This window comes from Sorex fumeus, unplaced genomic scaffold (genome assembly GCF_029834395.1).
Source record: "Sorex fumeus unplaced genomic scaffold, SorFum_2.1 ptg000061l, whole genome shotgun sequence".
In the NCBI taxonomy this organism is placed as follows: Eukaryota; Metazoa; Chordata; class Mammalia; order Eulipotyphla; family Soricidae; genus Sorex; species Sorex fumeus.
The window spans coordinates 59392992-59522030 of NW_026606118.1; the positions used below are offsets into that span (position 1 = coordinate 59392992).

The following is a 129039-nucleotide window of genomic DNA, read 5'->3' on the forward strand; positions in this document are numbered from 1 at the left end:
TCACACTATGCTTGCAAATTCTCTTGAAGTTGAAAATTATCTGAAGAGAGAGGAAAAAAGTAAATTCTGTGAATTTAAAATCTAATTTAGGGGGCCAGAGACACAGAACAGTGGGTAGGGTGCTGGCCTTGCATGTGACTGACCCTGATTGGATGCCTGGCACCCCATCTGGTCCTCTGAGCCTGCCTGGAGTGATCCCTGAGTTCAGAGCCAGGAGTAACCCCTGAGCATTGCTGGGTGAGCCCCCCACAAAAAAAAAAAATTTAGGTTCAATGTGTTCCCAGCAGGTTTGTTTGAACTAAATGTGTGTGTGTTTAAGTATACACCCTACATACACAACTTAAGGAAATAGCTGTAAAATCATGATAAAAGCAGAATATAACTATAACTAAAATTCACATAAAAGCTGCTGAAGGCTTAAGGCTTCTCCAGTACCTGTCCTCAGAGGCAAGACAAGGTCCTCTCGCTCTCTGAACTTACTATCTTTTATTTGATTTTGAACAACACCCAATGTCGATTAGGGGCTGCCACCATAGTGGTACTTAGGGGATCATGGGTGCTGAGGGGCAAGCCTGAGTCTCCCACATGCAAAATACGTGCACTAGTCCTTTAACGGATCTTCCCAGACCCTCTGTGAAGTTACTTCATAGTCACAGTACAGTGGGGAAGGCGTTTGCCTTGCACATGGCTGAGCCAGGTTCCATCCCTGGAACCCCATATGGTCCCCCGTGCACCACCAGGAGTGATTCCTGAGTGCAGAGACAGGAGTAACCCCTGAGCACCGCCGGGTGTCCAGTCCCCTCCCCCCACCAAAAAAGAAGACACAGAAACTCCAGCCCTTCCCCTTCAACCCAGAGTCCCCAAAAGCACTCCTCTAGTGTCTGCTTGCAGGGCTGGTCATGAGGAGCCGCTGTCCCCACCTTTGGCCAGTTTTCAGTGTGAGTGAAAGTGTTCTCGATAGGAACGAGAAATCACACTTAACCTGAACGCACAGAACTAAGTAATCATAACTCCTGTTGGGATAGAGCATTGTACAGCCACTAACTGATAAGAACGTTTATCTCAGCGTATGTGCCTTAAATGTCAAAAGCAGAAGTCGCATTTGCACTCTGATTACAGCCGTGATAACATCTGAGTAGGCACAGTATGAGCCAGAAGATAACCTAGAACGGCACGAATGGTTGTAGCTTCAAGGGGACGTGATTGGGAGGGAGTATGGGCAGCACTCGGAGCTCTCCGCCCTGTGCTGTGCTCAGGGATCACTCCTGGCATGCGATCACTGGGGAGATATGTGCTGGACATTAAACTGAGCTTGGGTGCATGCGATGCAAGCACCTTAATGCCTCTGTGAAATTTAGAATTTAGTACACAAGGTTTTCTTTTCTTTTTTTTTTTTGTCACACCCAGTGATTCACAGGGGTTCCTACTGGCTCACACACTCAGGACTTACTCCTGGTGGTGCTCAGGGGACCACATGGGATGTTAGGAATCGAACCTGGGTCAGCCATGTGCAAGGCAAATGCCCTACCCGCTGTGTTATTGCTCCAGCCCCTAGTACACAAGTTTTAAGTGGAAAAATGTGCTCAGTGGGTAAGGCTCTCATTGCATGTGCTCAGTGGAAGAGCGTATGCCTCACATATGTGAAGATCTGTGTTCAATCTGACACAGAGAGAGGGGTGGGAGAGGGAGGGAGGGAAAAGTGAAGGGAGGAAGGGAGGGGAAGGCTGGAGCGATAGTACAGTGGGTAGGGCATTGCTTTGCATGTAGCTGACCATGATTCAATCCCAGCATCCCATAAGGTCCCCTGAGCACTGTCCGGAGTGATCCCTGAGTGCAGAGTCAGGAGTAAGCCCTGAGCATTGCGGGCTGTGGCCCCAAAATGAAATATAAATAAATAGTTAAAAAAGAAGACAGAGGGAGGCAGAGAAAGAAAGAATGCAAGCAAGCAAGTAAAATTGGTGAATGCTTTGACTCTTATAGAGAGCTGTTGAGTTATGTAGTTAAATTCTATAATGTTGTAAACGAATGGTAAGTCAATAAAACACTGTAGCACTGTCCTCCCGTTGTTCATCGGTTTGCTCAAGTGGGCCCAGTAACGTCTCCATTGTGAGACTTGTTGTTACTGTGTTTGGCATATTGAATACATCACGGGGAACTTGCCAGGCTTTGCCGTGCGGGTAAGATACTCTCGGCAGCTTGCCAGGCTCTCCGAGAGGGACGGAGGAATCGAACCTGGGTCGGCCTGGTGGGCCGCATGCAAGGCAAACGCCCTACCGCTGTGCTATTGCTCCAGCCCAAGTCAATGAAAGAGATCCTAAAATCCTTCATGCAAAGGTGCAGGGATTGTCCTTTCAAGGTGAATGGAGAGGGTGGAGAGGGCCGGAGAGATAGGACAGTGGACTGGGTGTTTGCCTTGCACATGGCTGAGCCAGGCTTAATTCCCCAGGTTTATGGTCCCCTGAGCCTCCACAAGGAGTGATCCCTAAATATAGAATCAGAGTAAGTCCTGAGCACTGCTGGGTGTGAACCCCCCCCCCAAAAAAAAAACTCAAACAAACAAAACCCAAAACAAACAACCAAAAAAGATGAATGGAATGGCTGTGTGGACCACTTAAACTGGATACTTTATTGGGGCCAGAGTGATAGTACAGTGGGGAGGGCACTTGCCTTGCACATGATCGACCTGGGTTCAAGCCCCGACATTCCATATGATCCCCTGAGTACCGCCAGGAGTAATTCCTGAGTGCAGAGCTAGGAATAATCCCTGAGCATTGCCAGCTGTGCCCCCCCCCCCTCGGAAAAAAAAAAAGATTCGATTCTTTTTTGGTCCACATCTAAGGGTGGGGGAGCTATGTGAGGTCCTATAGTCATATGATCAAACCCAGATCACTGGGTACGGCAAAAAAAAAAAGAAAATCAAAACCAAACCAAACCAAACCCTGGATGGGCTGCAAGCAAGGCAAGCCTACCTGCTGCCCTGTTCTCTCCAGTCCCAAACTGCACTTTTTTTTTTTTTTTTTTTTTTTGCTTTTTGGGTCACACCCGGCGATGCTCAGGGGTTACTCCTGGCTCATGCACTCAGGAATTACTCCTGGTGGTGCTCGGGGGACCACATGGGATGCTGGGAATCGAACCAGGGTCGGCCATGTTGGCTGTGTGCAAGGCAAACGCCCTACCCGCTGTGCTATTGCTCCAGCCCCAAACTGCACGTTTTCATAGGGGCCACTTCCTATGATGTTTAAGACCCCAGCTGCGTTTAGTGGTGGGGGGGCTATGTTGTCAAGGGTCAAACAAACTCTGCCACCCAGCTATTTCCTGACCTGTACTTTAATTTTTTCCCCCTTTATGTTATTGTATTACATTCAACAGTGTTCAGGGCTTACTCCTGGCTCAACATTCAGGGATCATTACTGGTGGGGTTTGGGAGACCATATGGGCTTCCAGGATCGAACCCTGGTAGGCTCCATGCATTTTATTATTATTATTATTTTGCTTTTTTGGGTCACACCTGGCGACGCACAGGGGTTACTCCTGGCTCTGCATTCAGGAATCACCCCTGGCAGTGCTCAGGGGACCCTATGGGATGCTGGGAATCGAACCTGGGCTGGCCACACGCAAGGCAAATGCCCTACCCGCTGTGCTATTGCTCCAGCCCTCCATGTATTTTTAATTTGGGGGAAAATTTTATTTTTTTTTTAGCTTTTTGGGTCACACCTGGCGACGCACAGGGGTTACTCCTGGCTCTGTACTCAAGAATTATCCCTGGTGGTACTCAGGGGACCATATGGGATGCTGGGAATCAAACCCAGGTCGGCCGTGTGCAAGGCAAACTCCCTATTCGCTGTGCTATTGCTCCAGCCCTTAAAATTTTTTTTTTTAAAGAAAGAAAATGAATCTTTCCAAAGACTCTGCAATGTACTGGATTACTGTAAAAAAATTTTTTTTTAAATTTTTGGGATGGTGAGATAACTCCAAGGCGAGTTTGACCCCTGCTCCTGCATGCCCTCCCAAGCACAACCAGGTGTAGTCATGGTGGGGTCCACACCACTGGAGAGGTGCCCCCCCAATCAAACAAATCCTTTTCGTGGAGGGGGGTGTGGGGTGCCAGGGTAGAAACCACGACCTGGTGAAACCAAGGCATGTGCCTTGCCTGCTCTGCCGCCCGCCCAAGCGGGTGTCCTTGAGGGATTTTCAGGCAGAGGGGGACAGGGGGAATGAGGACAGAAAAGGCCTCTTTCCCGGGAACCTCCACATGCAGAATCCCAGGTCTTAGCCAGTTTGTTTGTTCGGTGATGGTCAGGGGTTACTCCTGGCTCTGCACTCAGGAATCACTCCCTGTGATGTTCCAGGGACCCTATGGGATGCCGGGGATCGAACCCTGGGTCGGCCTTGTGCAAGGCAAATGTCTGACCTGCTCCTGCCCCTGTCTTAGACTTGTTTGGGGGTTGGGACACACCCAGGGGCACCAGGGCCACGTCTATACAAACCAGGTCACTTAACACAAGGCAAGCGCCAGAACTCCTGTACTGGGGCTGGAGCGATAGCACAGCGGGGAGGGCGTTTGCCTTGCACGCGGTCGACCCGGGTTCGATTCCCAGCATCCCATATGATCCCCCGAACACCGCCAGGAGTAATTCCTGAGTGCAGAGCCTGGAGTAACCCGTGAGCATCACCGGGTGTGACCAAAAGAGGGAGAGAAAAAAAAAAAAGAACTTTTGTACTCTCTCTGGCCCAGGCCTTGGACTTGGGCAACATCTCGGAAGAGCTCAGAGGGGGAGCACAGAGCCTGCCCGCCACTGTCCAGGAGTCCAAGTGTCCCGCCAGGCCCAGGCCAGGAGAAGCCCATGTCTGCAGGGGGATGAGGGCGGCCCAGGAGACAGCACGGGCTGTCGGACCCAGCGCCAGTGGAGAGTCTAGTTCATTGTGCCTGTTTCCAGGTGAAGGTGACCTTGGGCAGGAGGCAGGGGTTCTGAGTGGCTTGGAAAATGGCCTCAGCACAAAGCCGAGACATGGCGGGGGCGGGGGGCATCCAGAAAGGGGGGCAGGACATGACAGTGAAGGAGGACAGCCGGGAGAAAAGGGGGTTTTCCAGGAATGGAGTGCGGGGTGTGGCAGAGGGGACTGAGTGGGCCGTCCAGTCAGAGCGGGGAGACAGGGGGTGCAGGTTTGGGGGAGTCTGTGGACTCCCTGGAGGCGGTCAGGGGGCTCTGGATGGCTCAGAAGACAGGGAGTGGGCGTGGCTATGAATTCTGCTTTCTTCACAGCCCTGTAGCACTGTCCTCCCGTTGCTCATCGATTTTCTCGAGCGGGCACCAGTAACGTCTTCATTGTGAGCCTTGTTGTTACTGTTTTTGGCATATTGAATACACCACGGGGAACTTGCCAGACTCTGCTGTGCGGGCGGGATACTCTTGGTAGCTTGCCGGGCTCTCCAAAAGGGGCGTTGGAATCGAACCCGGGTCAACCGCGTGCAAGGCAAACGCCCTACCCGCTGTGCTATCACTCCAGCCCTTCTTCACAGCAACTTGCAAACTTATAAGGATCTCATGATTTCGTGTTTTTGTTTTTGGGCCAGCCTTGGTGACGCTCATTATAGCTCCAGCGTTTTTTTTCTGGCACCGCATTCAGGAATTGTTCCTGGCAGTGCTCAGGGGACCCTAGGGGATACCAGGGGATGGAACCCAGGCCAGCCGCATGCAAGGCAAGTGCCCTACCCTCTGTGCTTTCTCTCCCTCGGGCAGGCGTGCAGTCCATGATTTTTTCCAGCCTCAGGATACAGTGTGTCTTTGGGGACAGCCGGGAGGAAGGAAGTGGTCTGACCTTGAGATGCAACCTGGCCAGTCCCTGGCTCTGTGCTGGCCCAAGCAGACCATTGGTGCCTCCCCCCCCTTTCCTCATGGCAGAGAAGGGAGACCCCGGCACACTGGCAGAAGCAGATGGGGGCGGTGGGCACTGGAAACTCCTCTGGCTGTGGTCTCTAGGTGCGTGAGGCCTGGCCTTCCACCAGGGGTGTGAGCACTTGACAAATGTGCCCGGAACCCTGAGTGCAGGGAACAAGGGCGCAGTGAGAGTATCAGTGTAGCAACTTTTCCCATTCGTCCCGAGATGGAGACCTCCCCTGTGCCAGGCCAGCAGGTCACAGCAGGCAATGCGAGGGACGCTTGTCGCCCAGAGGTGGGGGAGATCAGAGGAGGAAGAGATGGGCTGAGAAATCGGACTCGAGGGCCAGAGAATGGTAACCGGGATGCGGGACCCAGGGCCAGGAGGACAAATGCGAGGCAGCATCCAAACAGGTAGAGGACACAGTGATGAGCAGAAGCAAAGGCTGGACCGACCCATGCCCCCAGGCCTTGCAGACTGTGAGAGGCTGTAAGAGAGAGTGGGGGTGGGGTTCGGGGCAGAATGGCACAGTGGGAGGGCTCCTTCCTGGCGCGTGACCAACCACGGTTCAATCCCCAGCGTCCCACATAGTCCCCTGAGCCTTCCAGGAGTAACTCCTGAGTGCAGAGCCAGAAGTGACCCATAGCCACCACCAAGGGCGGCCCCCAAACAAAACAGAACGAAAGCAAGAAAGCAAGAACAGTGGAAGGCAGTTGCCTCGCGTGATCCTGACCCTGGCTGGAACCCGTGGCACCACGTGTGGCCCCCCAGCACCCCCAGGAGGGCCTGGAACAGCTCTTAGACACCCCTGGGTGTGGCCCCGAGACAGAAAACCCAAACCAGACCCGTGAGAGGGGTACCAGAGTGGGTGTGGCTTACACTAAGCTCACCCAACACTTACTGAAGGACAATGAGAATTTCTGCAAAGACCCCATTTGATGGCAAAAGCTTCCCAAAACACCCCCATGCCCCTGATACCAGGCTGTGGGGTCACCGACTGCATGAAAGTTGAAGCTATCTCAGCGGTCATCATGACACCACCAGCGTCCTTACGACTAACCATATCAGACCCCAGTGGACGGCGGTTGCTGGGCCCCGGGCCCCTGAGTGCATACCTTCTAGACCCACCAGCTCTAAGTTGGCTCCCTAAGGGGACTTTTGGGCTGTCACCACCATTGTCCCTCTGCTGGTGTCAGGAATGTGACAGCGACTGGTTAACATTTATCCCCTCGCAGGACAGTTCCCACCCCAAGAATGCTGGCTTCCAAAATATCTTAGCAAACCAAGCAAAATGAGTCAGAAAGAGAGGGACAGACATAGAAAGATTGCATTCATCTGGGGAACTTAAAGTAACAATATAGGAGACTAACACCCAAGAATAGCTGAGATAAGTACCAGGAGGTTTACTCCATGGCTTGGAGGCCAGCCGCACACTCTAGGGGAAAAGTCAGCTCAGATAGAGAAGGGAGCACCAAATCAAGGGTGTTGGGAGGATCCTCCTAGGATGGGAGATGCGTGCTGAGAGTAGACTATAGTCCGAACATGATTGCCACTCAATGCCTCTTTTGCAAACCAACAGCACCCAAAAGGAGAGAGAGAACAAAAGGGAATGCCCTGCCACAGAGGCAGAGTGAGATGGGGGAATAGGGGGTGGGAGGGATACTGGGATCCGTGGTGGTGGAAAATGGGTACTGGTGGAGGGATGGGTACTTGATCATTGTATAACTGAAACCCAAGCACAACAACTTGTAAGTCTACAACTGTGCCTCATGGTGTTTCACTAATAAACATTTTTTAAAAAATGTCTTAGCAAACCAAGACTGAGAAAACTGCCCTCGAACCCAGGTCCCACACCCCGAACCCCGTAGCAGCCCCTGGCTCCTGGACAAGCCGTAATCTTGGCTGCCACACCTGGCGGCACTTAATTCTTCCCTATCTCCCGACCTCCTGGCCTCCACTGCTTGTGGTAAAAAGTCAATAATCGAAAAGTCTTTTTGCAGTCCCCCTCCTATCAAGAGGGAAAACACACAGAGACGATAGCTCCCCTGGAACCCAGGGTTCCTGCACAAAGGGGTCAGGTTTGCCCAGGGCAGGGAGGCAGGGCCGGGACCGGGCCCCCGGGTATAAAGGAAGAAGGCTCACACTGGCCTTCACTCCGCTGCGGCTACACTCCTTGGAGTAGCTTCTCCTCTGCGGCCAGATGGGACTCGGCATGATGAAGTGGGCGGTGGTGGCCCTGGTCTGCCTCCAGCTCCTGGAGGCCACGGTGGTCAAGTGAGTCTGGGGCCCGGCACTGTGCAGGGGGTAGGGGGCTGGCCAGGGGACATGGTGGTCTGTCGCTGTTCTGGAATCTCTGTAGGGGGCAGGGAAGGCTTCCTGAGCCACTGCAGGACCAGACACAGAGGAGGCAGCAGTCGCAGCCTCTGCCGGGGAAACTCCCAGCCTAGGGTGCTCCCTTCCCTCCACCTCCACCTGACACAGCGGGGGTGACCCTGTGTCCAGGGCGCTTCCTCCCCTGGGGCCACACCCGGCAGTAGGCAGGGGTTCTGGAGTCTCCACTGTCCAGGCTCTGTGTTGGGTGGTGGCCCCCTGGGGACAGACTCCCGTCTCTATCTGGCATGAGTATCTGTCTTCCCCAGACCCTCAAAACAATTGTTTCTGGAGAGGGAGACCCTTGCTGGAAATTGTCTTAAAGTTCCCAGTTCATTTGACAGCCGTCACAGGGATCAGAGCAGAAACAGGTGCACCGGGACCTCTGTAGGTCTGGTGGCCTGTGGCAGGAGGCAGAGCATGGAAGAGCACAGAGAGGGCACCAGGCTGTCCGCTAGTGCACCAGAGGTGATTTCCTGGGCAAAGAGATGATTCTCCAGAAACTTCATTTCATGTGCAGACTTTAGCAAAATAGTTCATGGGTCCGGCAACGAGCTTCAGAAGAATGCCAGGCTCTGGGCTCAGGGAGACAGCTCACTGGGCTGAGTGCAGGCTTTGCATGTGGGTGGCCTGGGTTTGATCCCTGGCACTCCAGGGTTCCCCAAACACTATCAGGAACAAAGCCTGGGCACGGAGCCAGGAGTAACCTCAGAGCACAGAGCCAGGAGTAACCCCAGAATCCTGGCAGGTGTGGCCTGAAAACAAAACAAGAACAGAAAAAGAAAATGCAGGGTCTGAGAGATAACACAGCAGGTCAGGCATTTGCCTTACAGACAGCTAACCTGGGTTCGATCCCCGCCATCCCATACGGTCCCCCGGGAGCCGCCAGGAGTGATTCCTGAACACAGAGCCAGGAGTAACCTCTGAGCATCATTGGGTATGACCCAGAAACAAAACCAAAACAGAAAGAAAGAAAATTCAGGGTGCTGAGGGAATGGGGGTTCAGTGGGGAAGGAATGAGGAGCCTGGGAAGCCCAGGACTGTCCGGGGAGAGACACTGCCCCATGAGGGGAGAATCACCCCATTCCACAGCTGGCTAGGAGTACCCAGGCCAGCAGCCTGCATGGGACCCGAGACCAGCAGTGACCCCAGGACCAGGTCAGGACCCGTTTTGCCTCCAAGTCAGCGTGGCCCCCTCTGCCACAGCTCGGCCCCGCACTGGGCCTGGCGTCCAACGCCCAACACAGGGAGGCCTCTCCCTGCAGAACGTGGGCGCCTCTCACTCAAAGGCAGCACCCGGGGAAGAGGATTGTCCGAAGCTCCACTCCCTCCCCCAATCCTGGGGGCAAATGCTGGAGTGTTTGAGTGCAGACCCCAGGGTGGGTGTGGGCCCTGGGCCCTGGGGATGGGGGGCATGCGCAGGTATGGTTTCAGACTCTTTCAGCACATGCTGAGAAGTTTGAAGCTTTTTCTTTTCCCTTTTTAGTTCTTATTTTTTTTTTTTAGCAGCGGTGTGTGTGTGTGTGTGTGTGTGTGTGTGTGTGTGTGTGATCCCTCCTTAGACCTTCCTGGTCCTGTTTGATACGGGTTCCTCCAACGTGTGTGTGTGTGTGTGTGTGTGTGTGTGTGTGTGATCCCTCCTTAGACCTTCCTGGTCCTGTTTGATACGGGTTCCTCCAACGTGTGTGTGTGTGTGTGTGTGTGTGTGTGTGTGTGTGGCAGGCCACACCTAGCAGTGCTCAGGGGTTACTCCTGGCTCAGCACTCAGGAATCACTCCTGGCAGTGCTTGGTGGGGATCATTGGTGGGGGGCGGGGGGAGCAGACAATACGGGATGCCCGGGATCAAATCTGGTGCATAGAAAGCCAGTGCCAACAATGAACTATCTCTCTCTGTTCACACTCCATTTTTTTTTTCGGGTCACATCTGGCAGTGCTCAAGGCAATCCTGGCTTGGTGCTCGGGGTTCACTCCTAGCAGTGCTCAGGGAAGCATACAGTGTCAGGGATTGAACCCGGGCCTGCCGCACACAAACACGCACTCAAGCTCTGGAGTCGTCTCTCTGGCCCTTTGACTTAGTTTTGAGAGGCAGAGAGAGGAGACTCGGAGAGAGAACGAGGGGCTGGAGCGAGAGTAGAACAGGAAGAGCATTTGTCTTGCACGTGAACCAACCAAGGTTCGATCCCCAGCAACCCCGATAGTCCCCCCCGCCACAAGCCCACCAGGAGTGATCCCTGAGCACAGAGCCAGGCAGCAGCCCTGAGCACCCCTGCGTGTGGCCCCCCCCAGACAAAATCAAAACAAAAAAAGACAAAGAGAGAAAGTGGCATCGCCCGAGGTGGCAAGACACACTCCAGTGACGGACCCTCGGGGGTGCGGGGAGGAAGGCCAGGAGAGCAGCCTGACGAGAGACAGAAAGCGGGCAGCGAGGGAGACCGGGGCTCTGAGAGCCAAGAGCCAGACCCCGCCCTGCCCCCGCCCTCCCCAGGGTGCCCCTGAAGAAGTTCAAGTCCATCCGCGAGACCATGAAGGAGCAGGGCGTGTTGGAGGAGTTCCTGAGGACCCACCAGTACGACCCCGCCCAGAAGTACCACTTCGGCGACTTCAGCGTGGCCTATGAGCCGATGGCCTACCTGGACGTGAGTGGCGACCCCCCCCCTGCTTTCCCACCCGCTGCCCCCCACCCCCGCCGGCTGCCCCCGAGCTGACCGCCCGCCCCTGCCCCCTCCTCGTCGCAGGCCGCCTACTTCGGGGAGATCAGCATCGGGACCCCTCCTCAGAACTTCCTGGTCCTGTTTGACACGGGTTCCTCCAACCTGTGGGTGCCCTCCGTCTACTGCCAGAGCCAGGCCTGCAGTGAGTGGGGGGCGCAGGGAGCCCGGGAGGGTGGGGTTGGGGGGAGCTTTGCCCGTATCAGGGCACCCAGGAGTTCACAGACTCCTTCACCAAATCCTCTTTGGCCCTTTCCAGAGGCCAGTCCCGAACGTGGCCCCACGAGGGCTCTGGGGAGCAAGGCTGCCTGTCCCTACAAGCCTTCCGCTGCCCCGGGGGCGCTGGACACGGAGGTGGCCCCCAACCAGCCAACCTGACTTCCGGCACCTGTTCCCCCCGCAGCCGGCCATGCCCGCTTCAACCCCAGCAAGTCGTCCACTTACTCCACCAACGGGCAGACCTTCTCCCTGCAGTATGGCAGCGGCAGCCTCACCGGCTTCTTCGGCTACGACACGATGACCGTACGTGGGACCCTGCACCTCGGCGTGGGGCGGTAGCGGGAGACCCGGAATATGAGTCCCCCTCCAGGGCCCCCGCGAACCATCGCGCCTGGCCAGGCGCCAAGGACACCACCAGGGTGCCCCAGATGAGCCGGTGGTTTTCCTTGAGGAGTTTCGAGCAGAGGAGGGCTTGGGACATTGTGGTCAGGCTCCTCCCAAGAGGGGGTGTCACTAGCAGGACTTGTCCAGGGTCAAGTTCCACGAATATGGGGACTGGAGCAATAGCACAGCGGGCAGGGCGTTTGCCTTGCACGCAGCCGACCCGGGTTCGATTCCCAGCATCCCATATGGTCCCCCGAGCACCGCCAGGAGTGATTCCTGAGTGCAAAGCCAGGAGTAACCCCTGAGCATCGCCAGGTGTGACCCCAAAAAAAGCAAAAAAAAAAGTTCCACAAATATGGGGCGTAGGACAAGGCTGGGGTTTCACCCCCGGCCACTGCTCATGAGGGCTGGAGGTGAGTGAGCAGGTACCCAGGCTGACCTCAGGGTGCCCAGTCGGAGGGGACCCGCCCGGGCATGGGTCTTTGTGGGGAGGCCCAGGAGGCTTCTGGGTTCTGAATTGCCCTGATCCCCCCTCCAGCTCCAGAACATCAAGGTGCCCCATCAGGAGTTCGGCCTGAGTCAGAACGAGCCGGGAAACAACTTCGTCTACGCCCAGTTCGACGGCATCATGGGCATGGCCTACCCCTCCCTGGCCATGGGGGGCGCCACCACGGCCCTGCAGGGCATGCTCCAGGAGGGCGTCCTCAGCAGCCCGGTCTTCAGCTTCTACCTCAGCAAGTGAGGACCCCCGGGCGCCTCCCTACACCCCACCTGCCCCCTTCCGCGGCCCTGACACTCCCCGACAGTCCCAGGGGCTCAGGATCTTGGGGTTCCCATGGGGCACTTCCCTTCCAAGCTCCTGACCCCTTTATGCTCCCCTCTGGACCCCCAGAAGCCCCCAATTCTGCTTTTCTTGGCCAGCACGGACTCACTTCCTCTTCTGCCCAAATGACGCTTTGCGTGTGGCGGCAGCTCTCAGGCCCGCTGGAGGGACCTTCTCCCATCCCCCCCCATCAGCGGGGCCCCTTCCACTCCCATATCCCCCCTCCAGTGGTTTTTTCTAGACTCATCTGTTGCCTCATCTCCCTCCATCCATTGCTCTAGCGAAGTCCTTCTGCTCAGGGCCCGTCATGAACTGCTCCTCATCTCAAATGCTGGCAAATTGGGTGGGAAGGGCTGAGTGCTTGGGACTTTCTACCCCAGAGGCGGCCAATCAGCTTCTCGGAAGAGTCACCTCACCTCTCTCCTACCAGCACCAGGTCGCTAACATTCGTTGCTTCTTGGTTCTGCATCCCTGCACTCAGGAATTACTCCTGGCGGTGCTTGGGGAAACATATGGGATGCTGGGAATCGAACCCAGGTTGGCCGCGTGCAAGGCAAAACGCTCTAGGGGCCTTACTGACAGACCCCCTGGCTCTCTACCTCTGATGACATAACCACTTTTTTTTTTTTTGCTTTTTGGGTCATACCCGGCAATGCACAGGGGTTACTCCTGACTCTGCACTCAGGAGTTACTCCTGGCGGTGCTCAAGGGGACCCTGTGGGATGCTGGGAATCGAACCCGGGTCGGCTGCGTGCAAGGCAAACGCCCTACCCTCTGTGCTATCTCTCCAGCCCCAGACATAATCACTTTTAACTTAGTTTGTTTTAACTTTTAACTTAGCTTGTCAGCTCCACACTGACATTAGGCAGCCTGGGGTGGTTCTCTAAACCAACAGGGACCCCCTCTCCTCCCCTCCCATCCCAGCAGAAAAAAACAAGATGGATCAGGAGCGGGGTCCCAGAGAACGGGGTGTGGGGCAGGGCTGGGTTTCGACACCCTGTGGCTTTACCCCAGACACCAGTCGGTGAAGCACTGGGCTTTGGTACAATCTTTAAGTGAGGAGTTTCCCAGTCCTACCCTCAGGGAGCCCAGTCTGAGGAGACACAGGCCTATCCTGAGGGAGCCCCAGTCTGAGGGGACACAGCCTTGTCCTCAGGGAACCCCAGTCTGAGGGGACATAGGCCTGTCCTCGGGGAGCCCCAGTCAGAGGGGACACAACCCTGTCCTGAGGGAGCTCCAGTCTGAGGGGACACAGCCTTGTCCTCAGGGAACCCCAGTCTGAGGGGACATAGGCCTGTCCTGAGGGAGCCCCAGTCTGAGGGGACACAGTCCCGTCCTCAGGGAGCCCCGTCCTCATGGAGCCCCAGTCTGAGGGGACACAGTCCCGTCCTCAGGGAGCCCCGTCCTCATGGAGTCCCAGTCTGAGGGAACACAACCCCGTCTTCAGAGAGCCCCAGTCTGAGGGGACACAACCCTGTCCTAAGGAAGCCCCAGTCTGAGGGGACACAACCCCGTCCTCAGGGAGCCCCAATCTGAGGGGACACAGCCCCGTCCTCAGGGAGCCCCAGTCTGAGGGGACACAGCCCCGTCCTCAGGGAGCCCCAGTCTGAGGGGACACAGCCCCGTCCTCAGGGAGCCCCAGTCTGAGGGGACACAGCCCCGTCCTCAGGGAGCCCCAGTCTGAGGGGACACAGCCCCGTCCTCAGGGAGCCCCAGTCTGAGGGGACACAGCCCCGTCCTCAGGGAGCCCCAGTCTGAGGGGACACAGCCCCGTCCTCAGGGAGCCCCAGTCTGAGGGGACACAGCCCCGTCCTCAGGGAGCCCCAGTCTGAGGGGACACAGCCCCGTCCTCAGGGAGCCCCAGTCTGAGGGGACACAGCCCCGTTCTCAGAGATGAGTCGGGGGCAACCCCTCTCCCTCAGGTGACTGCTGCTCTGCTGAAAGCTCCTTCCAGCCCCTCCCTGACGCACCCCCTTTGCCTCCTGCAGCCAGCAGAGCTCCCAGAATGGAGGCGCGGTTGTCTTCGGGGGCGTGGACAACAGCCTGTACACGGGGCAGATCTTCTGGACTCCCGTCACCCAGGAGCTGTACTGGCAGATCGGTGTTGAAGAGTAAGTCTGGGGGCGCCGTGGGGAGTCCTGGGGAGGCCGTGCTGCCTGGAGACGACTCTGGCGCACTCCAGGTCACACGGACTCATCAGGCAGTGCTGGGGTGGAACGAGAGAGACCCAGCATGCTGGGGTGGTCTGCGGGGAGAACACTTGGGGTCCCCAACCTCACAAGCCCCTCAGTCCAGCTCCATGGACGGGCTGACACAGTAGAAACTGGAAATAATTGGCTCCAACTCCTTCCCTCCAATCAATAGCTTTGTCTTTCAGGCTTCTAGAACTTTCCCCAGAACTTTATATACATATATGTATATAAATATATATATATTTATTTATTTCCTTTTTGGGTTATATCCGGCGATGCACAGGGTTTCCTCCTGGCTCTCCACGCAGGAATTACTCCTGGTGGTGCTCAGGGGATCATATGGGATGCTGGGAGTCGAACCCGGGTCGGCTGCGTGCAAGGCAAACGCCCTACCCTCCGTGCTATCTCTCCAGCCCTTCCCCAGAACTTCATGATAGGGATTCTAAGGCAGTCTCGGGTCGGTGTGAAGGAGGAGGGCTGAGTGGCCCTCTTCCGGTGCACCTTGACTCTATCCTGAGCTGAGGTGCTGAATCTCGCCCCCCTCCCCCGCCCCGTCCAGGTTTCTCATTGGCGGCCAGGCTACTGGCTGGTGCTCCCAGGGCTGCCAGGCCATCGTGGACACTGGCACCTCCCTGCTCACCGTGCCCCAGCAGTACCTGAGCGCCCTGCAGCAGGCCACGGGGGCCCAGGTGGACCAGTACGGACAGGTGCGGGGGCCCTTCTCTGAACTCTCCCTGGGAGCAACTGCGTAGACAGATTCTGGGCCTCCATGAACTGGCTGTTCCTTAGACTTATGGGTGGGGGTGCTGGGCGGCTGAAGGCTGAGAGGGGTGAGGAGGGCCCCCACTTGGCAAATCTCCAGTCCCTCCGGGGAAGCCGGTCTCACACTTGCCAGGCCCTCTGGGGTGTGAGACCCGAGCGCCTGCCCCTTCTCCTTGCAGATGGTGGTGAACTGTGACAACATCCAGAATCTGCCCACCCTCACGTTCGTCATCAGCTCGGTCAAGTTCCCCCTGCCGCCCTCCGCCTACGTCCTGAATGTGAGTCCAGACGCTAGAGGGAGCGGCTCAGTCAGGGCAGGGTGGGGAGCTCGGAATGTGGGCGCCATATCCCAGCACCTCGCCACGTGACTGTTTCTCCCACTCTTGGTTTAACCTCCTGCTCGGGACTCAGCAGGGAGTCCACGATGGATGACAATTTCCTGGGTTTTTTTTTCTTCTTTTTGGGTCACACCCGGCGATGCACAGTGGTTCCTCCTGGCTCTGCACTCAGAAATTACTCGTGGCAGTGCTCGGGGAACCATATGGGACGCTGGGAATCGAACCCGGGTTGGCCATATGCAAGGCAAACGCCCTACCAGCTGTGCTATCACTCTAGCCCAAAAATTCCTTATTATTATTATTTTTTTTTTGGTGGGGGTGATCACCCCACCTGGCTGTGTGCCAAGCCAGCGCCTTCCCTCCTGAGTTCTTTTCCCGACGCTGGGTGATAATTCCTCAGCTGGGGGAGCCCCTTCCGGGGCATGGAGATTCAGCCAAATGAAGGAACTGGCCATAGCTAGTCCAAGCTAGTCCATAGCTAATCCAAGGTGGACTCCAAGTGGGGGTGGCGGCTCTTGGTAGACCCTGAAGAACGTTGCCTGGGCCACACTCTCTCATCCAGACATCCCTTTCTCTGGGGGTGCCACTGGGTGTCCTGACCTGAGAGCAAATGAATGAATGAATGAACCTGCTTTCTTCCTTCTTCTTTGCTCTCTTTTTTTCTTTGCTTTGTTTGGGGGTCCCACCCAGCGGTGCTCAGGGCTTACTCCTGGTTCTGCACTCAGGGATTCGCTCCTGCCGGGCTCAGGGGGGCCACATGGGGTGGCGGGGATCGAACTCGGGTCGGCGGCGTGCAAGGCAGCGCCCTCCCCGCTGTGACCCACCCTGCTCTCTGTCCCGCAGAACAACGGCTACTGCACCCTGGGTGTGGAGCCCACCTATCTGCCCTCCCCGACGGGCCAGCCCCTGTGGATCCTTGGGGACGTCTTCCTCAGGTCCTACTACTCCGTCTACGACATGGGCAACAACAGAGTGGGCTTCGCCACTGCTGCCTAGAGCCCCCACCTGGATGCCCCGGCCCTCGGCCCCCTCCTGGCGCCCCGGCCCACTCGGGGCTCTCTCGGATCTGCCTCGCCAGGGCCGACCCTAACCTAGACCCCAGCTCCGTTAATAAACAGCTCTTCACCGCATTGGCCGCCTGTGGTCCTTAGGGCGGGGCTACCGTGGCACGACGGGCTGCAATTGGTCGGAGGGCTGGAGAGGGCGTGTCAGGCCAGCTGGCCACGCCCCCTCCGGTTTGCTGGGCACTTTGGCGGTGGGTCCCTGAGACTCTTGAGAGGAATGGGGCTGGGGGCTGGAGAGATAGCACAGCGGGGAGAACATTTGCCTTGCACACAGTCAACCCGGGTTCGATTCCCAGCATCCCATATTGGTCCCCTGAGCACCGCCAGGAGTAACTCCTGGACAGGTGTGACCCAAAAAGCCAAAAAAAAAAAAAAAAAAGGAATGGGGCTTAAGCTGAGATCGGGACCGAGAAATTGTGCAGGTGTTAGGGACCGAGAAATTGTGCAGGGCCCCCAGCTGTCTCTAGTTTGACCCCCCCCCCTTCCCCGCACACACACGTATACACACTCTGCATATGGTCTCCTGAACACCACCAGGAGTGATCCCTGAGCCCAGAGCAGGGAGTAAGCCTGAGCACAGCCAGGTGTGTCTCAAAAGACAAACAAAAAAAGATGGAGTTTGGGGATGGGCTCTGTGCTCCTCAGGGCTTAGAGTCTGTGTGCAGTTTGCTCCTGGAGAGGGAAGATGAGAGGGAAGACTGGGGGTGCTGGGTGGGGTGGGGCATCTTTCCTTGGAGAGGGAAGATTGGGGGCTGGGTGGGGTGGGGCATCCCTTTGTGATGGGCTCCAATCACACCCACCTAGTCTGCCATAGGCTTCTGGTGTTCCCAAATCTAGGTCCAAATCAGGGGTCGAGGTTGCTGGTGACAGAAGTTGGATGCGCCCTGGGAGGGGGTGCCCCTGTTAAGTTAATGCCCTGGGGGGGGCATCGGAGGGTCCGGACCCAGTTTCACCCATTTACCCCCATGTCCCAGCGCTTGTGTTTGAAGATGGGCCGGTCTTCAGCTGTGGACAAGAGGTCTGGCTACTCAAATCCTGTGCAAACAAAGTCCATTTGTACTAACCGGCTGCTCCAGTAGGTTCTTGCCCCAGTGTACAGGGAGTCAGTTTGATTTAGGCAGGTAGATCCACCGACATCAAGTTCAATAAGCAATTCCTGGACACTGGCAGGGGGTATATGAATACAACTCATTTTTTGGTTTGTTTTAGCCACATTCAGCAGTGCTCAGGGCTTACTCCTGGCCCTGTGCTCAGGGATCACTCCTGGCAGTGCTGTGGTTGGGAGGAGATTAAACACAGGTCCACTGTGCAAAGCAAGTGCTCTATCAGCTGTGCTGATACAGCTGAGCCAGGCTCTGGAAAGTATTAGATGCCTCCCATGAAGGCTCACTTTCCCGGCCACTGCAAGCTGAGTGGAAGGCTGCTCCCTGGGCTTCTGGCTGTAATAGAGGCTCTCAGGACCTTCCACTCCTCTTCAGGTTCACTGAATTTGCTGGAGTGGTTCACAGAACTCAGGAAACCGGATGGATTACTCACTAGATCACCAATGTATTAGGAGGTTATTATATCTCAGGAAAATCAGGTGGAAGAGAGGCAAGGGCAAGGACAGGAAAGACCGGGGCCCCTAGGACCTCTCGGGATGCACCTTCCTCCCCAAATCTCTGTCAGTGTCTCCAAGTCCCTCCTTGTGGAATCTTCCAGAGGCTTTCTTACCGAGTCTGACTGATTATGCTGTTGGCCACTGGCAATGACTGGAACTTAACCTCGAATTCCTTTTCCCTTCCCTGAGGTCAGAGGGGTGGGGACTGGAAGTTCCAGTGCTCCAAGCACTTGGCTGCTGTCCTCAGTAGCAACCTGCTCCGTCCTCAGATCCTTCTCCAAAGGTCACCTTCGTGACACAACAGAAGACCCCACCTTGAGCTCACCTACACTGAGGGAATTTGAAAGCTTTTTTGTAGTCTAGACCGGGGACAAAAACCAAATAAATGTGAGAACTATATTTTGGTTTTGTGAAAGTCCAAATATCCAACACACCTATGTGTGTGTGTGTGTGTGTGTGTGTGTGTGTGTGTGTGTGTGTGCTTTTCATAAACCAAAATACTGTGTGAAGTGAGCAAGAAGCCTTGTGGACTTCATTTCTGAGCTCCTTCCTGCCCTTCTTAGGAGAAACCTAGCAAAACCCCCACCAGTAAGCTGGCCACCAGGGGTAGGGGTGGAGAGCGGAACAGCGAGTGGAGAACGGAAGACGGAGGAGGAGCAGCAGAATGACGGCGTAGCACCTGTAATTTACAACAGGAGAAGATGACTTGTAGGAGACGGGAGGCTGCCCATCCAGCAAGTTGGTGCCAACCAACGAGGCCTTGCATGGGAGGGCAGAGCTGGGGAAAGCGGGGGGGCTGCAGGTGACAGCTCTCATTCCCCAGAGGGGCACCCCCGACTCGCTCCTGAGAGCCCAACAACCCGGGTCTGGCCCGGTGCAGACGTTTCTCGCGGCGTCGGGTCGTGTCCACGACACCAAACACCACCAAGCTCGAGCCCTGCGGTCAGGCAGGACGCAGGAACCAGAGCAGGGGGTACTGGCCCGGGCCCTCTCTGCGGGAGGAGAGAAACGAGCACCGGAGGCAGGCACGGAGAGGTACCACGCAAAGGGGACAGGTGGGCTCCCGAGCGCGCGCGCGCAGGTAAGCGCCAGGCAGGCCCGGGCGCGCCGAGCCGGACTACAACTCCCGGCATGCCCGCGGCGGAGCCTCCGCGTGGACTACACCTCCCAGAAGGCTGCGGGCGGGGCGGGGCGGGGCGGGCTGCTGCCCTCTGCCGGGCGCGGCGGGAAGTGGGGGTGCGAGTGACAGCGGGGCCGGGGCGCGGGGCGCGGGTGACAGCGGGGCCGGGACGCAGGAGGCGGCGGCGGCGGCGGCGGCGGCGGCTCAGCGGGGCGCGCGGCCGGGGCGGGCGGCGGCGGCGGCGGCGGCGGCGGCGCGGAGCTCGCGGGCCCGGGCGGGGGCGGCGGGCGCGGCTCGCGGGCCGGACACCTGAACTTGGGACAAGTTGCCGGAGTGGCGGGGCGCGGGCGGCGGACGGCCTGACCTTCAGCGCGAGGTGAGCGGGGCCGGGGGCGGGGGGGCGCGCGGCGGGGCGGGGTGGGGGGCGCGCGGCGGGGGGGCGGGGGGGCGGCGGCGGCGGCGCCCCGACTTATGTAACCGGGCGGGAGGGGCCGGGCGTGGGAGTGGACCCGCGGGGGGAGCCGCCGAGGGCCGCGCGGCCGAGGGTCGGGGCCGGGCCGGGCCGCGCCCCGCCCCGGGCAGTGTCTGCGCGCGTCTCCCCCGCCGGGCGCCCCGCGCGCGCGCGCCCCGCACCCCCCACCCCACCCCACCCCACCCCGAGCCCGCCGCCCCCCGGCCGCGCCCCGGGCGGCGCCTCGCGGGGAGCCGGCCGCTGCCGGCCCGTCCCGCCCGCGGCCCGGGCTTGCTGGCCCCGCTCGCGCCGCCGCCGCGGCCCCGAGCCGGCCGCCCGGCGCTGCCCGGCGCTGCCCGGCGCTGCCCGCCCGCTGCCCGCCCGCTGCCCGCCCGCTGCCCGCCCGCCCGCGCTACCTGGCGGCGCGCCGTGGGCGCTGCGGTGGCGCACCTGGCCGGGCGGCGCCGGCTCGTGGCCGCCGGTCCCCGTCCCGCCCGAGGGCAGCGCAGCCCCGGCGGGCGGCTCGGGGGTGCGTGTGCGTGTGCGTGTGCGTGTGCGGGGTCGGGTGCGCCCTGCCCGGGTCCGTTGCGGGGCCGGGGGCTGGCCGGCCCGCGGGGGGCGTGTGCCCATGTGCACCGGAGGCGCGCGCGCGCTCCATCTGTTGCGCTCGGCGCTGCCCGGGCCTTTCCCCTCGGGGACCGTCCGGATTTGCGGGCGGGGGTGGGGAGGACTCTCTCCGGGGGAGCCAGGGTGTCTGGGGGGCTGCGGGCCGTGCTCGGGGCCGTCCCGGGTTCGCGCCAGATCAGCTGCCCGGAAGCTTGCTCCCTGCCTCAGTTTCCCCGCAGCCTCTCTGTCGCCCCCCCCCGTCCCCGCCCCCGGCCGGAGGCGGTTTGGGGCGGCTCCCTGGAGCCCCGCCGTGTCGCTTCCAGGCTCCAGGGCCTGCTGGCGTCCCAGCCCTGGCCTCCTCTTCGGTGAGGGGCACCGACCGCGAACCCGGGAGTGCTGCTCTGGCACCCGGCAGGGGACACCTCCAGCGGGTGCCGCCTGGTGGACTGAGGACCCGTGACTCATAGTCAGGTGGGCAGGAGCCCATGGAGGCTCCTGGGGAAGTGGACGCCCCCTTCCTCTCACCGAGCCCGGGAGGCTCCCCAGCCTGGCTTTGAGGTGGAGGGAGCACTGGCCTGGTGGAAGGGTCAGCGGGCCCGCCCTCCCTCCCGGGACTCTGATTCTGGCCATAATTGCCTCATTAGCTGCAGTTTATAGCTCCCAAGCACCTGCCCCCAGGGAGTGGCCAGGGCCCCTGGGCTTCTGCCCCTTCTCTTCAGCTCAGTGGGGGGGGGAGGGGGAGTTCCCCTGCCTGGCAGGAGCACAGCACCACCACCACCCCCAGTTGGGCCTTTGTCCTGGGGATGGAGGACAGTCGGCACCTGGGGCCCCCTGGAGATGACCCTGGGATTCGGGTGGGCCTCCTGAGACTGCAGGGAGGGGCAGGCCCTGAGCTGTGTGTCCTCCTCACAACCCAGGGATGCCCTGTGAGGCCCCAGCTGGGAGGCTGCCTGGTGAGGGAGTGGCTGGGAGCCTGTGGGGGGTGGGGTGGGGGACAGACGTCTGTGCGCTCTATGTCCCAGACCCGTGCATCCACCTCTGAGATCCCGGTGTGATGGCCACACGACAGGGTGCGGAGGGAGATCCCCCTTTTCCCTCTCAACTTGAGCGGAACAGTTTATAGTGAAGGATGGGTATGAACCCCCGTCGCCAGCCTGTCTTGTGTGTCCGCTTTAGAATGAGGTAGAAATGATTTTCATAGGACTGATTCAGAGGGGTTAAGCCGTTTGCCTGAAGTCACCCAGCACCGGGGTTTGGAGTCTTCTAACTCGGTGCCGTCAACCTCCAAACCCGTGCCCCGTGTAGGCTTCTCTTAAAAGGTGGAGGAGGGGTGGGGCTGGAGCCGTGGCACCAAGGGGCGGGCACTGGCCTGGCACATGCCCGACCTGGGTTCCATCCCCGGCACCCCTCAGTCCCCAAGCACCGCCGGGAGAGATCCCTGGGTGCCAAGGCAGGAGTCCCTGAGCACCAGGCTCTTCGCCTCCACACGGCCGGGACCGCAGCCCGCACCCGCTCGTGGATGGCCCCGACGTGTGGGAGGCGTGTCAGATGCATGTCCTGGGTCGTGGGCCCCAGAACCCATGCCCCACTTCCACCGGGGGCCCAGAGGCAGGGGAGGCGCGTGGGGTGCATGGGGTCCCGCAGAAGCCCCCGCAGGTGACCCTTCCTCTGTGGGGCCCTGCACGGGGAACGTCCCCCCCGTCCGGCACAGGCAGTGGGGCCGAGGAGCAGCCGGAAGGGCCATGGCTGAAACCTGAGGACGACCTTGACTGCACGCGGGTGCCAGAGCCACCAGCTGGCTCAGCTTGGACAGAGTGACAGAGCCGGGGCTGCCTCTGGTGGGCCCTGAGCTCTGCCCCGCCCAGGCACTGTCCCCATGGCCTGCGCCCCCCACACCCGAGAGGGAGGGCTGAGCCCCAGCCCCGCTGCCTGCCCCCTCCACCCCCCACCTGTGCGTCGGAGCGCAGAGCATGCACCGGTCTGGGGACGCACAACGGCCACCGGGTTTTTGGTTGCTGGTTTTGGTTTTGTGGGCCACTCCCAGCTGTCTCAGGGCTTCCTCCTGGCTCTGCTTTCGGGGGGTCACTCCCGGGGGCACTCGGGGTGCCGAGAGTCTAATGGGGGTCTCGCTGGATCGGGCGCATGCGAGGCAAATGCCCTCCCCTCTGTACTCTCACTCCGGCCCCTGAAGAGCTCTTTTTTGTTTTGCTTTGTTTTTTTTTTGGGGGGGTCACACCCAGTGACGCACAGGGGTTACTCCTGGCTCTGCCCTCTGGAATTACCCCTGGCGGTGCTCAGAGGACCATATGGGATGCTGGGAATCGAACCCGGGTCGGCCGCGTACAAGGCAAACGCCCTACCCGCAGTGCTATCACTCCAGCCCTGAAGAGCCTTTTTGTTTGGGGTCACACCCGGTGTTGCTCAGGGCTTACCCCTGGCTCTGCACTCAGGGGTCACTCCTGGCAGAGTTGGGGGCAGCATCACAGTGCTGGGGACTAACCCGGGATTTGACCCGGCAGAGGGCAGGCACCCTGCTCACTGCAGCAGCCCCGTGAAGAATCTTAGAGCTAATTTCTTCTGTGGTTTTGGGGCCATACCTGGTTGATGCTCCAAGCTGCTCCCTGCTTGTTCCTTGGGGTTTGCTCCGGGTGACACTAGCCGTGGGGGTCGACCATGCAGTGCTGGGCCCGATCTGGGGCTCACTCTGTGAAGCGTGCTACCCCAGACCATTGAGCTACCCCTGTTCTTTCTTTTCTTTTTGCTTTTTGGGTCACACCTGGCGATGCACAGGGGTTACTCCTGGCTCATGCATTCAGGAATCACTCCTGGCGGTGCTCAGGGGACCCTATGGGATGCTGGGAATTGAAACCGGGTCAGCCGCGTGCAAGGCAAACACCCTCCCCGCTGTGCTATTGCTCCAGCCCCCCCCCTTTTCTTTCTTTACCTTTTTTGGGGGTGCTGCACCCAGCGGTGCTCAGGGATCACTCCTGGCGGTGCTCGGGGAGACCATATGGGATGCCAGGGATCGAACCAGAACCAGGATAGGCTGTGTGCAACGCAAGTGCTCTGCCCACTGTACTATCTCTCTGGCCACAGCCTCATTTCTTTCTTTCTTTGGGCTATACTCGGTTGCTCAGGGCTGATTTCTGGCTCTGTGATCCTGGGGGGCTTGGGGCGAGTCGTACGTTTTGTCGGAGATCAGACTCAGGCCAGCTGTGAGGAAGGCAGCTGCCTCACTTGCTGTCCAGCCTCTCTGGCCCCCAACGCCTTATTTGATTCTCATTTTCATCTGGGGAAACAGAGGCATAGAGGGCTCAAGGGGAGGAATCCGGAGCTGAGGGTCGCATACAGGCTTACCCGTGTGGCCCGTGGCGTCTGAGAAGCTGACTTCCCAGCCGCCCCCCCCACCCCCGTTCCCCACTCATTCTGGCCAAGGGTCCTTGACCTCATCGGCAGCAAGTTGGTCACCTGCCCCGGGGGCTCCTGGGGGATCATTCGGCCTGGCCACTTGTGCCCACCCTGACCGGTGGCTCCCCCCTCCCTCTTTGCCGAACCCCCTCTTCCTCCACGCCGCTCCAGACTTGCTACGATGTCACTGAAGGTGGAGATAACACCAGAGACGGGGCAGCCTGGGGACTTATCTGGCCACAGGAAGTGCTTGGCAAGGGGAGAGGAGGCGAGCATGGAGCTGTGTGGGGGGGTGTGGGGGGGCAGAGGCCGGCATCAAGGTCCATTTTCTTTATCTTTCTCTGTTGGGATTTTGGGCCACACCTGGCAATGCTCAGGGCTTTTTTTTTTTTTTTTTTGACGCCGTGCTCAGGGGTCACTCCCCTGTGGGGTTGGGGGAACCAAGCGAGAGCCGACTGCATGCAAGGCCGGGGGCGCTCTGCCCGCCTGGCTCGCTCGACCCCAGGCTGCTTTTCTTTCCTTCCTCCTGACTGTGGAGCGGAGGAGGAGAGGCGAGAGGGCGGGAGCCTGTGGACTCGAGTCCCCTAGTGGAGGGCCAGAGTGAAACGGGGACCACGGGGTCCCACGGGGATTCATCTCAGCTTCCAAGGGCTGTCAGGCCTCCTCCTGTCCTGTTGGCCCCTTCTAGGGCCACCCCACCCCACCCTCCTGTTGCTACATTCTCCGACCCCCAGGGCATGCCTCTTGGTCACCGGGACTGCCCTGGCTCTAGACAGATCAGGGTGCTGTTGGTTTGGGGGGGCCACGCCTGGTGATGCTCAGGGTTGCTCCTGGCTCTGCACTCAGGAGTCACTCCTGGCGGGGGCCCAGGGGACCGAATGGCATGGTGGGGATGGGACTCCGCTTGTAAGGCAGATGTCCTCCCTGCTGTCTATCCGGCCCCTCAGGGCCTCCTGGGGGCCTCCACCCTCCACCCCACCTCTCCTCCTCTCCCCCTGCCAAGCACTTCCTGTGGCCAGATAAGTCCTCAGGTCAGCACTCTGTTGGGGAGGGGGTTTGGGCCACACCTGGTGGTGCTCAGGACTCATCGTGAGACTTCAGGGACCATATGGGGTGCTGGGGATCGAACCCCGGTCAGCCACATGTAAGGCGAGCGCCCGACCCATCGTGCTCTCTCTCCGGCCCTTCTAGAGACACCCTGGCGGTGCCCAGGGGTTACTCCTGGCTCTGAACGCAGGAATCACACCTGCCGGTGCTCAGGAGACCATACCTGAGTGCCGGGATCCCACCTGGATGGGGCGCGGGCAAGGCACAGGCCCTCCCCGCTGTCCAGTGGCTCGGGCCCTTGCTCCCGCAGACCCACTTCGGCCCGGAGATGGCTCAGGAACGGCACGCGGCCGGCTTGTGAGTTCAAACCCGGGTGCCCACCCTGCTCTTAGGAACCACAGCGAGGGTCAGCCCCGGAGGCGGCTCAGAGCTCACTGCGCCCTCTCGGGCAGGGCCTGGGCGCCCAGTGACGCCAGCGCCCGGTCGTTCGCTAGGGCCGTGGTTCCCTGTGGCCTGGGGCTTTGTGCCCTCTGGAGGAATCGGCCAAGCCCACTTGCTGGAGCTGGCACTGCCCTGAGGGCTGTGGCAGGCTGGGTCTGGAGCCCTGGGCTGTGGACGACAGGGTGCGGACCCCAGGGCTCCGGCGTTGCCTTCCCGACCAGCTCTTGGGTGACTCCCACCGTCAAGGCCTAGCGCGCTTTTCCGGCCTCCCTCCGCAGCTACGGAGTCTGGCGCCTGCGTGGTCCATTTGGTGCCCCTCGCCCGGCCCGATCTAGCCAGCGACTGGCCCATTTTTGCCCCCACCTCCCACCCAGACTGACCTCCCTACCAGCCCCAAACCTGGTTCTCTGGGCCACAGTCTGAAGAATCGTTTGGTCCCCAATTAGTGGTATGAGGGGGGACGTAGCACCTGTCAGAGGGACCCCCAACAGCATTCCTGGAGAGAGGGCGACGTCCAGGGGTCCCAGTGGGGAGGGGGAGGCTGCCGGCAGCTGGCTCTTGTTAAGAATGAAAACGGGAAAGGTCTGGAGAGAGAGTGCAGTGGGTCGGGCACTTGCCTTGCACACCGCCTTTCGGGTTCCGTCCCCAGCACCCTATGTCATTTTCCGAGTCGGGCCAGGACTGAGTCCTGAGCACAGAGCCAGGAGTGAGCCCTGAGCACAGAGCCAGGAGTGAGCCCTGAGCACAGAGCCAGGAGTGAGCCCTGAGCACAGAGCCAGGAGTGAGCCCTGAGCACAGAGCCAGGAGTGAGCCTTGAGCACAGAGCCAGGAGTGAGCCCTGAGCACAGAGCAGGAGTGAGCCCTGAGCACAGAGCCAGGAGTGAGCCCTGAGCACAGAGCAGGAGTGAGCCCTGAGCACAGAGCCAGGAGTGAGCCCTGAGCACAGAGCCAGGAGTGAGCCCTGAGCACAGAGCCAGGAGTGAGCCTTGAGCACAGAGCCAGGAGTGAGCCCTGAGCACAGAGCAGGAGTGAGCCCTGAGCACAGAGCCAGGAGTGAGTCCTGAGCACAGAGCAGGAGTGAGCCCTGAGCACAGAGCCAGGAGTGAGTCCTGAGCACAGAGCAGGAGTGAGCCCTGAGCACAGAGCCAGGAGTGAGTCCTGAGCACAGAGCCAGGAGTGAGCCCTGAGCACAGAGCCAGGAGTGAGCCCTGAGCACAGAGCTGGGAGTCATCCCTGGGCACGGAGCCAGGAGTGAGCCCTGAGCACAGAGCCAGGAGTGAGCCCTGAGCACAGAGCCGGGAGTCATCCCTGGGCACAGAGCCAGGGGTAAGCCCTAAGCATTGCTGAGTGTGGCCCAAAAACAAAGGAACGTAACTGAATGAAAGTGGAGCCTGAGAGATGGCTTGGCGGGGCCAGAGCACACCCCCTGCCCTGTGACCGCCCCCCCCCCAGGTGGCCCTGCATAGCCAAGCACTGACCAGCTCAGCCCCCCACTCTGTGTCCAGACTCACTGGGAGCACCCTCGCTGAGCAGGATCCCTGAGGCGCACATGGGGGGAGGGGAGGTGCAGAGAGGGTTGCGGGTCCTGCAGTCCAGGTGTTGCCCAGTCTCCCAGGAGGGCCTAAGCCTTGAGGGCCATGGGAGGGGGGTGGGGGAGAGGCACCGGGAGCTTGAGGTGGAGTGTCCCTGGGAAGTGCGGTGGTGGGGCTGGATTGAAGCCTGTGGGGGTCTCTGCTCAGCAGGGTGGGCTCTCCCCCTCTCTGCCCCTGCCATAGAAACCCTGGGGCTCCCTGACAGGGGAAGGGGGGGTCTGGCTCAGCTCTGTGGATCGCAGCCCCTAGGGGACCGGGGCATCTTCATGGCAGGAGGCCCAGTCTGTGCCCAGAAATGCCCCCCGTGCCGTGAGGAGGGTCTCCGGGGGAGCACCAGGGCGGTGGCCCGGCCGCTCCAGCCTGGGGCTCCCGCTGCCTCCCCCGCCCCCGCCTCGTGCCAGCTCCGAGGGAGGTGACAGCCTGTCCTCTGCCTTGTTTATAGTCGGTTTGGGGACAGCACCTGCCCCAGCCCCTGCAGAGTCGCCAGGAGGTGACATCCTATCCGAGCCACCCCCCTCTGCCTGGCATCCCCTCCCAGCGGGCAGGCCGGGCCAGGTGTGTGCTCAGCTGCTGGTGGACGGGGCGGGGGTTGGGGGGGGCGGGGAGAGGAGAGGTTGGGGCTTGGGGGGAGCAGCCCTGGGCCCGTCAGGGAACAGGCTGGGCCTGGCACTGAGAGCTGTTCCCCGGGGTGTCACCAGCACGCCGCCCGCCCCTTTGCCTGGGTTGGGATGAGTGGACGGAAGGGCTCCTGGCGGGCAGGTCCGGCGGGGCGGCCGCTTCCCTGCCTGGGTCCTTCTCTGCAGGTCCCACCAGCTGCTGGCCGCCTCGGCCGCCTCCACCGTGGGGGCGAGGGGGCTCCCCGCGCACTCCGCAGCCTCTGGCCTGCGTGTGGTTGCAGCCCAGGGCGTGGGCCCGGGACGGGGCAGCCCCTGCTCCTCTGCTCCCCCGCCCCAGGGCCCTGACAACCCCACCTCCCTGCGCCCGCTTCCCCCTGGCCCTCCGCTGCGCCGACCCTCACGCCTGCCTTTTCTCTCTCTCTCTGGCTTTGGGGACACAGCCAGCGGCCCTCTATGGTCTATGGTCTGCCCTCCCGGCCAGGCTCATGCGCCCGCCCTTCGCGTGCTCTCCCCGGCCTCTTCCTTTAACTAGGATGATTATTTATTTATGGTTGAGGGTGCCTGCTCAGGCCTGACTCCTGGCTCTGTGCTCAGGGATCACTCCTGGTGGTTGCTCGGGGTCCCTGTGTGGTCCTGGGGGATCAGACCTCGGTTGGCCACGCACAGGCCGGGTGCCTCACCCGTTGCACTGTCTCCCTGGCCCCTGCGTTTTCTTTCCTGTTTACTTTCTCCTGGCCCTGCAGTCAAGAGTCACTCCTGGCAGTGCTCGGGGGACCCTATGGGATGCCGGGGATCGAGCCCGGGTTGGCTGCATGCAGGGCAGGCGCCCCACCACGGTACCGACCGTAGGACTCCGGCTGGTCTGGTCTTACTTTACCGCCCCCCCCCCACCCTAGTTTCCACAGGGACTGCAGTGAGGGGTGGGTGCTGCTCAGTGCTCAGTCTAGGGTGCTTCCTGGGCTGCACTGGCTGGCAGTGGAGTCGGCCCTGGGGCTGCAGGACTGTGCTTTAGGGAGCAGGGGTCTGGGCCGGGGAGGGGCACGCCCTTTAGCCGTCAGCAGCTGCAGGTAGGTCTGGGATCCCGGAAAGAGGAGTTACCCAGGATTGTGCTCAGGAGGTCCAGGGAGGGAAGCCCGCCTCACGCTTGCCGGCCCAGCGCTCCCCCTCCCTCCTTCTGGGCGGTCAGTCTCCTGGTAACTCTCCCTGGGCAGCCCAGGGGAACGGCCAGGGCAGTGCGGCGGGGGCGGGGGTAGGAGCACCTAGCTCCAGGTGGGCCCCCTGCTCCCGGCCAGGCAGGTGTGGGAGGTGGCAGGGGGAGGGGTGCCTGGCTCCTGGCTCCTGTGGGTGGGGCCCCCGGGGCAGCCCCTCTGTCCACAGGCGCCCTGGCGTCATCGGATGTCTAAAGTATAGGCTGGTACCCGGTTGGCCTAATGAGCGCGGCTCTCAGGCCAGGTGTGGGGACGGCGACAGCCCCTCTGCGTCCTTAGAGCTCCTCGTCCTGCCCTGCGCATGGACGGGTCTGTGTGTATGGGGGGGGGTGTGCCCTCGGCCCAACCTGCTGCCCCTTTCTGAGATCCAGGACCCCACCCGGGGCTGTGTGTCCCCAGCCGAACACACACCCAGCCACCTGCCGCCCCAGGCACGAGGGAAGAGAAGCCTGTATGTACCCCATGCAGGGCACCAGGGACAGTCCCCCCTCCCCCTCCCCTCCTTCCCCTCTCCCTTCCTCTCCCCTCCCTCTCTCTCTCCCTTCCCTTCCCCTCTGCTACCCCCCTTCCCTGCCTCTTCCTCTCCTCCCTTCCTCTCCCCTCCTCTCCTCCCCTCCCCTGCCCTCCTTCCCTGCTTCCTCTCCTCCCTTCCTCTCCCGTCTTCTCTGGTCCTAGCCTCTCCCCTGCCCTCCCCTCCCCTCCCCGGGTCCCTTCCTTCCTCTCTCATCCACACCTGGTGGCTCTCAGGGCTCAATCCGGACTGTGCTCAGGGCTCATTCCTGACCGTGTCTTGGGGGTCCGGCTGCTGAACTGAGGATGGACGGACCAGGCGAACCTTTTCCCCTGCCCTGCCCTCTGGCCCTCGCTGGCATCTGTTTGGGTCTGTTTGCCGACCCCGAGCCCCGGCTCCTGCTTCTGAGCAGCTCCCGAGGGAAGAGCCTTCTGCTGGGGTCCTGCCGCGTGGATGCCCAGGAGACGGGCTGCGAGTGCCGTGTGGGGGATGGGGGGAGGCCCCTGCAACTCTCCTGCCCCGCACAAGGCGGCGTGGGGTGGGCCCCCGGAATTCCCCCGTCTTTTGATGGGTGGGCGCCGCCTTTCCAGGGACGCTTTCCTGGAACACTGCTCCCCAGGGGTGATTCTGCCGCTCCTGCCCCAAGTGACCAAGTCAGGCGCGGGTGCTGAGATGGAGCCCAGGCCTGGCCCGGGCAGCAGTTGTGTTGTGTTTGAGAAACAGATTCACTATGATATGGGCATGGGACAGTCGCCTTGAGCTTTGATTCTCTCTTTGTTTGAAAACTGGCATGGTGGGGCTGGAGCGATAGCACAGCGGGTAGGGCGTTTGCCTTGCACGCGGCCGACCCGAGTTCGATTCCCAGCATCCCGTAGGGTCCCCTGAGCACCGCCAGGGATAACTCCTGAGTGCAGAACCAGGAGGAACCCCTGTGCATCGCCGGGTGTGACCCAAAAAGGAAAAAAAAAAACCCGGCGCGGTGAGGGTTGCTGTGTCCCACCCTACACACCCCCCTCCGGCTGTGGGCAGGAAGAAGGGGGCAGCCCTGGGAAGGGCCCATTCCAGCCTGTGATCCCTCGGCCCATCGGGAGGTGAGGGGCCCAGAGCCTCAGCCCTGATTGACTGCTGGAGGCATCTGAGGACTCTGTGTGCGTGTGTGCGCGCGCGCGCATGTGTGTTTGTGGACATGTGTGTGTAGGGGGTTTGTGTGTGTGTGTGTGTGCGCGCAGGGGAGTATGTGTGTGGGCGTGTGTGTGCAGGTGTGTTCATGTGTGGACGTGTGTGTGGATGTGCATTGCGTGGGTGTGTGTGGGTGCATGTGTGTGTGTACATGTGGGAGGTGTATGTGTGCACGTGGGCTTGTGTCTGTGGGCGTGTGTGTGTGAAGGCGTGAGTGCGTGTGTGTGGGCATGTGTGCGCGGACTGCGTGTGCATGGGTGTGTGTATATGTGTGTGAGTGTGTGGCGGGGGCCAGCCTTTTGACGAGGGCTGCAGAAACGCAGGACCGTGCTCCGGGGCGTCTGGGCCAGCACACCCGACTTTGTCCCGTTGCGAGCGCTGATAAGCGGGGCTTATCCTGGTCCTTATCTGAGGCCCGGGGTTCCATGGGGTGGTGGGGGGCTGGAGCCAGAGGTCCCCACAGGGGCCCTGCTCATCAGCTCACCCGTGTTCTTCTGGAGTCTGCTGGCCCGGGCGGGTCCGCTGTCGGGCCAAAGTCCTTGCCAGGCCCCTCTGGCATCCGGCTTGGAGCTGCTCTCCTGGGGACGCTGCCCGCCGTCCTGGCCTCACCCTTTGGAAGCCCCTGGGGCACCGGCGAGGACCATGCTGAGCACAGGCCCTGCGCAAAGGAGACTCCACACGGTCCCCTGAGCACAGAGCCAGGAGTCGTCTGAGGCCTGCCAGTGTGGCCCCCAAACCAATAAAACCCGAGAACCTAAGCTGGAACCTCACAGGGCCCCGAAAGGACCCAGCGAACCGGCCCACCTCGAGATGCAGAGGATGCCAGGGCAGCGCGGACAGTCAGGACAGGGCACTGGGGGCCCTGGCCTGGCCGGGCTGAGGCCCCGCGTGCATCAGTAAGGCTGCCGTGCGGGTGTCTGCTCAGAGGAGGCGCCTCAGGGTCTGGGAGTTCAGGGGGGCCGTGTGGGGGTCCCCTGGAGGCTGCAGAAGCTGCTCCACTAGGACCAACCTCTAGGGGTCTCCTGGGGCTGCCCCCAGGAGCCCCCCGGGTGCGCAGAGGCCTTGCCGGAGCGTGTGTTTGCGAGGTCTGCTTCTCTCACTCCGTGACTAACCCCGGCGGGGCTGAGGCTCCCAGGGGATTGTGCAACTTCCTCTGAGCCAAGGCCAGGGCCTGGGTGAGAGGCAGGGCTGGGGAAATGAGGAAACGCTGGGCTGCTGGGCCAGGGGCAGGCCCCAGGCTCCCCCGGGGGCCGCCGTCCAGGCCCGAGGGCACGGCGGGGGCATGCGTGTGCGTGTGGGGCGTGTGAGTTCTCAGCGGTGGGCAAGAGGGATGGTGTGGACGGGGGAGGGGAGACCCCGAGGGGCCTGCCTGTGAAGTCTGGGCCAGCCCCCAACCCCAAAGAGTGCAGGGCAGGGGTTAGTGGGGTCCTGGGGTCCCGTGTCCTGACCCTTATCAGCCCCCAGAGAGGAGGGTGGGGGTCCCACGCAATGCGCCCCAGGAAACAGCCTCCACTAGGCTGGGGGCAGACGCTGGACTGCCCGTCCCGGGAAGCCCCTTAGACTCTAGAACTGCAGTTTCCTCCTCTGGCACACGGAGATGACACTTGAGGTGACCTTGGGTCATCCTAAGCTCCTTTGGTGTTGGGGGCCACACAGCTGGCTGGGCCCCGCAGTTATGCCTGGTGGTTCCCAGGAGGGGAGTCAGGGTTGTCCATGGGCTTGGTCTCTGGCCCTTCTCCCGAGCTGAAATGACCTCTGTGGTGTTCGGGGAGCTCGTGGGGAGAGCACTGTGCCTGGGAGCACGGTTATCTGTGTGCCACCAGGAGGGAGGTCCCAGCGCTCTGGGACATCCCTTGAAGGTGGACTTTTTTTTTTCTCTTTTGTGTCACACCTGGTGATGCTCAGGGGTTATTCCTGGCTCATGCACTCAGGAATGACTCCTGGCGGTGCTCAGGGGACCCTATGGGATGCTGGGAATCGAGCCCGGGTGGGCGTGTGCGAGATACACACCCTCCCTGCTGTGCCATTGCTCCAGCCCCTGAAGGTGGACATTGGAGCAGGCGCTGCCTCGGCATGTCAGGCGCGAGTGCTCACTGGAGCCAGCTCACGGGGGTGCGTGTGGAGGCTGGGGGCCCGAGTGACAGTCTCAGGGCCACAGCCACAGGAGGGTGGACCTGTGCCGCGTCCCCCAGCCCCTCCCTGGACACCCCCGGGTGTTTGTGGGGGGCGGCGGCTGGAGAGGGCGAGCCCCATCTTCTCGGCGCCAGTTCATCTATGGTTTGGTTTGGTTTGGTTTGGTTTTGTGGGGGGGGCCACCCTCCGCGGCGCTCAGGGACCACTCCTGGGGTGGGGGCGGCTCAGGGAACCAGGTGGGAGGCCCGGATTGAACCTGGGTGGGTCGCATGCCAGGCAAATGCCCTCCCCGCTGTACTGTCACACACTGGCACTCTGCTTCTGGTCGGCACCAGCAGGTTTGAAGAAGTCAGCCCGCAAGGTTCTTAGAAACCAGGCGTTAAGGCAACAGAGCCGGGCCAGTCACATGCGGCGCTCTCCCCCTGGGGTCAGTGACGGCAGGGAAGTGAGTCCCGGGCTTCCCTCTGCGCGAAGGCCTTTGAGGAGCTGCCTGGACTTCCTCGGGAGAGGGGTGGCGGGGGCTGTGACCGGCAGCCCAGGGCACAGCGGTGACACGTGGGCCCCACACCAGACAGACCTGCCTTTGAGTGCTGCCCGAGCCGCCTGCTGACCTTGGCCTGGGTTCCTCCCTGGACGGGGAGGGACAGGCAGCTTCCAGGGGCCAGTGAACATATTGGGGGTGGGGAGAGACCTCCCGGGAAACGCTTAGGAGCCGAGGGCCACACCTGAATTTCCTCAGCTAGTCAGGCTGGAGGGTTCCATGCTTGGGCCCCGTGGGCGGGGGATGCCAGGCCACCCTGGAGGGGCTGCAGGGAGGGGGTCCGGGGGGACCCCTGGGTTTGTATCACCCCTGGTGATACAGACAGGCACTCCAGCCCATTGATTTTGTTTGTTTGTTTGATTGCTTGTGGGTCACAGCCGGGGACGTGAGCCTGCCCGTGCTCAGGAGTCATTCCTGGCCATGGCTGGAGGGCCAGGCAGGGTGCCGGGCATCAAACCCTGGCCGGTCCCTCACCCCCCGCCCTCTCTAGCCCTGATTGGCCCATGAATATTGTGTGTGTGTGTGTGTGTGTGTGTGTGTGTGTGTGTGTGTGTTGGGGAGGTGGGGTGGGCTGGGCTTCACCAGGCAGTGCTCAGGGGCTATTCTGGCTCTGCAGTCAGGAGTGACCCCTGATGGTGCTTGAAGGGGTCTGGTGGGGTGCTGGGAATTTGAACCGTTTGGCAGGACACAAGGCGAGCTCCTTAACCTCTGTACTAACTCCCCAGACCCTGAACATTTTTTCTCTTGAGGGGGGGTTGTGAGGCTATACGCAGGGGACCATGTGCAGTGCTGGGGGTCCAACCGAGATTGTCTGCATGCAAGGCAAGTGCCTTAACCGCTGTCCTGTCTCTTGACACCTGAACTTTATTTTCCGGGGGGGGTGGGGCGTCAGTCAAAGTAGCTGGAACCCCGTGGGAGGTTCGGGGGTCCTTGTCCACTCAGGGTCACGTGGCCGGGCCTGGCTGGAGGTGCCCCGTGGGGTACTCTCTGGCCAGGGTTGCACACGTGTCCCTAGCTGAGCCTTGGGGCTGGTGATGTGCCCACCGCTTCTCCACTTCTGGGAGCTACAGGTCCGGGGCAGGGCCAGGGCTCAGCAGTGTTCCCCTCCCCCCGAGGTCTTCGGGGGGGCCTTCGGACCCTTCTCTCCTGCTCCCCACTCTTGGCTCTGGCACGAGCTGAGCCCCAAACCCTGGTCCATGAGCTGAAGCCTGTTCTGGGTTTGGGTTTGTTTTTGTTTGGGGGGCCACACCCAGCGATGCTCCTGGTCTGCACTCAGGAAATCACTTCTGGAGCTCGAGGGGCGGTGGCGGGGGGGGGGGGGGGGAGGGGGGGCTTGAATCTGGGTTGGCCACATGCCGGGCCAACCCAGATTGCCACACGCAATGTGCCACATGCCACATGCCCTCCCAGCTGTGCTCTGGAGCCTTCTGAAGTCTCGGATCACTGCTGGTGGGGGCGGGGCAGGCCCTCAGTCACCTCATCTGCACAGTGGGGCTGCTCCTGGCCCGGCCGTCCTGGGGGCCCGGCCGGTCTTGTGGCTGCGTGTTGGGGAGTGGGGGTGGGCGAGGGGGGGAAGTGTGGCGAGCCTGTGGCGGCCGCAGGGCGGGGTGGGGGTGTTACTGCCGCAAGGCTGGGCAAGGTCATGAGCGCATCAGCTGCCTTCTACCCCATGACCTAGGGCCACGTGACCTCCTCGGAGGAGAGAGACCCATGCGTGAGCCTCCCCAGCTCTGGGGGACGGCGACTTCGTGGGGGGCTTCCGAGGCTGAGGGCGGGGGCGGGGTGGGAGCCCCATCCTCCTGAGACCCCGCTGGCTGGAGCTACTTAGCGCTCCCGTGGGTGGCTGTGGCGTGGGGGCGAGAGTGTGATGGCCCCCACCCTCGTAAGGTGCAGTGTGAGACCCCCCCACCCGGGAGACCCCACTGGTGGGGTGGCCGGGACCTGGGCATCCGCGCTGCGCTGCCTTCCAGCCTGAACTTCCGGCTCAGGGAATGAATGCATCTCCTTGACCTTGAGTCCCTTGCCCTGAGAAGTGGGGGTGACCACAGTGCCTGCGAGGGCAGGGGTTGGGGGCTGGTCAGGAGATAGCAGATGGACTCAGAGTGCTTAGAACACAATGCGGTACAGGAAGCACACTCTGCTTCCCACTTAAAAAAATTTTTTTTTAAGTTGAATCACTGTGAGATACACTGTTACAACGTTGCTCCTGATTGAATTTCAGTGATACAATGTCTCAACAGCCCATTTCCCACAGCCACTGTCCCCCAGTTCCCTCCCACCCCACCCCCTCCAGTCTGCCTCTGCATCAGATACTCTCTCTCTTTCTCTGTCTCTGTCTCTGTCTCTATCTCTCTCTGTCTCTATCTGTCTGTCTGTCTGTCTGTCTGTCCCTTTCTCTATCTCTTCCCCTCCACCCCAACCCTTTCGGGCATTGTGGTTTGCAGTACAGATGCTGAGAAGTCCTCCTGTATATCTATCCCTTTACCTGCCTCCTTCGCCCCATCCTGATGTGGAACCTCCAGGCCACACCTCACCCCCCAGAGCAGCCCCAGGACCCTTGACCGTGCCCCAGGCCCCGCATCAGGGTCATTGTGGATCCAATGAGCTCAGAACTCTGGACGGTTCCTTTGGGACACAGGAACAGAAGTGCTCAATGCCGTGAACCTGTGGAGTGGTGGTGGTGGTGGTGGTGGGGGGGGGGGGCCTGGCTGGGAATGTTTGGGGTTGTCAGCTTATTGTGACATGGCGAGGGTGGGGACCAGGGCCTGCTGCATGGTTGTTGGCACCAGCTGTGAGTTTTCCTGTTTTCTGTGACCTCTGAGAGCGTTTTAAGATAAATAAAGGTAAAAGGTAAAGGCCCTCCCGTTGATCGTCGATTTGCTCGAGCGGGCCCAGTAACGTCTCCATTGGAGACTTTGTTGTTACTGTGTCTGGCATATCGAACACTCTTGGTAGCTTGCCGGGCTCTCCGAGAGGGGCGGAGGAATCGAACTCGGGTCGGCCATGTTGGCCGCTTGTAAGGCGAACGCCCTAATAAATAAATTAATTAATTAAGGACCTCACGTGAAGGGTTAGCGTCAAGCAGATGTGGAGGGTCGCACTGTAGCCCCGTAGCACTGTCCTCCCGTTGTTCATCAATTTGCTCGAGCGGGCACCAGTAATGTCTCCATTGGGAGACTTGTTGTGACTGTGTCTGGCCTATCGCATACGCCACGGGGAGCTTGCCAGGCTCTGCCATGCGGGCGGGATATTCTTGGTAGCTTGCTGGGCTCTCTGAGAGGGGCGGAGGAATCGAACCCGGGTCGGCCGCGTGCAAGGCAAACGTCCTACCCGCTGTGCTATGAGGGAAAATAAAATAAAATAAAATAAAGAACATGGGACCCGAAAGCTAGACAGGGAAGGCACCTGCTTTACACGTGACTCACCTGGGTTAGATCCTCGGTGCCACACACGCCCCCACCCCCCCAGCAAGCCAAGCGGAAGCCCCGTGCACTGATGGGGATGGCCCCGCACAGAACAGAACAGAGTCTCCCCAGATCAACTAACGCCAGAAGCACAACGGGGCAGGGAGAGGCTCAAGCGCTAGGACGCAGATGGAGCTTGTGCGAGGCCCGGAGTGGGATCCCAGCACAGAGATGCCTGCCGTGGCCCTGGCGGGTCTCTGCCAGGAGCCATCTAGGCCAGTCGAGTCTAGGCTGCCGGGCCCGGCGTGCCTGTGCTGTTCCTGTGCTGACTGACGGTTTGCCCCAGGACATAAATAGGCAAAGGCCCAGTTCTATTTATTTATTTATTGTTATTTAATAATTGTTTGGGTTTTGGGGTCCTACCCGGTGGTGCTCAGGGCTTCCTCCTGGCTCTGCGCTCAGGGGTTACTCCTGGTGGGCTCGGGGGAGGACCCTATGGGATGTGGGGGATGGAACCCAGGTCAGCTGCATGCAAGACAACTTTCCCTTCCCACTGTGCTATCACTCTGTCACTGTCACTGTCCTCCCATTGTTCATCGATTCGCTCGAGCGGGCCCAGTAACGTCTCCATCGTGAGACTTGTGACTGTGTTTGGCCTATCGAGGCCGTCACGGGGAGCTTGCCAGGCTCTGCCGTGCGGGCGAGATACTCTTGGGAACTGGCTGGGCTATCACTCTAGCCTCTAAAAAAAAAAGAGTTGTTCAATTGGTTGGTTGGTTTTTCCTGTCGGTCCTCGTTGGGCAACCCCTCTGGGTAGATGGATGGAGACGTGGAGGGCACCCTGGGGGTCTGTGCCCACAGCCTGGGCATCCTGTGGGCTTCCCTCCCTGGGGGTCCTCACCTTCCTCAGGGCCACCCTGCGGCTCCCAACTCCATCTGCAGAGTCTGTGCCCTGCGTGGGCTTCCTGGGCCGAGGGGTGGCGGGGGGCTGGCTCGGTGGGGTCCCGAGCAGGTTAGCCTGGCTTACTGCCCGCCGCCTCCGGCACAGTGGGGTGGTCCACCGGGCCGGGCACTGCAAGGGGCTCCGCACCAAGGCTCTGTCTGCCAGTCTGCTGCTGCCTGGCCGTGCTGGCTTATGGGAGTGTGTGGCTGCCAGGGAGGTCTCCACCTGCCCCCTGCCCTGGGGTTCTTGGCTCTAGGCTGCGGCTCTGTGCCCTGTGACGTGGGGGCGGGGCAGGCAGGGGACCCCTCCTGCGTCCCTGGGGTGCTCCCCCTCCATGGGTGGCACCTGCCTACCCACTGCTCTCAAGCTGGCAGTGCGAGCGGGTGCCCCCTCCACCGGCCGTTGGGGGCTTCCTGCCGGGGGTGGGGGGTTCCCTCCGAGGTCACGGAGGGGCTCAAGTGCAGGGGTGGGCCACGGGCCGCGGGCCGGTGGCGGCTTCCTGGCGGCTGCGTGGCCAGCACCGTGTGCCCGGGTTAATCTTAGCCCTGACTCACTGGAGAGGCTATTTTTAGCCCTGCGCTGAGTGCTGCCAACATCTGGTGCAGCCCGTCCCCTCTCGAGGGGGCAGGGGGGCAGGAGGGGGTCCTGGAGGGAGAGCAGGACCGAGCAGTCCCTCCGCTGGGTGACTGGGCCACGGGGCTCCCCACTCCTCCTCCCACTGCCCGCTCTGGGCGCCGTGCTGGGGCGCTGGGCAGGGAAGCCGAGTGGAAGGGGCCCCTGAGGAGGGAAGGATCCCCTAGTGTCGGGCGCTGGGTACCATACTGTACCCTGCCCTGCCCCCCCCCAAAAGCTGTGCCTGCTACTTCCTGTGCTCCGGGGACCAGTACTCAGTCCCTGTTTGCTCTGTGAGAGAAAGTGCAAGTGTTCAGTCAAGCAGTTATGCGGGTTCCTGGTGACGGGGGTAGCGTGGGGGTGGGGGCGGGGGGGGAGCGGGGGGGCCGGGGTGGGGTCGGCAGTGTGTTAGGGACCCAGGGAGGGATGTTTTCTCGGGCCACCCTGTTCCGAGCATCTCTCGTCTCACAGCGCGGGGATGGGGCTCAGACGGGGGAGGTTTACCCAAGAGCCCTGCCGGCTTCGGTGGCTGCAAGTCCGGAGGAGGGGTCAAGGGCAGGGGGGTGTGGGCTCCGGTGTCACAGCTTGTCCCCCCCCCCTTACAGCACTGCAGGAGGGGGGAAGGGCAGGCTGGAGCTGTGGGTCAGGGGAAGCTTCCGTGAGGTCCAAGGAGACTCTCTGGGTGTCTGCTGTGGGCTTTGCTGTCTGTTTTCTCCCGGGAGGGAGGGGTGCCGTTGTCCTGGGGGACCGCGGGGGAGAGCTTGGCCCAGCATTTGGGGGGCCACGCCGTTTGCACCGGTTCCTGCTCACCCTGGCCCCGAGCAAGCCACAACTTTCCAGTCTTCCTCACACATGGCTGTCTGGGGGGCCGTGGGGGTTTGGGGAGGGCCCGGGGCAGGCCGGGGGTCTGCCCCGGGGTGTTCTCCTGTTTTACATGCCAGGGCTCCAGATAGATTGCTCGTGAGAATGGGCACTCTACCGAATGCGTCCGGGCTCCCCCCCGCCGCACCCCTGTCGTCTGACGTCTGGGTCCCTCGGTTTAGCCTGGGTGCTAGGATCCTGCTTGGGGGCTGTGGAATCCCCAGGAGAGCATCCCACCACCCGTCTGTCCCCTTGAGAAGGGACAGGGCACCTGCTGGCCCTGTCTGTGCCCGTGGATTCCTGGAGCGAACCACGCGGGCAGGGAGCTGGGCTGGGCAGACAGGCCGCCTCCCGTGCCCGGCCGACCCTCCAGGAGTATTGGACTGTCCGTGGCGGGGCCCGGGGCTCCAACCCAGGGCCGCGGGCTCAGGCCTGTGTGAGAGGCCCGACGCAGCGCAGAGGAGCGTCCGGGTGGGACACAGCCCGGCCCACCACAGCCGACACACGCCACGCCCCGCTCCACACGCTCACACAGGCCCGCGCCTCGGACCCGCTGCCCCTCCGCCCCCAGCCCCCGGTCAGGCTTGGCTGGTTCGTAAACGAGAACAAAGACGCCCGCCCGGCCTGAACCTGTTGGTTCATCAGTAAAAGAAGAAAGAAAGGCAGAGGGAGCTTCAGAAGGTTTCTGCCTCCCCGCCTCAGCCTCAGCCTCTCTCTCGGCACGGCTCTCTCCGTGGCGTCCTCTCCCCCCCCAACACACACACCAGACATACACACACACACACAGACACACACCCCAGACACACCACCCTTGCCCCAGACCACACACTGTACCCGTATACACACCACTGACATACAAACACACACACACACACACACCACTTGCCCCAGACCACATATTGTACACGTATACACACCGCAGACATACAAACACACACACTGCACTTGCCCAGACCACACACTGTACACGTACACACACCACAGACATACAAACACACACATACACACCCCTCAGACACATGCCCACACATCATACAACACACACATACCCCACACCACACACTATCCACACACACACACACACGGCACAGACACACACACAGTCTGGCAGGGAGGAAGGGGCTCCCCCTCCTGCTTCTCCTGAGGAGGTCTGGGCTGCGGTGCCACAGTGCTCTGCCGGGCCCAGGTGTGCGGGGGAGGAAGAAGGGCAGCCGGCTGTGTCCATTGCGCTGCCCCCCACGGGGCTTCTGTGTGTGCCCTGTGGGGAGTGGGGCGTGGAGTGTGTGGAGCGGCTGGGGGAGGGGCAGGCAGCTTCTCCCGGGGCCTCCCCCGACCAGGGAGAGTGAAGCCTCCGCGCCCCCCTCCACTGGGGCTGCAGCCCTGGGGTTCGGGGCTCCTGGCTCCCCCCTCACCCGCGGGGAGGACATGCAGGGACCGCTCTCGCCCGCACCCTGCTGGACTGGGAACCCAGCTGGCCATGGGCTGCGGCCCGGCGGGACGGACGCTGTGGTCGGCACCTGACACCAGCCCCATGGTGTTCCAGCTCGCACAGGCCTGCCAGGGCCGGGAGGGAGCCCCACCTGCACCCGCCTGGCCGGCCAGGCTGCTGCCTCAGTGACCCGTCCCCAGGGGACAGCCCAGAGCATTGAGTCGGCCCTGAAACCTCACCTTCCTCCAGCCCGCTTACGTAACAGCCACAGGCCGCGCCCATCCCGGGGCAGCCCCCATTCCACTCTCAGTGGGGGTGGGGGGGGGTGCCAACGCCCTTCGCTGCCCCCCTCCCCCCCCAGCCTGCCCCCCTGCTCCCTCCTACAGCCGGCCTGCCCCTCCCCCTCCCCCGCAGCCTGCCCCCCCCCGCCCCCCGTGTGGCCTGGGAGGGGGGCAGGGGCCCTCTCCAGGGAGATGAATTCCTGGCCCGACCCCAGCTGCCAGCCTGCCCGGCTCGGCCCCAGGGTAACGCCGGGCTGGGCACACACACAGTGCCATTGTGTGCCTGGGCCCCCGGCCTGCCTGCCGCGGGCCTGGCACCAGCTCTATCAACAGCCTCCTCTGCTGCCCCCCTGCACCCCCCCCACCAGGCCCCTTGTGGAGACGGAAGCTGGGATCAGCTTCCTGCTGGAGAAGCCCGTCAGATACCCCCGCCCCCACCCCTACCCGCCAGCCTATGGCCAGGGCACTCCTCACCCACCCACCCAAGGTCACAGGGCTGGAAGCGGCAGAGCCAGGGTCAGGCCAGGACCCCTGGGGCCCAGGTTCTGTGCTGCCTCGGACCCAGAGCTGAGGCCCTTCCCATAGCTCACTCTTGGGGACCCCCACAGCCCAGCTGGGCACGGGCAGCCTTGGAAGAGCAGGGTCTGGCCTTCCCAGGGGTACTGCAGACCATGGGGCAGGGGGTGAATTCCCAGAGAAGGCGGTGGGTGCCTCAGTTTCCCCACTCTGCCTGCAGGTCTGGGGATGGGACTCTCACTCCTTCCTGGGCGGGTGGCGGGGAAGTTCCGGGCGGGCGGGCGGGCGGGTGCTGCTTCTATTCTGGGAGCCTGTCCCGAACAAGTGGGCCAAGCCTCGGGTTTCCCCCACCCAGGGGCCCCTGAGGCCCGAGAAGCTGTGGCCGGGGGCTGGGCTCCAGGCTGCGGGGGTCAGCCTGGCCGAGCTCCGGTACACAGCCGGAGTGGGGGTGCTCCAGCCTGGGCTCAGGGATGGAACTGGGTGGGCTCGGGGCTGACTGTGAGCAGGGCAAGGGCTTCCCACCTGGCGGGAGGGTTCTGCTCCGCTCTCTGCTTCCGGGCTTCAGTGGCTCTGCTCGTCAGGCCTCCCTGAGGCCCGCCCCCTCCCCCTGGGGATGAGCCCTGGCAGCCCCTCGGTGCCCCCTCGGGATGGAACAGGGCAGCCGTGGGTGCGGCTCTGTGGCAGAGCTCCTACCTGCCTGACCAAGGCGAGGCCCAACCTTTGCTCTCCGACCCTGCAAAATAACAGAAGCAAATGGAAGAAAGGAAAAAGAAAAGGGGCAGTTTGCTGTCGGGAGCACCAGATTCTGAATCGCGGGACTGGGTTCAGGGCAGGGGAGTGGGGACGGGGGGGGGGGTCGCTCAGGCCGAGACCCATTTCTCCCTATTCCTGTGCAGGGGTGGCCACAACCCCTCCAAGCCCCGGGTTCAGGGCACTTGCAAAGCCCCCCGGGAAGTCGGGAAGTGGGTGGGGAGACAGGCTGAGACAGCACCCGGTAGGCGGGTGTGTGAGGAGCAGACAGGGCCATCGGGGGCAGGATGGTGGCCCCCCACTCCCCCCAGACTGTGATCTCCACGAGGACAGGCAGTTCCGGTGCCTCTCAGAGTCCCTGGTCAGGCTCAGCAAGTTGCTGATCAAGTCTTGTTCTAGGGAGGTTCAAGGAGCATGAGGTGGGGTGGGATGGGGGGCTGCCTGGAGGAGGTGGCGCCGACACTGGGCGGGAGCTGAGTGGAAATTGGGCAGTGTGCGAGTGGGGACGGGGCGCCAGGTGCTGGAGCCAGGGACGGTCTGTTCTCTGGTCTGAGCTTGCGGAGCTCCGGGGGCTCTTGGGAGGGTGGTCTCCCTCTCTCCGGGGGCGATGAGCCCCTCTCCCTCTCTGTTTTGTTTCTGTTTTTTTCTGTGTTCTTGGCCCCAGGCTGTGGTGTTCTGGGCCTCTCGCATGGTGCTTGGGGAACTGTGTGGTGCCGGGGGTCGGGAATAGGACACTTGGGCACAGGAGGGATGGGGTGGGGGCAGAGCCTATGCACTTGCTCCTGCCCCCGCTGTTCTGCCCGTGGCCCGCCTCTGGCGTCCTCTCCCTCCACTCGGGGCTGAACTGGGCCCGGGGGCTGGAGGCAGGAGGCAGGAGGCAGTTCCTGGCACTCCTTCACCCCTGCTCCCTTGTTTTGTTTTTTGCTTTTTTTTTGGGTCACACCCAACCCATGCTCAGGGGTTCCTCCTGGCTCTGCACTCAGGAGTGACTCCTGGCGGTGCTCGGGGGACCCTATGGGATGCTGGGAATTGAACCCGGGTCGGCCGCGTGCAAGGCAATCGCCTTACCTGCTGTGCTATCGCTCCAGCCCCACCCCCGCTCCCTTGGAAGGCATGCGGGGAGGGGGGTGCAGAGACAGGCCTAGGCGGCACTTCCCTGCCCCCGTGAGTCCTGTGTGGACTGGGGGAGCAGGGGCCTTCCCTCTCTCTGCCACGCAGCAGGAAGCGATGAGAACGCGTGGCGCTAGACATCTCCAGTGTCTCGTTTCTTTCAGAAGTTCCCCCGCAGGGTCGGATTAGGCACCTTGAGAGCATGCAGCCGACCCGGGTTCCATCCCCAGCACCCCGTGAGGTCCCCCGAGCACTGCCAGGAGTGATTCCCGAGGCAGAGTCAGGAGCAAGGTCTTAAGCATCGTTTCCCAAAGAAATGTTCACCCCTCCCATCCATATCTCCCCGTTAGAGTCATCCATCTTTCCTTCCTCCCTTCTTCCTTCCCTCCTCCCTCCTTCCTTCCTTTCTCCTTCCTCTCTCATTCCTCCCTCCCTCCTTCCCTCCTTTTTCCTTTCCTCTCTCCTCCCTCCCTCTTTCCCTCTTCCTTCCTTCCTTCCTCCCTCCCTTCGTTCCTCTTCCCTCCCTCCCTCCTTTCTTTCCTCCTCCCTCTTTCCTTTCCTCCTTCCTCCTCTCTTCCTCCCTCCTTCCCTCCTTCCCTCCCTCCCTGTGTCAGAGCGCGGCCTGGAGTACCTACGAACCTACCCATCCCTGCACCCTGCGCGCTGTGTCCATCCGCCTGCCTCTGTCCTGCGTGCCTCCACGTGCACTTTCTCCACCCATTCATCTTGGTGTCCCTTTGCTGGAGCCGAGAATCCACCCGTGTGTGACACGCTGAGGACTCGTCCCTGACGTCCATGTGTCACCTTCCCATCGCTCCATGCACCCATGTTCGCACCCATGTTCACACCCATCTCCATCCGTCACGCCTGGGCACCCACCACTCCATCACTGAGCCCCCAGAGCCCGCCCCGGGCCCTTGCCGGAGCCCCCCCCCCCCCCCAGTGACACTCGTATCCTGGCTGAGCCCAGGGGTTGCGGGACCCCCATGGAGCTCAGTGAGTGACTGGCACCAGGCTGAGAGGACGCCAGCGTTTCTGGCCGTCAGCTCCGCCTGCTCCCTTCACTCACTCCCGGCTCGTCCTGCGGTGCTCCGGAGGCAGGGCTGGAGGGTCCTGGGCACTGCGGCTCTCCATCCTGTCCTCATGCCACCTGGGGCTGGAGGGCCCTGAGGCTTCTGGTCTGGTCGTGCTGCACGGGCCCTTATGTTGTCGTGGGTTTGCCGTCTACAGAGTGGACGTGGTCTCATAACTCAGCTGCCACCTGGATTGTGGCTTCATTTACTCTCCCTGTCTTGCCACCAGCTCCCGAGGGCACTGTCCCTCCCTGCAGCTAGGAACACTGAGGGCAGGCGCTGCCCGCGTCCCCTGCAGCAGTGCCCAGAGGGACCGCGGGAGCACGCAGGGATGGCATCCGGTTGGCAAGCACCTTCCTGCCGTCGTATTCTGGTCGGCCTTTCTTGATGCTTGAGCTGAGCCCCCCCTGAGGCCCCATTGACCCCCGGTGACCCCGTGCAGGCAGTTCCCAAGAGTGCTGGGACGGAGGGAGCCAGGGTGCCTGTGGGTGCTGGGGCGCTCCCGGCTCGGTCTGTGGGTCAGGGATCAGGTCAGGGGGCTCAGCGGCTCCTGAGTGGGGCCACGTCCCAGGCTCAGGAAGGGTGGACAGGGCGTGCCCAGGGCACGGGGCTGGCTCCATCTCTGCACTCAGACCTCCGGGTGCTGCCAGCACTGTGGAGACGCCTCGTCACACCCTCCTCCCTCGAGGCTGCCACCTCCGGTACGAGACAGAACCTTCCCATCTGGACCGGTCACAGCCCAGTGGTGGGGGTCACACAGCCCCATCATGGTGTTCGCTACGGGTGTGTGTGTTGGGGGGAGCACCTCTCAAACAGTGCTCAAAGGCCTTTGGGCTTACTCTCGGCTCTGCACTCAGGAATCACCCCCGGCATGCTGGGGGGGACCATATGGGCTGCCGGGGATGGAACCCCGGTCGGCCACGGGCAAGGCAAACGCCCTCCCCGCTCCAGCCCCAAGATAACAATTTGTTGCTGTTTGAGCTGGCACTCTGTGCCCTGGGCTTGTCCGTGGCAGTGCTTGGGGGCTGAGCCCCGTGTGCCCAGCGTGCACTCAGGTCAGTGGGCGTCTCCTCAGCCCTTTCTGTGGCATTTGGCCAGGTGGTTCAGTGCTGGGGCTGGTGACGCCCGGGCCCAGCCAGGGAGGGGCACGAGGGTCACCCTGTGACTATGGGGACCTCCAGGGCGGAGTGCGGGGGTGGCATCTGGTGCCAGGGGGCCCTGAGCTTTCTCCATGCTTTTCAGCAGGTGGGTGAGGGGGCACCTGTACCCGCAGAGGGAGAGAGAGGGAGAAGAAGGAAGAGGGGGAGGGGGAAGGGGGAGGGAGGGAGAGGGCTGTCAGCGTCCCATCAGGCACTGAGGCGTGGAGAAGGGCCCCGTGTGGGCCCTTAGGCTGGCAGCGGCTTGTGGCCCTGACACTTTGCAGCTGGGAGGCAGCAGCCATGGTGGTCCTCCCCGCCCCGCCCCCAGGCCCCTGTGCCCACCTTCAGCCAGTGGGAGGGAGCAGGGTCCCTTCTCCGTGTGGGGCAGGGTCCGCTGACTCAGGGTCCCTCCTGGCCCTCCCCCCTGCAGTCCAGACCCGCCACTCCTGCTCTCAGGCCCGTGGGGGCCGGGAGGGAGAGGGCAGGTGCCGGGCTGGGGGGTTGAACCATCACCCCCAACCTTCATGCCTCTGCTCCCTTTCCAGCGGGTCCCGCTCTGGCCTGTGCTCACCAGCGGATCTGGTGTGGGCAGACTGTGCGAGCCTCACCTCTGACCTTCCTTCACGATTCCCCGCAGCGGCCCTGGGGAGAGCAGGCCTGCAGAGGTGGGGTCCCGCCGGGTGGAGGTCAGGGGCAGGCACGCACGTGGCAGAGAACGTGTGTGCACGTGAAGGTATGACTGTGTGCATGCACACGTGTTTGTGAGCGACGCGTGTGGTGTGTGTGTGTGTGTGCGCATCTTCTATGGGCTGTGTTGTGTTGTACCTGGGCTGTGGGCCTGTGTCTGTGCCCTGAGTGAGACCCGGCGTGCAGGGTGCAGGTGAGTCTGGCTCAGCCTCGGCGGCGGGGCCTTCTCAGACCTTGCCTGCCTCCCGGGTCACACCGGGCGGGGTCGAGGCGGGCTCCCTGCGAGTCCCCAGGAGGGGCCGGGGCTGGGCCGGGTGGCCGCGGTGTCTGTCCCTGCGCTTCCCGAAGCCAGTGCAGCAGAGGAACACGGAAGCCGGCCTGGGCCTGCGGCCGCCCCGGGCCCGCCGGGCGTGAGTCAGAGCGAAAGCAGAAGCTGCCAGACCGGCGCGGGGTGAAGCCAGGCAGAACCCAGCCGGCTATTTTGGAACCCGGTTAATTCCCGCCCGGCCCCGCCTCCCCTTTCTCAGGGCTGCCTGGGAAGGAACTTGGTTCCCCGACACGACACGGAGGTGCAGGCCCCCCCTTCCCGGCCCACTTGGGCTGCGGATCAGCCTCTGGGGCAGCTGGAGGGCAGAGCGCCCCCTCCTGGCGGGAGCTGGTTCCGTGGGGCCCCTTCCCTCGCCTCCAGCAGCTGAGGGGTGGGCCCTCCCGGCGGGGCCTCCGGAGGCTTGGGGGCACTTTGTGGGCCCAGAGGGGTGAGCTTTAGGGACGGCGGGCTCACCTGCTCGCTCGGACCCTGGTTCCTTCTGGCCCACCCCCGCCTGTGCTCTGGCTCTCAGTGCTCCTCGGGGGCCTGCCAGAGCTGGGCCGTCAGCAGTCCTGGGGGATTCTAAATGGAAGAAGGGGTGCAGCGGGGAGAGCAGGCCGGAGCTGTCACTCAGCTGTTTTTCTGCCTTCCATGGTGTGCGCCGTGTGTGTGTGTGTGTGTGCGTGTGCACGCATGAGTGTGTTTGTGTTAGTGTGTGTGTTAGTGTGCATATATGTTAGTGTGCATGTGTTACTGTGTGTATGTGTGTGCGTGTGTGTGTTAGTGTGCATGTGTGTTACTGTGTGTTAATGTGTATGTGTCAGTGTGCATGTGTGTTAGTATGTGTGTTAGTGTGTGTGCATGTGTGTTGGTGTGCCTGTGTGTGTTAGTTTGCCTGTGTGTTAGTGTTTTTGTGTGTGCATGTGTGTTAGTGTGTGTTAGTATATGTGTGCATGTGTGTTGGTGTGCATGTGTGTTAGTATGCATGTGTGTTAGTGTGTGTTAGTGTGTGTGCATGTGTGTTAGTGTGCCTGTGTGTGTTAGTTTGCCTGTGTTAGTGTGTTTTTGTGTGTGCATGTGTGTTAGTGTGTGTTTTAGTGTGCATGTGTGTTAGTGTATGTGTCAGTGTATGTGTGCATGTGTGTTAGTATGCATGTGTGTGTATTTGCGTTTGCACACAGAGTAGTGCAGGCAGTGAGTGTGCTTGTGGGACTCTGCGTTTGGCGCTCCACCCTGCTCTCCACCCCACAGCAATCTGGGTGGTGGGTTTCTGCACCCACGGGCAGCATCTGTAGGCCCCTTATCCGTGACTCGCAAAAATGTGTGTCTGGGCTGGCTCAATAGTCCAGGTAAGAGCCGGCCCTGTACCCTGGTCTGGATCCCCAGGCACCGCCAGCGGGAGCGAAGAGGCTCAAGAATGCCCCCCCCCAACTCCCGCCACCACATGTGGGCCCGTGTCTGCCACCAGAGGGTCAGCCCAGCAAGGCTGCTCCTTGCTCTGGACACACCACAGGGCCTGTCCCTTAGAAGTCTCTCTCCAGGACCTGGAGATGCCTCAAAGGTTGGGGTCCCTGCTTCAGTCCCCTGCAGCGTGTGACTCCTGAGTGCCTTCAAGAATGACCCCCAAGCCCCCAAAATAAGCAAAACAAGGGGCCATGACAGCTGGCCTCGCACGTGGCCAACCCAGGTTTGATCCCAACACCCCGTATGGTCCCCCGCGTCCTCCCAAGAGTGATCCCTGAGCACCACCGGGTGTGACCCCAGAACAAGCAGCTCCAACCTGCCCGCTCAGGCCTCTTCCTTGCAGGGTCCTGCACTCAGTAGGCATCTGGTGGACCCACCAGTCTGGCCCGGCCGGCTGCAGACAGGGGTGGTGCTCAGACCCCAGCCCAGGTGTCTGCTCTTGCCCACCTGTAGTGTGACCTTGGGCGAGGACCAGGCCTCTTTGCAGTGCAGGTTCATGGGCAGGAGGCGGGGGGACGGGCCAGTGCCGGGGCTCAGGGGCTGGGTGCTACAGATGTCCTCGCCTGTCCCCAGGAGACGGGGCCTGCTCCTCCACACCGTCTCCTGCCTCTCCTCCAGCAGGGCCTTCCTGGAGCAAAGCTGGACAGCTGGGGTGATAAAGAGGTGCTTACAAAGTTCTCAGAGGCAGAAAGGAGGGAGATGGAGAGGTCAGAGGCCAGACACTCATCTTGCTGTGCTCTCGCTCTCTCTCTCTCTTTCTCTCTCACACACACACACACGTGTTAAGTGCTATCCAGACAGCATGTTATTTGTATTTTTTTAAAAAAATATTTTGGGGCCCTGGGATTGGAGCAGTAGCACAGCAGGTAGGGCGTTTGCCTTGCAAATGTGGCCATCCCGGGTTCGATTCCCAGCATCCCATCTGGTCCCCTGAGCACCGCCAGGAGTAATTCCTGAGTGCATGAGCCAGGAGTAACCCCTGTTCATCGCCAGGTGTGACCCTCCCCCCCCAAAAAAATTGGGGGCCACTCCTGGCTGTGCTCAGGGGTCACTCCTATCTCTGCACTCAGGAACCACCCCGGTAGGCTCAGGGGAGCAGGAATCGAACCCGGGTTGGCTGTGTGCAAGGCAAATTCCCTACCCACTGTGCTATCTTGTCTATCTTGTCTGTTTGCTTTTGAGCCACTCCTGGTGATGCTCAGGGCTTACTCCTGGCTGCTCTGCGCTCAGGAGTCAGTCCTGGTGGTGTTCAGGGGACCGCGTGGGATGCCGGGGATGGAACCTGGGTCGGTCAGTTGTGTGCAAGGCCAGCAGCACCCTCCCCGCTGTCCCTTCGCTCTGGCCCCGGCAGAGCTATCCCCAGTGCCATGACCTGGCGTGGGACCCTGCGACCCTGCCGGGCTGCCGTGGAGTGATGCCAGGTGCTGGAGGGGGCGGGAACACTGTGGGTCAGTGGACAGCCCGACTGGGCTGGGGGCCGGCCTTCATCTGGGCAGTGTGTGGGATGGGCCGGGGTCTGGGGAGGGAAGCTGCTTTCTCCAGAAGCTTCCTTACAGCTGGGAGACGGGGGCGTGGCGGGGGACAGCCAGCTCCGGAGAACTCGCACACAGACCGACAGTGGGGCGGGAGCAGGCTCCAGAGGAAGAGGGGCTTGAGTCCCCCCACCCGCTCTGCGCCCAGGACCCGCCAGGGCAGCTGGGTGACCACGAGCGGGGGGCAGGATGGACGCCCCATCCCTGGGCACTCTCCTCGCTTTGCCTTGTTTGGGTTTAGTTTGGGGGTTTAGTTTGGGGGTTTAGTTTAGGGGTTTAGTTTGGGGGTCCCACCCGGTGTTGCTCGGGGGGCGGTCCTCCCAGCTCCCTGCTCACTTCTGGCCTTGCTGGGGACCATGTGGCGCAGGGTTCGAGGCGGGGCTCCCGCTTTCCAAGCCTGTGCTCCGGCCCGTGGACCCACCTCCCAGCCCCGTCGGTGGCCGTCTGTTCCCCGTCCCTCAGTGCCCGGGAGCAGTGTCCCCTCCCTGCCCAGGCAGGCCTCCTGCCAGGGCCCAGCCGGTCCCAGTGGAGCGGGTGGGCATCTCTCCGGTCCCGGCTGGCCTTTGAAGTTGTTCCCCGGCTGCACAATTGCCGTGGCCTTGCCCAGGCTGACAGGCCAGCCGGCCGGAGGCGCCTGCTCCCTCCCTTCCTGTGGGCCGGGGCCGCCCCTTCCCTCCCTCCCCTTCCTGCCTCTGCTCCCCCTGCCCTGCTGAGGGTCCGGGTCCGCGGCTGCATTTTGAAGCCAGGCTTCCTCTGTAACTCATGTTGTTTCCCGGGCTGGCGTCATCACGTGGAACGCGGGCCCCCTTGGCACCAGGCGCAGGCAGGGAAGATCCGGAGAGCCACGGCCGAAGGCGGCCTGCTCGCGACCGCGCAGGTGACCCTCAGCCCTGGGTGTGGAGGGCCGGCTGCAGGGTCCCCCCCGGGATCTGGCGGGCGATGGAACCTTCTCCATCTGGATCTAGGTGGGGCGGCACAGGGGCCCACGCCCACCAGTGTCCAGCCGGGGCACTGCCCGCCGTGGACGTGCCCGCAGGAGAGGGCGGGGCAGGCTGAGGGGTCGGGTCCCCAGCACCCCCCCCCTCCATGCATGCAGCTCTCTCTGCCTGGCTCACAGCAGAGGCCAGAGAAAGGCTGTGACACGGGCCCCCATCGCACGTCAGACACGCACCGGCCCCGCAGCCCACAGCCCACCTCTCATGTGTGAACGAGGCCCCCTGCCCTCCTGGCTTGGAGTGGGGTGGGGTACATGTGTGAGCGGGACCATGAATGCGGGCGTGTGTGAGATGTGTGTGACCACGTGAGCGTGTAAGCGCGCGCGAGTGTTTGAGCATGTCTGAGTGTGTAAGTGTGAGAGTGTGTGAGCGTGTGAACATGTGTGAGAGCGTGTGCGGGGGTGTGTGGGCATGTGTGAGTGTGTGTGAGCACGCGTGTGGGAGCACGTGTGTGTGAGTGTGTGTAAACGTGTGTGAGTGTGCGTGACCATGTGGGTACATGTGAGTGTGTGAACCTGCGTGTGAGTGTGAACGTGTGGGTATGAGTGTGGGTGTGCGTGCGCATGTGTGAGTGTCAGCGTGTGTGAGTGTGCGAGTGTGTGTGTGGGTCCTTCCCCCCAGTGTGCCCCTGCGTGCGGCCATAAATCACGGCGTGTGCTCGGGGGCAGGAGCCGTTGGAAACCCGCGGCTCCGGAGGAAGGAACCGGCAGGGGGTGGGCCAAGGCCCCCCCGCCTTGTTCAGCCACAGAGGCTGGGGCCTCCCAGGGCTGCTCTGCCCACACCGAGCTTCTGATGGGACGAGTGTGTGCATGCGTGTGAGAGCAGGCACACGCATGTGTGAGGGTGTGTGTAGGAGAAAGGGGGAGAGACAGACAGTGACCGGACACAGGGGCTGGACACTCGGGAGGCACCAGCCGCAGGACACTCGCTGGAACGCTGCGCCTGGCCGCCCTGGAGGCCAGCACCCCAGTATCTGCTGTCCCCATCTGATGCAGGCTGGGTCCGGGCTGCCCTTCGGGCCCGAGGGTTTGAGCTGAGTGACCTCAGCCCCGGGGAGTCTCAGGACCCTGCTCCTGCCAGCTTGGGTGCCTCCGCCTCAGGTCCTGCAGGACCCGAGACCATGGGGGAGTAGACGGCTTGTTGGGGCGGGGGCTCCGGCGTTGGGCGGACTGTCTTGTTTTCTGCCTCACCTGGCTGAGCTTGGCCGAGCACTGAGACAGAGCCCTCCGCAGCCCAGGGGGACTGGCCTTCTCCCCTGCCCCCCGAGGCCAGGCACCAGCTCGGCTGGGCTTTGGTGGGTGCTCTGGGGCTGGCGCAGCCTGGTCGGGGGAGAGTGACGTCCCCGGCCGAGCCTCGCCGCTCCATGTGTGCTCTGTTCCTCAGCCCCACACGCGTTCCTGGGGGAACAGGAAGCCAGGAGTTTCCTGCCCGCGTTCCAGGATTTCACTGCCTGAGGCCGCCGGCTTCCCTATCCCTGGCAGGAGGAGAGCAGTGACCGTGGACACGCCTTGGTCGGAGGGGGCCGTCCTCTAGGGGATCCCTAAAATGAACTGTGACAACCTGGCCTCAAGCACAGGATGGGGGCCAAACCCTAAGCCCCCGGGGGCTGCCAGGCTGGGCACCGCTGAGCTCTGGGGCCTGGCAAGGGGCCGTTCCATGCTGCTTCCCCGGCTGTGAAACGGCACCGCGCTGGACTCATGTCAAAGAAAGACACAGCGGTGATTAGAGGGCGAACCGTACCAGCACACAGTGACCGTTCCGCGAGCATTAGAGCCCCCCGGGAGAGCCTCTCCGAGTAGGGTATGCGCGGTCATTATAGGAGCAGAACAACAGGTCAGAGGCCAAAAGAAAGCCCCAGAGGCCGGAGAGAGAGATAGCGAAGGGCCAAGGCGATTGGCCTTGCGTGTGGCCGGTTGGAGTTCGACCCTTGGGACTGTATTTGGCGCCCTGAGCCCCGCCAGGGGTCACTCCTGAGCAACAGAGCACAGAGCCAGGAGCAGCCCCTGAGCAAAAACCAAACTCAAATAAGCAAAACAGAGAACACGCAGAAGGAAACGCGGCCGAGGGCGGCATCTCCCAGAGGCCTTGGTCCGAGCGTATTTCCTCCTGAAAGTTTCTCTGCACTGTTTGTCTGGTCTTTTGTTTGTTTGGCTTTGGGGCCCCGCCCGGCAGTGCTCAGGGCTTGCTCCTGGTGGGTCAGCCAGGCAGGTGCCCTACCGGAGTATCTGCCACTCTGGCCTCACGGAGCACTTCTTGAAGAGGCTGCGTCAGGCTGAGTGAAGCTGGATCCTCCACTCCAGCTCCTCTAGAGTTGAAGAAATAAAGACAACTTTGACCTTTCTTGTCTCCCGCTGTTGCCTGGACTGTACCTGCTGGTGCTAGGGGTCAGCGGGGAGAGTCGGGGGTGCTGGCGAGGGCTCAGATCCAGGACCTCGGACACGCAAGGTCTGCGGGTGACCTGCCACACGGGGACACTCGTGTGCCCCCAGCACCGGCCTCAAGATGCAGGCCCATCCCTGCCCACTGCTCCGCCCGGCCCACACCCCCACCCCCAAAATATTTTCATTTTTTTGGGGGGGGAGGGGCACACCTGGTGATACTTAGGAGTTACTCCTGGAGGTGCTCAGGTGACCGTATGGCGTACCAGAGTCCAGCCCAGTGCCCTGCCCGCTGTACTGGCTCCCGGGCCACCTCCCCCACCCCCAAATTTCCTCTCACCTGCGCCCCCCCCCCCCCCCCCTTGCGGACACAGCTCATGCCACGTGCATTTTTGGCGTTTTTGATTCTGGCTTCAGCTGCTTCACTGTGTGTGCTTGTGCGTGTGAGGGTGCAAGTGTGTGTGTGTGTGTGTGTGTGTGTGTGTGTGTGTTTGTGCGTGTGTTTTATGTGTCTTGTGGTGAAGGCGGTGCCCACCGCTCCCCCCTGACTGACAGGTGTGTGCTATCAGGGGGAATATTCTAGTCACGTCCCCGTGAGCCCCCGAGCCCTGTGCTGGAAAAGACTTTGGGATGAACGGGGCCCCAGCTCCTGGGTTGTGTGTTTGGGGCTTTTGGGACCAGTTTTGGTCTGTACTTTGTTGTCTGTTTGTTTGCTTGGGGACCACGCCCAGCGATGCTCAGGGCTGACTCCTGGCTCTGCCCTCAGGAATCGCTCCTGGCAGTGTCGGGATCGAGGACTGGCTGTGGACTGTCACCTCCCGGCCCTCCCCGCTGTACTATCACCCCAGCCCCAGGGCTGACGCTGGGGGTCCCCGTCCTTGGGCTCACAGGAGGTCGGCCCCTTCCCGTCCCCGATCCTTCTCACCAGCTTTATTGGCTGCCGCTGGTTGGCAAGTCACCCATGCCTCAGTTTCCTCAGTCTGGGGCTGTTGTGTGGAAGGTGGAGGTGGGGTGTGGGAGGGGTACACAGGCCCTGCCCCCCCACCCAGCAAACAAACAACAAAAACCACCACAGAAACCAAGACTGGAGAGTCTTGCTGGCAGGCCATCTTGACAGGCATTCTGGAAGTTTCCAGCTACCAGCAAAGAGCCGCCCGCTGTCCGTTTCCTACCACTGCCACCTTTCCTGTGTCCACTCTCCTGTCCTGGTCGGCCTCTCCCCTCTGCAGCAGCCCGGGACATGGCCACGACCTGGGCTGGGTGGGGCCCCGCGGAGGCCAGGGCTGCAGGGGGGGCAGGTCCCTCTCAGCCCTCCTGGCTGCGTCTCCATGTGGCCATGTGTGCATGACTGTGTGTGCATGTCCCCTGCCTGAGAGGCACAGAGAGGGCAGGGCTCTCCTGAGGCCACTTGGCAGTCCGAGGGGCATTGCTGCCCAGACTCGGCTCGGGCCAGGGGGTGAGGGGCAGAGGGAGGAGAGTCTGGGTGGGTGTGGGGTTGCGGGTGGGTTCCGGGTGTGCATCGACTAGGGCTTCGTCCTCTCTGCGCTTTCTTTTCTTTTTTTTTTTTTGCTTTTTGGGTCACACCCGGCGATGCACAGGGGTTACTCCTGGCTCTGCACTCAGGAGTTACTCCTGGCAGTGCTCAGGGGACCATATGGGATGCTGGGAATCGAACCCGGGTCAGCTCGCATGCAAGGCAAATGCCCTCTCGCTGTGCTATCTCTCCAATCCCAGCTCTGCGCTTAATTTCCCTGAGACCCAGAGCCTTGGACTGTGTGTGTGTGTGTGTGGGGGGGGGGGGGTCCCTCAGGCAGTGGGGGCTGGGAGGGAGCAGGCACGTCCACGGCCTCTGCTGGGCCCCCCCGCCCCGGGCCGGCTCAGAGCAGCGGGGGTGGGGGGGCAGTGTGGGAGCCCCAGCAGGGCCCAGCCCCCGGCCCCCAGCCCCCCAGCCATTAGGGCCCTGGCCGCCTGCACAGAGGCGCCCCAGAGCGAGGGTGCTCAGCCCTGTGGAGAAACAACGGGCTCCTTCTCCCTGCTCCCCACTGCGCCCGTGCCGGCTGGCACTGCCAGGCCCAGCGCCCACACACCCCCGGGGGCCAACTGAGGCCAGATTGTTCCCCAGGGGCGGGCGCCTGGCTGCGTCTGTGCTGGTCAGTCTGTAGGTCCGGGGCCTGGGGTGGGGGCGGGCAGCAGAGCCAAGGCTGCAGGGGTGGGGGAGGGGCTCTGCCCTTCTCTGGGCCCTCCTGCCGGGAGACACTTGGTGAGGGAGCGGCTGGTGCTGGGGGCGCCCAGGGTCAGTCAACCCAGAGCTCTGCTTCCGGGGGGCAGGGGCGCACCTCCAAATGCCTCTGGCTCCCGGCCCCATTTCCTGCCCTAGATCTTCACCCCCCCGCCCCCAGGCTGCCTTTCCTCATTTCTAGGAGGACCATGGGCAGAGCCAAGTGCTGGAGCACACGTGTGCTGGGTCGTGGGCATGGCCACGTGTGCATGGCTGCGTGTACTGGGTCGTGTGTGCTGGACTATGTGCATGACCATGGGTGCATGTCTGTGTGCTGGGCCACGTGTGCTGGGCCGTGTTTATGGCTGTGTGTGCTGGGCTGTGTGTCCGTGGCTCCATGGGTTGCAGGGGCTGAGCCAGATGTGCTTGGCTGCGTGTACTGGGCCACGTGTGTGCATGACTGTGTGTGCATGTCTGTGTGCTGGGCCACGTGTGCTGGGCCGTGTTTATGACTGTGTGTGCTGGGCTGTGTGTCTGTGGCTCCATGTCCTGGGTTGCATGGACTGGGCCGAGTGTGCATGGCTGCGTGTACTGGGCCACGTGTGTGCATGACTGTGTGTGCATGTCTGTGTGCTGGGCCATGTGTGCTGGGCCGTGTTTATGACTGTGTGTGCTGGGCTGTGTGTCCGTGGCTCCATGTCCTGAGTTGCATGGGCTGGGCCGAGTGTGCATGGCTGCGTGTACTGGGCCACGTGTGTGCATGACTGTGTGTGCATGTCTGTGTGCTGGGCCACGTGTGCTGGGCCATGTTTATGGCTGTGTGTGCTGGGCTGTGTGTCCGTGGCTCCATGGGTTGCAGGGGCTGAGCCAGATGTGCTTGGCTGCGTGTACTGGGCCACGTGTGTGCATGACTGTGTGTGCATGTCTGTGTGCTGGGCCACGTGTGCTGGGCCGTGTTTATGACTGTGTGTGCTGGGCTGTGTGTCCGTGGCTCCATGTCCTGGGTTGCATGGGCTGGGCCGAGTGTGCATGGCTGCGTGTACTGGGCCACGTGTGTGCATGACTGTGTGTGCATGTCTGTGTGCTGGGCCATGTGTGCTGGGCCGTGTTTATGACTGTGTGTGCTGGGCTGTGTGTCCGTGGCTCCATGTCCTGGGTTGCATGGGCTGGGCCGAGTGTGCATGGCTGCGTGTACTGGGCCACGTGTGTGCATGACTGTGTGTGCATGTCTGTGTGCTGGGCCACGTGTGCTGGGCCATGTTTATGGCTGTGTGTGCTGGGCTGTGTGTCCGTGGCTCCATGGGTTGCAGGGGCTGAGCCAGATGTGCTTGGCTGCGTGTACTGGGCCACGTGTGTGCATGACTGTGTGTGCATGTCTGTGTGCTGGGCCATGTGTGCTGGGCCGTGTTTATGACTGTGTGTGCTGGGCTGTGTGTCCGTGGCTCCATGTCCTGGGTTGCATGGGCTGGGCCGAGTGTGCATGGCTGCGTGTACTGGGCCACGTGTGTGCATGACTGTGTGTGCATGTCTGTGTGCTGGGCCACGTGTGCTGGGCCATATTTATGGCTGTGTGTCCGTGGCTCCATGTCCTGGGTTGCAGGGGCTGGGCCAGATGTGCTTGGCTGCGTGTGCTGGGTCAGGTGTGCTCGGCCACATTTGCATGTGACGTTCCGTGTGTGCATGGCTGTATGCTGGGCTGCATGTGCTGGTCCATGCGTGTGGCTTCGTGGGCATAGCTGCATGTGCATAGTCGTGTGTGCTTGGTTGTGTGTGCTGGGTCATGTGTGCATGGCTGCGTGTGCCGGGCCACATGTGTGCTAGGTTATGTGTGCTGGGCCACGGGGGCTGGGCTGCGTGTACTGGGCTGCTGTGCTGGGCCACGTGCGCTCGGCCGCGTGTGCTGGGCACATGTCCCAGAGCAGGCGTGTGCCGGGACGGGCCCAGTACCCGGAAGTATGCCTGTGACCTCAGCTGCTGCTTTCTGCCATCCGAACTCTCACCGGTGGTGCTCAGGGATGGGGCTCTGGGAGGCAGGTGCTGCAGCCCCCTGAGTCCTAGCCCTCCGACACTCCCCTTCTTGGAGCCTCTGAGCCACCGCCATGGGGGCGTGTGGCGCCAGGGCTCGGCCCACTTCTCCCCCACGCCTGCTCCCTCTGTCTTGCTCCAACCGGCCTCGCCACCTCCAGAGGTCTTGGTCTCGTCCTCAGCCCCTTCGGGGTGCAGTTCCACGCTGGGCAGCTCAGAGCAGTGGTCTTATACTGTCCCTTACCCACCCACCCACCCACCAGGTCAGACACACAGCTTTCATTTGGCCCCTTCACCAGCCGTCGCAAACCTGATTTACTTATGGACGAGGCAGCGGAGGCTCAGAGAGGTTAAGCGACTTACCTCAGATCGCACAGCAAATAAATGATAGAACTGAGGTTCCAAGCCCTGTTGCCTGCTTGACAGAGTGTCCTCGTCCCCTCCCCCCAAGCCGGCTGCAGTAGCTCCAAGCTGGGGTCATCCAGCCCCTCCCTAGGGCTCTGGGATGTCCTGGGCCGCAGGAGACTTCCTCAGAGAAGCCCTACAGATGGGACTGGCGTGTCCCTTGCCGTGGCTGTGAGAACAGACCCGGGCCGGGGTCACTGAGTGAGCCTGGGACGGTGGCCCAGAGCTGCCTCCGACCTCCCAGACCAGGCCCTGGTCCCTGTGCCTCCGAGTCCTGTCAAAGGTCTCCTGGAGGGAGCCCCACAGGCCCTGCGGCTGCTCTGGGCGTGACTGGCCGAGTGCCGTCCCAGGGGTGGAGGTGGGCCTGGGCCCCTTGGGCACGGGTGTCCTATCGAACAGGCCCTCTCCTGTCAGGGCTGATGTGCTGCTTGTAGGAAGCCTTCCTTCCTCTTCCTGTTCTTGTTTCTGGACCACACCCAGCAGTGCTCAGGGCTGACTCCTGGCTCTGCGCTCAGGGTTTGTCCTGGTGGGCTCAGGGGACCATAGGAGGGGCCAGGGATGGACCCCAGGCTGGCTGTGTGCAAGGCGAGTGCCTGACCTACTGTGACACCTCTCGGCCCCAGGGAGCCCTTCACTGATGGGAGCCACTTCCAGGCCTGTCCTGGAGGCTTGCAGCTCTTGTACAATGCTCTGGTTTTTTTTTTCTTTTTTGGGTCACACCCGGCGATGCACAGGGGTTCCTCCTGGCTCTGCACTCAGGAATTACCCCTGGCGGTGCTCGGGGGACCCTATGGGATGCTGGGAATTGAACCCGGGTCGGCCGCGGGCAAGGCAAATGCCCTCCCCGCTGTGCTGTCGCTCCAGCCTCAATGCCCTGGGTTCGATCCCCAGGCACCAAGCAAGACGCAGGACCATCGAGAGCCCTGGTTTCCTGACACCATTTGTTCCTGCAGGGACGGTCCGGGCCCTGGGCTGGAGGCCGACTGAGTCCCACCCTCAGGGAACTCACGTCCCCAGTGAGAGTGAAGGAAGGGACTAAGCGAAAATGCAGCGTCCCAGATGCAGCCCGTGATAGTGCCGCAGGGCGGGCAGGGGGCAGGGAAGGGGGAGTGCTGGGTTTTGCAGTTTCCCATAGGGTGGTCTTCCTCAAGACTAAGGTGACACCTGAGACTTGGGGAGGGGACCAGCAGGTGCAGCGGGAGGAGTGTGGGAGACGGAAGAGGCAGGAGGGACCGTGCCACAGGGACTGGCCAGAGGTCACTACCTGGTGGGGCTCTGGGCTAGAGACAGTGGCCGGTGGCCGAGGGATGGGCAGAGGGGATGGATCTGCCCCTGGCCGTGTGGGTGGGCGGGGCAAGGGACGGCCCCCGGGGTCCACACGTGTACACACACACACACACACACACACACAAACACACGCACGCATGCAGGGCTGCGCTCTGACCCTCGGGCCGGCCTGGCCGTGCCATAGGTTCTGATTGAAGAGCTCTGACTGTGAGCTGGAAGCGGACTGTGGTGGGGCAGGCTCTGGAACATTCAGGAATGTTCTCCTTCTGGAAGCCAGCCTGGTAAGGGGGGGTCAGTGAGGTGATGACTGGAGGGCGTGTATGAGGTCAGGTCACCGCCGGGTGGGGGAGAGAGAGAGAGAGAGAGAAGCGTCCAGGCTGACCCCCAGGCTTTGGTTGTGGTGGGGGTGCTGGCCAGCTCCAGCGACTCGGGGTGGGGGGGTATCTGCCTGTCCTGGGGGCTGAGTGGGCATCGGTCTGTCCCAGGGGCTGAGGGGGCATTGGCTGTCCTGGGGACCAAGGGGATGTCTGTCTGTCCTGGGGGTTGGGAGGGTATCTGTCTGTACTGGTGGTGGGAGGGCGTCTGTCTGTCCCGGGGACCGAGGGGCCATCTGTCTGTCCTGAGGACCAAGGGGGTATCTGTCTCTCCGGGCAGAGGGCATCTGTATGTCCTGGGTACCAAGGGGGTGTCTGTCTGTCTGGGGCTGGAGGGCATCTCTCTGTCATGGGGACCGAGTGGGCATCTGTCTGTCCTGGGGGTGGGAAGGCGTCTGTCTGTCCCAGGAACCGAGGGGGCATCTGTCTGTCCTGGGGACCAAGAGGGCGTCTGTCAGTCTGGACTGGAGGGCATCTCTCTGTCATAGGTACCAAGTGGGTGTCTGCCTGTCCAGACCAGAGGGTGTCTGTCTGTCCTGGGGACTGAGGGGGCATCAATTTGTCCTGGGGACCAAGGGGACCTCCATTTGTCCGGCCAAGGGAGTTTGTCTGTCCGGGGCGGGGGCGTCCTCCATCTGCCCTGGGGACCAAGGGGGTATCTGTCTGTCCTGGGGGTGGGAGGGTGTCTGTCTGTCCTGGGGACCAAGGGGGCATCTGTCTGTCCTGGGGACCAAGGGGGCGTCTGTCTGTCCTGGGGACCGAGGGGGCATCTGTCTGTCCTGGAGACCAAGGGGGCATCCGTCTGTCCGTCCGAGGGCATCCGTCTGTCCGGGCTGAGGGCGTCTGTGGGTCCGGGGCGGGGGCGTCCATCTGTCCTGGAGACCAAGGGGGTGCCTGTCTGTCCCGGGGACCGAGGGGGCATCAGTCTGTCCTGGGGACCAAGGGGGCCTCCGTCTGTCCGTCCGTCGGTTCGTCCCGGGTTGGGGGCGTCCGTCTCCTTCGCCCCTTCGCCTCTCACCCGCCTCCCTCCCCTGTCCTGCCCGCAGGGAGCCCGCGCCCGCCGCCACCATGGCCTCGCGCATCGGGCTGCGGATGCAGCTGATGCGGGAGCAGACGCAGCAGGAGGAGCGGCGGGAGCGCATGCAGCAGCGCGCGGCCCTGCACTACATGCAGCCGCCGCCGCCGCTGCCACCTACCCCCGGCCATCAACACGCCCGTCCACTTCCAGTCGCCGCCGCCCGTGCCCGGGGAGGTGCTGAAGGTAGGTCGCGGCGCGGCGCGGCCCGGGAGCGCCCACCCGCCGCCCGCCCGGCGCCCACCGCCCCGCGCCCCGGCCCACGCGCTCCCCGCCTGCCCGCAGGTGCAGTCCTACCTGGAGAACCCCACCTCCTACCACCTGCAGCAGTCCCGCGACCAGAAGGTGCGCGAGTACCTGTCCGAGACCTACGGGAACAAGTTCGCGGCGCACATCAGCCCCGCGCAGGGCTCCCCGAAGCCGCTGCCCGCCGCCGCCTCCCCGGGCGTGCGCGCCGGCCACGTGCTGTCCTCCTCGGCCGGCAACAGTGCGCCCAACAGCCCCATGGCCATGCTGCACATCGGCTCCAACCCCGAGCGCGAGGTGAGTGGGTGCGGGGTCCCCGGTGCCCGGGGAGCCCCGGTCCCCCGGAATGTCACCCTAGTTTGGCTCTTTTGCTTTGTGGGTCACGCCCGGCGATGCACAGGGGTCACTCCTCGCTCTGCACTCAGGAGTCACGCCTGGTGGTGCCCCGGGGACCATATGGGATGCTGGGAATCGAACCCGGGTCAGCCGCGTGCAAGGCAAACGCCCGACCTGCTCTGCTATTGCTCCAATTCCTGTCAGCCTAGTTTGGGAAGCGGCTCAGGAGAGCGGGCCGGTCAGCCGGTCAGCAGAGCCTCCCGAGGTGGACAAGTCTCCAAGCCCTGTGCCCAGTGCAGCTCCCGGGGTACAGCCGGGCCTCTTTGTTCCCGCGGGCACTGTGCCCTCCTCACACGCGCTCTTGTGTTTCAGTTTGACGTCATCGACAACATCATGTGTCTGGACAATGTCTTGGGCTTCATCAATCCCGAGGCCCAGATGCCCAACACGGTAGGGGGGGTTGGGGGGGTGGGCAGGGGGGGTGGGGGGGTGGGCAGGGAGGGCGCTGAGCCGGCCCGGCGGGGGTGGCAAACCCTGGGATGGCACATGGGAGACGCGCCCCTCAGCCCCTGAGTGGGAGTCACTCCTGCCAGTGCCTCTGGGCTGTGGGTCCCCGCCGGGTGCCCGGGCCTCCATCTGTAGCTGTCATGTAAGGGAGCGTCACGGATCTCGAGGGCAGGTGGGGTCGAGGGGCACCCTGCCCTCCCCGCAAAGCCCCCATGATGCTCTGCGGGTTTCTGGGGTTGCCCATCACAAAACCCTCAGGGAACCCCACTCTCTAGGACCTCCTGGCCCACCCCACACTCACTCTAGTGGCCAATAGCTCCTCCCCCCCGGTGCATTCGAACCTGGCACCCTCCAGAAACTCTCCCACTCCGCAATGGCTTGACGGGGCTTCCTCCAGCCTGCAGGGCAATCCGAGCCAGGCCCAGGGTCCCCCGAGACCCCTCTGTGTTTGGTGCACCTGCCCCAGGCTCACGTGTATGCGTGCCCCTCCCCCCCCACAGCTGCCCCTGTCCAGCAGTCACCTGAATGTGTACAGCAGTGACCCCCAGGTCACAGCCTCCATGGTGAGCGCCACCAGCAGCTCCTGCCCGGCAGACCTGACCCAGAAGCACGAGCTCACAGGTACCCGCCCCCCACCCCCTGGACCCCCCCACTCCGCCCTCCTCTCCTCTCCTCAACCCCTCTCTCCTTCTCTCCGCCCCCAGATGCAGAGAGCCGGGCGCTGGCCAAGGAACGGCAGAAGAAAGACAACCACAACCTGAGTGAGTGGCAGCCTGCCCCCCACCCCCACCCCGGGCCTTGCACCATTGCAAGAGAAATGGTCCAGAGTGGTGGGACTCGGCGGCCCTAGTGCTTGAGGGGGGTGAGGGACTCGATCAGACTGCTTAGATCTTCATTATTTCTTTTTTGAGTTCAGATTCGTTTCTTTTAAAAAGTGTTGTTCTTGGGGCTGGAGCGATAGCACAGCAGGTAGGGCGTTTGCCTTGCACGTGGCCGACCCAGGTTCGATTCCCAGCATCCCATAGGGTCCCCTGAGCACCGCCAGGGGTAATTCCTGAGTGCATGAGCCAGGAGTAACAACACCTGTGCATCGCTGGGTGTGACCCAAAAAGAAAAAATAAGTGTTGTTGTTGTTGTTTTGATTGACTCACCATGAGATACACAGGTACAAAGTTATTATTTTGGTTTGGGGCAACACCAGGCGATGCTCAGGGCTTACTCCTGGGTCTGCACTCAGGAGTCACTCCTGGCAGTGCTTGGGGCACCAGCTGGAGATCCAACCTGGGTCAGCTGCGTGCAAGACGAACACCCTCCCGGCTGAGCTCTTGCCCCAGCCCCTCAAAGCTGTTCATGGTTGGGTTTTAGTCATGTCATGTTCCAGCACCCGCCCCTTCACCACTGGGCATTTCCTCCCACCAGTATCCCTAGTTTCCCTGTGGCAGCTACTTCTCTCTCTCTCTCTCTCTCTCTCTCTCTCTCTCTCTCTCTCTTTCTCCCTCTTTCTGACATTCTCTCCTCCCTTCCTTTCTCTCTCCCTCATTTTTCTCTTTCCCCTCTCCATCTCTCTCACCTCTCTCTCTCCATCCCTTCCCCTCTCTCTCCCTCTCTCTCCATCTCTCTCTCCTTCTCTCCCTCTCTCTCTCCATCTCTCTTCTCTCTCCATCCTTTTCCCCATCTCTCTCCATCTCTCTCCTTCTCTCCTCTCTCTCCATCTCTCTCTCCTTCTCTCCTTCTCTCTCCATCTCTCTCCCCCTCTCTCTCCATCTCTCTTCTTCTCTCTCCATTTCTCTCCCCATCTCTCTCATCTCTCTCCCTCTCTCTCCATCTCTCTCTCCTCTCTCCATTTTTCTTCCCCCTCTCTCCATCTCTCCCTCTTTCTCCCACTCCCTCTCCATTTCTCTCTCCTCCCTCTTTATCTCTCTGTCTCTTTCTCTCTCTCCCTCTCTCTCCATCTCTCTCTCCTTCTCTCCCTCTCTCTCTCTCCATCTCTCTTCTCTCTCCATCCTTTTCCCCATCTCTCTCCATCTCTCTCCTTCTCTCCTCTCTCTCCATCTCTCTCTCCTTCTCTCCTTCTCTCTCCATCTCTCTCCCCCTCTCTCTCCATCTCTCTTCTTCTCTCTCCATTTCTCTCTCCATCTCTCTCTCCTCTCTCCATTTTCTTCCCCCTCTCTCCATCTCTCCCTCTTTCTCCCACTCCCTCTCCATTTCTCTCTCCTCCCTCTTTATCTCTCTGTTGCTCTCTCTCTCTCTCTCTCCATCTCTCTCTCCCCCTGTTACCTAACAGGTACGCCGTGTGTCCTTTCAGCACCCAGTCCCTGCCCATGTCCCCTTTCTCTTTAGAGGACGGGACCTGGGTGCTCACTGATAAGGAGCAGCCCCTCCCTTGGGGGCCTCCCTGCCCCCTTCCCTTGGGGACCTCAGTCCGTGGGTTGCCCCTTCCTTCCCTGGAGAGCCCAGGCTGCTCCTTGGCCGGCCCCTTTCCTGCCCTCTCACTGCCCACCCGTGTCGCCCTTAGTTGAGAGAAGACGGAGGTTCAACATCAATGACCGCATCAAGGAGCTGGGAATGCTGATCCCCAAGGCCAACGACCTGTGAGCCTGCGGGGTGTCTGGGGGGGGGGGAGGCGGGGCGGGGCTGGGAGGCAGTTGTGCATGGCCGGAGAATTTCTAGGCTGTTCTGCTGGCCCACCTAAAAACCAGAGTTTCTCCACTGGAGGAAAGAGCCTTCTCTGGTGGCTGAGACAGGGAAGGTCAAGACCAGGGAGCTTCCCGGAGGAGGAGTCAGGCTTGGGACAGTTCGGAGAAGGAGGGTGTCCTGGGGGTGGGGTGTGGCGGGTCCTGCAGGTGGGAGCCTCTCTCCCAGGAGATCCGCGGCCCAGTGGACGGCTCACGGGCTTCTGGCTCTGCAGGGACGTTCGCTGGAACAAGGGCACCATCCTCAAGGCGTCCGTGGACTACATCCGGAGGATGCAGAAGGACCTGCAGAAGTCGCGGGAGCTGGAGAACCACTCCCGGCGCCTGGAGATGACCAACAAGCAGCTCTGGCTTCGCATCCAGGTCCGGAGGCGGGGGGGGGGGGGGGGGGAGGCAGGGTGGACGGGCCCAGTGGAGGGGGCTGCTGTGGCCATCGGGAACACACAGAGCCCGTCTGTTCTAAGTGGCAACGGGCTGGAGGGGATTTCTGCTGTGATTTTTGGCGGGGCCACACCTGGCGGTGCTCAGGGCTCACACCTGGGCTCTGCGCTCAGGATTTTCCCCAGGCGGTAGTCAGGGTAGTCAGATGGGATGCCGGGGGGGGGGGGGGATCGAACCCGGGTCCTCTGAGAGCACCTTCCTCCCCGCCCCAAGTCAGCTGTCAGTCAAGCGCACGGTTCCCAGTCACTGCGAGCGCCTTACCGCACCTGACCTCCAGGGGGCGGCAGCGAGCAAGCGCCCTGGCCTTGGCGCCTGGCACCGGGGATTTGTGTCAGATATCCTGACCCACCCAGGTGGCAGAGCGCCACCCCCCTCCACGCCCCCAACCTCATCGGGGCCCCGTGGTGTGGCCTGTTGGCACCACCTTCGTCTTCGTGGTCCCTGTGGAGCCTAATGTCATTTGGGAACGGTGAGGGTCCTTGACCAGCGAAGAACGTCGTGGACTGGCGTTGAGAGGGTCCACCCCACAGCATCCGGGCCCCTCCCCCGTCCAGCTCATGTCCACGGCCTGCAGCATGGATAGTCCTGTAGGCGGGGGAGAGCCGGGCGCTTTGCTCATACAGGAGATGGTATCTTGGCCATCGCCCCTGGCTCCCACGGGCCCGCGTCAGAGTGGAAAATCAAAGCTTCCTGCAGGAACCCTCATGCTCAAGGCGTGGCACAGGGCCTGGCTGGTTGGCGGCCGGTCTAGTCTGGGCAGGTCTGTTGTCTCGACCCAAACAGAGAGGGAGCGGGCTGGGCTCGGCTGAAACAGACGCCAGCCCGACCGGGCAGAACTCACCGCGGTGTTTAGGTTGCAAACTCGCAGTTTTTTGGGGGGGGGAAATAAATAAAAACCCAACACCAAACCCAAAAACCCGCTGGTCTAGACCCCAGCGCAGAGACCCCTGACATATCTGGGCAGCCCCCCTCACGAACCCCTCCCGGCCCCCTGGGATCTGCCGCCTGTCTCGCATGGGCGCCCAGTGCTACAGTTTGTGTGAACGCACACTGAGGCGTGAACCACCGGTGGTCCGCACGGGCACTGCCGTGCTCAGGCTGCTGCCTTCCTGGCTCTGTTCTGACCCCCCCACCCCCCCAAGTATTGCCCATTTTGAGGAATGGCCCAGTGTTTTCTTCCAGACCAGATATTTTGTGTTCGGGGCATCAGGAGCCCGGCATCAGGCTGCGGTGGCCCTGGGGCACATGGCTCAGAGCTCTAGCGGCAGGTCATGAGTTCGAATCCCCGGTGCCCCACACGTGCTGCGTCCTGCCCGCCTGTGTACCCTGGCCCTGGGGGGTGCCCAGCCGTGTGCCTGGCCCTGGGGGGCACCCAGCCCTGCCCTGCCTCTCTGCCCACAGGAGCTGGAGATGCAGGCGCGCGTGCACGGCCTCCCCACCACCTCCCCGTCCGGCATGAACATGGCCGAGCTGGCCCAGCAGGTGGTGAAACAGGAGCTGCCCAGCGAGGAGGATGCGGCCGAGGCCCTGCTGCTGGGGGCCGAGGTGCCCGACGCCGAGCCCCTGCCGGCCCGGCCCCCGCAGGCCCTGCTGCCCCCGGCCGCCCAGCCCCCCCAGCCGCCGTCCCCCTTCCACCACCTGGACTTCAGCCAGAGCCTGAGCTTCGGGGGCGACGAGGGGCCCCCCGGCTACCCTGAGGCCCTGGGGCCCGAGCACGGCTCCCTCTTCCCCACCCTGTCCAAGAAGGACCTGGACCTCATGCTGTTGGACGACTCCCTGCTCCCGCTCTCCTCCGACCCCCTCTTCTCCACCATGTCCCCCGAGGCCTCCAAGGCCAGCAGCCGCCGGAGTAGCTTTAGCATGGAGGAGGGGGACGTGCTGTGACCCCCCCCCCCCCACCGGCCCCGCGCCAGGGACGGGGGGGGGGGGGCACCCAACCGCCTCCCCTGCCGGCAGCACTGTGTGTGACGCAGCCGCCTGCCCACTGGCCCCTGTGGACTTAGAGCCCGCTAGGCAGCCTGTGGGGGTCTGGAGAAGCCCCCCCTGCCCCCCGAGGGCGGCCCCCACTTCCCCCCCACCGCATGGGAGATGAAACCAGGAGGGGCAGCGCAGCGGGGACTGGCGGAGGGGCAGGGGCCAGGTCCCCACCGCATGGACACATCGGGTCGGGCAGTGCGGGAGCCTCCTTCTCTGGGGCAGCCCACCCTGGTGTTTGGGGGGGGGGGCTCGAAGCCAGGGGCCCACCCTCTAGCCTGCTCCTCCCCCACTCACGCGGCCGGGGGTCCCCCCCCCCATCCCCTTCGGTGCTAGCAGCTCTCCACGCGGTGGCGTGAGGGCAGGGGTGTCCAGAGGAGGGTGTGGGTTCAGGTTGGAGTAGTGCGGGGTCCTTCCTGGACGCGCGGACCCCCGCCGGGCCCCCCCTCCCCATTTGTGCCTTTAGTAAACACTGTGCTTTGTACCTGCTTGTCCCGTCTCCTTGGTCTGGGGAGGGGGAGCTGGCGGAACAGGTGGGGGTTCAGCCCAGGGGGCCCTTTTCTGATCCCGAGCTGGACTTCCTCGGGAGGGCGGACGGCCAGGGTGGCGGGCTGAGTGACAAGCCCCATACCCCGCCAGCAGGCTGCCCACCGTCCTCGGAGGGGGCGCTGTCCCCCTCTCGGCCACCAGATGGCGCCGCGGCCACACCATCTCCCTCCCGCTGTTTCCCATCTGGTGCCCGCCTGGGAGACTGGCGACCCCCTAAACCGGCACCTTTTGTTTTTGAAGGGGGTCCCGGGGCCACCCCCAGCGGGATTCAGGCACCGCCGGGCTGGTGTTTCCCTGCCAGGTCCTGAGCGTGCAGAGCTGCCCAGGGGCCACTGAGGTCACCCCGAGGGGGCTGGTGATGCTTGGGGGGCCACTAGGGGCCCAGGGTGGAGTAGGGGTCCGGTGCCCACCAGCCTGGACCCTGACCTGCCCTGTGCCCGTCTCCCCAGCCCATGTTGACCCTAACCGCTGCTTCTGAGGGGCCCTGGCCTGGGTGGTCTGGCCTCCGCGCTCTCTGACCTGTGTCTCGGAGAGAAACGGCAGGACTGGGACTTCTCTGGATTGGAGGTAAGAGGGACCGTGTCAACTGCTTGGACAGTAGGTAGCACACGATGCTGGTGGCCCCAAGGATTCAGGACCTGGCCCCGGGTGCGGTGGCTCAGAGCTCTAGTTTTGTGACCTCGCAAGCAGCAGGTCATGAGTTCGAATCCCCGGTGCCCCGCATGTGCTACATCCTGGCAGTTCCTTTGTCTATGGTCCCTGGTGCTGCACAACAAAGCCTGGGACCCCGCTGTTCCTGTGCGCAGGGCAGCGAGGCCCTGGACAGCCTTGTCCCCTCTCCTGGCTCCAGTTCCCCTGCCCCACACAGGTCCAGGGAATATTGTGGGGAGACAGGCTTGGGGGGCAGGAGGGGGTGGCTTCAGGGGACCCAGTTCTTCCCCTTGCAATCACAGACCAAATAGCATCTCCCTCCCTGAGAGGCTGAAGGGCCTAGTTTTAAAAAATCCGAGGATGAAAATGGCTAAGAGGGCGATTTCCTCTGCAGAGAGCTGTGGGTGGGATCAATGCAGCGGCCCTTAAGGAGCGAGGGGGGGGGGGGGCTGCAGGGCTGGGCTCTGGGCGACCTTGTGGGAGCTGCTGACCCTCCCCTGCTGTCCGGGCTCGCTTTCCCCTGGATTCTGGCTGGAGACAGACACAGGGTGGTCTTGGGGCTGTGTTGGTAGCAGAGGGGCTCTGGGGCCCACCCTTCCTGCTAGAGACAACCCTTCTATGCGTGTTCTTCCCTTTCACCCTGGGGCCACCCAGGGGAGTGGGCTGGCGGATCGCGAGGGCCACTGACCCCCCCGCCCCCCCAAAAAACCACCCTTAGTCCAGGGCGGTTCTGCAGGGAAGGGGGGCAGGGCTGGGGGGGGGGGGCGCGTGAGTGGTGTTTGCCCACCAGAGGGCGCTGCAGGGCCAGGCCCCCCGCTGGGCAGAACCGTGTCCTGCAGGTGTGGCTGTGCGGGCCCCTGACAGTCATCAAGGGATGTCCATGTGCAGGGCCGTCAGCTCTGGACTGGAGATGCCGGACAGACACCCTCAGCCGGCCGCATCAGCACCTCTCTGGGGGCAGGTTTATTTTCCTTTCCCTGGTGGTGTCCGTCTGGGGCAGGTGCCAGCCGGGCGCGTGTGCTAGGGGCGTTCTTCAGGAGAACGGGTGGGTCGGTGGGGTCATCTGGACGTGGGGTGGCCTGTCCAGTTCTCCGGGGAAGATGCCCCCTCCCTCGAGGGTAAATGAGCACATTGCAGGGGCGTGAGCAGAGGGGCGGGCTTGCCGGGACTTCCTAGGGTGCAGGGGACCCGCGTCCCTGTCTGCCTTCAGGCTTGGGTAGATGGGCTTCTCACCCTGTCTCATTCCAGGGGACAGGGCAGAGATCCACAGCCCAGGGGCTTGCCCGGGGGTCTCTGGCACCGGGCAGGGGCGCTGCTTGTTGACTCTACTTCCTCAGCCTCAGGAGGCCCCAGATATCCTGAGTGTCCACTTACACAGCCTGGTGGTCTGAAAACCAGCCCAAGTGGAGGCTGGGTGTGTGTGTGGGGGGGGGGGGGAGATGCAAATCTGCGGAATGATCTGGAATCTCACAAGTTTCTACTCACCCTCCCATCCTCCCACTCCCTTGCCCCAAACCTGAGATTCTTTTTTTTTTTTTTTTTTTTTTTTGCTTTTTGGGTCACACCCGGCGATGCACAGGGGTTCCTCCTGGCTCTGCACTCAGGAATTACCTCTGGTGGTGCTCGGGGACCCAGTGGGATGCTGGGAATCGAACCTGGGTCGGCCGCGTGCAAGGCAAACGCCCTACCCGCTGTGCTATTGCTCCAGCCCCTAAACCTGAGATTCTTCCTGTGCTGTTTGGAGCCACTGTCTGGGATAAGGGTCTGATGCACCATCCCCAACCCCCAAGCACAGATTCTGAGGGAAAAAAGAAAAAAAACCCAGGGCCTGGAGCAATAGAGCGGCAGACCGGGTTTATTCACTGCATCCTACGCCTGCCAGGAGGAACTCTTGAGCCCTGAGCACCAGTGTGTGGGGGGGGGAGGGAGAGAGAGAGAGAGAGAGAGAGAGAGAGAGAGAGAGAGAGAGGAGAAAGAGGGAGAGAAAGGAAGAGAAGGAAGAGGGAAAGAGGGAGAGAGAGAAAGAGAGGGAGAGAGATAGAGGAAGAGAGAGAAAGAGGGGAGAGAGGAGAGAGAGAGAGGGGAGAGGGAGAGAGGAAGAAAGGAGAGAGAAGGAGAGGAGAGAGCCCACAGTCTCCGTCCCCCTTTTTCCCCTTTGCTGTCTCCCTAACGGGCTGCACGCACGTCCGTGGTGATTTGGGGGGGCCCCACCCTGGCTCTGCTCCTTGGTGGTGCTCGGGGGACCCTATGAACGTGCCGGAGAAGAACCGGAGTCGGCTACGTGCAAGGCCAGTGCCAACCCGCTGTGCCTGGCTCCAGCCCTGCTCGCCTGGACCCCGGCTTAGCCGACCCCCTCAAGTCACAGCCTCATCCACCCCCTCGCTGCCCGTGTCCCCCGGAATGCCGTGACTCTCCTGTCCCTCACCCCTTCGGACCCTCTTGGGTGCGGGGCAGCCCCAGGCCCCTGTCGCCTCCTCTTTCCCGCGCCCCCCCCCCCCCCGCGTGCTCTCTTCCGAGGGGGCAGTGGAATTTATACAATATTTAAGCCGCCAGAGCCGAGCCCGGGAAGATATTATTAATGTAGAAGGGACGGCTGCAAATGCTTTTGGACCTGGTTACAATTAGAGGGTGATTTTTCTAAAGGTCAATGAATTCCGATAATATCCACAGGGGGGAAGAGAAATTTAATACCTTTTTAGTGAATTAATTAATTATAATATGATATCGGCTTGGGGTTCTTTTCCAGAGTGATTAAGGGAGCGATCCGTCTTCCGCGAGGAGGCCGGGAGCCGCGGCCCCTGCCAGCACAGCCCCAGCCTCGGGGCCAGGGTGAGGTACTCATCCCTCCCCCCACCCCCACCCCCGGGCCCGTGTCGTGATGGGCCTGAATTGCGGAGGCGAGTTAGGGCCTCTCAGTCCTGGGGAAACTGAGGCACACTGGCTAGGAGCGAGGATGACCTGGGTGACTGGAAATAACGACAGAGCTCCCACATCCTCACACCAGGCCTCTGGCCGGGGCAGCTGGGGCAGGACTCTTAGAGGCGGTCAGAGGCCGCCATGGGGTCACTCCTGGGGATGGGATGCCCTTGGCCTCATCCCGGAGCCCTGCAGCCCCTGGGTGCGTCCACGTGGCATCCGTCCCCCCAGCAAAGCCGCATGGAGCCACGCAGGGGGTGCGACTTCGGGGACACAGGCCGGCTGCGATGAGGTAGGGCTTCTGAGAAGGACTCGGGGCACAGCCTACTGAGGGACCCGGTGTCTGAGGCCGGTGGAGGGGCCTGTGGGGGCTGGGGGCCGCTAGCCCGCCCCTCCGAGTGGAGGGAACGTTGTTCTCATGGCAGACAGGCTGGGCTAGGTGGGTGCAGCTTCCGTGCCTCAGTTCCCCTCTGGGGAGATGGAGGAGTGGGGGAAGCCGTACCAGGCACTTCTCAGACGTGCCTCTGACTTCTCAGCCTCCAAGTGACGTCTGGGTGGTGGGGGGCCCAGCCCTGGCCCTGGGGGGCTCCCGTCCTTTGGCAGGGGTGGGGGGTAGGAGGAGACTTAGCCCCCTCCCCAGCGCCCGCAGCCCCCTCCCCTCGGGGCGCTGGCCAGGAGGGCCTTCCCATTGTACTATCTTTGGGCCCTAAATTAAAATTGATGACATCTTGAAATGAGCAGTGAGGGTAATTTTGCTTCTGAGCCGGGATGCTAATAAGGCCCCTTAATGGTGCGAACGCCGGGCTGACGGGTCGTGTGTCACGCGGTGAGGGGGGTAATGGCCGCGGTTAGTGCCGGTAATTACACCCTGTCTCGCCGTATTTTGGCAGGCCTGGTAGGAGAGCAGGGCGCCCCCACCCACCGCGGCTCTGACAGCCAGAGACCCCCCGGCCAGGCCACTCTGTCCTCCCAGAGCGGGGCTGAGGACCCACGAGTGGCGGGTCCTGCCGGTGTACCCCCCCATTCCCCCCGCGGAGAGCCTGTCTGCTCACTCAGGTCTCCCATGAAGCACACACATGCACACGCGTGCACACATCATGCATGAAAACACACATAAGTACGCACCGACAGGCACGCTCACATACAGACATGCACGCATGCAGTACCCATGCAGATCCACACATGCGCACAAGACGCATGCAGATACCCACGCACGCTCACGTGGGCGCACACAGATACACGCGTGGACCTGCAGTCGCACTGCGCTCACATGCTTGCGCCTACACACAGTCAGTCGCAGGCACACATGCCCATCCACGCAGATGCATGCAGACCACAGTAGACACACGAATACAGCCACGTGCAGACACAGACGGGATGTGCGTGCAGCAATACAACACGCGCACACAGGATCCACACAAACACACGTGGGCATCTATACACACGCACGCACTAGGCACGCACATCCACAACATACACACGCGTGCCCCTTAGGCCGACAAACACGGGCGACGCACATGTATGCAGAGGCCACATGCAGGCAAACACATCCATGCGTGTCCACACACGAACACACATGCACGTGCATATCCAGACTCACTCACACGCTTGCACACTCACAATGGGCACAGGATCCGTGCAACACACATGTGCATGTAGAGTCACACAGACACGCACGTGCACACGCCGAGCTGGCCCGGGCCTCCCTCTGGAGACAGCCTGTCATTACTGTCATTCGTGTCCTCACACAAGGTGGCCCCCCGGACACCCGGCTCCAGGGACAGTCCTGCCCCTCAGCCCCTCCCTGTGTACCGGGACCGGCACCCAGAGCTGGCACCCCCTCCCACGCCCCACCCTGGGCGAGTGCGCCAGGCTGCTGACATGCAGTGCCCCGGACCCGCACTCAGACGCCACACACACACCAGGTAGGCCTGAGATGCAGTGCTTGGCGTGGAGGGATTCTCCAGAGCCTGAAACTCCCCGACCCCTGGGGGTCCTTGTCTTAAGAGATGCTGCCCTCCCCCCCCAGCCTGCATTACAGGGATTTGGCACCGTGGACTCCTCTTGGAGCTTCCTGGACCCAGGCCCATTGCTGTGTGTGCTGTGGGACCTTGGTGCAAGTTACTTAACCTCTCTGGGGCCTTTTTTTTTTTTTTTTTTGGTGCCATGCCAGGAAGTGCTCAGGGCTCTACGCCCAGGGATCACTCCGGACAGTGCTTGAGGGTCTGTATGTGGTGCCAGGGATTGAACTGGGGTCAGCCGTGTGCAAGGCCAGCACCTGTGCCCTGTGCTGTGTCTCTGGCTGGGTCTTGTTTGTGCCCTCTGAGAAATGGGGAGTTTATCTGCCTCTCGGAACACCAGGGGTTAATGAGAGGACAGATAAGGTCCTCGGTACCTGGTGTACCTGGCACAGAACAAGAGAATGTGCAGGCTGAGGGAAGGATGCGGGGCATGGAGCACTCGAGCTCTGAGGAAGCAGGCAGGAGTGGGAGCTTAAGGTAGGCATGGTCTGGGAGGACTTCCTGGAGGCAGAGAGTTTTTGGACTGGGCCTTGAAAAACAGTCCCCAGGGCCGAGCGATAGCACGGGGTAGGGCGTTTGCCTTTCATGCAGTGACCCAGGTTCGATTCCTGGCATCCCATTAGGTCCCCCAAGCCCACCAGGAGTGATTCCTGAGTGCCGAGTGCCAGGAGTAACCCCTGAGCATCACTGCAGGTGACCCAAAAAGGGGAAAAAAAAAACAGTCCTCGATGGGGCCGAAGCAATAGTATAGCTGGTAGGGAGTTTGCCTGACACACCTGGTTATGGTCCCTCAGTCCTGCCAGGAGCCAGCCCTGAGCAGAGGGTGACTCCAAAATGCAAAAATTAAAAAAAAGGAAAGAAAAACTGGGGCTGGAGCGATAGCACAGCGGGGAGGGCGTTTGCCTTGCACGCGGCCCAACCCAGGTTCGATTCCCAGCATCCCGTATGGTTCCCTGAGCACCGCCAGGGGTAATTCCTGAGTGCAGAGCCAGGAGGAACCCCTGTGCATCGCCGGGTGTGACCCAAAAAGCAAAAAAGAAAAGAAAAGAAAAGAAATGAAAAGCAAAGCAAAGCAAAGAAAAAAGAACTGTGTGCGCGGTCACCAAGCTCTGTGCGGGTCTGCATGCTGCCCGCGTGGGTCAGTGCTGCGAGGTGCGAGGGAAGCGGAGGGAGAGGCGCGGAGAGGCGTCCCCGCGCAGGCGGAGGGCCTGGGCAGCAGATGGACGCCGGGCCGGGGCCTTCCCTGATGCTGTCACACTTTCCAGGTAATGAGGGACCTGCAGGGGCCTGACCTAATTGCTGTGTCCTCTGCGGCTACACCAGGAACCTCTGTGTGTCTGTGTCTGTGTCTGTGTCTGTGTGTGTCTCTGTGTGTGTCTGTGTGTGTTTGTATATGCATGTGTGTGTCTGTGTTTGTGCATGTGTGAGTCTGTGTCTGTGTGTTTGCGTGTGTGTCTGAGTATATGCATGTGTGTGTCACTGTGTGTGTATCTGTGTGTGCGTGTTTGTATCTGTGCATGTGTGTGTATGCATGTCTGTGTCTCTGTGTGTCTGTGTGTGTCTGTATATGCATGTGTGTGTCTGTGTTTGTGCATGTGTGAGTCTGTGTCTGTGTGTTTGCGTGTGTGTCTGAGTATATGCATGTGTGTGTCACTGTGTGTGTATCTGTGTGTGCGTGTTTATATCTGTGCATGTGTGTGTATGCGTGTCTGTGTCTCTGTGTGTCTGTGTGTGTCTGTATATGCATGTGTGTGTCTGTGTGTGCGTGTATTTCTGTGTGTGTGCGTGTGTTTCTGTGTGTGTGCCTGTGTGTGTGCATGTGTGTGTGCATGTGTGTATGCGTGTCTGTGTCTGTGTGTGTCTGTATATGCATGTGTGTGTCTGTGTGTATGTCTGTGTCTATGTGTATGCGTGTGTGTGTCTGTGTCTGTGTGTTTGCGTGTGTGTCTGTCTGAGTGTATGCGTCTGTGTGTCTGTGTGTGCATGTTTGTGTCTGTGTGTGTGCATGTGTGTGTATGCATGTTTGTGTGTCTGTGTGTGTCTGTATATGCATGTGTGTGTCTGTGTGCGTGTGTTTCTGTGTGTGTCTGTGTCTGTGTGTGTGCATGTGTGTGTGCATGCGTGTCTGTGTCTGTGTATGTCTGTATATGCATGTGTGTATCTGTGTGTGTGCATGTCTGTGTCTGTGTGTTTGTGTGTGTGTCGGTCTGAGTGTATGCGTGTGTGTCTGTGTGTGTGCGTGTGTTTCTGTGTGTGTGCGTGTGTGTGTGCGTGTGTGTGTATTCATGTCTGTATGTCTGTGTGTGTCTGTATATGCATGTGTGTGTCTGTGTGTGTGTCTGTGTCTGTGTGTTTGTGTGTGTATCTGTGTGTGCATGTTTGTGTCTGTGTGTGTGCATGTGTGTATGCGTGTCTGTGTCTCTGTGTGTCTGTGTGTGTCTATATATGCATGTGTGTGTCTGTGCGTGTGTTTCTGTGTGTGTGTTTGTGTCTGTGTGCATGTGTGTGTGCATGCGTGTCTGTGTCTATGTCTGTATATGCATGTGTGTATCTGTGTGTGTGCATGTCTGTGTCTGTGTGTATGCGTGTGTGTGTCTGTGTCTGTGTGTTTGTGTGTGTCTGTCTGAGTGTATGCGTGTGTGTCTGTGTGTGCGTGCGTGTGTTTCTGTGTGTGTGTGTTTGTGTGTGTGCATGTGTGTGTATGCGTGTCTGTCTCTGTGTCTGTGTGTGTCTGTATATGCATGTGTGTGTCTGTGTGTGTGCATGTCTGTGTCTGTGTGTTTGCGTGTGTGTCTGAGTGTATGCGTGTGTGTGTTTGTGTGTGCATGTGTGTATGTGTGTGTGCGCGCATGTTTGTGTCTGTGTGTGTGTGTGTGTGTTGGGGGGGCAGTGCCACGCTGGAGCAGGGGCCGGCTCTGGCATTTCTGCCTCCTGCCCTGGCCTGGGTCTGCCCAGTGAGTCTGTGGGTCCTTCGGGTCCAGGTCCGGCTCCCCGGAGGGGCTGGAGGGCTGTGGCAGCCCCAGGCAAGGGTGCGGGTCTCTGTGCAGCCCGCCCGGAAGCCACAGCCCTGGCTGGTCCCTGGGACCCTTCTTGTGCCCAGGCTCTCCCCAAAAGGCAGCAGGACCCCTTGGGGCCCACGTCCAGTCAAGCCAGGCCAGGCAGGACAGCCGCCACCACACACCCACCCTTGGCCCCAGGAGCGGGGGCTGGACAGTCTGTTCCCCACTGGCCAGACGGCCCCGCCACGGAGGGGAGCCCTGGTGGGCAGGGAGGGGGTCAGGGGCTGTCGGGAGCATTGGTGGGGCCCAGGAGGCCCGAGGGAGCCCCCAGATGCCTGGATGTTTTCCGGGGTGGCCTCCTGACGACCTCTGTCAGGCTCATCTGCACCCCACTTGGGGCCAAGAGGGGAGAAACTTTCTCCAGAGGGGGTGCAGGCTGGGAAGGGCAGAGTTGGGGCTCAGACCCGACCCCAGCAGAGAAGACAGAGTCCTGGGGTCACCGTGGGGGAGGGGCTGCGTGGCAGGGGGCTGCCTGAGGGAACTCACGACCTGCGCTTTTCAGGGTTGAGGTCCGAGAGTCTTTTGCTTGGGGGACGCCCCGAGCAGTGCTCAGGGCTGACTTCCGACGCTGTGCTCAGGGCTTGGGGACTCAAACCAGCCCACCGCATGCAAGGCAAACGCCCTCCTATTGCTCATCCTATGCCAAGAGGACCCCTGAGAGGGCCTCTCCCTCGCCTGCCTCGCCCCAGGGGCTGCCATGTGTCGGCCCCTCAGGCCTCGCCTGCAGCCGGGGCCCTCGGAACTGCCCCGCTTGGTCCTTGCAGGAACAAGCCAGGCACCTGCAGCTCCCAAGGGCCCTTCAGCTGCCTTCGCTCGAAGGTCCTAGAAGGGGCGGGGGAGCGGGAGGCTGTTTCCTAATGAGCAATTAGTGTCGGCTGCGTGGCTGATCATAAGGTCCTGTGTAATTAAGAAGCTAATTAGTGCTGTGTCAATTAAGGTCTAATTAGTCCCTCTTTGGAGAAGCCTGAGAGACCCGTCCTAGAAGCGCCGGCTTGGAGGGGCCGGGAGGAGGAAGAAGTCTGCGTGGCTTGTGCCCTGCAGTCCTGGGGGTGGGACACACCCTGTCACCCCCGAGGTTTTTTTTCTGGACGCCCTGGGTTTGCGGTGGAAGAAAGGCCTTAAAGGGGAGGAAACAGACCCAGAGAGGTTCAGTAACTGGCTCAAGGTCACACAGCCCTTGGCAAGGGGCAGACTCTGAAGATCTAGGAGTGGAGAGCCTGAGAGCAGAGCACCCAACCAACACCACCCCCGCCCCCCCCCCCCAACCTGCCGTTCCCCTCCCCCTGGAGTGGCTCAGGCCTCTGCCCTGCGTGAACAGCGCCCCCTGGAGGTGGGGCACAGGGCAGACCCAGTAGCAAGAAGCACCCCCTAGCAGGAAAGAGGTGGCGAGTCTGTCCTCGTGCCCTTGGTGTGCAGAGCACTGTCCTGGAGCACTGCCTCTGGTCCCCAAGCTGCGGTGGCGTGTGCTGTCAGTGGGGACCCCTGGGGAGACAGGAGGGGACAAAGGTCCACAAAATGTCAGCAAACCAGGGCCGGAGCCACAGCACGGGGCGGGGCGGGGCGGGGGGGGGGATCTCACCTTGCACGCCACCTGGCCGACCCAGACTCAATCCCCAGAACCCCATAGGGTCCCCGAGCTCCCCAGGAGTGATCCCTGAGCACAGAGCCGGGAGTCCGCCCTGAGCACTGCCAGGTGTGGCCCCAAGAGCAAACACTGTTGGGCCAAGAAGACGGTTCAGGGGCTGGTGCACGCACTCTGCACGCAGGGGGCTGGCCCCACGTCCCGCATTGTGTGGCCCTTGAGGACCCGCCAGGTTGGCCCCGGGAAACCCTCGGGTTTGGTGTGGCCCAATCCCCCCCACCCCCCGCAGCTGACCCCGTCCATGCTGGTTGCTGCCCTCGGAAGATCACCCTGTCACGTCTCTGCGGGATCTGAGCTCTCACTTCGGGTGTCAGGGGACAGTCCAGCACCCACGGGCTTCCTGCCGGGAAGCCCAGACCAGGCGAGACAGGAAGTGTGGGTCCGAGGGCACTGCAGGGAGGCAGTCCAGTCCTGGTTTTGCTCTGTTTGGGGGTTCACACGGTGCTCTGTGCCTGGGAGGTGCTCCCTCCCGGTAGAGCTTGGGGCCCGCGTGGTGCTCAGCACTGAGTGCTCAGTCCTTTCACGCTCTCTGGCCCTTTGGGGAGATGTTTCTTTTCTTTTTTTTTTTTATTTTGCTTTTTTTTGGAAGGGTCACACCTGGCGATGCACAGGGGTTACTTCTGGCTCTGCACTCAGGAGTTACTCCTGGTGGTGCTCAGGGGGACCAGATGGGATGCTGGGAATCGAACCCGGGTCAGCTGCGTGCAAGGCAAAGGCCCTGCCTGCTGTGCTATCGCTCCAGCCCTGATGAGATGTTTCTTTTGAAGGGGAAAATAACTTATTTATTTAGGGTTTGGGGATGCCACTCCCGGCAATGCTCAGGGCTCACTCCTGGCTCTGCACTCAGATCGTTCGTGGCACTGCTTGGGGGATCCTGCGGGGTGCTGGGATGGAGCACGGGTTAGGTCCTGCTCTCCCGGAGTCCAGCATCCTGACCTGAGGCCTGCCGGAGTGGGAGGGGCTCGGCCATGCGGCTGCTTCGCCGCCTCTCTTCTCCCTGCCAGCAGGGGGCGTCCTTCCTCTGGGACTCAGCCTGTCCTGAAGGCTGGGCACAGAGCAGCACTGGCCGCGCCTGTGGCCAGGAAGCTGGGGGAGCTGTGGCTGTGCTGGACAGCCATGTGGACATCGCCGTGGTTGTTCTGCAGCAAGTGCTGGGGGGACAGTGATCTCTGGACTGCACTCAGGGCGCGACTGCTCCCAGCACCTGGGTTGTGCCTGGGCCCCCCCCCCCCCCCCATGCTCGTACTGGAGGGGTCCCTTTTCTGTCTCAGTGCCTTGTCTGTGCGGGTCTGGGGCTGTCCAATGCATCACACTAAGACACATTCCTGGGCCAGCGCGTGGTTGACCTGGGTTTGGTCCCCGGCACCCCAAACAGTCCCCAGAGAAACACCAGGGGTGATCCCTGAGTGCATAGCCGGGAGTCAGCCCTGAGCATCACCAGTGTAGCCCCAAACCACAGCCCAAACAACCCAGCCATGTTCCTCTCCTGCCCCGAGCCCCGAATCCCCGCTGGCCCTATTTGTAGCGTGTAGCGGATCACGGACAGGCCAAGCTGCTAAGTGCACACATGCAGGTGGGGCCCATGTTTGACCCCGACACGTCCTCATCCCCTGAGCATCAAGCTGGGATGCATCCCTGAGTGAGCACCCCTAGGTGTGGTCCAATCCCCGCCCCCCAAGGTCACAGTACCCTGGCTTTCTCTTTCAGCCTTCCCCTCTCTGCCTGCTGCCGGGTTCTTTCGGGGGTGCTGGAGGGGGAGGGGTCCTGTGCCTTCTCTTCTGCGTGGGGCTCACCAGGGGGCGCTGTGGCGCTCACACATTTTTTTTTTTAATTTAATTTTTTTTTTTTTGGATTAGTGAAACACCATGAGGTACAGTTGTATACTTACAGTCTCTCGTGCTTGGGTTTCAGTTATACAATGATCAAGTACCCATCCCTCCACCAGCGCCCATTCTCCACCACCAATGATCCCAATAGCCCTCCCACCCCCCCACCCCAGCCCCCCAGCCCCACCTCTGTGGCAGGGCATTCCCTTTTGCCCCCTCCTTCCTTTAGGGTGTTGTAGTTCACTAGAGAGGTATTGAGTGGCCATCGTGTTCGGTCTATGGTCTGCTTTCAGCACGCATCTCGCATCCCGAGCGAGTCCTCCAAACATCCTTGACTTGGTGTTCCCTTCTCTATCTGTGGCGCTCACATCTTGAGCTGTGCTTCCACCCCTGCAGGTGCTGGAGAGCCCCCAGCTCTCGTGACACTGGGGTCCCAGACAGCAGAGCCACCAAGACCGCACTTGTCACGCGTGGGTGGCCCAGGGGCCCGGACACGTGTCTTCATGCCGGGTGAGAGCCACGAGCCATGGAATCACCTCGCGGGCATATTCACGGGTCTTCCTATCCATGCTGAGAGCTGAGTGGCTGCCCCAGGAATGAGCCTCAAGCACCGTCACCCAGAGATGTGCTTACGCGTGGTCGGACTCTCTCTGCCACCTGGGCGCCCGCCCACTGTCATGCTGCCCACAGATTTACTCTTTCTTGACATTTCACCTCAGTGTGATGGTACCCTGCCCCCATCAACGGCCATCCAGAGACTATAAAACCAAGCTCCCGGAAGCACGCGGCCGCATTTGCAGCCACGTGACCTCTTATTCTCTAGTTCTTACTCTCAGAGAACCCAGCAGGCTACTGAGAGTATCATACCCACCTATATGCCTGACTAGGAACACCTGTAAAGGTGATTAGAGGCTGCCCCAAAAGCCTCCATCCATCTCAGAGAGCCCGGCAAGCTACCGAGAGTATCCTGCCCACACTGCAGAGCCTGACAAGCTACCCATGGCTTACTCGATATGTCAAAAACAGTAACAATGAATGGTCCTCATTCCCCTGATCCTGAAGGAGCCCCCAATGTGTCATCGGGCTACACTTGCACATGACAGGGATGAATGGAGACGTTACTGGACCCGCTTGAATGTACTGAAGAACAACGGGGTAATAGTGATAGTGATAGTGATAGTGTTGGTTCCACTCCAGCCCTTGTGACTGGCCCCCCTCTCTTAAACCACCCGCCCTCTCGATCCCATCCTTTTGATCCTTTTGGTGTGGTGGGGAGGGGTGGGTTAAACCAACCCCTGGCTCAGTGCTCAGGGGCTGTTTCTGGCTTGATGCTGTTTGGGGTCCAGGCAGTGTCGGGGATGGAGCCCTGGCCGGGATGGAAAGCCGTGCTCTGGCCCTGAACTGCCCTTGGGACCTACTGTAACTGCATGTGTGTGTGTGTGTGTGTGTGTGTGTGTGTGTGTGTGTGTGTGTGTGTTTGCAGTGCCAGGGATCGAACTTCTGGTCTCATGCATTCAAGACATAAACTTTTTCACGGAGCCACAGACTCAAATGTGGTTTTTCATTTTCTTTTCGCTTTTTTTTTTGTTTGTTTTTGCTTTGGGGTCACACCTACCAGTACTCTGGCGCTACTCCTGGCTCTGTGCTCAGGGATGCTCTCCTTGAAGTGCTGGTGGTGGAAATCAAATCGGTGCCCGGGGTGGCCCCTGGGCCAGACTGTGTATGCGCCAGACTGTTCAGTGACGGCCCCGGCATCTTCCCGCTTCTGACCACACCGTGATTCAGGGCAGGCAACACGCACCGAAGCTTTCCAAGCACATTCCATCCGTTTCTGTGAGGGCAAATCCCAAAGCAGACAGCTAAGACTGAAAGTGAGGGGACTTTTGGTTTGGCTGCTCCACGCCAGCTCTTCCGTGCCCGAGGCCAGAGCCCTTTTTGCCCAATACTTTCCTTCTCTACGTCCCATCTCTCCTTTATTGGGGGGGGGGCACACCCAGCTGTGCTAAGGGCTTACTCAGGGATCACTCGGTTGACGCCTGGGGGACGTTATGGGCTGCCAGAGCTTGAACCTAGTGTGGGATGCAAGACAGGTAACTCAGGGGCTGGAGAGATAGTACAGCGGGTAGGGCTTTTGCCTTGCACGCGGCTGACCCGGGTTCGATTCCCAGCATCCCATAGGGTCCCCTGAGCACCACCAGGAGTAACTCCTGAGTTCAGAGCCAGGAGTAACCCCTGTGCATCGCCAGGTGTGACCCAAAAAGCCAAAAAAAAAAAAAAAAGACAGGTAGCTCAAACCCTGTACTGTCTCTCTGGTCTCCTCTTTTTTTTTTTTTGGCTTTTTGGGTCACACCCAGCGATGCACAGGGGTTATGAGCTACTCCTGGGTCATGCACTCAGGAATTACTCCTGGCAGTGCTCAGGGGACCCTATGGGATGCTGGGAATCGAACCCGGGTCGGTGGCGTGCAAGGCCAACGCCCTACCCTCTGTGCTATTGCTCCAGCCCCTGGTCCCCTCTTAATGCTGCATCAAGCACAGACCAGGCTTCTGCTTGCTTCTAGCAATGGCTTATTCCCCAAGGCTACCGAGAGAAACTCACCCCTTGTGTGTGTGTTGGGGGGTGGGAAGGGGCCCTTCCGGGTCAACAGCACCACCCCCTCCAGCCTCATCTTGGCTTCCTGCACTGCGCCCCCCCCACAAACTTCAGCCCAACCCACTGTCTCATCCCCGCTAGCTTCCCACCTGTGACCCTTGGCCGGGGGTGGGGGGCTCCTTAGGTTTTTCCTCTAGGCCCTGCGGTTCCCAGCCCCCCCCGGGACCCCCCCCTCCCGCAGGCCAGAGCGCTTTCTGGCCCCAGGCGGGGAGATGCCGGGCCTGGGAGCGAGGCGCCCTCTGGCAGATGTGGGCGGACAGGGCGATGAGGGCAACACCGCGACGCGCTGCGCAGTGACCCGTGGTCACTGTAGAGCATCAATGGGCAGCGGGGCGGCGTCTAGAGACGGATCAGGCGAACTGCCCCTCTCACCCCGCCTCCCCAGCGGAGGGAGCACAGGGAAACTCACCCTTGGAAGACGAGGTGGAGGTGGAGAGAGGGGGTGACTTGGGGCCCCGCTGCACCCCCAAATCAGAGCGCCAGGGCAGAAGGCCCAGTGGGGTCGGGGATGAAACAGCGCGATTTGGCGGAGGAGGAAAAAATTGAGCCAGAGTGGGCTAGAGCGATAGCACAGCAGGTAGAGCCTTGCACGAGGCTGACCCGGGTTCGATTCCCAGCATCCCATAGCACCGCCAGGGATAATTCCTGAGTGCAGAGCCAGGAGTGACCCCTGTGCATCGCCGGGTGTGATCCCAAAGAAAAAAATAATAATAGAAAAATAAATTTCTAAAAATGAGCCGTAGAGATAACTGTTCTCGCTTGACAGCTCCTTCCTAATTGGGGACCAATTATGTCCTTGGGTACCAGATTGGGGTCCTGGTAGATTTTCTAATTTACTAGGTAATTTCTAATTTACTAGGTAATTTCTGGCTAGTAATTCTATTAGGGTGTAATTTGGGGAAGGAGAAACATGATTCCAACATTTGGACTTTCAGGATTTCCTGGCCTGGGGCCTTTGCCCAGAAAACAAGAAGGTGCCCTGAGTTCTGTCCCTCCCGGGCAAGGCCAGGCTCTCCAGGTCAGGATGGGCTACCTCCCCCCTCCTCTCTGCACCTCCAGAAACCCTGGCAGCCACGTCCACAACCCAAAGCTGGCACCCAGTTGCAAACCGTAATGTACCAAAGGAGAGAGCAAGGGAAAGGTGTCTGCCACAGAGTCAGACAGCGGGACTCTGAGGCAAGGCCAGTGAAGAGCTTCCTGGGGTGCTGTTTCACGAGGGGGCTGTCACCCCACCTTCTTGCGATGCCCTGCCCACCTCCTCTTCCAGGTATCATATCACTGGGTAATCGGCAAGTGGCACACCTTTGGTTTTTGTTTTCAAGTGTGGGTCACCCCCGACATGACGCTCACTCTGGGCCTCGGGGTGACCCTGACGGTGCTCAGGGGACCATATGCAGTGCCCGGGTTTTGAACCAGGTCACAGCCTTTACAGGCCCATTCCCGGCAAGGGTCTTACCTCCTGGTGACTATTTTCTAGTGACTGATCATGACTAGACCCCAAAAATGTTTGTTTAGAAAGGTTGAGGTGTGGGAATATGTGAAACTTAAAAAAAAAAAACAACGGTGACTAGGGCTGGAGAGATAGTACAGCAGACCGTCAACCCGAATTGGATCCCCAGCACCCCATGGGGTCCCCTGAGCCACCGGAAGTGATCCCTGAGCACAGAGCCAGGAGTAAGCCCTGAGCACCGCCAGGTATAGCCCCAAACCCAAACTAAACCAAACCAAACCGAAACAAACACTTGGACTGCAGAAAAGCAGTTATGACCCTGGTCCAAATCTCAGTCCTGTGAATACTATCACTCTGGAGCAAGAGCCGAGGATAACCACAAGTTCCATCAAACATGGCCCCCAAAACGCTCCCTCAATAATTTTTTTTTTCTTTTTGGGTCACACCCAGCGATGCACAGGGGTTACTCCTGGCTCAACGCTCAGGACTTGCTCCCAGCTGTGCTCGGGGAACCATATGGGATGCTGGGAATTGAACCTAGGTTGGCCGTGTGCAAGGCAAACCTCTTACCTGCTGTGCTATTGCTCCAGCCCTAAATAATTTTTTTAAGCATGCATGAATATAAGGCAAGCTTATTTATGTACGTAGTAATGGATATTTCACTGTGACTTTAATTTTTTTTTTCTTTTTGGATCACACCCGACAATGCACAGGGGTTATTCCTGGCTCTGCACTCAGAAATTACTCCTGGCGGTGCTCGGGGGACCATATGGGATGCTGGGAATCGAACTCAGGTCGGCCACGTGCAAGGCAAACGCCCTCCCCGCTGTGCTTTCGCTCCAGCCCCTGTGACTTTAATTTTCATCCCCACTGTGCGTCATGGCATGTCTTTCCACGCTACTTCCCCTCTGTCCCTTTCCCTGTGGAGAGGGAGTTCCAAGGCTCAAGGCTCTGGCTAGGCTTGTGGGGTGGAGGATTGAGCGTCATTCAGGAGGCAGGGGCTCCAGGGGGCTCTTTCTGCAAGCCCCAGGGCTCTCCAAGTGCATGCTTTAAGTGTGCTCAAATCTGGGCCCAAGCTCACTTTCCTGCAGCTGAAAACCCCAGAGGTTCCAGCCCTGTTGGTCCTCGAAAAGGAAACCTTGTTCTTTCCGATTTCCTTGGCAACTTTGTTGCAAATGGACCCTTGGCCTTGGATTACAAAACTCACGTGACCACAGAGTAGGGAGAGGCGCAGACAAGAAGGAGCTAGGAGAGGGGCTGGCATGGGGCACGTTGTGGGGGGTCCGTTGGGGGGAGGGTACAGGGCTTTGTTCACCAATACCACCTTAGCATGGTCGTGTTAACACTGTTGTCATGTGACCGAGATTATAGTAAGAAATAGATTGGCTGTATCCACACACATACACACCTCTTTTTTGTTTTTGCATTTGGGTCACACCAGGCAGTGCTCAGGGGTTACGCCTGGTTACACTGGCCAGACTCAAGGACTATACAGGATGCCAGGGACTGAGCCTGGGTCAGCTGCGTATCAGGCAAGTGCCCTACCCACTGTATTATCTCTCCAGTCCCATGTACGCAGCCCATGTACAACTTCTTTAAAAATTGCTGTTCTGGGGAGCTGAAGCAATAGCACAGCGGGTAGGTCGTTTGCCTTGCACGCAGCTGACCCGGGTTCGATTCCCAGCATCCCATATGGTCCCCTGAGCACCGCCAGGAGTAATTCCTGAGTGCAGAGCCAGGAGTAACCCCTGAGCATCGCCGGGTGTGACCCCAAAAAGAAAAAAAATGAGGGGCCAGAGCGATAGCACAGTGGGGAGGGCGTTTGCCTTGCACGTGGCCGACCTGGGTTCGATTCCCAGCATCTCATATCGTCCCCTGAGCACCACCAGGTGTAATTCCTGAGCGCAGAGCCAGGAGTAAACCCTGTGCATCACCAGGTGTGATCCAAAAAGAAAAAAAAAAGAATTTAAAAATTTCTATTCCATCTATTTTGGTCTTGATAACTATATTTATAAATTAGATAAATTCTCCAACTTCCTCCTTTCCCCAAACTGGCCATTCTAGCTAGAGAGCCTGCAGCAGAAAGGATGGCTGCCTTGCACACGGCCCATCTGGGTTTCATCCCTGGAACCCCACATGGTCCCCCAAGCCCGCCAGGAGCGATCCCAAAGCCAGAGCCAGGAGTATGACCTGAGCACTGCTGTGTGTGACCAGAGTTTTTAAAAATTGGCTGTTCTGGGTTGTTTCTCCCTCTATAAGAATTTTCGAATCAGTTTGTCAATCTCCACATAAAAGCCTGCTGGGTTGGGGCTACATTGAGTCTGTTGGTTGATTTTTGGAAAGAATTGGTGTTTCAGCAACACTGGCATTCTGATCTTTGAATACGGTTCTCCTTCTATTTCTTCTATTTCTCTCAGCAGTATATTCTTCCTCTCTCTCTCTCTCTCTCTCTCTCTCTCTCTCTCTCTCTCTCTCTCTCTTTGGCTTTTGGGGTCACAAAACCCGGCGATGCTCAGGGGTTACTCCTTGCTCTGAACTCAGGAATTACTCCTGGCAGTGCTTGGGGGACCCTATGGGATGCTGGGGATCGAACCCGGTTCGGCCTCATGCATGGCAAACACCCTCCTCACTGTCCTATCGCTCCAGCCCCAGTAGACTCTCATTTTTTTTTTCAAGATCCTTGTCTGACTGTGGTTTTATTTTTGTTTGTTCGGTTTGGGGTGACACCCAGCAGTGCTCAGAGCTTACTCCTGGCTCTGTGCTCAGGAATCACTCTTGGCGGTGTGTAGTTTTGGGAATTGAAGCAGGGTCAGTCACAGTTGAGGCAAATGCCTTCACCCCTGTATATTCTCTCGAGTCACGGTTTTCAATGCTATTGTCCGTATTTTTCTGGTTATTTGCCCTGATTAGAGGTTGATCAATTTTGCTGATTTTTTTTTCACTTTTGGGGTGCTCAGGACTTACTCCTGGCTTTGGGCTTACAGATCACTCTTGGTGGGCTCGGGGGAAACATATGGGATGCTGGGATTGAACCTGGGTAGGCCAGGAACAAGGCAAACACTCTACCCACTGTACTATCTCTCCGTTCCCAATTTTATTGAATTTTCTTAAGGAATTAGCTTTTGATTTTCATTCATTTTCTCTTCTGTTTTCCTGATCTTATTATGTTTGCTTTTTTTTTGTTTGTTTTGCTTTTTGGGTCACTCCCGGTGATGCACAGGGGTTACTCCTGGCTCTGCACTCAGGAGTTACTTCTTGGCGGTGCTCAGGGGACCATATGGGATGCTGGGAATCGAACCTGGGTCGGCCGCGTGCAAGGCAAACGCCCTACCCGCTGTGCTATTGCTCCAGCCCCATATGTTTGCTTTTTTTGGTGTGTTTTGAAGTCACCCTTGGCTCCGCTCAATATTTCCTCCTTTCTCTGCCCGCAGGGGTCACTCCTGGTGGAGCTCAGGGACCATATATGGTGCTGGAGATTCGAACCCGGGTTGGCCACATGCAAGGCAAGAGCTACCTGCAGTGCTCTCTGGCCCTGAGAATCTCTCCATATGCTGACTCCAGAGTTTTCCTTCCAGCTCGCAGAGTGTTTTCCTTCCACACAGAGCGACTCCCTTGCTTGCTTGGATTGGCGCCTGCGGGGGCTTCCTGTTGTGCTCAAAGCCTGCAGACAAAGGGCTCTGGATTCCTCCCCAGGAAAGCGAGGCTATAGGGAAACCGGTTCATTTCTCTCCTAGGGCAACGGTCGGTCGGTTGGTCAGAAAGGGAGGCAGTTTCATTGCTTTCAGCCGCATATCCCAGGAAGCTAGACTCAGTTCCTTTTAGCCACACATCATTTAAAACCACTTAAATATGTCTCCTGCCCCTGCGCCTGGCTGTTCCTCGCCGGGGTCCCTTGGAGGGGAGCGGGTTGAGCTTTCCTCCCCGCCCCGACCAGGGCTCCGGCAGCCGAAGACCTCCAGGACCAGTCACCACCATGCTGAGACCACTCTCCGCACACATGAAGGTACTGGCAGAGGGACAAAGCCACGCGGGTTCCGGGGCCGAGATCTCCCAGCCTACTTGGATTGGAGTCGAGTGTCCTCCACCCAGATCCTCCAAATTCCCGTAGGCGGGGGTCACACCCACCACCTGGCCCCCTGGCGCAGTGTAATCCCATCAGCGGCCAAGACTCAGAGACTATAAAATCCAGCTCCTGGAACCAAGCGGCCGCATTTGCGGCCACACGACATCTTATCAGGACATCTTTTTATGACATCTTATCTCATTCCTACTTTGGACAAACTTGCAGGCTATCGAATGTAGCCTGCCCACAGGGCAGAGTCTGGCAAACTCCCTGTGGCGTACCAAATATGCCAAATACCAGTTAACAATGATGGGTCTCATTCTCCTAAAAGACCCTTGAATATAATCTCAGGGCTAGGATGAAAGAGACGTTACTGGGGCCTGCTTGAGGCAATCGACGAATAACAGGATGATGAATGAATGAATGAAAAAAAATATGAATGATCACAGGGGGGTGGGGAGATAGCTCAAAGGCTGGAGTGAATGTTTGGCAGACGGGAGCCCTGGATTTGATCCCTGGCACTGTCTGGTCCCCTGAGGGAGCCCCAAGCAGTGAGCCGGGAGAAGCCCCCGAGCATTGCTCTGGAGTATGGCTCCAGTACCAAAAGGAAAGAGGAAGAGGGCTGGAGATGAGGCAACGAGCGGGGAGTAGGGTACTTGCCTTGCACACGGCTCATCCAATCGCAGCCCCCAGCATCCCCTGTGGTCGCCCAAGCATTGCCGGAGCCAAGCCAGAGCCAGGGGCAAGCGTATAGACATCTGGGGGTGGGAGGAGGAGGTGGAAAGGGGAGGAAGGGGAGGGGGAGGGGAGAGAGAGGCAACCCCACCGGCTGTGCGACTGCTCGGACCCCCTTACTATTTCTCTTCAAGTCCCCAGGAGGAAAGATCGTTCCGTGTCTATCTCTCTTCTTCTCACTGACTTCACTGGCCTGAACCCCTCTAAGTTCCATCCTGCTGCGTGTTATAAATTGCAAGTTATAAATGGCATGCTTTTGTTCTTTCTGTTTGTTTGTTGTTTTGTTTTGTTTGGGGGCCAGCCACACCCATCAGGGGTTACTCCTGGCTCTGTGGCTCAGGAATTACTCTAGGTGGTGCTGAGGGGACCATATGGGGAGGTGGGGATCGAACCCGGGTCAGCTGGGATGCATGCGAGGCAAATATAGCTGCTGTCTGCTGTACTATCGCTCCAGCACCTTTTGTTCTTTCTTTTTTAGGGCTACATGGTATTCCATTGTGTATATATACCGCTACAATTGTCTGTTTTTGAGCCACACCCCCAAAAACGTGCTCAGAGATCACTCCTGGTGGCTTGGGGACTACATGGCTTGCCAGTTTGAACCATGCCAGGCAAACGCCCTAGCCACTGTGCTATTGCACCGGCCCTGGGAGACTACAACTTTCTTTAATTTTCTTTCTTTCTTTCTTTCTTTCTTTTCTTTTCTTTTCTTTCTTTCCTTCTCTCTCTTTCTCTTCTTTTTCTTTCTTTTTTAAATTTATTTTTATTTATTTATTTTAATCTTTTTGCTTTTTGGGTCACACCCGGCGATGCACAGGGGTTATTTCCTGGCTCTGCACTCAGGAGTTACTCCTGGAGGTGTTCAGGGAACCATATGGATGCTAGGAATCGAACCCAAGTTGGCTGCGTGCAAGGCAAATGCCCTATCTGCTGTGCTATCTCTCCAGCGCCTTTCTTTCTTTCTTTCTTTCTTTCTTTCTTTCTTCCTTCCTTCCTTCCTTCCTTCCTTCCTTCCTTCCTTTTCTCCTTCCCTCCCTCCCTCCCTCCCTCCCTCCCTCCCTCCCTCCTTCCTTCCTTCCTTCCTTTCTTTTTTTCTTTAACATTGTTATTGAATCACAGTGAGATAGACCCTTACAAAGCTGTTCATGATTAGATTTCAGTCACACAGTATTCCAACACCCATCCTTCCACCAGTGGACATTTCCCAGCACCAGTGTCCCCAGGATCCCTCCCATCACCCCCCAACCCCCCACCTCCTGCCTGCCTCTATGGCAGGTACTTTTCTTCTCTCTCTTTCTCTCTCTCCCTCTTTCTCTCTCCCTTCCACTCCCTCTCTCTTTCTTCTTCTTCTTCTTCTTCTTCTTCTTCTTCTTCTTCTTCTTCTTCTTCTTCTTCTTCTTCTTCTTTTTCTTCTTCTTCTTCTTCTTCTTCTTCTTCTTCTTCTTCTTCTTCTTCCTCTTCTCCTTCTCCTCCTCCTCCTCCTCTTCTCCTTCTCCCTCTCCCTCTCCCTCTCCCTCTCCCTCTCCCTCTCCCTCTCCCTCTCCCTCTCCCTCTCCCTCTCCCTCTCCCTCTCCCTCTCCCTCTCCCTCTCCCTCTCCCTCTCCCTCTCCCTCTCCCTCTCCCTCTCCCTCTCCCTCTCCCTCTCCCTCTCCCTCTCCTTCTCCTTCTCCTTCTTCTTCTTCTTCTTCTTCTTCTTCTTCTTCTTCTTCTTCTTCTTCTTCTTCTTCTTCTTCTCTCTTTCTTCTCTCTCTCACTCTCTCTCTCTCTCTCTCTCTCTCTCTCTCTCTCTCTCTCTCTCCCCCTCTCTTCCCCCTACCTCCTCCCCCTCCCTCTATCTCCCATGGCTTTCTAATCCATTCATCTGTAGTTGGCCATTTGGACTGTTTCCACAGCTTGGCTGCGCACTAAGTTCAGCAGTGAATATATCCGTGTACATCCTTTCAGATTTGTGTTTTGGAGATTAGATGCCAAGGAGCGGCTTCGCTGGGTTCCTTGGGAGGTCTGTGCCTAGTTTTTGGCGGGATCTCCATGTTGCTTTCCAGAGAGATGGAACCGGATGACGTTCCCACTAGCCAACTAATGGTGCGTGAGGGTTTCTTTCTCGGCCCCACCAACCCTGGCTGTCCCCAGACTTTGGGGATGTGCTGTCCTCACGGGCAAGATCTCATTGTTGCTGCCGGAGTCTTCTTGAAGAAACATCAGAGATGAGCCTTTTGCTGTCTTTTCTTCCTGCCAAGAATGTGGGTGCCCCTGCACTGATCCTGTGACCAGAGAGCTGGAAGGAGCCCGGGAGGGGAGACTGTGGGGGGCAGGGAACCGGGCCAGATCACACCCCTCCAAACATGCAGCTGTGCCTGACGCTGCCTGCATGGCCTCAAACATGGACAGGAAGTGACCATCGGGCAGTCAGATGCGGTCCTCTGACTCGCAGGCCCCGCCTACTTTCTAGAAAGTGGCATGTGGAAGGGGCCTGAGCGATAGCACAGCAGGGAGGGTGCTATTTTTCACGCAGCCGACCTGGGTTCGATTTCGAGCACCCCCTGTGGCCCCCCCGAGCACCACCAGGCGCGACTCCTGAGCACAGAGTCGGGAGTAAGCCCTGAGCACAGTCAGGTGTGCTGGTCAACCAAAATTTAAAAAGAGGAGGGGCTGGAGCAATAGCACAGCGGGGAGGGCGTTTGCCTTGCATGCGGCCGACCCGGGTTCGATTCCCAGCATCCCATAGGGTCCCCTGAGCACCGCCAGGAGTAACTCCTGAGTGCAGAGCCAGGAGTGACCCCTGTGCATTGCTGGATGTGACCCAAAAGAGCAAAAAAAAAAAAGAGGAAAGGAAACAATACGGTGAAATGAGATGAGTGTAAGTGTTGAGGACAGAAGACCCCGGGGCCAGACGGGGCACGTGCCTCCCTGGAGCTGTCCTGGAAACATGACTGCATGCCCGCTGACTTATCTGTAGAATGGGCAGGGTTTTTTTTGTTCTGTTTTTCTTTGGGGGCTGGCAGTGTCAGGGCTTACTGCTAACTCAGGAATCACTTCTGGCAGGGCTGAGGGACCACAGGGGGTGTCAGGGATTGAACCCCCGTCAGCCGTAGCCTTACTCAGTGTGCTATGGCTCTGGCCAGGAAAATGGGCAGGATGTCAGCACACAGGCCGAGCCGAGCACTGGAGCCGAGGGGCACAACAAAAGTTAGAAATAGAAACGGAAACAAAAGTTGTTTTTTTTTTTTCCTTTGACGGGGTGGGTTGAGGGGTGGGGCCACAACCCAGAACAGCCCAGTGCTGGGGGTTCCACTACTCTGTGCTAGGGGGTCCCTTTTTTTGGTGTGCTTTTTGGGGTTACACCTGGCGATGCACAGGGGTTACTCCTAGCTCTGCACTCAGGAATCACTCCTGGCGGTGCTCGGGGGACCCTATGGGATGCTGGGAATCGAACCCGGGTCGGCTGCGTGCAAGGCAAACGCCCTACCCACTGTACTATTGCTCCAACCCTGAAAGGCATTTCTTTTTTTATTTTCTTTTTGGGTCACACCTGGCGATGCACAGGGGTTACTCCTGGCTCTGCACTCAGGAACTACTCCTGGCCATGCTCGGGGGACCATATGGGATGCTGGGAATCGAACCCGGGTCGGCTGCGTGCAAGGCAAACGCCCTCATCGCTGTGCTATCACTCCAGCCCCTCGAGGGTCCCTTCTGGCAGTGCTCCTGCCGCCATGCAGGGGACCACGCAGGAGCCGCACACAGAAAACAGCACCATAACCCTCAACTGTCTCTAACTCTCACTCAGGCTTTGGGGTTGGGGTGTCTGCTGAAACTTGGGGGCCACAAGGACCACACCTGGAGGTGCTGGGAGGGGCATTTGTTGCCAGAGATAGACTCCCGGTCCTTGCTAAGTAAAGCAAATGCTCATCCCCCAGAGTCCTAACCCCCTATCAAGGATGAGTGAGAGAGGGTTGAGCAGACTGTGAGTGGGGCAGAGACAGAGCACTGTGGGGAGGGCACTTGCCGTATATGCAGCTGACCCTGATTTGGTTCCCGGTGTCCCGTGTTGTCCCTCAAGCACCACCAGGAGTGATTCTTTTTTTTTCTTTTCTTTTCTTTTTGGGTCACACCCGGCGATGTTCAGGGCTTCCTCCTGGCTCTGCACTCAGGAGTTACTCCTGGCGGTGCTCGGGGACCCTATGGGATGCTGGGAATTGAACCTGGGTCGGCCACGTGCAAGGCAAACGCCCTCCCCGCTGTGCTATCGCTCCAGCCCCAGGAGTGATTCTGAAGTGCAGAGTAAGTCCTGAGCATTCACACGTGTGGGTCCAGCTCCAGTCAGCATGGCAGACAATGGTGGGTGATGCCGGCTTCCTGGGCCCAGGGGTAGTGGCCGCGTGTCCCTGCCCCACTGCACAGGACCAGCAGCAGGGCCAGGGAGCCAGCAGGGGGCAGGGCCAGGGCCAGCCTGCTCCGTGGCCGAGGGCTCTGGCTCTGGGAAAGTGGTAAGTGCCACCTGCCAGGCCCCAGCTCCCTGCTAACTGGCCCTTCCCCAGGTGGACGTGCCTGGCCCGCAGCCTTGGGAGAACCCCCACCCAGAGCCCGCCGTTCAGCTACATCCGGGAACGCGCTGAGAGAGAAGGAACACTCACGGTGGTTTGATGCAGTCGGGTGTGGGTGTGTTTGTCCTTTTCGCAGGAGAGAGCAAAGATCGCATGGGGCCCAGAGAGAGTGGGCAGTGGGGGAGACACTTGCCCTGCCCGTGACTGACCCCAGTCTGATCTCTGGGATCGCAGAGGGTCCCTGGAGTGACCCCTGAGCATAGCTGGTGTGTCCCTAACTCCCCCAATTTTACCACAGTGTTTATTCGCTGCTAATAAGTTCCCTCTTAGGGGCTGGAGCAATAGCACAGCGGGTAGGGCGTTTGCCTTGCACGTGGCCCGACCCGGGTTCGACCCCCAGCATCCCATATGGTCCCCTGAGCATGGCCAGGAGTAGTTCCTGAGTGCATGAACCAGGAGTAACCCCTGAGCATTGCCGGGTGTGACCCAAAAAAAGCAATAAATAAATATATAAGTTTCCTCTTCTTTCTGTCCACAACATTCTCTTCTGCTCTCCCTGCCCTCCCCGGGATGCCCACTGCCCAGAGATGCTGTGGCAGGGCTTAGGGCACAGAGCAGACCTCCAGGAGGGAAGATGCCCCCGTCACCATGAGCCTTGTCTGCCTTGTCCACCAAGCTCCTGTTTCACACCCCCTGCAGGGCCTGGTGACCCCAGTCTGATGTTCCCAGAAGCACGACCCTGCCACCTCCTTGTCATTCTTGTTAACCCTGACCCTGCACTCAGGAATCGCTCCTGGCGGTGCTTGGGGACCACAATGGGATGCCGGGGATCGAACCGGGTCGGCTGCATGCAAGGCAAGAGTCCTCTCTGCTGCCCTATGGCTCTGGCCCTGCTTCCTTTGTTTCCCTTGAAAACAATTTGGGGGGAAGGGGACTCCGGGGGGCTCAGGGCTCGGGGCTGCTCCTGAGTGCAGAGCACTGGCAGGCCCGGCGGGGCGGGGGCCACCAGGAGAGACATCTGCTCCAGGGCCGAGCCTCAGCCTGGACTCTCTCCTGCCCCCCTCTGCCTTTTGTCAGACAAGGGGGCACCTGGGGACTTCCTGCCCCTCTCGGGTATGAGTGAATTTGATGATCCGGAGGAGGCCAGGTTCTCCAGGCTGTTAGAAATGGTGTCGCTAATTGGACTGGAGCCATAGCACAGCAGGGAAGGCGTTTGCCTTGCACGCGGCCGACCCGGGTTCGATTCCCAGCATCCCATATGGTCCCCCGAGAACCATCAGGAGTAATTCCTGAGTGCAGAGCCAGGAGGAACCCCTGTGCATCGCCAGGTGTGACCCAAAAAGCACATACACACACACACACACACACACACACACACAGATTAAGGAATCATGGGGCTGGAGCGATAGCACAGGGGTAGGGCATTTGCCTTACAAGCAGTCAACATGGCCGACCCTTCTGTATGAAATCATTTTTAAATGTTTGAAACTTCTTTTTCATTAATTAATTTAATTTTGCTTTTGAGGGTCACACCCGGCGATGCACAGGGGTTACTCCTGGCTCTGCACTCAGGAATGACTCCTGGCAGTGCTCAGGGGACCAGATGGGATGCTGGGAACCGAACCCGGGTCAGCTGCGTGCAAGGCAAACGCCCTCCCCGCTGTGCTGTTGCTCCAGCCCCATGTTGGAAACGTTTATTTTATTGAATCACTGGGATTATGAGACTGACGCGCTGCCTACTGCACTAAGGTAGAATTGCTGGAGCGATAGCACAGCGGTAGGGCGTTTGCCTTGCATGCAGCCGGCCCGGCCGACCCGGGTTCAATTCCTCTGCCCCCCTCGGAGAGCCCGGCAAGCTACCGAGAGTATCTCGCCCGCACGGCAAAGCCTGGCAAACTACCCGTGACGTATTCGATATGCCAAACACAGTAACAACAAGTCTCACGATGGAGACGTTACTGGGCCCGCTCGAGCAAATCAATGAACAATGGGAGGACCGTGATACCGTGATACCACTGGAATTACAGAGTGCCAAGGTTACTGATGATAGTTTCCACCAAGCCCCTCACTGACGGCCCCCTTCCCTCCACCAGCGTCCCCAGTCTCCCTCCTGCCCCCCCCCCCCAGTCTTCCTCTTGGCGGGCACTGTTTTCTTTTATCCCCTTACTTGTTGTTTCCCTCTTAGGAAAACGCTGTGGTTTACCCGACTGTCACTGAGAGGGACTCGTGCGCGTCACTCCACCCCCCTCTCAGCACCCAGCCCTTGTCCGGAGTGACCACGTCCTTTTGTCACTGTCATCAAGGTCCTTCTCTTCTGCCCTTCCCCAGAGGCAAGCTTCCGTCTGAGGACCAGTTCTCTAACTCTCTGTTAGTCATTCCTTGAGTGCATTTCTTTGTGCCTCATACGAGTGAGATCATTCTGTGTCTGTCCCTCTCCTTCTGACCCATTTCGGTCAGCACCTACACTCCAGGCCCTCCCATACAGCAGCAAATCGCATGACCTCCTCTTTGCTCAAGGCTGAGTAGTATTCCTTTGTAGTAGATGTGCCATCGCTTCTTTATCCGCTCGCCTGTTCTCGGGCCCTTGGGTTGTCTCCAGATTCTGATCTGGAATGATCCGGAGGAGGCTAGGTTCCAGGGGCTGTTAGAAATGGTGTCGCTAGTAAGGTGGAGTTCATGCCCAATCCAATCAGCTAATCAGTGGCTGAAAAAACAGCAGTACTCCTACATAAAAATAAATAAATAAGTAAATAAAAAAAGAAACGGTGTCATTAACGGGGCTGGAGTGATAATACAGTGGTAGGGTGTTTGCCTTTCACGTGGCCGACCTGGGATCGATTCCCAGCATCCCATATGGTCCCCTGAGCACCGCCAGGAGTGATTTCTGAGTGCAGAGCCAGGAGTGACCCCTGCGCATTGCTGGGTCTGACCCAAAAAGTAAAATGAAAAAATAAATGTGAATAGTGAACAGTGCTGCAGTGAGCATAGGAGTGCAAATGGCTTTTCTGTGGTGTGTTTCTGGGCCCTTGGGGTATATTACAAGAAGCGGGATTTCTGGGTTGTATGAAAACTCAACTCCTAGGTTTTTGTTTTTTTTTTTTTTTTTTTTTTTTTTAGAAATGTCTGTGTTGGGGCTGGAGCGATAGCACAGCAGGGAGGGCATTTGTCTTGCACATGGCCGACCCGGGTTCGATTCCCAGCATCCCATATGGTCCTTTCGAGCACCTCCAGGAGTGATTCCTGAGTGCAGAGCCAGGAGGAATTCCTGTGCATCACCGGGTGTGACCCCCCCCCCCAAAAAAAAACCCGAAATGTCTGTGTTGTCTTCCCCAAAGAGGCTGGGCCAGGCAACATTCCCAGCAGCAGTGAACAAGGTTTGGGGGCCACTCTCCGCTTTCTCTTCAGCTGGGCAGGTGGAGGCAGTAACCCCACTGGCCGTGACTCAGCTCACGGGCTCACCCCGTCTTCCCTCTGTGGGATTCGTCCCAGGGTGGGAATCACTCACCCGCCACTGCCTGTGGGGACAGAGTTCAAACGAGGGTCCCCAGGGGGGCGGGGGCTCTGTGCAGACCCAGAGGGGCCTTGCTCCTTCCCCACGGAGACTGGGTCGCTCTGACCGCTGGGCACTGCCCACTTTGGTTCCCATGGCAGGGATGGGCCCACCTGCCCCCGGCCGTAGCGGCGTGACTGGCCCCTCTGCCGGCTGCATCTCTGTCCCATCAGCTGGCAAGAGCCAGAGAACAGACGCTCCCTCGGAAGGGCCCCCCAGTGGCCGTGAGTCTGGGGGACAAGGACTCGAGGCTGTTCTCCAACCTTGAGTCCCAGTCACCCACGGGGGTAACCACTGGGCTAACATGCTCTTTCCTTTACTAACCCCAAGGGGCCTGTGGCCAAGGAAATACCATCTCTGGGCGGGGGTGTCGGTAGAAGCTTGCCAGGAGCTTCTGGAAATGTCCCCCTCTCGCCTCTGGTAGAAGCTGCAGGAGAGAAGCCTTTCTTTCCCACATGCCTATGCCGATGTTCCGTGGGGGATGCTGTGTGTGGACTCGATGGCTGGGGCAGCAGCAGACACTTTGTGACCAGGAGACCTTACCTCTAAGATGGATAGAACAGAAACTTCTTGATGACCTCTTTACTTTTTTAGATTTTTATCTAATTTTATTTTAGTTTTAAAAATGTATTTCTTTTCAATTGAGTCACTATGGGATACACAGTTACAAGGTTGTAACTGATTGAGTTTCAGCGATACAATGTTGCACTCCTGTCCCTTCCCCAGTGAGGATTGAGAGCACCTTTGGACTGTGCAGCAGAAGCCCTCCTTCTTGTGGACCTGTGCCCTCCCTTCTCTTCTTCCTACCATGGTCCCCGTCTTCCTGTTGGCACTCACTCCTTGGTGGCATCTTTGAGTCTCCTGACCAGCTTGGGGGCATCTACGTGTGTGTCTCACTTAGGACACAAGAGTGTCCATTTGGATGAAGGCACCTTTACTTGCCAGTGAAGTACATCAATTTTATTTATGTACTTATTTATTGGGCCGGAGTGATAGCATCGCGGGTAGGGCATTTGCCTTGCACATGGCCAACCTGGGTTCGATTCCTCCGCCCCTCTCGGAGAGCCCGGCAAGCTACTGAGAGTATTCCGCCCTCACAGCAAAGCCTGGCAAGCTCCCCGTGACGTATTCGATATGCCAAACACAGTATCAAGTCTCACCATGAAGACGTTGCTGGGCCTGCTTGAGCAAATCAATGAACAATGGGAGGACAGTAACAGTGACTTATTTATTATTTATTTATTTTGGGGGGGGAGGCTGGAGCGATAGCACAGTGGTAGGGCGTTTGCCTTGCGCGCAGCCAGCTCAGCCGAGCCAGGTTCAATTCCTCCGCCCCTCTCCGAGAGCCCGGCAAGCTCCCGAGAGTATCTCGCCCGCATGGCAAAGCCTGGCAAGCTCCCCGTGATATATTCAATATGCCAAACACAGTAACAACAAGTCTCAAAGTGGAGACATTACTGGGCCCACTCGAGCAAATCAATGAACAATGGGAGGACAGTGACAGTGACTTATTTATTATTTATCTGGGGGGCCACACCTGGCTGTGCTCAGAAGTCAGGCCATACTCGTGTCTCTGTGCTCAGAAATTATTCCCGGCAGTGATTGGGGGACCATATGGGGTGACGGAGGTTGAGCCCAGGTCAGCTGTGTGCAAGGTAAATACTCCCCCCACTGTGCTATCACTCCAGCCCCCACTCATCAATTCCTGGCCCAGGCCTATCCCAGAGGCCTCTCCCTGGGCCTCCCCCTGTCTGGGTCCCCTGAAGCTCTGGTTCATGCTGAGAGGAGGCTGAGGGGCTTGGGAGTCCACAGGTGTCAGCAGAGAGCCCGGGGCTGAGGTCCTGGGTTCCCAGAAGGAAGCAGAACACAGGGGCCCAGGTAGCTGGGGTCCCAAGGACAGGGCCTGGCAGGATGAGAAACAGTCCCCGCTCAGTCTGCCCGAGGTGCTGTTGTTATTGTTATTATCGTGAAGCACCTCAAGGCTCACAGTCCTTTTGGCCTGGTCAGGCCCCAGTAATGGCCCCATAAATCCCAGCCATAAAGAGTAATGGGGAGAGACAAATGAGATAATTAGGAATAAATCTCACCGAAGTCTCGACTGGGCAGCATCCCTGGAACTCGCCAATCTTCCGAGCCATTAGCTGGGGCCCTAATTAATGCAGAGCGGCCCAGCAAACGCCCAGCCCAGGAGGAGCAGGCTGGGGCCGCCCTGTCCCCGCGCCCGTGGATGTGACCTTGGGAGGAAGTGAGGGACGCAGGCCCACAGCCCGTCCCTGGGCTTCCCCGTGTCCCCAGGGTGGCCCTGCTGTCCATTTGCCCCTTTCCTCCTGTCCTCCTCCCGGTGCCCGGCGTGGATGCCAGGCAGAGCCCTAGCAGGCCTTCTGGGGGACCCACTCGGGACTCCTCCTGATGTCGGTGAGCCCCACGGGAGACTCATGTGAAGTGGGGAGGTTACTTTCTCCCCATCTGCCTGTGTTACTGGGCTCTTTTTTTTTTTCCTTTTTGGGTCATGCCCAGCGATGCTCAGGGGTCACTCCTGGCTCTGCACTCAGGAATCACTCCTGGCGGTGCTTAGGGGACCACGTGGGATGCTGGGAATCGAACCTGGGTCGGCTGCGTGCAAGGCAAACGCCCTACCCACTGTGCTATTGCTCCAGCCTCCTTATTGGGCTCTTGTCTCAGCTCACAGAAAAGAATTTCAGGAGTAGCAGTGAAGTTACACAGTTTATTTGGAGGTTTTGAAGGGCAGGAGGGAAAGTGGGAGAGACTGGAGAGTAACCGGCTCAAGAGAGAGCCCGGGCTTCTCCTAGGGCGGAGAGAGCCGGGACACACACCCTCGCATTAGACATGGAAGCATGAAGGTACACATCTCAAGAGGGGAGATGCGGGCAGCACATGTGCTCAGGCACCACATGTGCTCGGCCACATGGGCGCAGGCAGCACATGGACTCGGGCAGCAGACGCGTGCGTTTCCTTTGTTCAAGGTGGCCTTCAGAGGGTTTCTCCAACCTGCCCCCATGTGGGGCTTCTTCTTCCTAAGTCAAAGTCTGTTGCTAGGGCCGTTACCAGGGAAATTGGGAGTAGTGGAGGTCTTCTTTGAAATTCCTTTCCTGGTCTTTTGTTTCTGCAGGAGCTTCTCTGGGTCTGTTACTGTGGATGGGTGAGGGTCTTATCGGGTCTTAGTTCCTGTGTTTTTTTCTTGTTTTCTTCTGAGGGTCTTATCAGGCTTTTGCAGCAACTTCGGGACTATTTCTTCCTGGGAAATCTTTGCCATTGCCTCGAGAGGGGGCCCTTCCCTATCCTGCCTACATCACTCCTTCACAGTCCTTGGGAACCCCCCACACCCCAGCCCACTACATCGGCCGTTCTAGAACCTTCTCTGCAGCGTAGAGCGGGAAGTTCTGTCAGACCCTCCCCGGCCTTCTGGCTCCACTCCGCAGGGTGGATGGGCCCATCTCTACTTGACTTCTCCAGCTCCAAGCTGCTGGGTCCGGTTGCTCTGCAGTGGCTTCCCTTGGGGTCGCTCCCCGCCCCCCAGCCCCTCCTCCTGCTCCTCAGACCCCACAATGCCTCCCTCTGTTTCCATCTGCCAGTCCCTCCTGAAGGGACAGCAGCCCACACCCTGGGGGAGCTTCCTCTCTGAGACCTCCTGCTTCTGCAAGCTCTCCCACCCCCAGCCACCAGGCCCCTCACCACCCTCCACCCCAGGAACCAGGATGCAGCCGGGGAGGCCCTTCTGGGAGCCCTGAGCAGCCAAACCAAGAATGATTTTTTTCCTTTTATGGGCCTCGAGCAGTGCTCAGGGCTCACTGCTGCCAGTGCTCGGGGCTCACTCTGGGCTTGGCACTCAGGGATGACTCCTGCCAGTGCTCGGGGCTCACTCCAGGCTCTGCACTCCTGGCGGTGCTCAGGGCTCACTCAGGGCTCTGCACTAGGGCTCACTCCTGGCAGTGCTCGGGGCTCACTCTGAGCTCTGCACTCAGGGATGACTCCTGCCAGTGCTTGGGGCTCACTCTGGGCTTGGCACTCAGGGATGACTCCTGCCAGTGCTCGGGGCTCACTCCAGGCTCTGCACTCCTGGCGGTGCTCAGGGCTCACTCAGGGCTCTGCACTAGGGCTCACTCCTGGCGGTGCTCGGGGCTCACTCTGAGCTCTGCACTCAGGGATGACTCCTGGCGGTGCTCGGGGCTCACTCCAGACTCTGCACTCAGGGTTCACTCCTGGTGGTGCTCGGGGATCCTATGGGGTGATCACATGCAGGGCAAGGGCCTGACCCACCATCCTGTCACTGAGGAACCACTCCTGGGAGTGCTCGGGACCGTATGGGATGCTGGGGACTGACCCAGATTGGCCGTGCGCAGGGCAAGCACCCGACCCGCTGGACTATGGTCCCGGCCCATGCCAGGGCAGCTTGACCTGCCTCACTCCCTTCTCCACCCATCAGTATTGCCAGGCCTGTGGGCTGGACACCCTAGGAGTGTGCCCTCTCAAGTTCCCTGGGCAAAAGCAGGCCGGGGGGCAGTCCCGAGACAGAGAGTGGTCCCCAAATGTCTGGTCCCCGAATCTCACTGGCACGAGGAAAACAGGCCTGGAGAGCAGAAGTGGCTCTTCCAGGAGTGCTCCCCAGGGCTGGGGCATGTGTGTGTGTGTGTGTGTGTGTGTGTGTGTGTGTGTGTAGGTGACAGTATGGGGAGAGTGAGTGTGTGTGTGTGTGTGTAGGTGACAGTTTGGGGGAGAGTAAGCATGTGTGTGCGTGTGTGTGTGTGTAAGTGACAGTTTGGGGCAGAGTAAGCATGTGTGTGTGTGTGTACGTGTGTGTGTGTAGGTTGCAGTATGGGGAGAGTGAATATGTGTGTCTGGGTGCGTAGGTGGCAGTACAGGGGGAGTGAGCGTGTGTGTATGTGGGTGTCGATATGGGGAGAGTGTTTGTGTGTGTCTGTGTGTAGGTAACAGTATGGGCAGAGTGAACGTGTGTGTGTGTTTAGGTCTTAGTACGGGCAGAGTGAGCATGTGTGTGTGTGTGTGTGAGTGTGTGTGTGAGTGTGAGTGTGTGTGTGAGTGTGTGTGTGTGGGTGACAGTTTGGGAGAGAGTAAGCATGTGTGTGTGTGTAGGTTGCAGTATGGGGAGAGTGAATGTGTGTCTGGGTGTGTAGGTGGCAGTATGGTGGGAGTGAGCAAGTGTGTGTGTGTGTGTGTGTAGGTGACAGTTTGGGGGAGAGTAAGCATGTATGTGTGTGTGTGTGTGTGTCGACATGGGGAGAGTGTTTGTGTGTGTCTGTGTGTGTAGGTAACAGTATGGGCAGAGTGAACGTGTGTGTGTGTTTAGGTCTTAGTACGGGTAGAGTGAGAATATGTGTGTGTGAGTGTGTGTGTGAGTGTGTGTGTGTGTGTGTGTAGGTGACAGTTTGGGGGAGAGTGAGCATGTGTGTGTGTGAGTGTGTGTGTGTGCGTGTGTGTGTCCCCGCACATAGGTGACGGTACGGGCAGTGAGCGTGTGCAGGGAGCTGGCCTGGCCGGCTGTCCCCCTGCCTGGCCCCTTCTCTGGTTTCAGCCAGGCCTGCAGCAGGAAACGGCTATTTGGATTGCAGAGTCTCCTCTTCCTGCGGAGGCCCCGCTGCCCCCACTGCGGGAGAGGCCGGGGAGGGGGCCTTCCTGCCCACCTGGGCCAGGCCTCGGGCTGCTGGGCGCCTCGGAGCCCACCCGCTGGAGATGGGCTGCGCAGGGTCTGGCCGGAAGCCGCGGTCCCGTCATCCCAGCTGGGGACAAAGGGCTAGAGGAGGGTCGCTGCCGTTGTGGCCTGTGAACCTCCATCCCCGCCACCCTGGGGACACGGGCCAGCCCCCTCGCAGGGCCCGCCTCCTCTGAAAGCCCCGCCTCTTCCCCTGCACAGGGCGCCAGGCGGGAGGGGGCTGTGACACCTGGCACTGACCCTGCTCTGCCAAACAAACAAGAGGGCACGCAGGGCCAGCTGGGGACGGTCACCACGGGGTGCCGTGTCTGGCTTTGGGCGTGGGGTACGGTGGCTGCAGGGTGCTGGACACCGGACAGCGGGCAGGGGGCTGGCCTTGCATGCAGAGGGTCCCCGAACCTGCCAGGACTGACCCCTGAGCACTGAGCCAGGGGCAACCCCTAAGCATCGCTGGGGGCTCAAACAAACAAACTAAAGATCCTATAGGATCTTGGACACAGGAGCCTGACATTTTTGCAAAAAAGAAGGAAAGGAAAAATTCAAACAGGTGCTTGTCCAAGCACAGTGAGACTTTCAGACTTCGGGTATTCGAGGCGGGACAAAGACCCACAAGCTGGAGAAGCTAATGTGGGGGCCAGAGCCGCCGCCTCAGGGGTCTCGGCCAGACCGCGGGGCTTCCTCCTCGGCCCAGAGGTCAGGAATCCTTAATGTGGTAAAGGGAGGCCTGTGAGTGCACGCGAGGGTCAGAGGAGCTGTGTCTATGCACGCGCGCGTGTGTGTGCATGTGTGTGCAAAGGTGGGTATGTATGTGGCTATGTATGTATGTGTGTGTGCCGTGTGTATATACATGCGGGTGTGTGAAGGTGTGTATATGCATGTGTGTGTGCACGTGATGTGTGTGCGAGCGTGTGTATGTGTGTGTGTGCAGGTGGGTGTGTATGTGGCTATGTATGTATGCTATGTGTGTGTGCCGTGTGTGTATGCATGGGGGAAGGTGTGCATATACACGTGTGTGTGCGGGTGTGTGTATGGGCATGCAGTGTGTGATGTGTGTGCGAGCGTGTGTATGTGTGTGTGTGTGCAGGTGGGTGTGCAGGTGGGTGTGTATGTGGCTATGTATGTACGTGTGTGTGCCGTGTGTGTATGCACGCAGGTGTGTGAAGGTGTGTATATGCATGTGTGTGTGCACGTGTGTGTATGTGCATGCAGTGTGTGATGTGTGTGCGAGCGTGTGTATGTGTGTGTGTGTGCAGGTGGGTATGTATGTGGCTATGTATGTATTGTGTGTGTGCCGTGTGTGTATGCATGGGGGAAGGTGTGCATATACACGTGTGTGTGCGGGTGTGTGTATGTGCATGCAGTGTGTGATGTGTGTGCGAGCGTGTGTATGTGTGTGTGTGCAGGTGGGTGTGTATGTGGCTATGTATGTACGTGTGTGTGCCGTGTGTGTATGCACACAGGTGTGTGAAGGTGTGTATATGCATGTGTGTGTGCACGTGTGTGTATGTGCATGCAGTGTGTGATGTGTGTGCGAGCGTGTGTATGTGTGTGCGTGCAGGTGGGTATGCATGTGGCTATGTATGTATTGTGTGTGGACCGTGTGTGTATATTTGTGGATGTGTGAAGGTGTATATATACATGTGTGTGTGCATGTGTGTGCATATGCATGCGTTGTGTGATGTGTGTGCGAGCGTGTGTATGTGTGTGTGCATGCTTGTGTGCAGGTGGGTATGTATGTGGCTCTGTATCTATGCTATGTATGTGCCGGTGTGTACGCATGGGGGGAAGTTGTGCATATACACGTGTGTGTGTGGGTATGTGTATGTCCATGCAGTGTGTGATGTGTGTGAAAGCGTGTGTATGTGTGTGTGTGGGGTGTGCGTGTGAGGGTGTGGGGGTGTGTGGAGGTGTGTGGTCCTCACAGCTGAGAGTCGGCTCTCCCACCAAAGCCCAGCTCAGGGTTTGCAATTTCAGCTCTGCAGGAGGAGGCCGGTGCCAGTGGGGGCCGGACGGTTCAGCTCTCGGCTCGCACGCAGGAGGCCTGGGGCTCGTCCTCAGCACCAAAGGGGAAAGAGAGAAAGAAGAGCCGAGCCCCTTCCTCCCCACTGGGCACCTGCCCCCATCCCCCACCCGAAGTCGCCCCAGGGGAGACAGGAAGGCCCGATTCCTGGTTGCTCTCACGGGGGTGCTCTCTCTGGTGGGTGGCCTGGGGCCTCCGAAGCTTCTGGTTTGTCTACACCTGCCTCTGGGCCTGGAAGAAGCTGGTGAGAGGCAGCAGCCGGGGGGTGGGGGGGGTGGGGGGGGTGGGCTGCTCTGGGTGCAGTGAGGGCAGGGGGCCTGGGGTGCGGGGTGGGGGAGACTGCTGGGATCCAGGGGGTAGGGCATCTGTGAGGAAGAGTCCTGAGGTACAGAGGGGTTGGGGTGTCTGGGAGGGACAGTGCTGGGGTCCAGGGGGGTGGGGGTGTCTGCTGAGGCCCATGGGGGTTGGGGCGTCTGCTGGGGTCTGGGGGGTTGGGCGTCTGCTGCGGTCCAAGGGGTTGGGCATCTGCTAGGGTCCAAGGGGTTGGGGCATTCTGCTGGGGTCCAGGGTAGTTGGGGCATCTGCTGGGGCCCAGGAGGGTGGGGGCGTCTGCTGGGGGTTCTTGGGCGCAGATAAGGGCTGGAGACAGCTCTCTGGGCCTGGTGATCGTCACTCATGACGTTCCTCTTGCCAGAAGCCCCCCACAGTGCCCCTCCATTCCCCTCCCCCCCTCCCATCCAGGTCCTCTCCACCACAGCCCCAAGATGCCCTCCCACCCACCCGACCCCTCCTGCCTCCTCCAGGTCAGGGTGGAGGACAGGGCTCAGCCGCCACGCGCCCGTGGTCCAGGCCCCCAGGACACCCCCCTCTGCACCTCCAGATAGGCTCCTCTCTCAGGCCAGCTGCCAGGTGCCCACAAAGGCGGCTGGGCCAGGTCTCCCCTGCTGGCCCCAAGCTCGGCCCCCGGGCCGGGTGCCCCAAGCCCTGGAGCCATCTGGCCCTGAGCAGCCCAGTTGGCGGGCGGAGCCCTTCATCAGAGCTACACATCTGCTGTCAATGAATATCTGCCCACCCCCTCTACCATCTCCCTCCCTGGGTGGGGAGGGAGGGGGGCAGGGAGCAGCTTTTGGGGTAAGAAATGAGAAAAGGTGAAGGACAGAAGGCAGAACCCTCAAGCCTTTGTGTGTGGGGGGGAGGTGGGGGAGGGTCTGTGGAGAGGAGACAGGACGTGCTTGCTTTTTTTTTCTGGGTTTTTGGGTCACGCCTGGCAATGCTCAGGGTTCCTCCTGGCTCTACACCCAGGAATCACTCCTGGAGGTGCTCAGGGGTCCTTATAGGGTGCCTAGGATGGAAACTGGTCACGCATGTGCAAGACAAGCGCCCTACCCGCTGTCCTGTTGCTCCGGCCCCCAGGACATACTTTTTTCTTTGGGCAGGGGTCACAGTCGGCCGTACTCAGGGCTTACTCCTGGCTCTGCACCCAGGGACCGTTCCTGGTGGGGTTTGGGGGACCATCTGCCCTGGCTGGAAACCCAGGTTGGCAGTGAACCAGGAAGTGCCCTACCCACTGGGCTCTTATCGGGTCCCAGAGGACTTGCTTCTAGTTTTGGTTTCTGGGCCACACCCAGGGATGCTCAGGGCTTACTCCTGCCTCTGCCCTTAGGAATTACTCCTGGCGGTGCTCCGGGGACCACCCGGAGCTGGAAGCTGGGTGGGCTGTGCGCCTGCTGTATTATGATGGCGCTGGTCCCAAGGAGACTGGCTTTGGGGAGCTGAAGTGATTTTGCACACACAGTCCGCAATGGACAAGTCTCTTTATTTACAGCCACAAATAAAAGGGACCCTCCTCCACGCCCTCCCTCGCCCCTTCCAGTCTTACCATCAAGGGGCCCTTTCCGCCCTGCCCCGTCCATGCCAGCCTGCCCTCTGGGGTCCCTGGGTGGGTCAGGACCCCCCGGGAGTCCCGGAAAGGAGGGACAGGGGGTGACTATTCACATTTTGCCGCCGCCCTCCCTGGGAAGTCTGGGGGAGGGCGAGGGGGCCCCAGCCGGGGGGCTTTCACAGTGAGCCGAGCCCCGCGCAGCGCCCCCTGCCGGTCACGAGGAGAAGCAGAGCCCGCAGCACTCCATGCAGATCTCCAGGCAGTCGGCCGACTCGCAGCACGCGTCCAGGATGCCGCAGTCCAGGTCGCAGGGCAGCTCACAGTCGGAGCACTCGGCCTGGCCGCAGCAGCAGCACAGGCACGAGTCCTCGGAGCTGCAGGAGCCGCAGGTGGCGCAGTCCAGCACGATGTTGCACAGCGTCAGGAACTCGCAGAACAGGCAGGACAGGATGCAGTGCACGCAGCAGTCTGGGCGGGGGAGGGGAGCGTGGGGGCGGGCCCAGGACCAGGCATGGGGGGTGGTTGTGTGTGTGTGGGGTGGGGGGGGGGGCGCTCATGCAAGCCTCTGTGCTCGTTTGACTTTTTGGCTTTCGGGGTCACACAGGTGGTGCTCAGGGGTTCCTCCTGGCCCTGCACTCAGGAATTAATTACTCCTAGCGGTGCTAGGGGGACCCCTTGGAAGGACCTCCCGGGATCGAACCCGGGTATGCCTGGTGCAAGGCGAATGTCCTCCCAGCTGTGCTATGGCTCCGCCCCTCATGCAAGCCTCTCTGACAATGGGGATTGAGGGGTCCGGTGGAATGCCTCTAGGACCACCGTTGGCGGGGCTGGACCCTGCGATCCCCACATAAAGCATCTGCTCCAGCCCCCAAAACCACCACCTCAGCCTGTGGTTTCTTCGTGGTTCCTTCCCTTCCTCCTCCCCTCCTCCTCCCTCCCTTCCTCCCTCCCTCTCTCCTGGTAAGTATGAGGCCATGAGCCAATGCCTGGCACCCCCAACCTGAGCGCGATGCCCAGGGCCTGCTGGTGGAACTGCCAGGTGGCACCATAGAGAGGGTGCCGTCTGGGGCTCCAAGGCCAGGTGTGGGCTGGCCCCAGCCCTTAAGCGGGCGAGCCTGGGAGCATCACGGGCAGGTGTGCGTCCCCCATCCTTGGGCGAGAGCAGAGCGGTGGGGGACGGCGGGTGGAAAGGCAGGGGGAATTAAACGAACAGAAGTGCTGAGGCCGGAGTCATAGTGTAAGGGAGGGTGTTCGCCTTGCACGGTCCCCGGCATCTCGATGGCACCACCAGGAGTGACTCCTGAGTGCGGAGCCAGGAGGAACCCCTGAGCGTTGCCGGGTGTGACCCCAAAAGAAAACTACCGCAGGGGGCCGGAGTGAGAGCACAGCAGGTAGGGCATTTACTTTGCACATGACCAACCTGGGTTTGATCCCCGGCACCACACCTGGGCCTGGTGGGGATCCCTGAGCACCCCCAAGGGTGGTCTCTAAGTAGGAAGCCCCGAGAACAGGCCCTCAAACAAACCAACAAAAAGACTTGAATTTGTGGCTGCCTCCATCTCCCCCAGGGCTCCTCAGCTTCCTGATGACCCACAGGGAGCCTGTCGTAGTGGGTGCTGAGTGAGGGTGTCCCTGGACCCACCTGGGCACTCGGCGCGAGCCACCAGCCCTCCTGCTTGTCTTCTTCCTGGACCAGGTGGGCCCTGAGCACAGGCTGTGGGGCTGTGGGGGTCTCTCCCGCCACAGGGGCCTGCATTTCCCTCACCCCATTTCTGCAGGGAGGCACTGGGGTCCCTCCAGAGCTGGACCCTGCAGTCTCTCAAATGCATATCAGGCAAGGTCCCTGCTTACTGAAATCTCTCTTCTGTGGCACCCAGCACCTCCAGACAGTCTTCCCCACCCCCACCCCCACCCCCACGCCTGCCTGCTCACACCCGCCAGCCACTGGTCCCTTGGGCCTTCACAGTACAGTCACAACAGCCACCTCTGCCCTGCTCTGCCCCGTGACATCCACCTATCACCCCTCTAAAGCCTTCCCACTTTCCATGGTTTTTTTGGGGGGGGGGGGCGGGGCAGAGGTTGACAGTGCTCAGGAGTCACTCCTGGTGGTGCTTGTGGGCCATGGCAGGGTGTGTGCTCAGCCCACCAGATGCTTCCCTGGGCCCTGCCGCCTGCCTCTTGGGGTGCCTTGTCTGCGCCCTTGACCCCCTGCCTAGCTGCAGAGCGTGTGGTGATGGCCAGTTGATCTGGCCTGGAAGAGCTTCCTGGGGCGCCCTGAGGCCCTGGACTGGACCCCCGGCAGCAAATGGGCCAGGTACAGAGCAGGAAGTTCTTGCCTCCCACCCGCTCTCTCTGCTGGTGCCAGAGGTGACACCCGGGGCCTACACAGGCAAGGCCAGTGCCCGAACGCTGAGCTGAATCCTCAGTCCCACAACAAACACAAAATTTTTCTTACATGTTTTTTCTTTTTCTCTTTTGTGGTGCTGGGGATCATGTCTCGTGCACGGAAGGCAGATTCTTTCTATTTGGGGCCCAGACCACAGCAGTGCTCAGGACTTCTTCCCGGCTCTGCGCTCAGGAATCATCCCTGGCAGTGCTGGGGGACTGGATGGGGACCCGGGAGCGTACGGGTTGACACGTGCTCCGGCCTGGGACCGGGGAGTATATGGATTGGCCTGTGCTCCGGCCTGGGCTGGTCCCATTTGAGCCTCCACTAGACTCCCTGGTGGCCGGTTAGACTGAGGCTCGCAGACCCCCGTGCCTTGGCTGGGGAGGGCCAGAGATGGCACTTTCTGGGGGAACGGAGGGCGGGAGCATCGACACACCCGTGCCTGGGGCTGACTCCCACTGCAACCTCCCCGGACCATGCGGTGCTGGGGATTGAACCAGGTTCCCCGCATGCAAATTGCGTTAAGTGCTCAGCGGACTAGGCGTCTCCCGGCCCTGAGATTGTATTTCTTTTGTTGTTGCTCTTTCTTGGGGGGGAGAAGGGTCACACCCAGTGGTGCTCAGGGCTTATTCCTGGCTCTGTGCTCAGGGGTCGCCCCTGCTGGGGCTCAGGGGGAACGTACGTGGTGTGGGGGATCAAACCCGCCAGCTATGGGCAAGACCAGCGTCCAGCCGCTGTCCTGGGGCCCCCTCAGGTGTGTGCGAAGCAGCCGCCCGGGGTGAGGCAGCGAACAGCCAGCCGGACTCACCTTCCTGGGCCTGGAGCGGGATCTGAGAGGTGGCGGACTTGGCACTGCTCTTGCTCTTCCTGCTGCCCTGGCTGGCGAGAGATGGGTGCGTCTGCAGCTTCCGGTGGGCCTTGGGGCCCCCCAGGGCCCCGTTGCCTGCCCGCCTGGTGCCGCCCAGCTCTGAGGGTTGGCCAGAGCCGTTCACCAGTAGTGGGGTGCCGCACAAGGGGTTCCCCTGCGGCTGGCCTGGAGAGCAGAGGAGAAAGGGTGATGGGGGGAGTGGGGGACAAGCTCCCGGACGTCCCCGACGGCAGAGCTGACCAGCCCCACGGCACAGTTGGGAGCAGAGGCACAGAGAGGTCCTGCTCCCGGGCAGCCCCAGGTAAGACTGAGGGGTGGCGGGGGGGGGGGGGGCTCTGACCCTCGTGCAACCCACCCTCCTGCGGTTTTGTTGGGGGCCACGTGACCGCTGGCACTCGGGGGCTCCTCCCGGGTCTGATCGGGGGTCACTCCTGGAGAGGCTTGGAAAACATCCATGCTGGGATCAGACTCAGGCCCGGGGCCACCGTGTGCTGGGTGATTTATGGGAAACATCTGTTTGGAGACGAACGTCCAAACCCTGGAACTGGGGCTCCGCGTACAGCCCTCTGCTGGGCTCCCGCCTCAGCCCACCCCCCTCCCCAGGCCAGCTTTTGTGGGGTGCCCTGGGCAGAAAGAGTTTGGGGAGGGGCCTCTGGGGTCTGGCTCAGGAGAGAAGAGACGAGCAAGGCCCCTGGAGAGACCCCCGATCAAGGCAATCCGAACCCCCCAGAGAGAACGACCTTCAGCACGCCCTGCCCCTCTCTGGGCTGTGGGTGGGGACAGCTCAAGGCCTCTGACCCCTGGACTTATACATGGAGGCATGTTGAGGCAGAGCGAGCGTGCGGGTGGGGCGTTTGCCTTGCACGTAGCCGGCCTGGGTTAATTCCGGGCGTCCCAGAGGGTCCCCTGAGTACTGCCAGGAGTAACCCAAGCCAAAAAAAGCAAATAAATAAATAAATAGAAAGGCGTGTTGGTCTCCCGAGGCTGGTGGGGGTGGGGGCCTGTTCCCTCCGGGCCTGGTCTCGGGGGTCTGCAGAGAGGCAAAGGTGGTCTTGCTGCTTCCGTGGCTGAGGGCTGGTGGTCGTGGTCCCACTGGGGCGCTCGCTGCTGCCCCAGCCACTGCCCTCAGCGCTGACAGCTTGGACCTCAGAGAGGTGCAGCCACTGCCCAGAGGCCACACAGCAGATGAGTGTCAGAGCGGGAACTCCCCTGAGGCTCAGAGGCCGGGAGACAGGTGTGGGGGGGATAAGTTGCTTAAGCACTTGCTATTTTTTTCTTTTCTTGTTGTGGGGGCCTGGTGCAGGCAGTGCAGGCCTCAGACTCATGGCCTCGCGGGTGCTCTTACCCACTGAGCCACATCCCTGGCCCTCGAGGCTCACAGCTTCTGTGTCTGGGGCTGCTGTGTAGTGATAAGAGTTTTCCGTGCGGTCACTTCTGGGGGCCGTGTGATGGACATAGTCTCCATGGCCCCGTTATTTATTTGTTTTTAAAATTTATTTATTTTTGCTTTTTGGGTCACATCCAGCAATGCGCAGGGGTTACTCCTGGCTCTGTGCTCAGGAATTACCCCTGGCAGTGCTCAGGGGACCCTATGGGATGCTGGGACAAACAGGCCTTTGGTCACTGTTTGTGGTATTTTTGTTTTTTTTTTTGTGTGTGTGTGTGAGCTTTTTTGTTTTTCTTTTTGGGTCACCTGGCGGTGCACAGGGGTCACTCCTGGCTCATGCACTCAGGTGCTCAGGGGACCATATGGAATGCTGGGACTCGAACCTGGGTCAGCCGCGGGCAAGGCAAACGCCCTCCCCGCTGTGCTATGGCTCCAGTCCATGGCCCCATTTCACAGATGACAACACTGAGGCCTGAGGATACCAGCTGGGAAGTCGTAGGGGTGAGGGGAAGGAGGTGGGGGGAGGATCCAGAAGTCGTGGGGGTTGGGGGAGGGAGGAGGCAGGGCTTCAGGCTGCTCCAAGCTGGGATCCCCAGCCCCTGAGGCATGGCTGGAGGCCAGGGGAAGAGGCCAGGTCTGAAGCATCCTGCCCCCCCCCCCCCGCCCCCCCACCTGCCCCTCATGGCCCCACCTGGGCCACTGTGCTGACTCACTCTGAGTCACAGAACAAACGCTCAGGAAAAACAGCAGAGCCTGTCCGTCCCTGTCCATGGGGCCCCCACGGCCTCCCTGCCGTCCTCCCGGAGGCCAGCGGCTGGGCGCGCACGGAGCCGCAAGCCCGGCTGTCCGGAGGTCAGTTAGCCAGATGCCCTGTGAAGGTGGTCCCGGCTCAGCCATGCCAGCTGGGCCAGGGAGATGCAGGGTGCGGAACGCCCAGTGGGAAGCCAAGTGACTCAGTTTCCCTGTCCTGCTGTCACTCAGGCTGAGCCGGCTGCAGGAAGGGGACGGGCACTGTGCAGAGGTGTCGCCAGTCTTATTGATTTGCTCTTGGGGGCAGCCCGGCGGTGCTCAGGACGCACTCCGGGCTCTGCGCTCAGGCACTCTTCCTTGAGGTACTCGGGGGACCATGCAGGGCATCAGGGGTCCAACCTGGGTCGCAGCACACAGGCCTATGCCCGAACCGCTGCACAGTGCTCTGGCCCCGTCGGGGATTCGTTTTGGTTTGGCCTGGGGCCATACACGGTAGCGCTCAGGGCTTCCTCCTGGCTCGGCACTCAGAGATCACTCCTGGGGGGCTGGAGATGCCGGGATGGAGCCTCTCCCAGAGCAGCTGCCCCCGGACCATCCCTGTCTCGCCCACCTTCTGCGTTTCAGTGCTCACAGCTGGCCTCTGGCAGGGAAGCCCCCTCTCTGATCTTCAGGGTCCCCCAGAGACTTGCCCAGCCGGGGATGGACCGGCCCTTTGTGCCTGCCTTCCGTCAGTCTGTCCTTCCATCCTTCTCCTTCCTTCCTTCCTTCCTTCCTTCCTTCCTTCCTTCCTTCCTTCCTTCCTTCCTTCTCACTCAGGGAACCTTTGTGCCTGCCTTCTGTCAGTCTGTCCTTCCATCCTTCCTTCCTAACTTCCTTCCTAACTTCCTTCCTAACTTCCTTCCTTCCTTCCTTCCTTCCTTCCTTCCGAATCACTCCTGATGGTGCTCAGGGAACCTTTGTGCCTGCCTTTTGTCAGTCTGTCCTTCCATCCTTCATCTTCCTTCCTTCCTAACTTCCTTCCTTCTTTTCTAATTTCCTTCCTTCCTTCCTTCCTTCCTTCCTTCCTTCCTTCCTTCCTCCCTCCCTCCCTCCCTCCCTCCCTCCCTTCCTTCCTTCCTTCCTTCCTTCCTTCCTTCCTTCCTTCCTCAAGAATCACTCAAGAATCACTCCTGATGGTGCTCAGGGAACCATACGGGGTGCTGAGGATTGAACCGGGGTCGGCCGCATGGAAGGCAGATGCCCTCCCTGCTGTCCTGTCACTCCGGCGCGCCCCCTCTTAACTTTCTGCCAGAGCTCCTGGCCCCCGAGGCCCTGCAGGACAAGGCTGTGTGCTGGGCTCTCTACTCACTGTCTCCATCCTTCCAGGAACAAGGACTGCCCTGCGCCAGGCACCTGGCCACTGCCCACAGGACCACCCTCAGGGTCCTGCCACCCAGGGGCACCCAAGTGCACCCACTGCTTTTCCCTGCCACGCCTTCAGGGATTAGATTTCCTCATGTGGACCCACCTATCCCCCCTCCCTCCCCCCACCCCAATCCCCCCATCCCCCCTCCCTTCCCCCCTCACCCCAATCCCCCCCCCCCCCCCCCCCCCGCCCCTGGGACTCACGTGTCACAGCTTCTATGGGGATATTGAGGTCAGTGCTGTCCGGGCTCTGGAGGGCCCCGGAGGAGTCCTTGTCTTGAGGCATGGGGGGTGCTGCCTCCTCCAGGGAGCCCTCCTCCAGCACCACCTCCACGGGGCAAGCGGGTTCTGTCACTACCTCCAGTTCAGGCGGGAGGGAAGGGGTCGGGGCTGGAGAAAACAGAGACCGAGGCTCACTTTGAGGTTCACCTGTCCACCCCCGGGGGTTCTCTCCCCCACCCCCCTCTGGGTCTCATGGCACCAGTGACCCAGTCTGACCCCCTCCCCCACAATGCAAAGTGTGTGAGTGGGGGGTGGGGGGTGGCAGGAGGGGAGGCAGAGACCCGAGAGGGCCCGGGGCCCGGCAGTCAGGATGGAGGGTGGCAGGAGACGGGTGGAGTGGGGGTCCGAGGCGGGGGAGAGTGGGTCCGAGAGAGCGAAGCCAGAGAAGGCCAGAGACATGTGAGCAGGTGAGGCTGGGCTGGGGTGGGCGACTCCGTGGGCAGGGAGCAGGCGTCATCCCGGGCTCGAGGCCCCTCTGCAGAATCCCACCCTCGGACCCGCAGCTCTGGGGGAGCATGGGACAGACAGCACTGGCCCTGCTGATCTTAGTTGACATCCTGGACCCGCACACGTTTCCCTGAGCACTTTTTTTTTTTTTGAGTCACACGCAGCGATGCTCAGGGGTTACTCCTGGCTCTGCACTCAGGAGTCACTCCTGGCGGTGCTCAGGGGACCATATGGGATGCTGGGAATCGAACCCGGGTCGGCCGCGTGCAAGGCAAACGCCCAACTCGCTGTGCTATTGCTCCAGCCCCTCGCTGAGCACTTTCAGGGGTCACTTCTGAGCACAGAGTCGGGAGCAGCTCCTGAGCATTGCTGGGTGCCCTCCTCCAAGCAAGCAAACAAACAAAGCCCCAGGACCCCGAGACCCCTGGAGCAGGTGGGGGGCGGGAAGCAGACGGGTCCCACTCTTGGACCCTCAGGTTCGGAACCGCAGGGCCCGGCAGGAAACTGTGGGGTGCAGGTTGTAGAGCCAGAGAAGACGGGGGCTTTGAAGTGGGGGACCCCCACCTCCTGCCACCCCAGAGCCACCTGGGGGGCAGGAGAGACACAGAAATGAGGGGGGGCTGTGACGCCCAACAGGGGCAAGCAAAGGGAAAAGGGAAACCCGGGTTCGATCCCTGGCATCCCATACAGACCCCCGAGCACCGCCGGGAGTGATTCCTGAGCACGGAGCCAGGAGTAACCCCTGAGCATCACTGAGCGTGGCACAAAACAAAAAGTGGGAGTGGATAGGAGTCCGCTGCAGTCGCCCAAGGGAGAGCGGAGGTGGAGGGAGACCCTCACTCTGCTCGTCTGGCGCCCAGGGCGAGAGGAAGGGCCCTGACCGGCAGGATGACCAGAGGGGCCGGGCTGGAGCGCGCCTGTGGTGGCAAGAACAGGCGTGTCCTGGAGGGAATATTCCAGAGCTTGGTTGGGCCTGAGAACCCCCCACCCACCCCCGCAGGGACCCCTCATCCTCAGGACAGGGCGATGGAGCCCTGGAAGCCCAGGGGTAGCTCTGGGCGACCCCAGCCCAGTGGCGCGGGTGGGGGAGGGGCTCCCCAGGCGGTGCGAGTCGTCTGTCAATCACCGGGCAGGGCTGGGAGGAGGGAAGCTGCGGCTGCCAGCCCCACCTCTCAGCCCCTGGGGGCCGCGACCAGGAAGGAAGGAGGCTTGGCCTGGCCCACATCCTAACTCCCCAGAGGGTAAGGGCTGGCCAGTCCCACTCTGGCCACCGCCTCACCAGCTCTCGGGTGTGGGGTCATGAAAAAGGCCTGAGCCAGCTGCCGATCCCGGCTCGGTCACAGGCATGAGTGGGCCCGGGAGGGGGAGGGGGGAGGGGGGAGGGGGCCTGATTTTTCTGCAGCAGAGCAAATGGAGCGCTCAGCACTGCCCTTCAGGCCACTCTCCACGCTGCCTGCCCACCTCCTCCCTCCCTCCGTCCTCCTTCCCTCCTCCCTCCCTCCCTCCCTCCCTCCCTCCCTCTCTTCCTCCTTTCCTTCCTTTTCCTTCCTCCTTTCTCTCTTCCCCTCTCCCCCTTTCTTCCTCTCTTCCTTCCCTCCTTCCTTCCTTTCCTCCCTTTCTTCCTTCCTTCCCTCCTTTTTCTTCCTCCTTCTTTCTCTCTCCCCCTCCCTCCTTTCCTCCCTCTTTTCCTCCTTTCCTTCCTCCCTCTCTCTTCCTTCCTTCCCTCCTTCCCTTCCTCCCTCCCTTCCTTCCTCCCTCTCCTCCCTCCCTTCCTTCCCTCCTTCATTCCTCCCTCCCTCCCTCCTTCCTTTTGTTAAGCTCTTAATAATAAGCCAAAGTGACAAGTCCAGTGAGTGTCTGGGATGGGGTGGGGACAGTCTCACACACACACACACACACACACACACACACACACACACACACACGACACAGAAAGGCAAGTCACAAAAGGGGCATCTATGGATGGAGGCACAGAAATGGCATAGAGGCACATGTGTGTATGAGTATGTGTACAGATGTGTAGGGTGAGTGTGTCTGTGTCTGTGTGAGCATGTATGTAAGTGTGGGTGTGCATGCAAGTACATATATGAACATGCATGTGTGTGTATGATACATGCATGAGTGCATGCCTGTATGTGTGCACAGGTGTGTGTATGTGTGTGAGAGCATCTATGTGCATGTCTAAATGTGCATGTGCAGGAGTGCACATCTGCAGGTGTGTATGTGAGCATGTGTGCTTAGGAGGTTCTGCAGAAACACCCCCAAATTCCCCTGAAGAAGGGGTGAGCCAGTTCTGGGAGAGCAGAAACCCGCACCCCGCACCCACAGTGAGGCACCTGGGGCTGCTCCCCTCAAAGGCTGGGGCAGGCCGACCTTGCAGCCACCTCCCAGGTCTCCTTAGCTCATGGGGTGGGCAGGGGAAGCAGGGGTGTCACCTTAGTCCCCAGACCACCCCCTGGGTGGGAGAGGGAAGAAGGTGAGAGAGGGTCTAGGGCACCGGCTGGGGCAGGTCAAGCCTGGGAGCAGGAATTATGGGCACAGGGCTGGAGTGATAGCGGGTAGGGCGTTTGCCTTGCACGCAGCCGGACCGGGGTTCAATTCCCAGCATCCCATATGGTCCCTTGAGCACCGCCAGGGGTAATTCCTGAGTGCAGAGCCAGGAGGAACCCCTGTGCATCGCCAGGTGTGACCCAAAAAGCAAAAAAAAAAAAGGAATTATGGGCACAGATGAGAGTCCTGTGATGAGAGCCCAGCCCGGGGGTATTGGGGGAGGGGCGTGAACAGTGAACACAGCTCAGGGGCTGGGGTTGAAACATTGTATACATGAAACTCAGTCAAATATATTTGTAACTTGTAGCTTACGTAATAAAAAAAAAAAGAGTGACTGTGCAGGCAGGGCAGGGCAGAGCAAGGGCTGCAGGGGGCGGGTGGGGGGGTCGTCTACTCCCCCAGTTGCACTCCTGCGCCCTTTCCTCACATGCCGGGGAGGACACAGACGAGCCCCCACCTGGGTCCCCACGCACAGGTGAAAGTGCAGAAGGCAAAACCCCTTTGCCGGACCACTCTGACCCCCAGCACGGTCCCCAGGAAGTGTCGGGAAGTCAGGTCGAATCCCGCAGCCCGAGGGATGCTGGGAAACTCTGTGGATCCCGCTGCCTACCAAGGGGAGGGCACTCTGGGATTGTGGACAAGTGGACACCTCTTCTCTCGGGGGGACAGGTCAGCCCAAGTGCAGGGCCTCTGGCCATGGGCATTGACCATGACCTCGGGTCTGCGCATGGGCGATGCGTCCAGCCCTCCCCTGAGATCTGTAAGAGGGGACCAGGCCTGACTGCTCACACAGGGTAATCCTGGGGCCCCCTCCAGCCTCCCAGACCCCAGCCCAGAACTTCCATCCCATTCATGGGCCAAGGGGGTGTCATCTGAGTCTGTGTGACCCAGGCCTCTCTGGCCAACCAACACCTCTCACTTCTGCGCCTCCTGTTGCTTCCAATATCCTGCCGCCTCCAGGAAGCCTTCCTTGATCCCTGGCACAGCAGCCCCTCCTCCGAGTGACCCTTGTTTGTTTTGTCTGGGGGCCACACTTGGTGGTGCTCAGGGGTTACCCCTGGCTCTGTACCCTGGAATCACTCCTGGTAGGACTCGGGGGACCCTCTAGGGTGTTGGGGATCAAACCCGGGCCAGCCACCTCAAGGCTAACAGCCTATGGCTGTCCTATGGCTCCGAGTGTCCCTTTTATCAAAAGCTTAGCACTGCCCTTCCTCCCTGGTTGATTCCAACTTGGGGATCCAGTCCTGGTTCACCGGTGGGGTGTCTGGGGCCATATCCATGCATCCCTGCACGCCAGGGGCCCTCGGAGGAGGAAGCGAACAGCCTGCTTCCTGCACACACGTGACCCTCTGGTCTGTTCCCAGGCGGCCAGGCAGGGGCCGGGGAGGGGAGCTTGAGCCAGTGTCCGGTGAGGTTGGTTCTGTTGGTTTTATTTTAGGTCCGAGGGCTCCAATTCCCCAATTGGAATTCAATTTAGAGCTGAGAGCAGGAATGTGACGCCCCAGCGCTGGGCAGAGTTATAGGGAGCTGGGCTCTGGGGGGAGGGGGGAGGAGGGAGAGAGGAGGGGGAGCCCAGGGGGGGGAGTACAGGCCCACTGCCCCCCCCAGGGCAGCCCTAGGCACCCGCCCTTCACCCCAGGGCCCCTTGGGTTACTGCGGGAGGGGCTCCTTCCTGTCCCGGGCTCGTGGGGGTGCTGGTCCCGGCAGGCGTCTGTGGGGTTTTGGCTGCTCTCCTGCGGTCAGGCTCCCTGGGCAGCACGCTCAGCTCCCAGGCCTCCATGGATTATGAAAGCCACATTGTCTGGCCCAGCCCAGACTGGGGAGGGGGTCGCTGGGGTGCGGCGGCGGCAGCGGCTGTGGTGGCGGTGGGGGCCGGGGGGTGGGAGTTCAAGGGACAACCAAGGACTGATCCTCCCAGGGGCCGCCCCAGCACAAGAAGCACAGTCCCCCACCGCCCTGACCACCCTGGAAGGAGGTCAAGGAGGAGACAGCCTGGAACCGGAGAAACAGAGGAAACAGGAGGCTGGGGGAGGGGGCGCCCGCGATCCCCCACTCTCTGGGCTACAGGAATTCAGTCTGGGGGCCCACTCCCCAGAAACTCCTGCAGCCGCCTCCCTCTGGGACAGAACTTGAGGGGGGCGCAATGCACAGCCGACTCATCTGTCCACCTATGGGCCCTGGCCAGACCTCTCCCCTGCCCCCCACTCTGGGCTGGCCACCCCCTTCTCCACCTCTGCATCCCCGGCCGAGCTGGGCGGCTGGAGAGGGCCCAGATGGACAGAGAGGCAGGAGCCTGCCCAAAAGGCCATGCTGGGCAGCGCCAGAGGTCCAGGCCCAGACCCTGCGGGCAGAGCGCGGACTTGGGAGAGTCACGAAGGAAGACTCATGGGCTTGAGTCCTGAAGTCGGGGCCTGCACTCGCTCGGGCAGCAGCCAGTCCCTGGAACCAACCCAGCCGCTGGGAAGTGTCTGGACCCAGAGAAGTAGTGGGGGGCAGAGGGAGGGAGTGTGGGGGCTGCTCAGGGAACCCGTCCCCCAAGATGACAAACCCCCTTGAGCTAGGGAGCCGGGCAGCTCAAGGCTTGCGGGTACTTGGTTGGGGTCTTTGTGTATGTGTGAGTGCGCGCTCCCGTGAGTGTGCAGTGCATTCTCTTGCACAGGGGAGAGAGAGCCAGAGCCAGAGAGCGAGATAGAGGGAGAGGCAGGGAGCGGGGGGCCTTGCAGGGCTGGAGCCGAGGGGCTGGCCAGGCCCGGGAGCAGGCGAGGAGCTGGGGATGGCAGGGAGGGGCGGGGCCGGTCCCGCCGCCTGTGGCCGACCCAAGTTTTCGGGAAGAGCTCGGCTCCGCTGGGTGGGGGGAAGGGAAGGAGAGCCGCCGACACCCTCAGCCCCGCCGCGGCCCCCATAAATATTTACACACTGGGCAGAAACGGTCGAGACGCAAGCCCCAGACGGACGGACAGACAGTGAGGGGTGTGTGCGGTGCCGGGACGGGGGCCCAGCCAAGTTGGCGCGGCCGCCGGCGCCGCGCTGGCCCTGCCCCCACCACCACCACCACCCCCACCCCGCCGTCCACTCCCCTCCCCGCGGCCCCCGATCCCCACACTCCGCGCCCCCACCCCGCGCTCCCCCGGCCCGGAGCCCGCACCCAAGGCCTCGCGGGCTTCCCGGAGGAGGTGGCGGGGCCGAAGAACGCAGCCCCTCCGCCGCCCCCTCAGTTCCCCGCCGCCGCCCGTCCAGCCCCGCTGTCCAGCCCGGGTCCTACCTGGGCCCGGGGCAGCGCTGGGGGTTCCATGGGGCGCGTCGCAGTCGGCGGAGCGCTGGCCGCTCACCTGGGACATCGGCCCCGGACCTGCGGACGACAGGGCTGAGCGGGCGCGCGGGGGGGCATGGGGACGGGCAGGGTGGCCCTGGCCCCGCGGCCACCCGCGGACTTACTGGCGCAGGCTGCGCGGGGCTGGCGGGGCGCGGGGCTCAGCGCGCGGGCAGGGCCATGCGCGCTACTGCGGGCGCCCCACGCGGGCCGGCGGGGCTCCTCGGGGCTCGCGCGGGGCCCCGGCTCGCATCGCGCCGCCAGCTCGCGCCTCTCGCCCCCTTCCTTCTTCCTCCTCTCCCTGCAGCCCCCCTCGCTCCTCCCCTGCCGCCTCTGCCCCTCCCCTCTCCCCGCCCCCTCCCCGCCCGGCCCGTCGCCCCCACCCCGCCGCCCCGGCCCTCCCCCCGCCACCCCGAGCGCGCGGGGCTCGGCGCGGCGCGGCCCGGGCCGGACACGTCTGTCCGCGGGGCGCCCGGCCCGAGCCCCCCCACAGGAAGCCGGAGCGGCGCGTTTCCTCCGTGCTCCCCAAACCTCCGCCCGCCCCAGGAGGCCCCGGCGCCCCCGGCGCGCGGGAGGGGGCTGCGCCCGCCCCAAACTCTGGTCGAGTTGGCGCACGGTCCGGCCACGGGGGACAGAGACCCGTGAGCACGGCGGCCGCCGGCGGGACCACCCTGAGCCCCCCCCACACCTCCCCCACAGGCCGCCGACCCCCCGAATAGGCGCGATCGGGCTTCCAGGCAGGCCCTCTGCCCACTCGCGGTCTGCGCCCACGCGCCAAGCCCAGCGCCTGGGAGCGGGGGTGCGGGCGCGGGCGCGGAACTTGGGGGCCGGTCAGCCAAGTCTCCTGTCTCAGGTGGCCGCGGGCAACTTGGACATCCCCCGCCCCGCCCCGCGCCCCATCCTAGCCGCGCGTGGGGATTCGAGTCCGAGAAGCGGCAAGTCCGGGGCGAAGAGTTTCTCCAAGTTCAGTCCTCCCCTCCCCCCCCTCGCCCCCGACCCGGGACTGGATTGATCCCAGGTCTCCAACGCTGGGCTGCGGCAGAGCGCCCCTGCATCCAGGCTGGAGTAGCCGATGGCATATCTGGAACTGGACGCCCACACCCCTGGGGGGTCCTGGGCGCGGAGCAAGGATCCTCGGCGTGCCGTGACCCCGGGGGACAGATCCCGGAGTGCCCCGGCGCCCCGGGAAGGGCGGGCCTGGCTGGGGGCCTGGCCAGCAGCCGACCCTCAGGTGGGCCCGCGGCACAAGAAACCGCGTCGGGGCCCTCCCTGCCCCCCAGCCCCCACGAGGATCAGGGAGCAAAAAGGCCAGTTCTCCCGGTCCGCCGGGTCTGGGAGCGGGGGACTGAGGCAGGGGGCCGCTTTGCTGCCCCTTGCTCCCTGCCCACTCACCACGCTTGCAGGTCGCCGCGGCCCGCGCCGTCGGGTGGCCCCCCCGCGGCCGCGTCTCCGCGCTGGGCCCCGGGAGATGCCGGCGCCTGGGGCCCCCGGGGCCGGCCGGGCTGCGGGCTTCGAGGCCTGGCCGGGCACCCCGGGAGCCAGCCCGGATCCCGCTGCCGGCCGTCCCCGGGCTCCGGGGAGCGGGGCGGACTCGGGTTCCTGGCAGCGGCTGAGTCACCGCGACGCGCCCGCGCCCAGGATGGGCCACCGAAGCATTCTTACGGGCTTACCTGCGCCCGCGGGCTGAGCCGCACCCGCCCGCCAGGCTTGGAGGGGGGTGGGTGGGGGGCTGGGGGAAGGGCATGGTCTCCCGGGGCACCCTTACCCCAATCTTCTTCCACGCCTAGCTCTAGGGCTTCCTCTCAGTCACGGCTACTAGGTGTATGCGGGTGGGGCGGGGAGGGGGTGTGGGGGGGTTCCTACTCTCTCTCGGGACCCCTGCACTCTGGATCAGGCTGGATTCTCTGAGCTGCCCCGAGTCACCTGCTTGATCTCCAAAGTCTTTTGAACGTGGCCCAGCACCAGCTTATCTGCCTGGTTGGTTTGGGGATAGAAAACAGCTTTAAGTTAAATCTCACGTGTTGGATGAACAGCTCTTTTAATGCGCTCGCGGCATTAAAAGTACACACCCCGGGCTGGAGTGATAGCACGGTGGGGAGGGCGTTTGCCTTGCTAGCGGCCGACCCGGGTTCGATCCCCAGCATCTCATAGGGGCCCCTGAGCACCGCCAGGAGTAATTCCTGAGTGCATGACCCAGGAGTATCCCCTGTGCATTGCCGGGTGTGACCCAAAAAAGGAAAAAAAAAATAAATCTTTTGGGCTGCAGCGATAGCATAGCGGGTAGGACGTTTGCCTTGTACGTGGCCGACCCGGATTTGATTCCCAGCATCCCATAGGGTCTCCCTGAGCACCTCCAGGAGTAATTCCTGAGTGCAGAGCCAGGAGGAACCCCTGAGCATCGCCAGGTGTGACCCAAAAAGCAAAAATAAATAAATAAATAAAGTACACACCCCTCCTTTCTATATGACTATGGTACGTTATCTTATTTTATTTATTTTTATTTTATTTTTGCTTTTTGGGTCACACCCGGCGAGGCTCAGGGGTTACTCCTGGCTCATGCACTCAGGAATCGCTCCTGGAGGTGCTCGGGGGACCATATGGGATGCTGGGAATCGAACCTGGGTCGGCCACGTTGGCTGCGTGCAAGGCAAACGCCCTACCCGCTGTGCTATTGCTCCAGCCCCTTTATTTTATTTTTTTTAAGGTTTCTTGTTGCCATGTCCCGTGGTCTTTGCGGTTGTCTGGGCTCTGTGCTCAGGTGCCTCCCTCTCTCCTGGAGATGCTGGGGAACAGACCTCCCTTCTCTCATGCAAAGTCTGCGGGCAACACTCGGAACTTTCTCTCTGACTAATCAATCTCTTGTAGCTGACGAAAAAACTTGAGCAAAGAGGCACATCGAAGCCACGTTTGGGGAGGTGGGTGTGCTGGCCAACTGGGAGCCTGGGCCTGGGTTCAGGTCCCAGATCCCACCCCCGTTTCCGAGGGGAAGTGCCTTTATCCCTCCCAGTTTGACGAGGGACCAACACACAGGGCCTGGAGATAAAACCAATCCTCTCATTGTTACACAGAGCCGGGACTCAGGTGAGGTAATCAGGGTGCACAGTGTAGGCAGGTGCCAAGAGAAATAATTTATTTAATCCAATATTTAAAAATAAAAGCAAACAAAAGTTAAAGCAGCAAATTATAGTCCTGCCAGCCAGATGCCTATTTCTGTAGTTTTATTGTAACCAAGACTGGGATTAGGATAAAGTCAATAAGAGAGGCTCAAACAAGTTCAGGTTTAGACCTTGTCATTATTTCACGACCATCCTGTTATTTGTCGATTGCCTCGAGCAGGCCCCAGTAACGTCTCCTTCATCCTAGCCCTGAGATTTTTAAGAAAGTGCTATACTCAAGGCTCTTTAGGAGAATGAGACCCATCATTGTTACTGGTATTTGGCATATTGGGTACGCCACGGGGTGTTTGCCAGACTCTGCCGTGTGGGCAGGTTACGTTCAGTAGCCTGCCAGTTTGTCCAAAGTAGGAATGAGATAATAAGATGTCATAATAAGATGTCAAAATAGATGTCATAATTTAATTTAATTTATTTGTTTTTGGGACAGTCCCAGTGGTGCTCAGGGCTTATTCCTGGCTCTGTGCTCAGGGGTCACTCCTGGCGGTGCTCTGGGGACCATGTGCCATGCTAGGGGTTCTAACCCAGGTAGGCGACTTCAAGGCAAGTGTCTTATCCCTGTACCCTCTGCCATCCTTTTAAAATGTGCCCTAGGGCTGGAGCAATAGTACAGGAGCGAGGGTGCTTATCTTGCATGTGGTCAAACCAGGCTTGATCCCCGGCATCCCATATGGCCCTGCAAGCACCAGCAGGAGTGATTCCTCAGTTCAGAGCCAGGAGTAACCCCTGAGCATCCCCGGGTGTGACCCCAAAACCAAAGAAAAACAAAAAATAAAATAATGGATCCGGAATGATAGTACAGCAGGTAGGGTACTTGCTTTGCATTCGGCCAACCTGGGTTCTATCCCTGGCATCCCATATGGTTCCCCAAGCACTGCCAGGACTAATTCCTCAGTGCAGAGCCAGGAGTAAACCCTGAGCATTGCTGGGTGTGACCTAAAGAGCCAAAAAAGAAAGTGATAATAATAATAAAATAAAATAATGTGTGGCATATTGTTCATCCTGGATTTTTTTTTTTGTTTGGGGGCCACACCCAGAGGTGCTCAGAGCTTACTCCTGGCTCTGTGTACTCCTGCTGGTACTCAGGGAATCAAACCCAAGGACCCTACCCACTGTACTAACACTCTGGCCCTCATCTTGGATTTTTTTTGATATTAATTTTTAGGTATACATTCATGTCTATATTTAGATATGATAAATATACTGTTTAACTTAATTACTGAGGTTTTGTTGTGTTTGTTGCTGGCTGGACCATTCAGTCACTTCCCTTCTTCCTTAATTACTCAGTATTTTGTTTGTTTGTTGGGGGGCCACACCCCGTGTGCCCAGGGGTAATTCTGGGCTTGGTTCCTGGAGGCTGCTCCCTCGTACTGGGGGACTGTTTCAGGCTGGCCTGTGCAGAGCGTGTGCTCCAGTCCTTCGGGCCGTCTTTCTGCTCCCAGTGGAGAACTTGCAAAACCAATAGTTTTTCTTGCCGGAGCAGGACTCAGACTCTCAGGACTCAGCTCTGGACACCTACTGTCGTACTGTCTTTGATGCCCACTTCTCTGCCTGTGCCAGGCAGTGCGCTTGCCTGGGCCTCACCGCCCCTCCCTTCCCCCGAGTGTTTCTTCTTGAAGGCCAGACCATAGCAGAAAGAAACTGAAGTTCCTCCTCCTCCAGCGCCAGCCGGGCTCTGCACCCAAGCCCGGACGTGGACTCTCCCAGGTCCTTTCAGAGTAAAAAATGCCAAATTCTCACCCTGGCTTTCGGGCTCCTGGAGTGGGCTCCATGGCCAGCCATGGCCCTCCCCTCCCTTAAGCATTCCCTTGCGGGGCATCCTGATCAACTGGCCTTCTGCTGGGACCTCAGGCCTTTGCACAGTCTGCCCTGATTTCTCCTGTGCTTCTCCATAGTCACACAGCCCCTTCCCTCACTCCTCATCTCCTCTCCTAGTCATGTCTCCTCCCTCTCTGACGCCTCACACCACTTGGTTATCTTCTCAGAGCTTTCCACCGCTTTCCCTCTGACCCGGTCCACTGGTTTCCTGGGAAACTATCTGGTTTCCGCATCTCTCAGATCCTTACCTGCTGCTCAAGACCTCCACCGGAAACAGGAGGCCAGAGAGCTTCAGAAAGGGGCCCCGGGGGTCCATGGTGTGTTTGTGACAATGCCTTAACCAGGGCCAGAGAGATAGCCCAGGGGCCAATTCTAGTCCATCCTCAGAACTACATATGGTCCCCTGAGTACTGCTGATGGCGAGCCCTGAGCACAGAGCCAGGAGCAGTTCCTGAGCACAGAGCCAGGAGCAGTCCCTGAGCACAGAGCCAGGAGCAGTCCCTGAGCACAGAGCCAGGAGCAGTCCCTGAGCACAGAGCCAGGAGCAGTCCCCGAGCACAGAGCCAGGAGCAGTCCCTGAGCACAGGGCCCGGAGCAGTTCCTAAGGACAGAGCCAGAAGTAGTTTCTGAGCACAGAGCCAGGAGCAGTTCCTGAGCACAGAGCCAGGAGCAGTCCCTGAGCACAGAGCCAGGAGCAGTCCCTGAGCACAGGGCCCGGAGCAGTTCCTAAGGACAGAGCCAGAAGTAGTTTCTGAGCACAGAGCCAGGAGCAGTTCCTGAGCACAGAGCCAGGAGCAGTCCCTGAGCACAGAGCCAGAAGCAGTTCCTGAGCACAGAGCTGGAATCAGTGCCTGAGCACAGAAACAGGAGCAGTGCCTGAGCACAGAAACAGGAGCAGTGCCTGAGCACAGAGCCAGGAGCAGTGCCTGAGCACAGAGCCAGGAGCAGTGCCTGAGCACTGAACCAGGAGCAGTCCCTGAGCACAGAGCCAGGAGCAGTCCCTGAGCACAGAGCCAGAAGCGGTGCCTGAGCACTGAACCAAGAGCAGTCCCTGAGCGTTCTGTAGCCCCTCAGCACTGCTGATTGTGACCCGAATTGCTCCCAAAGAAAAAGAAAAGAACCCTCCTAGCCCCCAGCCTGGCAGACATTCCTGTTCTTCATTGTTGCCACACGGGGCTGGAGCGATAGCAAGGTGGGTAGGGCGTTTGCCTTGCACGTGGACCCGAGTTCGATTCCTCCGCCCATCACGGAGAGCCCGGCTAGCTCCCGAGAGTATCTCGCCGGCACGGCAAAGCCTGGCAAGCTTCCCGGGACGGATGCGATATGCCAAACACAGTCACAACAAAGTCTCACGATGGAGACGTTACTGGGCCTGCTCGAGCAATTGATGAACAACGGGAAGGACAGTGCTACAGTGTGACAGTTGCCTCTCCTGCTGCCCTGGGACGTATGCAGCGTCGGGATTGACCCAGGGTGAGCCGCATACCAGGCGAGCGCCCAGCCCGGTGCTGCCTCTCCAGTGCCGACTCTGCAAGCGCCTTCCAGTCTGCGCCTGCACACGCCTCCCCCACATGGCTTCCCCCCAGGCCTGGCCCAGCCCAGCCCCATCCTGCTCTCGTGCCTGCTTCCTGCGTCTGGCGCGGGGCCTGGTGGCGGCGGCTGGGCTGGATCCCACAGCTGGACGACAGCTGGGCTCCCGGTGCCCGGGGCAGGACGCTGTGGGCAGCCTCTGCAGGAGATCTAAGGGGGCGTGTGAGCGTCGGGGCTGGGGCAGGGCTGGGAAGGGGACTGAGAGCCCCAGCTCCCCTCCCTGCCCAGGGTGGGGGTCTCATCCTCCCCCTTCCTGCCTGGGGCCGCCCCCCAGCAGACCTCCTGCTCGCCTCCCCTTCTGGGTAAGGGGGCGTCCTGTTCAGGAAGCACAAGCTGCTTCTCTTCTCTGTGTCAGCGTCTTGCCAGGTATTTCTGGATGGCGCTTCTCTTCATGCCCACACAGTCTGGGTAGTTATTATTCTGCTTTACAGGGAGGAAACGGAGGTACCTGCTGGGGCCACATGTCCGGTAAGGGGTGAAACTCGGACCCTCCCCCTCCTCCCCCTCCTCGTGCTCCTCCCCCTCTTCCTCCTCCTCCCACTCCTCATCCTCTTCCTCTTCCTCCTCCTCCTCCTCCTCCTCCTTCTCCTCCTCCTCCTCCATCTCCTCTTACCACCTCCTCCTCCTCCTCCTTCTCCTTCTCCTCCTCCTCCTCCTCCTCCTTCTCCTCCTCCTTCTCCTTCTCCTTCTCCTTCTCCTTCTCCTGCTCTTCCTCCTCCTCCTCCTTCTCAACCTCTTCCTCTTCCTCCTCCTCCATCTCCTCCATCTCCTCCTTCTCCTCCTTCTCCTTCTCCTTCTCCTTCTCCTTCTCCTTCTCCTTCTCCTCCTCCTCCTCCTCCTCCTGCTCCTCCTCCTTCTCCTTCTCCTCCTCCTCTCCTGCTCCTCCTCCTTCTCCTTCTCCTTCTCCTCCTCCTCTTTCACCTCCTCCTCCTTCTCCTTCTCCTCCTTCTCCTTCTCCTCCTTCTCCTCCTCCTCCTTCTCCTTCTCCTCCATCTCCTCTTCCACCTCCTCCTCCTTCTCCTTCTCCTCCATCTCCTCCTCTTCCACCTCCTCCTCCTTCTCCTTCTCCTCCATCTCCTCCTCTTCCACCTCCTCCTTCTCCTTCTCCTCCATCTCCTCCTCTTCCACCTCCTCCTTCTTCTCCTTCTACTCCTCCTCCTGAGGCCAAGGGCTGTATCCGTGCCTGCCCTAACCAGCCTTCGACACACAGCGCTCTCTGTTACTGGAGATGGAGCAAGGTCCTCTGCGTCTTGCCACTGTCTCATTAGCAAGTAGGGTACCAGCCTCTGGACTGAGGAGCACTGAGAGAGGGGGCCTCTTGGCTTGGCCTCATAGAGTGCTGATTTGCCTCTGGCTGTATCTCTTGGATCCAGGTGGTCGTGGTTTTTGGACCGAGAGTCCGGTTGTCCCGTGCAGCCCGCAAGGGGAGTCCAGTGAGGCCCCGTCCCTCCTCACGCCTCTCCATCCTCCTCAAACCCTTCCCTGCTCAAGGCGTGCCCAGAAGTGCTGAAGGCATCTCTCGTGGAGTCCTGTTTATAAACCTTGACGCTGTGCTTGAGTCTGTGACAGCCACAGAAAACAGCCCTTCAGAAGAGCCAGCCAACTGGACAGGCCTCAGTTTCCCTAACAGCAACGTAAAATCCCACCATTTCCCCTGGTACACGACAACGTGGCACAGAGAAGTTAAGGCATTTGCTTGAGTCCCACAGCCCTTTGTCCACCCCTTCCTGATGCCCATGAACCGTCATCCTTCCGTGGGGGGTGGGAGGCCCAGGTCATGACCGATCCCCCACTTCCTCTCCGGAGTTCTCCCCAGCACCCCCCACGGAAGGGAGTCCGTTCTAAGCAGTTAATAGCTTAGGAATGCCCTCTTGAAAAGGTTTCCCAATGTTTCTTTTTTTAGCAATTCAACTTTATAACACTTACAAATAAACTTGTTAAATTTTTCTGGATGAATATTTGGGGTTTTCAAAAGCCTTTGATTTTTAGAGCAGTTCAGAGTCACAAGCAAAACTCAGCAGAAAATACTGCATTCTCCTAGGCAGCCTGGGAGCTCTCCCCAGGGGCCTCCCTGACTCCCTGACACCAAACGATACACCCAGCGTGTCACACATATGGGTGCTACTACCAGGGGCCGACAGACGTGTCCTCATCTCCCGGGGTGCGTGCTGACACTATGATTCATTCAAAATATTGATTTAAATTAGTTAAAATTTTGGTTTTGTTTTTTGGCTACTACATTCAGCAGTGCTCAGGGGTTACCCCTAGCTCTGTGCTGAGGGGTCACTCCTGGTGGTGCTTGGGAGACCACATGTGGTGCCAGACAAGTGGTTACTAAGTCTCTGGCCCAGTGTTCTGGACTTTTGTCATCCTAGGAGGCATGTCATGGGATCCCGTTGTGGCTTGAATTTGCCTTTCCCAGGACTGAAGAGAGAGTCCAAGAGGCTGAACGATATGCTTTTGTAAATTGGAGGCCTGAGTTTGGTCCTTGGTATCTCATGGTCTCCTGAGCACCACCAGGAGCGATCTCTAGGCCCAACACCAAGAGTAGGCCATTAGCATCACTGGGTGCAACCCAAAAACTAAAAAAAAAAGGTAAAGGCCCTCCCGTTGATCATCGATTTGCTCGAGCGGGCCCAGTAACGTCTCCATTGGAGACTTTGTTGTTACTGTGTTTGGCATATCGAATATGTCACGGGGAGCTTGCCAGGCTCTGGAGAGATAGCACAGCGGGTAGGGCGTTTGCCTTGCACGTGGCCGACCTGGGTTCGATTCCCAGCATCCCATATGGTCCCCTGAGCACCGCCAGGAGTAATTCCTGAGTGCAGAGCCAGGAGTAAGCCCTGTGCATCGCCGGGTGTGACCCAAAAAGCAAAAAACAAAAACTAAAAAACAGAAATAAAAATGAAAAACAGAGGGGGCTGGAGAGATAGCACAGCGGGTAGGGTGTTTGCCTTGCAAGCGGCCGACCCAGCTTCGATTCCCAGCTATCCCATAGGGTCCCCCGAGCACCGCCAGGGGTAATTCCTGAGTGCAGAGCCAGGAGGAACCCCTGTGCATTGCCAGGTGTGACCCAAAAAGCAAAAAAAAAAGAAAGAAAAAAAGAAAGAAAAAGAAAAACAGAGGGCTGGAGCGATAGTACAGCAGGGAAAGCGCTTGCCTTGCCCAGGGCAGATCTGGGTTCCTCCCCAGCACCCACAGAGTCTTCTGAGCCTGCCAGAAGTGACTCTTGAGTCCCGAGTACAGCCAGAGGTGGCCCCCCAAAAAGCAAACAAAATATAGAGTACGTTTTCCTAGGGGGCTGGAGCGATAGCACAGCGGTAGGGCGTTTGCCTTGCATGCAACCAACCCAACTGACCCGGGTTCGATTCCTCCGCCCCTCTCCGAGAGCCCGGCAAGCTACCGAGAGTATCTTGCCCGCATGGCAGAGCCTGGCAAGCTAACCGTGATGTATTCGATATGCCAAACACAGTAACAACAAGTGTCACAATGGAGACGTTACTGGGCCCGCTCGAGCAAATCGATGAACAACGGGAGGACCATGACCGTGACCGTGACGTTTTCCATA

General features: G+C 60.3%; 3 protein-coding genes across 3 annotated transcripts; 2 read left to right on the forward strand and 1 right to left on the reverse strand.

Moving 5' to 3' along the window:
• Positions 1-8081: 8081 nt before the first annotated feature.
• On the forward strand, positions 8082-16736 carry PGC (progastricsin). The gene is made up of 9 exons (XM_056126304.1): positions 8082-8154; positions 10737-10887; positions 10987-11104; positions 11363-11481; positions 12101-12300; positions 14374-14496; positions 15137-15284; positions 15519-15617; positions 16521-16736. Exons 1-9 carry the CDS (start codon positions 8093-8095, stop codon positions 16671-16673), a joined length of 1173 nt encoding a protein of 390 aa, XP_055982279.1. The 5' UTR covers positions 8082-8092; the 3' UTR covers positions 16674-16736.
• A 2997-nt stretch (positions 16737-19733) lies between these two features.
• TFEB (transcription factor EB) lies at positions 19734-66741 on the forward strand. The gene is given in 10 exon segments (XM_056125991.1): positions 19734-19837; positions 60032-60182; positions 60184-60246; positions 60346-60603; positions 61015-61092; positions 61650-61770; positions 61854-61910; positions 63665-63740; positions 64058-64205; positions 65685-66741. Coding segments are annotated over 9 exon segments (1413 nt in total). The 5' UTR covers positions 19734-19837; positions 60032-60053; the 3' UTR covers positions 66168-66741.
• Positions 66742-105657: 38916 nt separating this feature from the next.
• MDFI (MyoD family inhibitor) lies at positions 105658-119207 on the reverse strand. The gene is made up of 5 exons (XM_056126236.1): positions 119016-119207; positions 118843-118929; positions 112506-112691; positions 108701-108925; positions 105658-105971 (listed from the first exon to the last, which is right to left on the reverse strand). The coding sequence occupies exons 2-5, from the start codon at positions 118916-118918 to the stop codon at positions 105718-105720; spliced, it is 741 nt and encodes a 246-aa protein (XP_055982211.1). The 5' UTR covers positions 118919-118929; positions 119016-119207; the 3' UTR covers positions 105658-105717.
• Positions 119208-129039: the final 9832 nt, after the last annotated feature.

Excerpts from the sequence above, each read along its gene's own strand:
- MDFI (XM_056126236.1), bottom strand. The coding sequence starts at position 118,918 with ATGTCCCAGGTGAGCGGCCAGCGCTCCGCCGACTGCGACGCGCCCCAT. Across the intron at positions 108,926-112,505 it reads CCCCATAGAAGCTGTGACAC|GCCAGCCGCAGGGGAACCCC; the intron begins GTGAGTCCCAGG and ends TCTGCTCTCCAG. Across the intron at positions 105,972-108,700 it reads CCCGCTCCAGGCCCAGGAAG|ACTGCTGCGTGCACTGCATC; the intron begins GTGAGTCCGGCT and ends TCCCCCGCCCAG.
- PGC (XM_056126304.1), top strand. The coding sequence starts at position 8,093 with ATGATGAAGTGGGCGGTGGTGGCCCTGGTCTGCCTCCAGCTCCTGGAG. Across the intron at positions 8,155-10,736 it reads CTGGAGGCCACGGTGGTCAA|GGTGCCCCTGAAGAAGTTCA; the intron begins GTGAGTCTGGGG and ends CGCCCTCCCCAG. Across the intron at positions 10,888-10,986 it reads AGCCGATGGCCTACCTGGAC|GCCGCCTACTTCGGGGAGAT; the intron begins GTGAGTGGCGAC and ends TCCTCGTCGCAG.